Source organism: Castor canadensis, chromosome 9, assembly GCF_047511655.1.
Source record: "Castor canadensis chromosome 9, mCasCan1.hap1v2, whole genome shotgun sequence".
Lineage (NCBI taxonomy): Eukaryota > Metazoa > Chordata > Mammalia > Rodentia > Castoridae > Castor > Castor canadensis.
This window is the reverse complement of record NC_133394.1, coordinates 8,286,002-8,430,180: the sequence shown is the minus strand read 5'-3', so window position 1 is coordinate 8,430,180 and position 144,179 is coordinate 8,286,002. Positions and strand designations below refer to the sequence as shown.

The window sequence follows — 144,179 nt, the reverse complement described above, 5'->3', positions numbered from 1 at the left end:
TCCTTGTTTAGGTCATTCGGCACATGCAAGTGACTCACTCACAATGTATTTCTTTGGTTCCAGACTCTCAACATATTAACAGGGTTTACCCTCACAGTGACCAAACCACCTTCCATCTCCACTTCCCAAATTTTAGGGAAAACTTCCCAAGTCATCAGATGGAATTCAAAGTTGATGATAATTATGAAGAATACATTTGCTCTTTTTAATTTCAACCACAACATCTGGGAATTAGTCTGGGTGCAATAAATAAGCCCAGAAAAGCATTTCCATAATGTGAAGTTTTGGAAATAGTCATAAAATATATAATGAGAGAGCGAGAGAGAGAGATAGGCACACACACTTAGAGAAAGAGAGAGAGACAGACAGACACATACACATATACCATACACATGGGGAGAGAGAGAGAAAGAGAGAGAGAAAGACAGATATACACACACCACACACACGGAGAGAGACAGACACACACACACACACCACAGAGAGAGAGAAAGAGAGACACACACACACACACACACACATACACACACACACCACAGAGAGGGAGAGAGATACAGACATACACACAGAGAGAGACAGACAGACAGACACACACCCCCAAACAGAGAGGGAGAGAGAGGGAGACAGACAGACACACACATACAAGGAGACAGACACACACATACCACACACATGGAGAGGGACAGACACACACACACACACACAAAGAAAGAGAGAGAGAATGCCTGACTAGATTTTTGAGTGAGGATCCATCTTTCCTTACTATATTCCTAAATGCTAGCATAGTTCCTGGCACAAACTTGTCATTTGTCACCTGTTTATAGGATAAATAGATAATTGAATGTATAAAATACATGTCTGCTATTTCAGTCATTGGATAGGAACACTAAGTCAGTTGAGAAGTCTAGGCTACATGGAACACCTGTGTGGGCTTAGAAAGGATACGTGGTGGGGGGTGGCATCCACTGAGCAGGCAATTAATTTTTCAAGGTAATTAGTTATTTAATTGGCCATTCACCTAATGTTAATGCATTTGAATTTGCAATTAATCTCCATTTTATTTGAAGCATTTTTTATTTATACTCCCAATTCTAATTTCACGGTAAGGCCTTAAATTCTTAGGTGTGCAGTAAATATGTGCACACGTGCGCGCATGCACACACACACACACACACACATACTCACTCACACAAGGACTAAGGTGATTACAAGAAGTACAGCTAGCCAGGTTGGTTTTTTAGAAGATATTTTCTAGCAATCAGATCTCATTTCACAAAATTTTATTAAAAACATGGATTATTCAAATTTGTACTGCCTTTTCTAGATCAAGGATTGCCACACTGGTTTGTGAACGGTCAGATAAGAAAATGCGTGTTTTAGGCTCTGGGACCATCCTGCTCCTGTGCTAACTGCTCAGCACATACTCACAAAAGTAGGCAGAGGGATGGGTTTGCTCTATGGACCATAATATGCCAACCTCCGGATCCCTTTATGTGATTCAGATTAATCTCTTGCTAAACCAAGAGGGCTCCTGCTTTCGACTTCACCCTCCTCATAAACCACTTCTTTCTCTTCTGTCTTTAAATATGGGTGGTCTTTCAGTGTCGAACCTTTTTGGGTTTTTTGTTAAGAAAATGCTATTGTAACTTGGGCATCCTCTTGCCTACCTTCCTTCCTTCCTGTGGTCTTCCTCTTCTTCCACAGGTTAGTCCCTAATTCAGAATACTCATTAGCAGAAACCCTGGTTTTATAGTTTCTTACACATAGCACAATAAAAATTCTACAGTTGTTGTGAATGCTTAATTTTTTATTAAATAAGTGGGTTGCATATATTAGAGGAAATCTGGGAAACATAGAAAGGTAGGAGAAAATATTGAATACTAATAAATATTTACCAAGTATTTTTTAATGTGTTGGGCTACACATCTATAAAAAAAAGTCACTGAAAAAGCCTACTACTGGATTGGCAGAGTGGCTCGGTGATAGCTTGCCTGTTGAGCAAGCATGAGTACCTGAGTTTGAATCCTAGTACCACCAAAACAAAGAGCTGACATTTGAATATTCTATTAGTTCTTTATTCTATATGTCAGTGTTCTACTTCACTTATGATTTAATTATTAGCACAATAATAATTATTATGAAAACAAACTTTTTTGGTAAAGTTAAAAAGTCAATTATGTAGAATAGGTTCCAGGTTTATGGAGGAAAATGGTGTAAATAACTTGAAGTCAAATGAAGCATATTGTCCAATTGTTGCTGCAAAAGACTTACCTACTTTGTTTCTCCAAGGATTGCACACCATCGGAAGTGTGCAGGAGCTCACTGAGGCTCGTGAGGGTCTTCCCAATTCAGCATTCAGTGGTGTTGAGACACCACCACCACGGTGAGGGTGTGTACACCATGGAAATAGTTAGAAAACACTGGAAATAGTTGTTTTGTTCTCTTCCAGAGATCAGGTTGTTAAACACTTACCAGCATGTCACTTTGACAGGGCTTTTGTGTATCATTAGATAACAGAATTAACATTATTTTTTTGTTAGGGGCTCAATATCGAGTAAATACATTTTGTAGCATAGTTAAATAGTTTGAAAGATACAACTGATTTTACCTAGGAAGGTCAAAATATTTTATGGGAAGTTATTTTGTGAAAAATCATTTCTAAAAAAAAGAAAAGTTATTTCTTAAAGGATGAAAATTCCATAACACATATTTTATCATTTAGTACTAAGTTTTTTTTTACATTTCAGTTAGTAAAAGCTGGTGATATTTAATGTGTTTACAGCTAGTGATATTTAATGTATTTATGTACACAGTAAAAGAATAAAGACATGCCTAAAGCAAAAATCAACACAAAACAAAAAACCACTTTATGTTCCCATTATCTTTTAAAATTAAGATGAACTGTACATTAAAGTCTATTCAATGTGTGCATGTTAGGAGTGGGACTAATGGGGAACTGGATTGGGAAGAAATTACTAAAAAGACATGATATTAGGCACATTTAGAAGGGAAGCTCCAGTGTTACTTAATGGTGCTTTGGGACTCAATGTACTTTTTAAGTATCAGTTTATGGAACCAATGCCTCACTTGGAGCTGTAACCAGGAAATGTAAGTGGCAGAGCAGGTTACACTAGAGTCTCTTCAGACCTGTGGAATTACTCAGTGCTCAATGCATGTACTTGGAAATTCATCCTGCAAAAAAAAAGATACCCTATCTGAGTCCAACTTATGTGTGAAATAAGAACACTATACTTGAAAGTAAGGTACCAGAAGGAAGATCTGCAAACACTGGGTCAACTAAGGATGGAGGAGGTGTAGAAATAAGCCCTTGAGCTCGCAATGGAACATCATGAAAGGGCATCCGGTTAAGGACTAAGAGAACCTTCTATGCTGCCATAACCATCAACTTTTGGTGTAACTCTGGTGCCTCCCCTAGATCATGCTTGACTAGGACAGTTTTTCTTTGTTTGCCATTCTCTTAGGTTGTGATGACACTTAACTTTAAACTACTAATTATTTGGTGACTTTTTCCTCTCTGGTTTATGTTTCTTTGGACACACTGCTTATTCCTACCTTGAAGGCCTGCTGCCTCCCCACTCCAGTCTTGGTTTCTTTCCTTTCTAGTTAATACAAACACATATGCAACTCTACAGAGAGATCCTCCTTTTCAATTAAAGTATATTTTTATATTTTCTCAAGGCAACTAATTGTTGAACTTTCTGAAGTCCAGCCTGTGCCAAGACCTAGTACAGATTCTTTTCCACACCTTTCTAATCCTTACATCTTTTGGCCTGCTACATTCCTTGAATCTGCATTTGAAGTAAAAACACATACTAGCAGTTAATGCCAGGACATTGGTTTTCTTTTGTTAGTTTGATGTGATGGGATACGAGGCAAGGGTCTTGATTATCAAATAAAGGAGAACAAAGGGGAAAAAAACCATCTTTACTGAGAAAATAGGGTAGAAATAAGGCTGGGGGTTCTGAAGGACCTAATAGTATCCAGTTTATGTCATTCCTAAATTGTTTCCCAAAACTCTCTGAAAAACAGATTGGGTCCCCTAAATCATGTGTCCATGTTCTAGGGATGTTTTGTTAAGAAATATTGAAATAACTCCAGGCATGTAGATTTTGTTAAAATAAATCCCATATATAGCTGTGTATATGGGATGGTGATGGAATATATGTGGTGGGTGGATGCAATGGGATTGATTTGCTGTTACCCTAATATACTCAATATATACTAGGTAGGCAAACATTTGTTCCTTTTATGAAATATTATAGTAGTGATGACTTCATGAAAGCATTTGTTAAGCAATATATTTTAGTTTTGACATAATATGTCTTCTTCTGTACAGTATGCCTTATGTACTTGGAATTGGTACTGGCTAGCACAACAGAACCAAAACAAAATACAATGGCAGTAGCCTAAATAAGGCAGATATTTATTTCTCTCTTGTAAACTCATTCCAGAGGTACTTGTTGCAGGGCTTGTGTATTGGCTTAATTATATCAGCAGAGGTATAAGTTCCTATATTTCTCTCCTGAAGTTCAGCGCATACTTTCTACCTTGAACGACATGGATTTTGTGCACTCTAGGATGAAAGCAAGAGCCAGCAAAGAAGGACCAAAAGTATTTGGCCATTGCCCTTCCCTTTAGAAGGACTCATTGATGGGATAGCCAGGCAAATGTGATCATGTTATTAATGGTAGTCAGGGAAATGTAGCAAGTGCACAGCTAAAAGCTGGAGTCCTGTTAAGAAGGAGGAAGGAGATACTGAATTTGTGAGGCAAATCGAAGTGTCTTCATAGCCTTATTCCACTGCTTTACACTCGGTGCAATGCAAGTGGGAGCTAATGTTACTGTGTTTTGTTTTAATTTACTCTGGGTGTTATAATTTAATTTGGGAGGAATGCAGAAATAAGACTACTTTTTAAGGCTCAGTTTTGTTCAACAAGTGTTATTAAGCATCATATTATACAAGGTCATGGGGATATAAATAAGATATTATTCCTTCCCTGGAGTGCTTACAACACAGTTTCAAATAATGAAATAAACCTAATGATGGAGGCCTACATTTATACCTAAGTATGTTATATCATGGATTATTTATATAAAAAACTTAATGTATATTTAAATTTTGTCATTTTCTTGCAATTTGCTCTTTATAAGATACATGAAAAGAAAAACTTCAAAGAATATAGGAAGATATAGATCAAGGCTCTTAACTCTTCCCTGGGCATTTTCAGCATTCATTTTTTATTGAAATGATAGTCATTGGTTTTCTTACACTTGGTTGAAGAAATGGCTTTTTGGACTCCCCTTGGCAAGTTTCAGAGTAATTCATGCCTTCCATTATTGACAGTCATTTGCAGTTTCAATTATACATGATCAGATTTTCTAACCTCACTAGTTTTGTTAAACACCCCTCAAGTTTAGCATTCACACCTAATAATAAGAAGATAATTTCACACTTTTCCTTTATGTTTGGCATGCTGATGTTTTCTTGTTAAAATCACTATAGTTTCAACTATTTATGAGTTTGTGTATTTTCTTTAAGTCTCATTAAAATATGATTTAAGGTTATAGATATTAGAAAGATTATCGTACAACAGTGATTTGATGTCAAGCAAGCAATCAAGATTTACGATAATTGAATAATTAAACAACATGGCCATGAATTTTGTTGCTTGCTGCCTTAAATCCAAACCAGAATGAAAATTGTGGCTAGCAGTTTTCTCTTGCATTTATTAATATTTAGAAGACAGACACAATTTTGGAAAAGTGAAGACATTAACATGTAGGCTTCATGACTCATATATCCTACCTGATGGTTTTGGAAATCAGAAAAATTGCATAAGGACCATCACAAAGTTTCTGTTTTCTCAAACAAGATGTACTAGGCCATTGTTTAAGTCATAAAGTCATAAATTATAGGTAGTATAAAGAGGACAGAAAACTAGAAAGAACTATAATCTTATAAATTACTGAATCTTTAAATGCAATTCATAATTTAAAGATCATATTCTGATCATTTTTATTTCTAGAATTAATATTTTTCTTTTCCACAAATGCATTATACATTTTTGCTTTAAAAATGCCTATGTAGAGTGCAGCAAACATATACAAAAGTGTACAAAACATATATGAATTATGACAAAGTGAATATTCTTGGGTAACAAGTGCCAAGGTCAAGAACCTTCAGGCAGTTAGGACCTACCTGTGACTTGCCAAGCCAGTGTCCTCATGACTCCATTCAAAAGATAACCACTATTATGACTTCTTAAACTATAATATAATTGGCCTATTTTTGAACTGTATATTAATAGAATCCTGTAGCATGCTTTTTTGTATTTGACTTCATTGCTTCAATATTTTGTGTTTGAGATTGACCCTAGATGCTCTAACAGAGCTGAGGGCATTCATTTTATCCTGCAAAGAATCCCAATGGATGATGCTAGCCACCAGTTAAAATTCTTGGCTATTATAACTTCAAATATTACTTCTGTCCCATCACCTCTCTTCAATTACACATATGATAGACACTTTCACCTTTTTATAATATCCTGTATGCCTTCTGAATCTTTTCTGTATATTCTATCCATTTGCCTCTTCAAGCTTTAGATTGCTTATTTTCTTCTTACTGTCTTCTAGTTCACTAATTCTTTCTCCAATTTTATCTAATTTGTTGTTTAGTCTATCCATTGAAGTCTATATTTAGTTATTTTATTTTTCAGTTATAGTTTCTATTGGTTCCTTTTTATTATTTCTAGTTTTCTGCTAAAATTCTTAATTGTCTTTTGGTTTTTTAACTTAAACAGTAAGTTTATTTAAAATTTTTATTTTGCTTACCTGGATTCTCTGAAGATCAGTTTTTACTGCTTATTGTTTATTTTTTTCAAATCAAGTTAACCTGTCTAGTCATGTCACTATTTGTAATCCAGTATTGTATATTAGGTAGGAAAATTAGTAAAAAAATAATTTGAGGCTAAAGATATAATTACCTAATTCCAAATAGACCATATTCATCTATGACATTTTCACAATGCAACTCCCTTGTGCTATTAATGATAAGATTTTTTAAAAAGATATAATTAAAAGGCATGATTATATTTATTAAATAAGATTCTTCTAGGAGAAAAGAATGTCTAAATTTCAGATATACCTGTCACAGGCCACTCACTGTGTAGGATGAAGTGGAGCAATAATATTTCAGAATGATGATAGTTCAAACTCCCTCAGACTCTCAAACAATATTCAAGTTTATAAGTCACTTTCTTAGCCACCCTGTTTCATCTTTAGCCTCTAATTCATCAATTCATTATTAGCTCCTCAAACAGATTTTTAAAAAATATGTAACTCAAATTATTCTCATTATTCTTGGAAGAGTTGGTGCAAACTACATGATACGCTTTTGTTGGAATTGGAACTTACAAATACATTTTTGTAACCATAATATATTTCAATAAGACGAATCTTTATAATTCAAACTTAGTGCACAGATGTCTTAAAACCAATAACAAACATTAATAGATTGGTAATACAAGCTATTAAATTAAGCACTTACAATATTTAATGGGAAGCTAGCACTCTCATTTGCACCTGTAAGGTCACTGTAATGTCCTACTGTGTCGTGATAGTGGAGAGTACAAGCCATGGATTCAAATTTCCCAATTCAGATCCCACTGCTGCATCTCATTAGTTCTGCAGCTTCATGCATACACTTTCATCTGCTTAAGCTTCCATTTCTGCACCTGTAAAGGTGTATAATACTTGCTCTTATTTCAAGAGATGCTTTGTAGGATAAAGTAATTTGTTCAAAGCACATACAATGGTTCTTGCCTCATAACACATCTGATGAAGTCTTCACTCTTATTATTTTGAAAATTAGGAGTCAAGTTTGCAATCCTTTGTTCTATATTTATTTCTTTCCATAACTATTATTTCACTAAAGTAGTTATTGAGTAGAGAAAAGATTATCACTCAATGACAATATGGTTTTTGGAATTAAAGCATTTTCATATCTGTGACAAATTTAGAAATTACTCCACGGCGTTTGATTTGGTCAGGTCACCTGGCAAGTGGGTGGTTTCCATAACTCCCTCATGCCAGAGTAAATGTGTGACAGTTCTGAGAAACTTTGTATCAAGTTATTGTAAATCTTGCTCTCTGCTAATAATGAGAGTTTTTGTGTGAGATTTATCTTCTACACAGAAATGTTCAGTGTAATTACTATTGCCTCCATATTATCGTAACAGGGAAAAGATGTTGGGAAAAGGTTCAGATAGCACAGAATATAGCAATATTTTACACTGAACTGAGTTTTCTCACATGTTAAGTTGCAGATGGTATTTTCCTGGCCTGTTTGGTTACTTGGCGCCTAGAATAGTAATCTCTCTCTTTGCATTTATTCATCTGTTTACAGATAAAACCACACATGTATTTATTTGCTTAGTAATGTATTTTCTTTTGTTTTCAGGTGAAACATTTTATATTGGAGATAACAGAATATTCTAATATTATAGCGAAAAACAGCAAGGGAAAACACTATACGTCCATAAATATGATCAATAATTAAATATGAATATATTTTCTGGATTCAAATTCTACAGAAGCACGCAATTTCAAAAATAACTTAGGAATACTTTAAAGAGAACTGCTGTGCTTGGAAATAATTTCACTGAACTATAAAGCTAGAAAATTTAGTATTAAACCAAGCAATTTTGGGGATGTTTTTAATGTTGAATTTAGTGAGGTAAGAAATGAATAGAAAGCTAGCATAATCAATGTGGTGTTTAATTCATATTTTCCTTTCAATAAATAATTGTAATCATACCTCAGAAATAGAAAATGATAATTTTGAATATATAAAAATTTAAAATTTCTACATGGCAAAAAATACCATAAAATGCAAAAAAAATCGTTTGTGAGAAGATATTTACAAGATATATGGTAGAATAAATGTAATTACCTCTAAAAGCAAAAGGTTCCTACAAGGTAAGGTAGAAATGATAGGAAAAACTACATTGTACATAACCGAACAAAGCTCAAAAAAAATCACTTTTCTTGTACTCTTTTACAAGCTGAATTTGTTTGTTGATTTCATTTTAGAGAGTGTGGCATGAAATTGTTGAGAAACTAGTTCTCAAATTCAATTATTTTTCTCAACTCCAATTAATTTGATCTTGTTCACCAACATGGATGATTTCCTATTTCCATGCCATGTGTGTTAGTTTTTTATTACAGCTGTAACAAATTGCCACACTTGATAGCATAACACAACACAGTTTTATTATCTTACCATTGTAGACATCAGGAGTCTGAGAGGGGTCTCACTGGCCTGATCCAGCTTCAGAGCCAGTAATTGCTGCTCAAGTCAGTCTTTCTCCCCTGCCACATCCCAACTCTGACTTCTGCTTCCACTTCCAAAAATTTAATTATTCCTGAATTAGTATCCCTTTTAAAGCAATTTATATTGCAAAAATGCAGCCTTGTTAGTTTATTCTAAAAAGATGGATATGTTTATTGCTTAAATAAAAGGGTAATTTAATTAAAAATTATTAATTTCTCAAAGATAACAGTTGTTCACAGGAACTGTAGAGACTTATGTCTTTGGATCCAGAGTATTGCTTGTCTTTTGTTTTTTCTTTGTGCTGTACTGGGTTTTGAATCCAGGACCTTGTATTTACTAACCCAGCACCAAACGGGAGCCAGGCCCCCAGTCCTTTAGTTTGTACTTTGTCTTTGAGATAGGGTCACACTACCTTTGCTTGGGCTGGCCTTGAACATATGATCCTCCTGCTTCTGACTCCCTAGTAGCTGGGATTACAGACGTGCATCTCCATGCGAGACAGTAGTCTCTGTCTCTTCTTCTTGTGTGACCACTTTCTTCTGCAGTGAGTTTAGCGAGCCAGCTATGAAAGGGTTTCTCGGACAAACACCATGGCATGATTTAGAAGTCAATACCACTAAGAGTTAGTACTTAGTCTCAAAGAAGGAGATGTTGCACCCCTCAGATTTCTTTGACAATAAATAAACAGGTGAACACTTCCATTCTACTTATTTATTTCATTCATGCACGGGAAGGTTGTGCTTAGAACCATCTATATACTTCGGAGGTTCCACGAATCCTGTTTAGACTCAACTTAGGAGCTAAAGGAAGAACAAGAGGGAAAGGGCACCAAACTGGTGGTCCCTGAACTTGCTATTCTGCCTTCTGTCACCTACTTTATCTTTGGTTCACTTTTCTAATTTGCAAAAGGGGGAGATTGATGACATTACATGAAATTATCTCCAGAATTGTGTCATTTAAGGATCTGTTTTCTTGAGGACTAAATTCTACTTAATATCAAGAACTTGACACTCACAGTTTAGATACTAAACAATTCTTCTCACTGGTGACTATATCATATTTACTAATTTGTGTTGGAAATGACAACTCTCTTCTGTATATGAATGAGTCACGTACAGCTATTCTTTGCCAGCTAAAAAAACATAAGGCACAGAAAATATCCCTAATACCTGTCTTCAGGCATGACCTTGCAGTTTCAAGGAGGGAAAGAAATCAGGTTTTCTTTGCCCTGGTGTCTTTCAAATGTGAGGTTGTGGGTGAGGATCTCTGCTCCATCAGTTTCTTGGAGCATGAGCAGAAGTGTCTCTCTCATGTGTAGTTTTGTGGGTTTTTGACCAAGGAGTCCCATGTCTGCTTCCCACATCCACGTTGTTTTTCTACAAGATTTTAAATTTTATTCCTCTGTAGCCTCTGGGAATTTTACTTCTTTTCCTCTGTAAAGCTCTACTTCACAAATTTAGCTGATAAGTGGAATGTAGTCATTTTTATCTCATTTATTCATTTTCTTGCTCAATTTATAATTTACTTCTTTAGCTTCTTTTGAGCAACTTGCTTTCACTATGTTCTAGTCAAGCAGCTTCTTTCAGTTTCTGAAACAGGCTGAGCTCCTGGTCACTGGAAGCCTTTCTGTGCACCTTCCCTTCTGTCCACCTTGCTCCTCCTTTCTGCCATTTACCAGCTTAAATGCTACATTCTCAGAGAGTGTGTCTCTGACAACTTAAATGGGACAGTTTCTCTGTATTCCTATAACAAATTAGCCTTCTTCATTAATTCTTACTTTCTGGTAGAATTCTGTCATTTCAGGAGCAGAAGACCTACCAACTTGGTACCAGATACTTAAGTACTCAGCAGCATGGGTCATCTGATTTGCTTGACCCAAGGCTTTGAAGTCATCCATTGAACAGTACTCTAAGGAGTAGTCAATCATTGTTTAAAGTTCTTCCAGGGATCTGCATGACCAGAAATAGTTTGGTCTTTTCTTTCTTTCTTCAATGTCTCATCCTTTTCCTAAATCAACTTCAAGAGAACAGTAGCTATCATAGTCTTCCTGGTCTTCCATAACAATATACCACAGACTGATTGGCTTAAACAACAGACAAATATTTCTCACAGTTATGGAAGATGGAAAGCCCCAGGACAAGGTTCTGGCAGACTTAGTTCTTGGTAAGGGCTCTTACCAAGAAAAGAATACCATAGGCTGAGTCATTTATAATGTATAGAAATTTATTTGCTAGTATTTCTAGAGTCTGGGAAGTCCAAGATCAAGGGACTAGCATCTGGGGAGGGCATTTTGTTGTCACCATCGTAGAAGGAGAAAGAGTGTTAGGGGTCTGGAACTTGCTATTTTATAATGAGCACACTCATACTATGATGCCAATTCATTTGTGGTGGCAGAGCCCTTATATCCTAATCTCTCTCATTAGGTCCCACATCCCAACACTGTTGCATTGGGAATTAATTTTCCAACACATTTTGGTGGACAGTCACATGATAGCACAAGCATGTAGTTCACAACAGTAGGTTTTCTTTATTGTTGTGGCTAGTGCCTTCAAGATCGTTGACTATGGCCACAGCAATGATTTCTGCACATTTAACCTGGTTGCTATTTCTGCAACTTTTGATCACTTTCTGAACATTTTTTTAGAGCAAAGCATCTAAACATAATGTGTACATTCAGAATGTATTTTCTTTGCTTTTTGATATATCTTTAAATGTTTTATTTCTATCTTCTGATCTTTCTTATGGATTTCCATGTAGAGGTGTTTTTAGTACATGATATTCTCCAGGACATAAAGGAGAAGAGACTTTATTTTCTCTATCAGGTATCAATCTTTAATCATCTCAAATTCTTGCTCTGGGAAAGGTCCAGAATTCTTTGCATTTGTGTGCCTTCCTGGTTTCCACAAAATGCTGGACAGAATATGCTCTTCTTGCTCTTCTGTCTCTGCCATTAAATGAACCTGTCTCCGATGTTCAGTCTCTTTAGGACAGATGCTAAGTTGTAAGATTTGGGCAACTCTTATACAGCTTTTTCCTTCTTTTTTTTTTGAAGATGAGGTTCAGTTTTTAAAAAACCAATGTCTGAGATGCTGTTTAAGTATCACATTCTATACATCCCTTTCTTATAAGAGCTCCCTGGAGACTGCAGAAGAATCAGCATCCTCCAAAAACTCCATGAAGGTTGCAGTCATTAAATTCCCACTTGAACATCTACCACGCACTTTACATCTACACCAGAGCTTTGAAAAAGAGGCTGGAGAGTTCTTACTTCCAGCCTCATCTCAGCTCTCTGGTATTTCTCAAACCTGCACTGACCTTTGTAAACCCACATCTAACTTTTACATTTGTCCTCAAAGAATGTCATGGTGATTATTAAAAATAAAAACCTCATTATGTCTATTTCAAGAGATTGTAGTTATTAGTATGTGTGTGCATATTAATATATCCCACAGTAAAATTACCGATAGGGGCCAGGCATGGTGATCGCATCCATAATCCCATCTACTTGGGAAGCTAAGGTAGAAGGGTTGCAGTTGGAAGACCTGGGGCAAAAGTGTGAGATTCTACCTGAAAACAAATTCCTCAAGTAGCAGAGTGTTTGTAAGCATGATGCCCTGAGTTCAATCCCCAGCGCTGTCAAAGGAAAGTAAAACTAACAATGACAATCTATGGTTGGATTTGGTTACCATGCTCTGGACATTTCATTATTTTATTGAGAAAACCTGAAATTGGTGACATAACAACATGAAACTGTTTTATTTTTCTCCCTGTCACCCTTTAATAAGATTTGTGGCAGACTTAGATTTCCTGTCACTTTTTCATGTAGAGAAATCCAATCAAGTCAGGTCTAGATTCTCTTGAATTTCTGTCTCATTTTGGATATAAAATTCTGCTCCTCCCCTCACTGATCAACCTTGAATTATATGTAGGGTAGGCATAGAAAAAACTAATCCTGAGACCCTATTACCTTTCTTTTAGATGCAGCAAAAAGACAAACTAAAAACAAAGCAACCAAAGTTGCCTAGCTAAATTTGAATTTTCAGATAAACAGAAAAAAAATTTTAATATAAAGATATTCTAAATTTTGTACATGACATATTTAGACTAAATTTTTCTTTTGTTTATTTGAAATTCAAGTGCAGGTGAGTAACTTATGTTTTATTTTACATCTTACTCTTACAGTCTCCAGATCCCCCAGGGTATCATAGCTGGGTAAAGGGAACAGGAAAGAGATGGATGAACATGTGGTTATAAGCAATCCCTCTTGGCTGTTTCTGCTTTGTTGTACTGAGTTACAGCAGCTTTCTCGTGGGAAGGCATTTGTGCCCTTAAGGAGGCTCTTCAGGGGGATTTCCAGGACTGGGTTCTTTGTCTCTGGGAATGTGTGACCTCTGGTTGAGTCCCCTCAACTTTTGCCCTGGCAAGAGACTCCACAGCATGGAAGGGAGATCAACAAATCTACTGAATAAGCAGAAGCCCAAGTGATTTTGAAAGCCTGTTTCCCCTTTTGGTTGACAGTAATACCTTCCAGAAGTTTCCTTGATGATTTCCCCAGCCCCTGCATGGTTTTGATGGGTATATTAGTTTGAATTGAAATAATAACAAAAAACCAAATATGTTCAAATGAATCTACATGAAAGAGAGGTTTCAAATTTTTTTCAAAGGCATGAGAAGACTACTGGAAAAGCAAAGAGATAATGCAATGCCCCTAAACTCTTCACAGCAGAGCACAGTGACTGCCCCCAAAACTGGAACACCAGGGAAGAAGTGGTTATTGATGCTGGAGACAGGGACGTATGTGGGAGAGGGCTGCCCACCAGAAGCGGTGTCCTTCACCTGGTCGGTACAGCCAGCTCTTGGTAACGCCACAAAGGAGCTCTCCTTCCTCCCTCCCATCCCTGCCCATTTTCCCCAAGAGTAGCACCCAAAGGGATCCAGAGGTCAAGAGAATCCACTGATGCAGTCCATACAGCCATCCTGTTGGGAGAAGAGTACCTAATATACTGTCCCTAGATAATGACATCTCAGTTAAATTCTCCTTGAATTTTTTGTCTGTTGTCTGTTTTTTTCTAGAAGGCTGGAAAATTTGGGTGGGGTGTGATGTTTTGGGTCTTGTGGAAATGTATTGGTTGACATTCTATGGAGTGTGTCTGGTATTTGACACCTATTACACGTAACTTTGGGAGTTGAGTACCAATCTGAAGACTATTGGAAGAATTCTAATCAGCATCTTGAACCATTTGTCAGTGAGAGAAAATTATTATCAACACACCACTGAGAGGCAGATATGAATTTTGTTTTATAAAAACTCTTGGAGGAAAATGATACAAAAGTTTAATGAAAATTTCAATATGAAAGAGACTGTTGATACAGAATTAGAAAATCACAGCGAAGCTTAAAGTGTTAATTAAGACAAAGAGCATCATGAACTTTCCACAGTACTAAGACACTTGCTCTCCATTTTGGGGGGGACATAATCTTTGAACCCTTCTCCCACAAGAAAGATTTTATAAATATTTTCTATAAATTATAGAGAAAATTCCAATCCTGCCTCTGGGATGGTTGATTGAAATTTGTTTTTATTGATAGTTTCGCCACTTATTAATACTATCTTAGCAATTTTTAGAAGGTATGATGTTTAGGAAATATAGTGTGTATTTTTCAAGTACATTCTTGACAGGCGATAGTTCTTTTACTAGGTATCAATAGCAATCAAGTTCTCTGATTACAATTTAGTTTGCCTAATAATTGCAAATGTTTTCCACAGTCTAGCTCTGGCTCACACATTTCACATTTTGCTTTGTTTCTGGCTCTGGTGCTACAGGTTAGTTCATATTTTGATCTACTGTTACGTCATGGTCCTGGGTATGTAGCATATGCCTGGAGACCTATCCTAGCTAGCAATGATATAATTGCATAGAGAAATGACTGAAAACCATATAAATACATTTACTAAACCAATATAAGTATATCCTCCCTTCAATTTCTACTTTACTGGATCCCTAACCTGCCCAAACCACTTCACCACCCGGGGAGAAATTGGATTGAAATAGTAGGTATTCCTTAGTGGTTAGAGTTAAAATATCTGATATTTGCTAAATTTCCCCCAAAAAAGTTATGGTCATGCAAACCCCTGTTTAGACCCTCCTAGGGCCTGAGTGTCCCTAAAGCTTGTATGTAGGTATGGGTCACCTCTCAGACTCAGGTTTCCATGTGAGCCCCAGGGTCTTTGCTCCATAACTGCTAAGTCCTTTGACTTCCCCTCCTCCAGCTCAAGAGGCTTTAGGAAATATTTAGAAAGGCAAAGTTATAAATTTGATTTTTGTTTCCTACTGAAGACTTCTCATCTTCCAGATAAATCAGTATGTACAAACAGGTGTTTGGTAGAAGAAAAAAGAGAAAGGAGAAAATGAAAAGCATGCCATTTTTGCTTGTTTGAGATTAAGGTAGCTACACAGGGAGTTTCCTTGTGATATTTCCATATATATATATATATATATATATATATATTATTACAGCGCCAATTGGTTCACCTGTAATTTTCTTCATTCTACCTTAGTCCCTTTCTTATGGTAGGTTGAGTCAGTTTAAGATTTCTATGTTCATTCTTGTATAGAGAGTATCAACCATATTCAAGTTCTTAATTTTCCTACCACTCCCCTTAGTGTGACCAGTGTTTCAGATTATTGCTGCATTTGTGTTAGGTCTGTATTCCACATATGGGTGAGAATATGAGGCTTTTGGTCTTCTGAGGCTGACTAACTTCAATTAAGATAATGTTCTCCAGTTCCATCTATGTATCTGTGAATGACAGGAAGGTTGGCACCAGTGGGAGGGGGCAGGTGATGGAGAAAGAGGGTAGGAGGGTGAATATGATGCAAAAATTGTGTACACATGAATGTAAATGCAAAAATTATACCAAACTGTTCCAGGAATTGGGGTGGGGGGAATAAAGGAGAGCAGAGGAGAGGGGTGAATTCAAGAATGATATATTTGGTGCATTGTAAGAATCTTTGTAAATGCCACAATGTACCTCCACCCAGCACAATAATAAAGGGAAAAAAAGACAGTTATTTGGGGGTAAAGTCACCTATATATGACAAATACTTGGGCTTCAGTTTCCTGTTGGCCAAGAAAGCTAAATATAGCACAAGTCACAGGAAACTTCAGGATGACAGGGAGCAGGTCACCTGGGACAGTCTCTCTGCTCACTTGAAAACCTTTAGAAATATCTGTGAGAATTGTATTAGCTGAGTTTGTCCAGAAAACTTTTATTTTTATTAATATTTGTTTCATTTTAAATCATTTAGATGAGGAAATCAATATTGAAATTACTTTTGAACTACTAACAACTTCAGTGTGCAGGCACTCGAATGAGTTGATAATGCTTGTAATTTGCTTATTTACTTGTTTGTTTATTCATTTATTCATTTGTTTATTTATTTAGTGGTGCTGGGGATTGTATGCTCGGGAAGTACTCTACTCCATGAGTCATTCTTTCAGCCCTTTTGTTTGTATTTTGTTTCTGAGAAAGGTTCTCTCTAACTTTGCCCAAGCTGGCCTCCTATGTCTGCTGCGTCTCAAATAGCTGGGATTGTAGGAATGTGCCACCACACCTAGCTAAAGGTTGTGATTTTAAATGGAACCAGCATTGAATGAACTTTGGATTAAAATTCTTGTTTTTTCATTTTGCCAAATCAGGGGTAGAATGCCAAAGTCAAACCAGGCCTCTTTTCAAGTATGTGAATAAAATACTCCTCACATGGAATTCTGCTGCTGCTTATTTTTCATTTTTGAATTTGCAACTGAAATAATGATCACATGCACACACGTATGCATTTGTGCTGTATACGAAATGATGCAAAGCCTTCCTGGTGTTTCAGGGATTTTAACAAAAACAGTATCATGTCTGCCATCAGTGAATGGTCTTCCCCTGTAACTGGACAAACAATATCATGTCTGCCATCAGTGAATGGTCTTCCCCTGTAACTGGACATACAAGTGATAGGATGTTTTTGATAGGGGCCAATGTTAGATTGCTGATACTTCAACTATGATTTGGGACATGGTGCAGATAAAATGAATTTCTCATGACCTGTTTACCTGGTTAAGCTCATGTGCTTTTCTTGTTGTCATGGGAGAAGTTAAAAACTGTAATGCTACGCTGACTGCAGGGAGAGAAATGGGTACAGACAATGCTTAGGGTCTGCAGTGACAACCAAATAAGGTGGAGTACATTAAAAATGCTTTGAAGAGCACAAAAATGCCCTGACCACGCATAATTTTGTTGTTTGACAATTGCATTTCTTCCTATTTAAATATAAATAGTGACCCAATAATCCATGCATGGCAGGACTTCATTAAGATTTGAGGGGAATTTTAAAAAATTTTAGGAGACTTATGATCCTAATTATGCTCATTGAGTAGACTGTAGTTTTTAAAAATAATTTTCTTTGGAGCAATACAGATTTTAGCAAATAATATGTTTGAAGTTTTTTTTATTGAGAAAAAAATACAAAGGCGGCCTTGACTAAATGCAGGGAATAAAAGGCAAGACCAAGGTGGATCTAAGCACACAGGGGGCTCTTGCTTGACTTTCCTCCCTTCCTTTCCTAGCCAAACGGTACAATACTGCAAAGGTCACAGGTGCTGGTAGCTATTGGCTCCCTTTTCTATTCACATTTTCCTTTGATGTTCTCAATGAATTCCACAGAATTAGTAGAAAAAGAGGTAATAAAAGATCTCTATTTTTGTTTGTTGTTTGTAACCCCACGAGTTGTCAAACGTAGTGTTCAGTTTACTGACTTTGAATAAAATTTTAAAATTATGTACACTGTTAGTTTTTGGTTGTGTGACTTAAAATTGATTTACATTCAAAGGTAGTGGATTGATACAAACATATAATAATTAAATATACCCACATATGTATATAGGTTCATTATTTGTAACTTGACCATTAAATATTATATTTCCATTTTTCTACTTTATGATGTGGTTTCCCAGTGGTAATAATAAGATTATAGATTAACTGTTTAGCTTATTGAATTATTTCATTTTGAAGAAATAAATTTTTAAGAAATTGCTTGAAGAAATTGTGATCTCACACCTGTAAATACTTTTTAAACCATAAAAAAGTAACAACCAAAGTTGTTCTGACAGCTGAAAATCCAGGGTGCATATCAAACTAAAAACCAGACCCAACAGCTGATTTTTCACTCTAGCAAGTCATGGCCACATTTCATTTATGTCTTTTCTAATGGATTCAGCAGATCAGACATTGAACAGTACATCATACAACCAGTGTGATGGAGCACAACCTGTCCTAAGGTCACCGGATAAATTTTTTAAAAGTTGCACATTTTTCCTTAACTCTATCAAAGTTCGACAGTATTACTTGCAAATAGATTTGAAAATCAACTATCCAATTGTGATACAATTTAAGATTTCTTTTGTTGAAAAGGTTGATTTTTGGAATAAACAGTAATGTTAGAGACAGAATCAGGGTGATTTCTAACAGGAATTACTATATTGTAGGAATGATTTTTGCATTTCATTAAAGAGCTCAAAATTCTTTTACTTAAAAATGGAGGGGTGAGCTAGAAAATTGTGTCATTCCTTTCCATACTGAAAGTCCATAAGTAAACAAAAGAAAGACCAATATCCTAAAAGAAAAACAATGCAGCCAAATGAAGGTTTTCTTCTTATACTCTATCACTTGGATCTTTGTTTTGGCTTTTCCTTTCAAAAGATGTTTTCCTTCAGTATATTTTAACAAAAATTATCAAGCTTACGTTGAGCAAAAACTGAGTGATGAGATAAATCAGGACAAATCCAGAAGGGTGGCTGATAAGTTTATAGGCATTCCATCCTTGTTCATTTTACTTTGAAAAGTTATTTGTATGTTGTTAACAAATTCCTTAGCAAGACAACGTGGGTATCTGTTTTAAAGCAGTTAGAAAGGAGGAACAAAAAATAATTTGATTTCCACTCTCCCTGATATTTTTCCTTTCCATTACAAAGAGGCATCTGAAGAAAAAAATGTTTAAAAGCCCTTATTTGACAGCCACCACAGAAACAGCTGCCATTTCTTCACTTCACTCAGCCGTCAGGCTTCAGAACCCAGGAGCATCTAGCTGAATAAGTCTCTAGTATTATCCAAAATAACTTATTTGTAATAAGTCATTATTTGCCCCTTGCAATCTTGGTCTTCAGTGTTGGATATCTCTCCTGTTTGAATATATTTTCTACAAGCATTGATAATCAGAGTTAATGTGGATAGAGTTGATCAAGGTAAAGAAACATACCTTTTATAAAAACTGTTCAAATGTCCATGCTTGGAAAATGGGTGTGATTTACAATGATGATATATCTGTATTTGCTCTCTGGTATTTCTGCTAGTCACTTAGCATTTCTAAGTTGAGAGTAGAAAAACAGCAGTCCAGTAGTAGAGGAGAGAGGGAGAACTTAGCAGGAATATTTGCCTCCTACCAATGGAACAAGCCACCCTAAAATAACATCGTACTCAGCCCTGCTTCTGAAAATATATTTACTTTTTGTAATTACTTCAAAGAACTAGTTAATTTTTTAAGAGCACTTAATTGAAAAGTTCTGGGCAACATTTGCCTATTATCAGTTTTCCTTCTAAAGTTTTCCTAATAGAAGTTATTCCTATTTATAGATAAAGGAAATATTTATTATAGAAGAATTCCAAGTAGGATGAATTATAAAACTGCTCAGAGTAGCATGGCTTAAAATATAGTTCTATAAGCAGTTTTGCATGGTAGAACTGATTGTTAATTTTAAAGTATGAATGCCATAGGTATTGACTATAGGATGTAGTGGATAAATTAAATCATTCTTATAGGCAATGTTTTCCCAATATTTAAAAATTCATGGAATATTTGGGAATTTTTGAGAGAATTTTGAATCAAATCAGGATTGAATCCAATCCATCCATTTTTCAGATGATAAAATTAAGACCTAGACAAGATAAAACATTTGTCTGATGTTCCTCTAGCAGGTGGAACACAATGGGCCTAGAAGACATTCTTAATTAAGTAAGTATTCTTAACCTATAAGACTCATGCTTTTGTGTAGGAGTCTTTCAGAATGTAAGATTGTCATATTAATATATATCCAATGAAAATCTAGTATCAGGAAATTGTATATAACTTAAAACTTAAAACCTGTGTGGTACAAAGTGATTCTTGTAGACGTTTGAGCCATGCATGGTATGTGTTTTCTAAGCCCCAAGGTGATTTATTATTTAAACAGTGTGGGCGCCTTGTATAATTGTACACTCAACTTTGTTAGCAACATGGTGTACAATTTATTAATGGATGGAAGGTATGTTTTTGCTTTTGGATTTCAGATCTCTTAAATAGAAGAATAGAAGAACTTTGAGTATTCAGAACACGCTTCACAATTATGCAATAATTAGTATACTTAGGAATGTGAATTTTGTAATCAAATTGATTTATGAGTTTGTTTGATAAGATCACTATTCTTTTTTGCATATTGGTAGTCTTGTTGCAGGTATTCTTAAAAGCTTACAGTTGATGATAAGTGGTTATTGTACAGCATAAGTGAGACTTCGGAGAAAGCTGCAACTTCTCAGGAATCCAATAGAGAGAATGACAAGGTGTTCCTATACAAACTTCTCAATACAGAGAAAAAAGGAAGAATATTAAGAGGTTAGGGATTTTATAGGTAGGTTTGAGATTGAAAAGAGATGGAATAAACCCAAGAAAACTTCAGAAAACAGGTAGACCTTGAAATAATCAATTATATCAGGTGCAATGTGCTTTTGTAGAAATTGGTCCAGAATTAGCAAATAGCTTGCAGTGAAACTAAATGATCACTTTGAAGCAAGGAGGCCTACTGCCCAAGAGGACATGAAGTGGGGGTTAGTGAGGAGTAAGGCCAATGGAATGAATTTTATGGGAAGGAATTGAACCTTAAAGAAGAAGTGCATACTCTCTTGTGCAAATGTTGTCAACTTCACGCAGACTAAATGACAAATAGTTGTGCACAAGAATCTCTGCAATATAGAGACTATAACTCTAAAATATGGATCATTTTATTGGCTAAATGTTTAGTACTTATTAAATTCTTAATATGTGCCAGAAACCAAGCGCTTTACATATATAAACTCATTAAACAGCCAGGGTGACCTATCGACCAAGTTTGATGCTCTTGCTGTGAAGATCGAATGACCCAACAAAAACCATGCACTTGAAGGAACATAGCAAGCTCTCCAAAAAGTTAACAATTGAGATAATCTTAATGAGATGCCCTTCAAATTAAAATGAACATGTTTAATCAAGATTTACTTGCACCATCGTTTGTAGTGATATCAAATTCAAGAGAGTAAATGGAGTTACAGTTTGAGACATTTGTGAATTGAAACCTCATTTTAGTATTTGAAAATCAGAAGAAATCTCACTTGTTAGGCTGTTTTACATTTGTAGGTCAAATATTTGTATTTGTTACTGTCTTTCAGAAGGTGCCTGTGTTTACTACAACAAGATGTGTGTTATAGTTTGGATCTGGAATGTCCCCTAAAGACTGTTGGGACCTAGTGGGAAGTAGCAGGTCATTGGGAGTGTACTATTAAAGGGAATTGTGGATTCCTGCCCCTTATCACTTTTCATCCTGGCTATGGAGTGAATATGCCTCCTCCACAGCCGGTAGCTTCTGCCATGATGTACTGAGTTTTCATAGGCCCAGTGCAACAGAGACAATTAGCCATGGGCTGAAACTTCCAAAAATGTGAGCCAAAGTAAACCTTTTCCTCTATTTTATTTGATTTATTTCAGGTATTTGTTACAGTAGTGGAAAGCTGACTACTAAATATGTTTTGAGAATGGGTTTCTAACGAACACTTTTCTGGTTTTGGTCAGTCAGTTGTACTAAAAATAAATGAAATATAAGAATAATCATTGAGTGTAGTAAACTTTCAGATTCTGGTTGGATTCCATTGACAAGAGTTTCCACGATGACTTTGAATTTTTTTTTTCTCACTATGCTAGGGGTTACCAATCCTCAAACATGTTGGAGCAGGTAATGATTCTGGTGTACTGAATGAAAGTTAATGACTTTAGCTCACACTAAAATTAGCCTCCATGTTTCTCTGGACTGTGAGTAAGATTAGTCTGGTGTACCGACTCTACTATAACCTGTGTAAACTGGTGAGTACATCACTTCCAACTGGAGAAAAGTTCAAAAGATCAAGCCCTCCCTCTTCAATACTCCCCTGGATGATGAGAAATAGAGCTCTATTTTCTATTAGATTGAAGCATATTTGTTACTTCCTTAAAAATCATTAGCTTTTTAAATATTGAATGTGTATATTACAATTTAATCAATTGAAAGTTACAAATCAACAAGAGCAATAAGAAAGATATGATAACGTGATTTATCAAATATGTGTGTTTGTGATTCTCCAGAGTCATATAACTAGGCAAACATGTATTTTAGATGTATTTTTTTAAATAGGAGAATGACATTTAGTCACCAACTACAAAATATTCTTATAAATCATGGAAGTTATTCATGAGATATACTCATCAAGGTTTTTTTTCTTGTTATGATTAGATCCCAACTTTTTGTATATGATTGTTAAAGGTATGTGCAAAACTGAAAACCATATTGTAAAAGTGGAGGAGTTGACCTCTGATGCTTTTCAGATAGCCAAAGAAGAGGAAGAGGAGGAGGAGAAGAAGAAAGAGAAGAAGGGAGAGGAGGAGAGGAAGAAGAAAAAAGAAGGAGGAGGAAGCAGAGGGGGAAGAAAAGGAAAAAGAAGTGAGAATAGACTTTGAAAAACATTTGTGAGGTTAAAATAATGATCTCAACAAAAACGCAGAAATAAAATATAGGCTGTGCTCCTACAAACTGGTAAGACTTGGATGAGTTCCAACTAGTGCTGTTTCTGTGTGAGCATTTGTTGCTGAGGAAGATGCATTATGTCAGGAAAATGAGCCCCTCTAGGATCTGGAGACAGCGATTCATCTTCAACTTGGAGAGCCATCGCTATTACTCATCCAAAGACTTTTTTTTAACACACCGAATATGTTCTCCATTTTTATTTTAATTTCTTTCTTAGCACAGAGAACTTCTTTTTCATCAAATGTCTTTGCTTTCATCCCTTTTCCTTTTGTTTTGAGTGTTATATTCTGGTGAGAGTGACTCTTTGTTCTGTTACTCAATTTCATAAATCAATTTCTTTTTGGATCTGATGTAAATCTTACATGAATATCCTGATGATTCCTGAGCCATCCTTTTATTAACAGAAGTGATCCCTGGCTTTTACAATGACACAGAGGATGCTTTGCTGCAAAACTGTATTTGGAGTTTGCACATAAGAAATATAAAAAGGAAGCATTTGTCTTTATTGGAATTTATACAGAGCAAAAATATTTTCATATAAACTTTACTAATTTTTCTCTAGGGATTCAGGAAAAATAATGTGGTTTTTATATTTCAAGACCCTGAAATCGATGTCAGTTGAAGAGGCAATACAGCAGAGTGATAAGAACTAACCTTTACAGAGAGACATCTCTAAGACATATCTAAGTTCAAAACACTCATCATGGGACCAACTCACCATGTGCCTGTTTCTTTAAGCTCTCTGAGAGTGGTTCCCTCCATCTGTAAGATAGGGATTATAGTATGCATTCATAGGGCTATCATGATCACTGAGTGACATAATGTGTACGAACATCAATAGCAGTAAACAACTATTAAAAGTGAGAAGAAAATTTTATCAGATTTCAGTGAGAAGGTCAGAGTTGTTCCCATTATACTGTATTTTCCAGTCATAGTTGGTCTTCACTGACCAAAACTGAGAGGTAAAGTCTATAAACCTTATTAGAAGGGAGGTCCCATAAACTACTTGTTTCTAACAATGGAGAATAATGGAAGGAAACACGTTGCTTGAAGAATGGTAGAGGAGGTGTGCAGTGAATGATGGGCCTTGGCCTGGGTCTCCCTTGACAGAAATAAAGTGAAATCATCAATTTAAACAAGGGTACTGAAATCCCTTATATCTCTGTGGCACTGTGCTAGGCAAAGGGAATAGGGAAATGAGTAACAGACAAAATGTCCTGATTCCTACAGTTTATATACGGGTATGAAAGGCAGATAATAGACACCATAACTAGATAATTTGTAGCATATGATAGAAAGGGAATGAGTGTACCATTGGAGAAAACCCAAGCAGAAAGTGATGGTGAATGCTCATTGGTGTGCTAGGCTGACTTCTCCAGAGCGGTCAGGTGTGGCTTCATTGGTCATAGCTTGGGAGATGTAGCTGGGCTGTAGGATGTAGCCCTGTGATAGAAGACAAGCGCACCACCCTGGGCTCAACCCCTAGCACTGGAAACAAAGAGGAAAGAAGGAGCAACAGAGCTAGCAGATATCTGGGGCTAACATGGTCTAGACACAGAAAAGATCAAGGATAAGTGTCTGAGGCCAGAAGGAATGCGAAATTCCCCACGTATACCATGAAAGGCCATATGGGGAGTTTACTAAGGGATAGAAGGAGCAAATGCTGTCAGAGAAGGAGGAGAAATCTTCCAGGACATTGTAAAGACTTGTTTCCACCTAGCTGGAGTTAGGAAGCCAGAGGCGAGACCTGATAAAATCTTTTACAGCAAGAATCTCTTTGGCTTCTATGTTGTGAGTGCTCAGCTACCTGTGAGGAAGTTTGGGAAGCTGATTTGTTTAAAATCTTAAAGTCTGAAACTGAAGAGTAAATGGTAAGAATAGTGTCTTGGTTCATTTTGTGATGCTGTAACAGAATACCTGAACTGGATAACTTATAAAGAGAAGAGGTTTATCTCTCACAGTTCAAGGCCCAGGGATTGATATGTGGCAAAATCTTTCTTGAAGAGTCATCCCATGGCAGAGGCAGAAGGGAAGAGAAAAAGCATGCAAGACAGAACAGGAGGTATGTGCAGAGCTTCCAGCCCTTTACAACTGGGATGAAGCCATTCTTCAGTGTAGATCCTGCATGACTGAAATACCTCCATTATATCCTACCTCCCAGCACTGTAGATTGGGGATCAAGTTTCCAACACATGCTTTTTGGGTGACACATCTAAACCATAGCATTCTGTTCCTACTCTCTTCCCCCAATTAAAGTCCTCACATGCAAAATACATTCATTCTTTTTAAAGAGCCTCAATTTCTGTTTTGGAACTGTGGTGTTTGACTGAGGGTCTTATACCTGCTAAGCAAGTGCTCTACCACTTGAGTCATGTCCCCAGCCCTTTTGACTTTAGCTTATTTTTCAGATAGGATCTCACACTTTTGTCTGGGCTGGCTTTGGACCATGGTCTTTCTATCTCTGCCTCCCAAGTAGCTGGGATTCCAAGTGTGCACCACCACACCTGGCCTTAATACTTCCAAAGTCTTAATTCATTCTAACACCAACTCCAAAGCCCAATGTCCAATGTCTCTTCTAAATTAAATCATAAGGTTTCAGAGTAATCTTTCTTGACTCCATGTGCTGCTTTCTGGTCCCTCTGGGTGTGAGGCTAGGTTCTCACAGCCTCAGGCAGACCTTCATCCATGGCCTTGCTGGGGACAGGTCCTCGACAGCTCTCACAGGTTGGACCACTGCTCCTTCTGTTACCTCAGGCTGGAGTTGCATGTGGGTAGTACTGATTCAGAAATCCACCCCAAGGTCATCCATGACACCTATGACATCGAGAGGAGGGCATAGCTCTGCCCTTACAGCTCTTATTCTGCAAGGCTGCTAAACTGGCACACGTGAAGGCTTTTGAAGTTTATGACTTGGACCTCCCAAGCTGGCCAGGGCAGCTCAAGCCACAACTGTGGTGACCAAGAGACAAGGGGCTGCAGTACAGGGGGCAGAGACTCTGGGCAGGGCAGGGAATGATGAGGTCATCAGGTGTCTGTCTGGAAATTTGGCTTTTGAGCTCTTAGCTTGTCTCAATGATCTCTGGAATGCCTTCTGGGTCATTGGCTCATTCTCTCCCTACCTTGAGGGTAGAACTGGGTTCCTTATATTCACGTTAATCTCTTTGGCAAATTGTTGCTAAAGGGCCATACCTTAGTTTTTTTTTTTTTTTGGTCTAGTTTAGTTTTCAGATATGGTCTCACACTTTTGTTCAGGGTTAGCCTTAACCTTCCTATTTCTACTTCCTGAATAGATGGAATTATAAGTATCTACTACCATGCCCAGTTTGTTTCTTTTTTTTTTATTCGTATGTGCATACAAGGCTTGGGAAATTTCTCCCCCCTGCCCCCACCCCCTCCCTTACCACCCACTCCATCCCCTCCCTCTCCCCCACCCTCTCAATACCCAGCAGAAACTATTTTTCCCTTATTTCTAATTTTGTTGAAGAGAGACTATAAGCCATAAGGAAGGAACAAGGGTTTTTGCTGGTTGAGATAAGGATAGCTATACAGGGCATTGACTCACATTGATTTCCTGTGCATGGGTGTTACCTTCTAGGTTAATTCTTTTTGATCTAACCTTTTCTCTAGTTCCTGGTCCCCTTCTCCTATTGGCCTCAGTTGCTTTTAAGGTATCTGCTTTAGTTTCTCTGCGTTAAGGGCAACAAATGCTAGCTAGTTTTTTAGGTGTCTTACCTATCCTCACCCCTCCCTTGTGTGCTCTCGCTTTTATCATGTGCTCAAAGTCCAATCCCCTTGTTGTGTTTGACCTTGATCTAATGTCCACATATGAGGGAGAACATATGATTTTTGGTCTTTTGGGCCAGGCTAACCTCACTCAGAATGATGTTCTCCAATTCCATCCATTTACCACCGAATGATAACATTTTGTTCTTCTTCATGGCTGCATAAAATTCCATTGTGTATAGATACCACATTTTCTTAATCCATTCATCAGTGCTGGGGCATCTTGGCTGTTTCCATAACTTGGCTATTGTGAATAGTGCTGCAATAATCAAGGGTGTGCAAGTGCCTCTGGAGTAACCTGTGTCCCAGTCTTTTGGGTATATCCCCAAGAGTGGTATTGCTGGATCAAATGGTAGATCAATGTCTAGCTTTTTAAGTAGCCTCCAAATTTTTTTCCAGAGTGGTTGTACTAGTTTACATTCCCACCAGCAGTGTAAGAGGGTTGCTTTTTCCCCGCATCCTCGCCAATACCTGTTGTTGTCTGTGTTCTTGATGATGACTATTCTAACAGGAGTGAGGTGGAATCTTAGTGTGGTTTTAATTTGCATTTCCTTTATTGCTAGAGATGGTGAGCATTTTTTCATGTGTTTTCTGGCCATTTGAAATTCTTCTTTTGAGAAAGTGCTGTTTAGTTCACTTGCCCATTTCTTTATTGGTTCATTAGTTTTGGGAGAATTTAGTTTTTTAAGTTCCCTATATATTCTGGTTTTCAGTCCTTTGTCTGATGTATAGCTGGCAAATATTTTCTCCCACTCTGTGGGTGTTCTCTTTAGTTTAGAGACCATTTCTTTTGATGAACAGAAGCTGTTTAGCTTTATGAGGTCCCATTTATCTATGCTATCTCTTAGTTGCTGTGCTGCTGGGGTTTCGTTGAGAAAGTTCTTACCTATACCTACTAACTCCAGAGTAGTTCCTACTCTTTCCTGTATCAACTTTAGAGTTTGGGGTCTGATATTAAGATCCTTGATCCATTTTGAGTTAATATTGGTATAAGGTGATATACATGGATCTAGTTTCAGTTTCTTGCAGACTGTTAACCAGTTTTCCCAGCAGTTTTTGTTGAAGAGGCTGCTATTTCTCCATCGTATATTTTTAGCTCCTTTGTCAAAGACAAGTTGGTTATAGTTGTGTGGCTTCATATCTGGGTCCTCTATTCTGTTCCACTGGTCTTCATGTCTGTTTTTGTGCCAGTACCATGCTGTTTTTATTGTTATTGCTTTGTAATATAGTTTGAAGTCAGGTATTGTGATACCTCCTGCATTGTTCTTTTGACTGAGTATTGCCTTGACGATTCGTGACCTCTTGTGTTTCCATATAAATTCCACTTTCTATAGTCTTCCTCAATCTCTTTCTTCAGAAGTTTATAGTTTTCCTTGTAGAGGTAGTTCACATCTTTTGTTAGGTTTACACCTAGGTATTTGATATTTTTTGAGGCTATTGTAAATGGAATTTTTTCAGTTTGCTCATTGTTAGTGTATAGAAATGCTAATGATTTTTCTATGTTGATTTTATATCCTGCTACCTTGCTATAGCTATTGATGATGTCTAGAAGCTTCTGAGTAGAGTTTTTTGGGTCTTTAAGGTATAGGATCATGTCATCTGCAAATAGGGATATTTTGACAGTTTCTTTACCTATTTGTATTCCTTTTATTCCTTCTTCTTGCCTAATTGCTCTGGCTAGGAATTCCAGTACTATGTTGAATAGGAGTGGAGATAGTGGGCATGCTTGTCTCATTCTTGATTTTAGAGGGAATGGTTTCAGTTTTTCTCTGTGAAGTATAATGCTGGCTGTAGGTTTGTCATATATAGCTTTTATAATGTTGAGGTACTTTCCTTCTATTCCTAGTTTTCTTAGAGCTTTTATCATGAAATGGTGTTGGATCTTATCAAAGGCTTTTTCTGCATCTATTGAGATGATCAAGTGGTTTTTGTCTTTGCTTCTGTTAATGTGGTTTATTACGTTTATTGATTTTCTTATGTTGAACCACCCCTGCATTCCTGGGTGAAGCCTACTTGGTCGTGGTGAATAATCTTTTTGATGTGTTGTTGAATTCGGTTTGCCATTATTTTGTTGAGGATTTTTGCATCAATGTTCATTAAGGAGATTGGCCTATAGTTCTCCTTTTTGGAGGTATCTTTGCCTGGTTTTGGGATAAGTGTAATACTGGCTTCATAAAATGTGTTTGGCAGTTTTCCTTCCCTTTCTATTTCGTGGAACAGTTTAAGGAGGGTTGGTATCAGTTCTTCTTTATAGGTTTGGTAGAATTCACCAGAGAATCCATCAGGTCCTGGACTTTTCTTTTTGGGGAGACTCTTGATTGCTGTTTCAATTTCATTTTGTGTTATAGGTCTATTCAGGTGATTAATTTCCTCTTGGTTCAGTTTTGGATGATCATATGTATCTAGAAATCTGTTCCTTTCTTTAAGATTTTCAAGTTTATTTGAATATAGGTTCTCAAAGTAGTCTCTGGTGATTTCCTGGACTTCCATGGTGTTTGTTGTTATCTCCCCTTTTGCCTTCCTGATTCTATTATTTTGGGTTTTTTCTCTTCTCATTTTAGTCAGGTTTGCAGGGGTCTGTCGATCTGGTTCATTTTTTCAAAGAACCAATTTTTTGTTTCATTAATTCTTTGTATGGTTTTTTTGTTTTCTATTTCGTTGATTTCAGCTCTTATTTTTATTATTTCTCTCCTATTTGTTTTGGGATTTGCTTATTCTTGTTTTTCTAGGAGTTTGAGATTTATCATTAGGTCATTGATTTGGAATCTTTCAGTCTTTTTAATATATGCACTCATGGCTATAAATTTTCCTCTCAGGACTGCCTTAGCTGTGTTTTCAATTTTATTGACTTCCAGGAACTTTTTAATTTCCTCTTTTATTTCATCGATGATCCATTCTTCATTAAGTAATGAGTTATTTAGTTTCCAGCTGTTTGCATGTTTTTTGTCTTTACTTTTGTTGTTGAGTTCTACTTTTACTGCATTGTGATCAGATAGAATGCACAGTATAATTTCTATTTTCTTATTTTTGCTGAGGCTTGCTTTGTGCCCTAGGATATGATCTATTTTGGAGAAGGTTCCATGGGCTGCTGAGAAGAATGTATATTGTGTAGAAGTTGGATGAAATGTTCTGTAGACATAAAGTAGGTCCATTTGATCTATTGTATATTTTAAATATTGGATTTCTTTTTTGGTTTTTTTGTTTGGATGACCTATCTATTGATGAAACGGGGTGTTGAAGTCTCCCACAACCACAGTGTTGGCATTTATATATGCTTTTTGGTCTTTCAGGGTATGTTTGATGAAATTGGGTGCGTTGACATTGGGTGCATACAGGTTGATGATTATTATTTCCTTTTGGTCTATTTCCCCCTTTATTAGCATGGAATGTCCTTCTTTATCTCTTTTGATCAATGTAAGTTTGAAGTCTACTTGGTCAGAGATAAGTATTGCTACTCCTGACTGTTTTCGGAGGCCATTGGTTTGGTAAATCTTCTTCTAACCTTTCATCCTAAGTCTATGCTTATTTCTGTCGGTGAGATGGGTCTCCTGTAAGCAACAAATTGTTGGATCTTCCTTTTTAATCCATTTCATCAAGCGGTGCCTTTTGATGGGGGAATTAAGTCCGTTAACATTAAGTGTTAGTACTGATAGGTATGTGGTGATTCTTGTCATTTAGTCATCTTAGTTGTTTGAAGGTTTGATTGTGTGTACCTAAGTTGAGGTTACTCTCTACTGTCTTGCTTTTTCTTTTCCTGTGGTTTGGTGCTGTCTGTCCTTTCATGGTTAAGTTGGGTTTCACTTTCTGTGTGCAGAATCCCTTGAAGAATCTTTTGTTGTGGTGGCTTTGTGGTCACATATTGTTTTAGTTTCTGCTTATCATGGAAGACTTTTATTGCTCCATCTATTTTGAATGATAGTTTTGCTGGGTAGAGTATCCTGGGGTTGAAGTTATTTTCATTCAGTGCCCGGAAGATCTCACCCCATGCTCTTCTTGCTTTTAATGTTTCTGTTGAGAAGTCTGCTGTGATTTTGATGGGTTTACCTTTGTATGTTACTTGTTTTTTCTCTCTTACAGCCTTCAATATTCTTTCCCTAGTTTCTGAACTTGTAGTTTTAATGATGATATGTCGTGGGGTAGTTCTATTTTGATCTGGTCTGTTTGGTGTCCTGGAGGCCTCTTGCATTTGTATGGGAATATCTTTCTCTAGATTTTGGAAATTTTCTGTTATTATTTCATTGAATATATTACTTATTCCCTTTGCTTGCACCTCTTCTCCTTCTTTGATGCCCATGATTCTCATGTTTGTTCTTTTGATGGAGTCAGTGAGTTCCTGCATTTTCTTTTCACAGGTCTTGAGTTGTTTAATTAATAGTTCTTTGGTTTTTCCTTTAATTACCATTTCATCTTCATGTTCTGAGATTCTGTCTTCCGTTTGTTCTATTCTGCTGGATTGGCCTTCCGTTTTGTTTTGCAGTTCTGTTTTGTTTTGTTTTTTGAGGTTTTCCATATCCTGGGTGGTTTCCTCTTTAATGCTGTCTATTTTTGTCCTAAGTTCACTTATCTGTTTATTAACTGTGTTCTCTGTTTCACTTTGGTGTTTATACAGTGCTTCTATGGTTTCCTTTATTTCTTTTGCTTTTTCAAATTCACTATTTTTGTTGTCTTGGAATTTCTTGAATGTCTCCTGTACATTTTGGTTGACCCTATCCAGTATCATCTCTATAAAATTCTCATTGATTACCTGTAGTATGTCTTCTTTTAAATTATTCTTGTGGGCTTCATTGGGTCCTTTGGCATAGTTTATCTTCATTTTGTTGGAGTCTGGATCTGAGTATCTGTTTTCTTCATTCCCCTCTGGTTCCTGTACTAATTTTTTCTGTGGGGAAACTGGTTTCCTTGTCTTTTCTGTCTTCCCGTCATTGTCTTTGGTGGTGTTACTGCCCCTGTACTGTGTGCAATTAAGTATTTTCTAGCTTGTAATAATAACAATGGTAATATTTAGAATGGAAGGGTGAGCGGAGATGGAAAGCACAAAGTTATAGAAAAGGGAAAAACAAATAAACAGACAAGAAAGAGAAAACAGAACAAGGTTTCAGACAAGAAAGTTTCAAAGGTATAAACAGGGAGCTTTAGTGTACTAATCGACAGTAAGCTGAACAGTCATTAGAGAGACAGAGAGAGGATTGAAAATCAAAAATAAAAAAATAAAGATAAGAATAAAAATAAAAAATAAGTAAATGAAAGAAATATCTATATATAAAAATAAATTAAAATAAAATGAAAAATAGAAAATTTAAAAAAAAAAACAAAAAACCAAAAAACCTCCAAGTTCAAATGCAATGAAGTTTCAGTCTTAATAATTTGGGTGTCCATCTCAGTCTCCAGTTCTGGAGATGGTGCCTCAGATGTTGTTCTGTAGTTGTCTCATCAAAGGGGATGCATAAAGTAGAACAAAACTACACACACATGCACAAAAAAAACCCCACCAAGTGTCCCAAGTTCAAATGCAATACAGTTTCAGTAAGTTTTTCAGCATGCAGGTGTAATTTGATTGTTCTCTCATCAAAGGTAGGGAGAAAAAGAAAAAAAAAAGAGTCTGGAGACAGTTCTGAGAACGGTATCTGCGGCTGTGGCTTGCCTGCCCGCTGCTGTCAGCCTGCTGTTGCTGGAGGCGTTGTTTATGAAGATCTCAGGGGTGAGCTTAGCACTCACCTGGCCCTGCAGGCTTTGTTTACTCAGAGTTCTCCTGTGCTGGAGCCTCTGCTACAAGCTTTCCCCTTTCCAAGCACACTGGGAAAGGTGACACTGCACTTGCTTTCTCAGGCCTGCATGTTTATTTACAGTTCATGTGGGAAGTGGGTCTTAACCCCTTCCTGTGGAGTTTTCCTCCCACCGCCACTCTCACAAGCTTTCCTGCTCCTGATTACTGGGCGGTGCTGGTGCTCCTGCCAGCCGCCATGTTTGTTTACAGCTCACGTGGGAAGTGGGTCTTCCCTCCTCTCCTGTGGAGTTTTCCTCCCTCTGCCACTCTCACCAGCTTTCCTGCTCCTGGTTGCTGGGCAAACGCCCCCGATCCTGCCAGAGCCTCTCCTGCCCACCGGCTTGTTTATTTACAGTTCCGGGAAGGATTCCCTTCCCCCAATCTTCAGCGCTCAGGGCAACCCACCCTCTTTCTCATGTGTCTTTATTGTTCTTGCTGCTTATTAGTCAGTTTCTCTTTTTTTTTTTCCTGGGTGGGGGTCAGTCTGTCCAGGGGGCCATGCTGCTCTGGCCCAGGCTTGTCTGTGTGAGTACCGCGGTACCACGAAGCTCACCTTGTCCGCATCTTCCCAAGCGGAAGACTGGTGGCCCGGGGACCCTCCTTGTTTCTCCATTTAACGTGAAGTGGAGATTCTCTGCGCCGGCTGGAGGTGTGGACTGGTCAAAGTTTTGCCTCTTCTCAGTGATTATGCCTGCAAAGTGTGTCTCCAGCGTCTCTCCAAGATTTCCCTATAGGAGGCTTGCTTTCTGCTTCCTCCCTCTAGCTGCCATCTTGGAATCCTCCTCACCCAGTTTGTTTCTTAAGATAAGGTCTCACTAACTATTTTGCCCATGCTGGCCTCAGACCACAGTCCTCCCGTCCTCAGCTCATGTGTAGTTGGAATTGCAGACATGCACCACCAAGCCCAGCCCTGTAACCTTAATATTCCTGAGCATGCTTTCTTTTATTCTTTACCTACATAGGATAAAAACATTCCAAATCTTTCCATTTGGTTTCTCTTTTAGTTGTAAATTGTGTCCTTAAATCATTCCTTTCTTTTCTCATTTTATTACAAGTGACCAAAGAAGTCTGGCAGTTATCTTGAATGCTTGGCTGCTTAGATATCTCTTCTCTTAGCAGTCTTAGTTCATCGCTCTTAAGTTCTACCTTCCACAAGTCCTAGGACTTGGTCGCAAACCCACCAAGTGCTTTGCAGCTATATAACATGATGTAAGCCTCTTCTCCCGTTTCCAATACCTTGCTCTTCTCTATCTGAGATACTCCTTACTTCTAGCAACACTGGATGAACACTTCATGGGCACTTCAGGAATCACCCAGATTTACATCCTCCCGACAGATCTTGTCTCCCAGAATTGTTCTTAATGCTCCCTTGGTAACAATCTAGGGTTTTGAAGCTGCTTCTCCAAATTCTTCCATGCTCCACTCATTGTTCCATCCCAAAGATGTTTCTACATTTCCAGGCACTTGTGATGGCAACAGCCACATTCCCAGTACTGACTTCCTGCCTCAGTCTGCTTTGTACTTTCATGGAGTACGTGGTGTGCTTCCAGCCATAACAGATGGAGTGGCGTATGATGCACAAAGATTTACTTCTTTCAGTTTTAGCAGTTGAGAAACTCAAGGTCTAGGGGCCTAGCTTTAGCAAAGACCTCCTTGCTGCATCACCCCATGGTGGAGGGTGGAAGAGAGTTTGCATGATACACAGCAAAAGGTAGAAATTGTGTCCTCAAGATCTTTTATGATTGACAATTCATTTATGAGGGTGGAGACTGAACACTCCCCATTAGGCCACACCTCCTAACGTTATTGTATTGGATATTAAATTTCCAAGACCTGCATTTGGGAAACACATTGAAACCATAGGAAATTATAACATACTTATTGAAAGTTGTACTCTGTGCTAGTCCCTGTATAGATTTAGTACTGTGTGATCTCATTTAATCTTCACAACTACTACAAGAAGTAATGCATGTTATCCTTATTTTATAGAGAGAAAAATGACTTTCCAGAGTTTATTAACTATTTAAGATCACCAGGCTAGTGAGTTACATTGAGAAAAATCTCACTTTAGAGGCCAGATTCCAATGTGTCTTCTCTCTTGGGATGTTAGATTTTAAAAATTCATGCCTTTCATAAAGAGGGTCATTTTAGTTTGTTCCCAGTGGTAAGCTGACGAGTATTTCACCAAAGCTGTTCATATCTAATCCCTGAAAATGAGGCTATGTTAATTTAACCAGATGCTCCTCCACTTACCTTGGGGTTATATCCCAACAAGTTCACAGTAACTTTAAATTATCCTTAGTTGAAAATGCATTTAGTAGACTTGACCTACCGAAGATCATAGCTTACCAACACAGTACACTGTGGAGTTCTGTTGTCCACTCTGTGGTCTTATAGCTGAGTTGGAGGTGCTCACCACCCTGTTCAGCATCAGGAGGAGTATCCATGTCATATCACTAGCCTGGGAACAGACCAAATTTGAAGTACTTTTTCTATTGAATATGTGTGACTTTCATGTAATCATCAAATCAAAAATTTGTAAGTTGGGAACCCTTTGTATTGCAGATGGGGATAAGTTAAGGACCTTAAGATGAAGATATTATTCTTGATTATCCAGGTGCACTCAATGTAATCACAAGGGTCCTTATAAGAGGGAGGTGAGAGATCAGAGAGAGAGAGAGAGAGACAGAGGAATAAGAGGTTCATGCTTCTGGTGATGCTTCTTGTGATACAGTCAAAGCAGAAGACAGTATGTGGAGAAACTGAGGCAAAACATATTCATGTGGACTGGGCTAGTATGTTGTGGGTTCAAAACAGTAGTCGTAGGTTGGACAGTTAATCAAACAGGGGTTACCTCAGACCCTGACCATGGGGTAAGTCTTTCTAGTCTTAACGTCTAATTGGATGAGGCTGTAAGTCACTATCTGCCCTCAATGGTTACCAAACTGAGGACTTCAGAGAAATGAACCCTTAGATTCTAGCAAATCCAGAAATGGGGAAAGAGTGCTATAGAGGCAAGAAGTTGTCACTATTCTACAAAAAGGATGATACTGTGCCAGTTTTTAGCAAGGTTTGGTAACTTATTAGAAAGTCTATTAAATTGTGTAATTACTCTAAAAACATGGGATAAAAGGCAAATGTATCAGTAGAGTAAAATATATATAGAGAAAGATGAGTTTACAGAGTGTAAGTACTTATTTAAGATCACAGGACTGGTGAGATACATTGAGAAAATGTGACTTTGAATGCTTCCATGCCAAAACAAACAAACAAGAACCTTCCTGCATGCACCACAAATTGATTTTCTTTAGAAGAATATTCCTTCAAAGTCATGCTCACCATGACTTCCTCTGATCAAATTGCTCTTCTTATTGTTGTAGGTAAATGCAAAGAGGTTCTCACTGAAGAAAGGATTACTCTTGTGTTGTGTGGCACTTAGTGGAGTCAGTTGGGGGAAATGAATACTCTAAAACCTTACAAAAATATTCAGCTGAAAAGGGAGGGAAAGGGTGATGCCAACAATAAATTTTCCCTGATTTGCTAATTTTCTCATTTGCCACTGAAAATCTTCTTTTTGGAAGACTCTCCTTGCTACAGATTGTCCAAACTTCATCTTTTAAAATAGCAATCATGATTTTTTCTTGTCAAACCCATGAAAGTGGTTGACTCCAATTTCTTTCTCTCAGATTTAAAAATGTGTCATACAAACATGAGCTATTGTCATTGGATGCTTTTCTCATAGGACTCTGTTTCAGTCTGTTTGGGTCCTATAACAAAATACCACAGATTCATTTCTTTATCATAGCAGAAATTTATTTCTCATTGTTTTTGTAGCTGAGAAGTTCAAAGATCAAGGAGATGGTACCTTCTCACATTGTCCTCATGTGGAGGAAGGGGCAAAGCAGCACTCTGGGGATTCTTAGGTAGTGGTATTAATCTCATTCTTGGGAACTCGGGATCCCAAAGGATCCAGATTCTAACACAATAATGTAGGTGATTAAGCTTTCAACATGTAAATTTTAGGGGGCTCAAACATTCAGGCTGTCACACACAGTTAAAATGGCCATGAGGTATTCAAATATGTACATATTTTTTGGCAGTTTTGAGGATTGAATTTGTACATATTTTTAAAGAATGGTTTCCTTTCCTTCTTCCTGCTTTCCCTTCCTTCCTTTCTTCTTTTCCTTTTCTTAAAACACAAGCCAATATTCCCTTAGTTTGCTAAAAAAAATTTGTGGTGGTAGTAAGTGCAGTCAGAACCCTTATTTTTTTGGCATGCTGAGCACTAAGATTCAAAGCTAGAAGTGATCCAATGTACTCCCTTCTTATCCAGAAATCTAAGTCACAGCAATGCAGTCAAATAAGGAGCCACAACAAATGCCTTGAACTGGGCAGAAATGGCAGCTTGACAATGCGAGAAGGAAAAGGCTTATGACAAATTAAAAACTTGCCCTTAACACAGGGGTTTCCGAAAGTACTACCTGCTGTACTTCAAAATTTTACCTCTGCTCAGATTTACTTATCATCCCTTCCCTCCTTCTCAGCCAGAATGTGAACAGCCAAGGAGTCTCTTTGCCTTTCATTTCTTTTCTCAAAAAGTGTTGGTTGCATGTTCACCAACACGTTCTCTGCACCTGATAGATGTTGTTGGTTAGCTCCAGCCTGGCTTTCCTTACTCAGTTCTTTCACAAGCTGTTGTGCATTTGATCATTGTGGGGTTGGATAGGAGGTTTTATTTCACTCATTTTCTTGGCAGATTGATCAGTTCAGAGTTTTAGTAGAAGGCAGAACCAATGAGGCATGTTGAGGGTTTGTAGCACCCTCAAGGGTTCCAATTATTGTACCTATGGGTTCACCTCAATCTGCCCCCACTCCCAACACATATCCACAGATATGCACAATCTATGTGGTGTTCAGGAGTCATACATATGGCTGAATTTCAGGGGCTTCTCATCCATGTGCCTTTTTAGCATTCCTTTTTCTTTGTTCTCACATTGTATTATACCATCTATTAGATTTTTATTACTGTTTTAGAAACTGATAGACATGCACACACAGGCACAACTGAATAAAATCTATTTACCGGAGAGAATTTCATTATAATAGCTTCAGTAAAGCATGGTTACAGCAAGGGCCTAGCCAGGACTTTTAAGAATTTATTAAAGCATATTTTACCTTTCAACATTATTCCTTCTAGACTTTGTTCTGCTTGTTTTGCTTTTGCTTTGTTTTTATGTTCCATTTATGCTTTCAAAATTGTAATGAAGAGGAAAAAGGGAGCTGTTAATTTGCGAACTGGACAAGAATTCCTCTTAAGTGAAATGAAGTCGCATCTGGAGGCAAGTGCTTTGGGAGGTGGCTTGTTTGGAGAAAGATGGCGCTCACAGTGGAATGTCCAGGCTAGGTGTGGGGCAAAAGCCCAGAACCCACTGTGACTGGCCAAGAAGAACTCTGTGTTTTGCAAGACAGTCTGAGACTGAGAGAGAAGAGGAAAGGAGGTGAATGAAGCAGACTAGAAATTTAGGCAAGGGTTGGCATTCTGAAAGAAGGAGAAAGACACTAAAGTCTTCAGTGTCAAGAACAGAGAAGGACATGTGGTTTGTACCCCACAGGTTCCTGTGCTGGGAGTTTGGTCTCCAGTGTGGCACTGTTGGGTTGTTGGGGTTCAGTGGCTTGATTAGCTCACCCTCAGGTCTCCCAGGAATGGATTTGTTCCCAAGAGAGAAGTTTTATGAAAGAATGGGCCTGAGCCTTGCCTGTCCTCTTGCCTTCGTGTTTGTACTTTTGCTCCTTCTGTATGCAGCTGGTTCTCTTGATTTTTCCACTGTGCTATCATGCAGTCAGGAGACCTCTTCAGGACACCAATGCCATGCTGTTTGGATTCTCCAGCCACCAGAATTAGGAACTAAATAAACCTCTTTAATTTCTACCCATCTCTGTGTATTTTTTTATAGCCACACAAAATGGACTGAGACAACAGACATAACTAATTTTTAATTTTGAGTTGTTCCAAGTTTTCCTGTGTTAAGAAACTCTAGTACACTAAAATGTTATACTAATCTACTAGACACGTGTAAATACACAACTTTGAGTGGTTGCTATGTGAGTGTTTGTGAAGAGATTAGGGGTGGTAGCCAGTTGGGTGAAGAAGTGGGAAAAATCAAATCATAAGCAAGAATCAAAGGCAGGGAATGACACAAAATTCAGGAAAAGTAAAAACTCAAGTGCAGAAATGTAAGTGCTGCCCTCTTCCTGGACCAATCTATAGCACATATGAGAAGTGAGGTTTGCTGAATGACTGTAATACCATGGGCCATCCAGGCCAGTATTTCCATTACAATATAATCTGTATTTAGAAGGAACTCTGGTGATACCAAGTTTAAAAATTGTATTTATAAGATTGATAGTCAAGGGAGATAAGAAGGAACACAAGGAGAGAGGTAAATGAGAAGAGGAAGAAGAAAAAGGGGAAGAGGAAAAAATTGTGTGCTCCCTCCTTCCTTTCCTTCTTATCCTCTCTCTTTTTCTTTCTCCTTCTTTTATTTCCTCCCTCTTTCCTGCCCTCATGTCCTCATTTTTTTCTAGCACTGATGGGAGGTAAGAGTGTTGCCTAGGATCTCTGGGAAGAGATCATGCAGGGAAGTAATTGTGCACCAGTGGTCATGTGACCCTCTACATATTCCCTGGGATGAAGTTCATTGATTTAAATTTGGAGGCTGAGTGTGAGCTCTTCAGTGAAGAGTTGCCAGGCCATGGAGAGAAGAAAGGAAAAGGCTAAGCAAGGTACTTAGGAATATGGCACTAGGTTTCAGAGAAAAGCAGTATTGGATAAGTGGGGCTAGATAATGAGTAGGGCTTAGTGGAAAATGTATTCTGAGCTTTCTCAGGAACACCAGCCCTCATATTCTCCCTGGTACTTACACTCCTATAGGCTTCCTTAGAATTTACTATAGTTATAATCAGTTCTCAGTTGTTTCTTTCCTACTAGATGAAAAACTTCATGAGGCAGGGAATGTAAGTTCTCATGTAATGTAAGACACATAACACACATCTTACTATGAACAACCATATACTTGCACCTAATATAATGCCTGGTACATAGTGAGTAGTGATTAAATTGTTGTTGAAGGAAGAAGTCAGTGGCTGGATGCACAGGGGAGAAGGAGAGACTGCAGAGGTTCACTGCTCTCTGAAGTGAAGGTCCCAGCTAATGGCTGGTTGTCAGGTAGACAGGATTCTGTGTATCAATCAAGTGATATTGAAGGAGAATTTGCTTAATAAAATTCATTCAAAAACACATTAATGCAAGCAGATTTAAAATAATCCAATTTTAGGAAAATAATTTTGTATTTTTTAATTTCAGAAATCATTTATAGTTCTTTGAAACCCTAGCCACAGTGAGTTCATCTTTTTATCAGACAGTAGCTTAGTAAATTCTGACCCTGAATTGACTAGGTTTGAAGTCATAGTTTGTTGCTTAACTTGTTCAATAGGTAAAGTGTATGAATTTATTTGTTAGAGACTAAAAGTCCCAATCCCTCCCTGTTCCAGTCATGCTTTTATTCCTATCTATTTCCTCTGGTAAATTCCTTTAGTGAGCATTTCCCAGCACAAAGTGTAAAGCACAGGACCTCTAGCAAACTATTGCAGTGAATGTTAGCCTTAGTCATACTGCACACACGCGGTGAGCAGTAACGAAGGGCGTATCCTTTCCAGAGATTATAAGATTTCCTGCTTCTCAAAAGAACACAGATGGCAAATCCAAGTCGAGACTTGTTTGTGATTATATTGTGATGACTCAATGCTTTGAAACCAAGGTCCACAATTCCTTAATGGTTTTAATTTTTGAAATGGGAACACCACAAGAATTATGGTATTTTAGAGGTCTCTACACCTCACATTTCATGTTTCTTACATTGTTCCCATATATTTTCTATGGAGTTTACACAGCTCTTAAAAATCATATTACAAAAAATTCAAGATTTTAATCACTCTAGTTACTCATGGTGTTTTGAAATAGCTCATTTAGGAGTAGTTTAGTTTGTGCTATGAAAGAGTCCATTTCCTGATGATTGATAAAAATTCATATCCGAGAGGCCTAAGTGCTCTTCCCAAACTCTCTTTCCTCTTTTCACATTGGAATTTAGGCTTTGTTGAGTGAAATAATTACAGGCAAGACTGGACACATCTAATGATTCCACAGACTCCAGTGATTACCTTGCTGGTGTGCTACAAACTCTTACTGGAAGGGATGTGCTCACTGGGATTTTAGCACAGTTGGAAACATCAGATTGGTTGGTCATATAATTCCATTCAATTTTATTTTGTTTTACTTTATTTATTTTTCATGGTGCTAAGGATCCAACCCAGGGCTTTGTACAAGCTCGACAGGTGCTCCACTACTGAACTATATCCCCGGCCCCTCAATTTTATTGATGAAATAATTCAACACCACAGGGGAAAATTTAGAAAATAATAGAACACAAGATGACACATCAGGTTTAGCAGATCTCATTTTGCCACATTTTGTTGCACTTACATCTTATTTTTATTTTGAATAAATAAAATGAAGGATCCCAGCAAAACCTGTCACCCTTTCCTCTTATGTCCTCACAGGCAACCACTCTTCACACTGGTAAATTTCCAGGTGTTTGGGCTCTTTTACCATGTATGGACTGGTTCCATAAACAAGACTGCACGCTCTTAAACTCTACTTAAGTGGGATTGTGCTATATGTAGCTTGCTTCTTTCACTTCACCTGATGTCTTCTAGATGTTAATGCATGCAAATTTAGTTCACACTCCTCACCTGTAAGAATAAACCACAGTTTAATTTATTCCTTTGCAGGGTTTTGCTGTTAGAAACATTACAACAATCAAGGATTCTTGTATTTGTCTCCTGAGCACCTCGGTGGGAATTTCTTTAAGGGAGTCATCTGGTGAAATTTCTAACTCATAGCACATGTGTAATTTTAGTTTTTCTAGATATTTCTAGATTATGTCCTAAACTCCTTCTATAAGTTGACATGCCTGGGATCAATATTTAGGTTTTTTTTTTTTTTCCATATCCTTACCAACACATAGGTACTATTCATCTTAAACATTTGTCAACCTGAGAGAGGTGAAATGTTAACTTTTCTTACTTTTCCCTGTGTAAAATAGTTGGTTAACATTTGCCACTAGGAGCAGGAGGGTGGTGTAGCTCAGTTGAGGAGCATTGGCCTAGCATGCATGAGGTCCAGGATTCAGTTCAGCACTACAAAGGTTTGTCGCTATGAAATCATAAGATCGAATTACCTTTTATTTCCTCTAGGATCTCTGTTGTAAGGAAATATATTTGTTATATTGCTGAGTTCATGACAACACCGTGATTAGTTCAGGTATGGCCTCTTTGTCTATAAATAAAGTTGTGGACACCCATGAACTCTCAGGTCCTCTCCCTCTGCATCCTATTGCCTTGCATTTCCAAGTGTTTGTCATTTTCTTGTGGCTTACTTTTGCTTGTTTCATGAAGATAGCATAATATGGAATGGCTTTGGGAACTTTATTCTACTTACCATTATGTTAAAAGCCACCCACGCTTTGGAATGCAGCTGTGGTTTCTTCATTTTCACACTCCATTGTGGGACTAAAACACAATTCACTTAACATTCTCCAGTTGAAGGGGATGTGGGTTGTTTTAATTTTTTGTGTTTTGGTCATTCTTGTCAACATCTTCTAGAGTACATGAGTAAGGATTTAAATTGCTATTAAGTAGAATTTCTGGGTTTAGTCTGTGCAAGTTTTCACTGCACTGATTTTTGAAAATGTTTATAAAACTCACCTACAAAGTCATTTGGATTAAGATTTTAACTCTTCAATTTCTTTTTTAAAAATGTTATTAGCATAAATTAATTGTACAAAGGGGTTTCATTGTGATATTTTCCACTTGCATATAATGTACTCTTTCTTAACCACCTTCCTTTTTAACAGTTTTTAGTGGGTTTCATTGTGCTTTTTTCATATATGTATATATATTATATATATGTAATGGACATCTAGAATATTCACCCCCATTTCCATCTTTTAAATGATGTAGTACTTGGAGAACACAATCTTTTTGATTTCTCTTCATTGACATATTTTGAGCTTTGGTTTAGATCCTGGTATGTGGTCCACTGTGGTAGGTGTTGCAGGTATGTCTGACAGGATTTTTCCTCCATTTTAGTCTTGGATGAGCATGTTAGCCTGGGAAGGCTGAGGAGGACAGAGGAGAAGTTTGGTTCAGGTTGGGTGTGAGGGAGTGTAACCTGTATCAAACTGTTGATTGTGCACTTCTGAGTTGATGAGATAAGCCTGCAGATGAGCTGGTACTGGCACAGACCCAAATTACCTGACATGCAGACTACTTTAGCATCATTTATTTCAGGTTAGATGTGGAAAGAGGATGCCATGCTAACAGAAAGCCAGGCAGACCTCACACGTCTTATTCGTGTCTTATTCACAGCTAGTGAGCTTGACCGCCGTCTGTGCTGAAGGCTGCAGCTGAGGTCTCTGTGGTGTGTTTTGACTGATGTAGGTGGGTGAACCATATTTGATTTTCACAAACAAGACTTCTGTTTATTATTGACAAATGTTAAGAAAGTGGTTATGTACTTAATGAGGTCATTTTTTTTACATGTTTTGTCTTCTGTGAATAATTTGATTAAATCCTTTGTCTTTTCTCTCTTGAATTGTTTGCTTTTCTTATATGTTTGCATAGTGTCTTTATATAGTCTAGACTTTACTACTTTCTCTTCTATGTAAAGCAGTAGGACTTCTTAGTTATGACCTGTTTGTATGTTTAAAGTGATTTTCAACATACAGGAAATTTTTAATTTAATGTCATAATTTTATAAATCCTTTCTTTTATAGTTTCACAAATCTTCAAATACTTTTGAGGGAACACTGTGTGCCAGTGGTAGATGCTGGGGATACAGCAGTTAATACAATAGACAAAGTCCCTACTTCCATCACAGCAGTGATAATTATTGCTAGGAAGAAAAGTAAAATAGGGTAATGACAAAAAGAAACGAGCAGTAACTGTGGGGTTAATATTTTATATCTGGTGACCAAAAGTAAGCCTTTTAGCTAGGTGATATTAGAATAGAGAGCAAACACTGTAGATATCTGTCTTTAGTTTTTCACTATTCTGACAATAAAATGTACTAGAGAGTCTGGAAAAATATCTTAAAAGTTAGCTTTTCATATTTGGGCTTCCATATGGCTATCATTTTATGTATAGTGTGAAGTAAGTATCTAATTTCAATTTTTTTATATGGATAGCCAACAAACTAGTACTGTGTATTAAATACACTCTATCTAAGCTGCTTTGATATTTTGTCTGTTGCATACCATTGAGTCCATATATTATTGAGTGTTTTTTGATGAGTTTTTATTCTGTTCCATTGATTTCTCTCCTTCAGTATTAATATCACATTGATTTAATTACTTTGCTTTTGTAATAAGCCTTGATTTCCAGTTGGCTGTGTTCTCCTTTTACCATTTTTTCTCTTATTTGTGTTGGTTATTTCTGCCTTTTTTAGCTTAACATATTGTGTTAGTCAGACTTTTTGTCACTGTGACAAAATACCTGAGAGAAATAGTGTAAGTGAGGAAAATTTATTTTGGCTTGTGGTTTTGGAGGGTTCAGTCCAGAGCTGCTGGATCGACTGTTTCGGGTTTGAGGTGATGTAGAGTATGATGGTGGTGGATGAGATTGATTACCTCATGGCAGCCAGGAAGCAGAAAGTCAGAGAGGAAGCATGGCTGGGTTAGGGACTTTGCCAGCTTCAGCTGGTTCTACCCGGACTCCTAGCCTATTGGATGGTGCCTTTCCTATTCAGGCTGTCTTTTCCCCCTCAGTTTCTGTCCTGCATAAACAATCATCTCTGGAAATGCCCTCGCAGAAATGCCCAGAGGTGAGCTTTACTACAATCCCAGGTGTCTCTCAATCCAACCAGGTTGACAATCAAGATTAGCCATAGTTTATATAAATTTGAGGATGAACTGATCTAGTTTTATGAATGTCAAACTTTTATTTCAATTGAAGCATCCATTCATTTAATGAGAATTGTCATCTTTAAGATACTGTGCTTTGTCACTTAAGAAAAGGATATATATCTATTCGTTGATCTTCTTACAAGTCCCTCTTATAAGTCCTAATAAGTCTTTCAGTACAGATTGGTGGAGTGGCTCAAGTGGCAGTGCTTGCCTAGCAGGTATGAGACCCTGAGTAAAACCTCAGTACCTCCAAAAACAGTTTATGATATTCTTTTAAGTTTTTATTCATTTTAGGTATTATACAGATTATATTTGATAACTTTTTGTTTTTAGAATTTCTTTGCAGAAGGATCTGGTCTTTCACAGCCTTACCGAACACCCTCATTATTTCTAATATATTATTGGAGACCCTCATGGACCTTGTATTAGACAATTACTCTATCTGTCAATAACTAAACTATTTACTTATTCATTTTGGCAGTTGTGGGGTTTAAACTCAGAGCCTAACACTTGCAAGGCAGGTATGTTCCCAGTCCTTTCTGCTTTTATTTTTCAGGTTGCATCTCATGTTTTTTGCCTGTTGGCCTGGACTGTAATCCTCCTACTTAGGCTTCCTTTGTACCTGGGATGACAGGTGTGTGTCATTATGTCCAGCTTTTTTGTTGAGATGGGGGTCTTACTAACTTTTTTCCTGGGTTAGCTTCAAACTATGATTCTCCCGCTCTCTACCTCCTGGGTAGCTGGGATTACATGTGTGAGTTACTGTGCTGGGTTATTTTTTATATGTAAATATAATTCATAGACTTCTCATTGCTTTTTCTTGTCTTTTTTGGATTGGTTAGGATTACTGATGGAATGTTGAATAACGTGTGCATATATGTTATTATGTATGTTTGTATAAAATATAAAATATGGAATTTATACTACTTAACATTCTTTAATTACATTGTTAAACAATTTTAAAAAATATATAAATTCCATATCTTGCACATTCCAGTGTATAAATTGTAAATTCTATAGTTGTACAAATAAATTGTCTATAAATACTATGCAAAGGATTATGATGTTTTTCTCTTCTTTAATTACCTTTTATTCAGAAATAAGCCTGGATAATTATTATGAATTATTAAATACATTGTTGAATAGTTTGCTAATACTTTAAATATTTTTGTTAGCACTTTAGCCTGTATTTCTATTTGTTTTACATTTAACTGGTTTCTTGTCCTTGTTTTCACTCTCCTTTTTCCATTTTTTTTTGATATTCAAGTAACAATACCTTTTTGAAAAGAGTTGGGAATTTTTCCTCTTTTACTGCTTGCATAAGCCATTTTCCAGGTGGCCAGCTGGGTGAGTAAACTACAGACCCTTTTCTTACAGTCTGCACTCTACACAACTTTCAATACCACCTTAATCCAAAAAGATTAAGAGATGAGGAACCACATGCAAATAAGAGAATAGGGAATGTTAGGGTGCAGGAAGCAGGGCAGACGGGACAAGAAGACAAGGCACAGTTTTATTTCAGGAAAATTCCCAGCCTAATCTTGTAGGAAGAACTCTGGAGGGTAAATCATACCTTAGCATTTGTCTTGACTCCTGGAATGTAAAACTTTCATATTCTCAGACCAGGAAATCATTGTTAATTCCCTCAAGGGATGTCAACTCTAAGGCATTCCTATTCTCTGTCCCCTTGAGAAAACTGACTCCATTAGACCAAGGGCAATCCTCTGAGGATGCCTCTATAAAGCAAGGTCACAAGACAGAAAAGAACAAGAAAACAAGAGCAATCAGTCTTTCCTTGTAACTATATTGTATTTACTTTACATCTTTTTCTATTTTTTAAATGGGTATTGAACTCAGCACCTCATACTTGCTAGACAAGTGCTCTACCACTGGAGCCACTCTGCCAGCCCGGTTTTATGCTGGGTATTTTTGAGATAGGGTCTTGTGAACTATTTGCTGGTTTACAATCGCTATCCTCCTAATCTCTGCCTCCCAAGTAGTTAGGATTACAGGTGTGAGTCACGGCACCTGGCTGCTTCACATCTTTTGACGTTATATTACTCAGATGCACAAAATGTTTTATCCATACAATGATTCTCTTCACTCCTAGTAACTTTTTGCCTTAAAGTTATTGGGTTTTAAGTTTAGGTGCTTTGTAAATAGAACCTAACTACATTTTGATTTTTTTACTAACCCAACCTAATTTGTGTCTTTTAACTGATGACTTTAATCCATTTAAATTTATTTATATGATTAACATATTTGGTTATATTTTCCCATGTTAGGCATTTTTAGTTAACTTTCCCTTGCTTTGCCCTTTTTCCTTTTTTCTTGATTACATTTTGGAATAATTAAGATTTTTCATTTTTTTCTTTCTTTTGACTTAAGAGTTATGCATTTTTTCATTTTCTTTCTATCCTCCTTTCTTTTCCTCTTTCTTCCCCTCCCTCCCTTCTGCCTTCCTTCTTCTCTCCCTCCTTCCTTCTTTCCTTCTTTCCTTCCTTCCCTCCCTCCTTCCTGCCTTCCCTCCCTTCCTTTCTCCCTCCTTCCCTCCCTCCCTCCCTTCCTCCCTTCCTTCCTTCCTTCCTTCCTTCTTTTGTGATTACTCTAAAGTTATATGTGAATGAATGACTTTATATAATGTAAAGAATTAATGTCTCTACCCTCCTATCCCCAAATAAAACAATCTTAGAAATCTTTCTTTGATCACTTCCTATTTTTAAGTTATTTTGTCTTAAATTCAGGTATATCTTGCTTTCTGTTAGGTTTTATTTTTGTTAAAGCATAAGAGTGCATTTGCTCCACAAGGCTCACAATATGAGCTGATGCCCTTGTTTTTTGTGCCCCTCTCCATTCCTCTAGAAACCCATTTCTTGCTGCCCAGAGGTAACTCTACACATTCCCCTCTTACTCTGATTTTTCACCTGTTCTTTGCCTCCAGACCTCTATGCGATATGCCTCTGTTGCTATTTGACAGTTATAATTTTATACATTCTATATCAACTTTCTGTTATGACTTAAGTCTCCTCTCCTCCCTGCCTCCCATTCACTCCTCCTTCTTTCCCATTAGTGACATATAATGCTGTTGTTTATATTTTTGGGAGTTAACAATTATAAAATATTTTCGGTACTTACTACTCTGTAACAGACAATGGGATAGACATTCTAGAATGCAGAAAGATATCAATAGATCAGAATGCTCACCATCTAATGAGGGAGAGATGAAATGAATAAATAACTCTTTAATGTAATTATTAATGTGACAGCAGCTCGTGTCAGGATGAAGGAATAAAACCTGTAGATGTTAAGGGAATGGAACTTGAGGCAGAGGAGCAATGACTTCAAGTGCTTTGTCGGGAGCATGCGTGCCTTGCAGGAGTAGCAACATACAAGGACAGTTGCTAATGAGACAGAAGATCAAAGTGGGAATGAGCTCTCACTTCCTACATCTTCTCTTAAACCAGGGGCAGCGAACTTGGTGGGAAGAGGCAAATAGCAAACATTTTCCACTCTTTGGTCCTTTCAATCTCCTTTGCAACTACTCAGTTCTTCTGTTGTGATGGGAGCTCACCACAGACAACAAATAAATGAACGGACATGGCTGTGTTCTAATTGAACATTATTTGCAAAAATCCTTACCACAAGCCATTGCAATGACTTTGTATTGTATCCTAATTGCAATCAAGATGTCACTAGACAGAGGGTTGTAAACTACACAGGAGCCCAGAATGAGTTTTACCTTTGTAAAAGATTGCAATGCACCTACACACATAGATACACACACATAAACATGAAGAGTACCGAACAGAGACCAGGTGTGTCCATAAAGCCTAAAATATTTACCGCTTGGCATTTTTCAGGAAACGTCTGCTAACTTCTGCACTAGAATCATAAAAAGGAGTGGAAGAGTTTTTATATGTTTTCATTCTCTGAAATAACTTCTCCAACAAAGGGATACCTAGGATACCCTTGAAGCAAACAGGACAAATCAAAACTAGTCCCATCTGGTTTACAGGTAAGATCTACCGAATTTTCATGAATTTAATAATCCCTTTCTCAAGGAAGTCATTTCATAGCATTTCATATTTCAAGGCTGCTAACCACCTGTGGCTAATGACTTTCATGTGGAGCCATGTCCTTCCAGAAGCTTTAATTGTGAGCCACTGGGCTCACCTCCACCATCCATGAATAACTGATTTCTTGTGGGGGGGCAGGGGGGGAGGGGGGGTGAGGTGGTTTATTTAGCAAGAGAATTGATAGTTTATACAATCAAAGGAAGGTTTTCAGGATCCAGAGCCAATTTGATTCTTAGGAACTAAATCAGGGCTTCACAACACTAGCTTTTTAAATAGCTCTCATCTTTGCATATTTTTTATTCTGTGAGCATTTTGACAACATAGTTGAGGACATGGCTAGTAGTTACTCTGGGGTCACATCTTTACAACTTCTAACCAAAGAGAAAAGACATTTCTAGTTGCATTTAGAAATCTACCTGCTATAGGCACATTCCGACACAGTCACCAGAGATGACTGTTTTTGCCAGGCTAGAATAGTGTGCCCATAGCAGCACAAAATGGTAGCTTCCACAGAATAACACGTCTATTTCATCCAGGAGGTTCTTTTAGAGAAGTGGTACAATTCCTTGTACACAGCAAGCACTAAATAAATGTTAATAAATAACCCCTTAATTTGACAGGAATGCTTAAAATAAAGCCAAGATCAGGAGAAATATATATTCGTTTGAGAACATAAATTCGTTTGCTTTGAATTCATTTTTGTGACACACACATAGTTTAAAACCATCAAAATTCTTAGTTTCCAAGTTTGGGACTGGTGACTACATGAAAGTGAATTCAGCATGTTTTCTGCAACCACATTTTTTTTGGCAAGTTTCTGGGAGAGGTCTATTGGTATCTTTGGTAGCTAGGTAAAGTTTGGGACAATTTTGAGTGTGATTTTCTTATATTCAATCAGTCTAATTTTAGCATTTCTTCTTTACAGCTTTTAAGACTACAAAGGAGGAGAATGGTATTTAATATTGGAAGGACATTTTTTCCCTTCTTTAAAATTTATCTAACTTCATGTAGGGTCTCGGTCTTAACTCATTAGTCTAGTCATTTGAACAAAATTTAACACTGAAGCGTGGCACTGTGCTTCTTAGAGACAGAAAGCTGTTTCCCAGGAGTCCACTTTTAACTACTTCCTCAGAGCTAATGTGCTCCCTTTTTGGGAAACAAAAACCTCTTTTCTCCCTCTAATGCACATTAATCAGGAGAACTGTGTGAGTAGAAGAACACCAAGGGGCAGGAGGAGAATGCGGGGGAGCCCATCTTCAGCTTTTTTTTTAAATACTCTCAGCAAGATTGAATGAGGGGGACACCCCACTTTTAATTTCTTAGGATATATACTAGCTAGGAGAAAAAAAATATCAGTTTTGGTTTTAAAATACCCTAACTTTGTATATCCAAAGCAAATCATGCAGAATTCAGGCAGATGATGTAAAACGGAAATTATATAGCATCAATTGTTTGCATGGTAAAGCACTGATGTGGTGTCATGTTCTCATGTGTTTACCTAACAGAAAATACTCGGACACTCTTTCAATGGCTGTTTCCTTCTTCTGCCGTCCTCCACCCACTCCCACTCCCGCCTAGTCTTCCTCTATACACAGCTTTTTTGTTTGTTTTTGCTCAGAGGTCCAGAACTATATTTAATGATGTGTGTAAATGTAGTTTTATGATAATAACATCCAATTCTTCTCATTACATTCAAAACCATAGCCAAAAAGATACCTGGGATTTCTTGTCTTTTAGTATTTGGTTTTTATGGACACTTGGTTGGGAAGTTTAAAAGTGTTTGCTTTTGCTACGCTTTCAATGTAAACATGTTATTCCTAGCTTATACTTTGAGTACATTTTGTTTTATTTTATGATCTTTTAAAAATTTATTTTATTGATACATATGTAAAAATTGTGCATACTAATGAGGTGCTGTAGTAGTTCAATTCATTGCACATTGTAAGATGTTTAAATCAGTTAAACATACTTGTCTCCTTGAACACTGATCATTTCTTTAAGCAGAAAACTTTCCTCTAGCTTTGAAAATGTACAGTACACGTTTGTTATCTGGTGTGGCTGCTGTGCACTGATACATCAGAACTCCTCACTCATACTTACACATAACTTAGCACCCAGTGCTTTGAATGCATTTTGAATTTATTATCCTAAGAACAGCTCGTAGATCCAGAAGAAAAGTCAGATACAATATCTTTACACTCTGTAACTATTATTCTGTGTATTTCTTTTCAGGCTCTTGCTCTATGCATGCTTTATGTGATTATAAATTGTAAGAGGTGCTTAAAGTGCTTTAGCTGCAAATCATGGACTTCTTACTCAGGCCACAAATTAACTAATAGCAGGAAAAAGCGTGGTATCTCTCCTCCATTTTGTGTCTGTCTTTGCTCTAAGCCATTCTCTCTGCAGTCACCTTGCAACCACCTTAGATTCCAGGAAAGACAGATAACATCTTCATGACAAGGGATAAAATCTATCCCTAACAGTAGACCTTCCTCAGAATGGACCACCTGACAGTTGACAATAAATCCAGATAACAACTTTGGAACCTCTCCTGGAACCCTTGGACTGAGATAATGGTCAACCAGAACACACCTGTGACTGCGACTGTTTAACTATGTGTATCTTCATCCTCTGTCCCCAGTCCTTTTGTCTATTTAAACTTATAACTCATGTCTGTTCCTCAAAGTGCTACCTCTGGTTCTTCCCATGGCACTTCCTGAGCTATACCTCTTTATTTGGCGTTTAGGGGTGGGGGGGCAGAGCTGGCATATGGAATCTCAGAAGTTTGGGCTTTGGGTCCAAAACTCTGACTTCATAATTATTGTTTAATTTTGAAAATAGGATTTTTTTGGTGATTCCATGAAACAATATGTAAAAGAATATGCATTTTCTACTTTAAGAGATCACCTAGTGCTGATGAAAATCAGAAAATGACTGTTTTCTAGAGTCATTGTGATTTTTAAATTTGTCACACTCAGATGATTTTAAATACTGGTTTATTACAGGTCATAAGAAATAACTTTATCTTTTAATGTTGAGTAAAACACACATTACAGTTGTTATGAGTGTAACAACAGCGCTACAGTGTAGACTCTAGCTTTGTATTACATTTTGTGTTGCTAGGAAACACAAAAAAATATAAAAGTAAGTATACAAATTATAAAATCTAAATTTGTTGTTATAAACAGTGCCTTTTTGAGTTACTTTCTACTGTCAAAACAGTTATATGGAAAACATTTTTTGTACGTGAGTTAAAGAAAAAGAAACTTCTTAAAATGCAGTGATCATTTCCTGTTTCATTTTTCATTTTCTTTTTGCTTGGAGGGCTTTTGTCCTTCGCTCAGAGTTGCTTGGAGCCTCTGGGAAGTCTGTTGTGGATTTACTTCTTTTGGATTGGTTAAGGTCCCTTTTTAAGTGTATGCTTTGTTCTCGGAAAAGCTGAGGTCAGTAAGCAACATGCGCTACTGTTTAAAAAAAAAAAAAAAGCTGAGTAATGCTGGAGCCTTCTCATGTGGCTGATGCAAACCTGGAGAGTTTCATCATCATGTAGTTGGAGTAAGTTGGTGTGACAGGCGGGAGCTTAAATACAAGCCCACGAGGAAGCTGCGCTGGTCTGTAAGGACAGCGCAGCTGCAGCCGCAGCAGCACCAGAGGCAGTGTGCAAGGAGAGGAGGGGTCGGAGCACCGTGAGCACAGGTGTTTCTGAGGAGGAATCAGATAGCAGCGAAGGCTGCCATACACCTCTGAGTTTTTACCTGTCAACACAGTAGCGTTAGAGACACTGAAAGCAAACAGGAAGACAGACCGATCAGTCACACCAAGAGACACTAAAGTTAAAAGTTTTTTTTTTTCTTTTTTTTTTCCTGTTTTGTTTTCCCCCCTGGTGTGTCACTTACTACCATGGTCAGGAAGCCTGTCGTGGCCACCATCTCCAAGGGAAGTTACCTCCAGGGAAATGTGAGCAGGAGGCTGCCTTCCATGGGCGGCAAGGAGCCACCTGGGCAGGAGAAGGTGGTACTGAAGAAGAAGATCACTCTGCTGAGGGGGGTCTCCATCATCATTGGTACCATCATCGGAGCAGGCATCTTCATCTCTCCTAAAGGTGTGCTGCAGAACACTGGCAGCGTGGGCATGTCCCTGAGTGTCTGGACCGTCTGTGGGGTCCTGTCACTATTTGGTGAGTGCAACTTCTCTGGGGGGCGGGGGAGAGGGTGTGTGGTGTGGGGCTGCAGAGTTTGCTCTCTGAGAGAGCAAAGGATTATTTTTGAGGAGTAAAGGAATGGCAGAGACTACAGGAAATGTTTTGATTTTTGTTTAGCTATGTGATCTACACAAACACAGTGTCCACTGTTGGTATGATCCTCACTTCTCTGAAACTCCTTCCTGCAGGCTATATTCTCTTTTCCTGACTAAGAGAAACTGTCTTCTGACTTTTCCCTGTGGTGATGAGAGCAGAGACTAACTTTGATGACCCACAAAACACATGCCAACTTTCTGACCCAGGGCCTGTGTTCAGTTACTTGAGTTTGGGGCACTTTGGCAGCTGGCACGCTGAATGAAACACCTGTGAGATGAAGCCTGGCGTGGCCTATTTAGACACAGGACTGAATATTCAGCAGAAGTCTTTCTGGCAGTGGTGTTTAATTAGCAAAACGAATGAGTGGCAGTCTTTTTCTTTCTGCATTCTTTAAGTTTTTGTGCTTGTCAGTTCTTAATATTCCTTTTCAGAAGTTCTTGACGCAGACAGATCTGTGATGGGCATAACTCAATCCTTGTTATAATGGACTGTTGTAATGGCTTGAGCTGATTTCATTTTTTTTCACAACACCTATGAAGTTTTGCAATATGAATTTGAAAACGTCACTTGGGTGTTAGTTTTCTGTACTTGCCCAGAACTGTTTTCTTCATTTGTATTTCACTCGGTCTCCAGGGAAACAGATAATTTGTCCACCTGTTCACTGAATTAATCTGAAGAGAGCTGGTAGAAAAAGGGTGATGATGATTAATTTTTCTCTTCAAGAATTATGTTTCTTCTATTGATTTGAGAATTAAAGAGTAAATAAATGCTCCCCATCAGCTGGGAAAATTACTACATAGCTAGTTGAGTTAATTGTAGAGGTAACAAAAACTAGTGAGTCATTCAAAAGCATTTTTTTAAATTTGATTTATGCTATGGGATAAATGCCTGCTCTTCTCTGGAACATACTGTACTTTGAGTCCAAAAGATACCATACTTTAAAGTTACTAACACTTTGTCCTAACTCTAAGACAAAGTACTAACTCTTGTTCCTACCTGTCGCCATCCATTCATTCTTTCAACTCCATTCTGTGATTTTTACTCTATTTGTTGGGGAAGTTACTTAGAGAACTCACATTTCCATTTTTAGGAAGAAGATGTTTTAAATAAAACTTGTTAAATCAAAGTCTTAGTATGCAAGAGCTATAGAAGAATTCTTTTTAGTATTTAGAAAGTGCTTGTGGTCTGGCTTCTGTGAACAACTAGTGCTTGATAAACTATTTCGTGATAATCCTGTGACATTATTTTCTCAGTGTTACTCTCTATCTTGCAGAACACTTTGGAGTAACATGGTCTTGAAAACTTCTGATAGAACTTTAGCTATTATTGATACTATAGTGGTTCTGGTATATGCATGTCTAGGTAGACAAAAGAAACTTCATTGCTGCTCATAGGTGACTTTGTGTGCCCTTAGCTTTTAATCTTCCTAGAGTATTTGATATGTTTAGAATAAATCAATATCTAATCAGAAAAACTGCAAAGTCCAGTTTCCTGGACTTTGCATACTTATGTACATGCAGTTCCCCCAGGTGATTCAATTTTCACACACAATGAAGATATTTCAGATGTAATAAAATAAATGACTTTGGATATTGAACTAGTTGAAGTGGTGCTGATGAAAAATGCTTATTCATAAGCAGATCATCTTACACAGAAGCTCAAAAGAAGATAGAAAGCAAACAGTTAAGGGAGTGTAGCTAAGATTATACTGGAGTTGATATTTTTGATTACTAACTGCAGGGCGTATGTTCTTCAGTTAACCAACTTACCTGTATTTGCGTTATATTTGTCACTTAAATTACTAGTGGCTTTTTGTTTTGTTTTGTTTTTTGGACAGAATTGGCTCCCTAATAGGAAGCAAAGTAAAATATATGAGAAAAAAATTATTTTTCTTGAAACTCTGGGACTGAGTCAAGACTCTGGATATATAATCAATTTACAATGGCTCAACTTGTGTTTTTTGACCTTACAATGTGAATAATAATAATTTGCTAATCAATAGATTACATGAGATATCCAACACTTTATTATAAAATAAGCTTTGTGTTAAATGATTTTGCCCAGCCATATTCAATGTGTGTCTGAGCACGTTTAAGGTAGGATGGGTATATTAAATGCATTTTCTACTTAATAATATTTTCAACAGTATAAACCTTCTGTAACTGGAGAAGCATCTGTGTTTGATTTACCACTTTTTTAAAAGCCAGGGCAAATACTTGGACATGTATATCCTGTTTTGAACTTCTTTCATCTGGGCAAAATGGAGCTTGAGACCTTTAAATGAAAATCTCATTCTCCCAGAACTCAATTTAAACCCAGGGCAATCATTCTGGAGTCTCAGCAATGAATACAGAGATGTAGGTATTGATTCTCTGACAATAATTTCCAAGGTGCTTAAGACTTTCCAGTAACATTTTATATTGGATGTTTTTCTGGACAACCTACCAACATGGCGACTATTTCCCAACAGAACATGAATCACAGTTAGTTGTGATTAGTTCTAAATATGTGAAATAGATCAGAGGTCCCCAAATATCCATCTGCAAACTAGTTACTCCAGAATTAAAAAAGTGTAGAGATACCTGGAGTCTGGACTCCCTTTCTTGCAGAGTGGAACTAAGATACAGGTTTAGAGTTTATCTTTTCATTTGATTGATTTTGAATTAAAAAAAAAAATTCCCAGTTGACTCTGATGTAAGGCTAGGCTCAGGAATCGGGGGGGAGGAAAACTTAGATTCACTAAATAGCCAAATTATATTTATTTTTAGCAGTTCTATATAAAGGATCACTGATTAGTAATGACTTCCATAACTAGAGTCTCTGTAGTAGCTTGGGTAAAAATCCGTGTGTTACATTTGAGCACTTAACAGTGTGGATACAGCGTTTCACATGATGCTAAGATCTATTTTTCATTGTCTTGATAATTAGTTGCTCAAATTATGAGTATAGATATATTTCACATAGTGCTTGCCAGGCGTCAGGCCCAGTCTTGTCTTTGGTACTCACCATTGTCACATTTATACACATAACTCCCTTATGAGGTAAAAATTTGTATTTTCATTTTATAGGGGAGGAAACTGAGGTTTTAGAAGGTTACATAACTTTCCCAATACCATTTGGACTATATTGCTAAATGTTAAAGTTTAGCTCCTGGTTAATTTTTCTTAGTGTATGATAATGTGCATTATAGTGTGTCTTTTTAAAAAGTATGCTCTTTTACCCAACCAGGGTACACACTTCCAAAACATCCAAGATAACTTTTTCTAGAAAAAGGATAACTGGATGAGAATTCATTTTGCTAACAAAAATATATCCTGTGAATTAAATGAACTCTTAAAAGGCATACAGTCCATTCTTCTCTGAAGAACAGATAACTCGTATTTACTTTGATTTACTACAGTTACAACGTTTGTTAAGAGAGATCCTAACATCGGCAGGTCAGTTTGGGATAATTATCTTGGTGTGAGGTGTGTTCTTCAAAAACCAGTCCAAATTATTGGCGTCTGTCCTGTCTTTCTTGCTCCCAGGATTCTGACTCCAGTTTCTGAATCACATGTTTTGGGTTTAGAAGTTTGTGTGTACCATTTCAAAGAAAATGGCATTTTTCAAGTAGAATGAATGAGCTCTCAAATGTGAGGAAGTTAGAAGAGGAACTTGCTGGGTCGCAGTAACTAGATGATGACGGTTGTTTTGAAATAGGATAACGTTCAGACCTGAGGAAGTAGCTGCATCCCAGGTAACAAAACGTTGTTGTATAGATTCTACCACGAAGTGACTTGGCCATGCATTAAATTTGTACCTTTTTCTTATAACTCTTTCACAGGAGCCTTGTCCTATGCTGAACTGGGAACAAGCATAAAGAAATCTGGTGGCCATTACACATACATTCTGGAAGTCTTTGGCCCATTGCTAGCGTTCGTACGAGTCTGGGTGGAATTACTTATAATCCGGTAAGAACATGGAAAATATTAAGGAAAAACTAAGCCAATTCATTCGTCTTTCATCTGAATACTTTGATTATTATTTAAGTAATTAGAAATATGCTTGTTGTGTGACCATGTTGTAAACATATATGTTCAGGACATAAAATCTGTGATATAAACATCTTTCCAGGTTAATATTTTAATGCTGTTTTATCTTGGGCAATGGTTCACCAACAATGCCAAAATTTAAACTACTGCTTTCCTTTTGTCTTTGGTTATTTTCCTTTATGGTTCTAGGGAAGATGCTTACTTGGAAGAATATAAATAAAGCATTAAGATCCATCTTGGTAAATTGTTCCTTTAACTGACCAGATACAATTATGTAGGCTAGAGATTGGAGCTTTCTCCCATTGTGGAATAGGTCAAGTCTTTTAACTTTACTCCATCTTTGTGACTAAGAAATTTCTTTGCCAAACAAGTTAGCGTGTCATCATCTTATATTTTATGAAAAATGAACTTTACATACAATGAATGACTCACTTCCTCACATCAAGTGAATCAACAGACTGCAGTTGTGAAAATCTTTTGATTATATTGCTGTAAGAGTGTGTTTCCCTTCCTGATTTGCTTGGGACCAAATAGTGCTAAGTCATTCTGAATAGCAAACTTTGGGGTAACTTATGATGTCATCAAAGCTGTTTATGAACTTTCCAGTCCCTTAAGGATAGCTGCTTCCATAGGATGTGACTTGCACTTTCTGGTTAGAATTGAATGGAAATAACCAGGAACACTTGTTGTTACTGGAAACTTCTCAAACATGTTTGAAAGTTTAGGTGAGCTTTCATCCTGTCATTTACAGCAAGTGGCAAACACAGAGCTAATAAGTCATTAATGCCAATGACCTCTATGGTGTTAGGAGTTTCCTTTTTAACAAAGAGCTCCTATACACTGCCTTGTTAAGTCTATTCCCACTTACAAAAATCCTGCATTACTTAAAACTTGCTCTAATTAAATAATGATAAAAAGAATTTTTTACTACTTTTCTAAGATCCCCTACCTGTTCCTTTTCAATTGTCTGAATTTTATACACACCTCAAGATTTCACTTATATCTTTCACAGTTAATTTTCTGTTTATTTTATTTTACTGTATTTTTCATCTCTTAATGCTTCTGAAAAAAATGCAGTCTCCTCTCATTTGAGATTAAAATTAGTATCTTGTATTTTTGCTTAATATTTTAGGTGTTGGTGTTGTTTCCCTGTTAAAACTGCAAACATTTCAAGTACATAAAACAAGGTGTCTCACTTTTCATGACCCTTACACTGTAGAGCACTGTGTCTCTTAGGTTTAAGCTCTTTTTTGCATAAATGATAGAAAGTTTAAAGTTATACTATTGCAAATGCAATGTGTTCAGCATTCAAATGAGTGCACCCCTGGTTTAGAGTGTTGGCCTGTCAGGCTGTTGAAATCTGGAGTCTGGTATCGCCAAACTTGAATCCATCTTCATCCATGCGCTTGTACCTTTGGCTAATTGCTTGGTATTATTATGTGCACGATCATTTCATTTGTAGCAGCACAGGTATGATACTCATTAATTTATTCACTCTACAAACTGCTAGTGAATGGTGAATATAAAAGTATATATGAGAAGCACAAACAAATCTAAATTGGAATGAATCACAATTCCTGTTCCCAGATAGCTGATAGTCACATTGCTTTAATTTTGAAAGCACTGCTTTACAGTGTGTGTGTGTGTGTGTGTGTGTGTGTGTTGGCAGATAAACTGGAGATAAATTCTAGAAACTTTTTATTGTGTTTGTATATCCCTTTGTCATGCTGGATTCATATTTCTGGGTTGATCTTTAAATAGAATAACAAATGACTTTAGGAGAGATAGCTAAATTCTTAAATATTTCTCTTCTATTACTAATACCTATGACACCTAAATATTTCCCATTAAAATTATACCTTCAGATTCAGTCACTCTTGCCAGAAATAGTCTGTGAAACCAATTCAAATGAAAGAAAAATCACTCACTAGTGCATAACAGGGATCATTCAGCTGAATGCACTTGTTCACAGTATGTTCAATAATGGTTAGGTTTCTACTGTATGACAGTCACTGGGGATAAAATCACGATGAAGATGGATGCAGTCTTGTTCCCATGGAATTCAGGGTCAAGTGGAGGGAAATAGTTATCAACCAGGGAATCATCACATAAGTGAATATAAAATTGCTACTGTGATAAGCACTGTGGAGGAGAAGCCAGGGTTCAGTAAGTGTACTGTGTGGCAGATCTGACCCAGTCAGAGGGTTGGAGAAGCACCTCTTCTTGGACCAAGCAAGACTGAACCAAGATCCAAAGTATAAAAAATAGACAATGTATTGAAAAGGCTCCAAGCAGAAGGGATTCAGATCTTTCTAGTGGCGAAAGCCAAGTGAAGTGGGACGGAGCTTAGATCAGAATTGAATGCAGTGGGAGGGAGTTTAACATGTCCAGAGTGTGTTTTGAAAATGCTGAAACAATGTAATCAGACTTTTAGGCTACCCACGGGAAAGTTCTATAAATGATAGCAGCAGGAAAGATTTCCTTTGCAGGAAAGAAAAGACAGTCTCTAGGACAAGAACTGAATCAAGAAAATTATGGTGGTGTCAGTATTAGCAGGCATTGTTGGGAACACATAATGGTGTTTGGTTTTCTGATAACCTAGGGATCAGGTATGTGTGTTAGGTAACCACGAGAAGGAAGAGAAGCTGAAGGGAAAGTCGGGCTTGTGAAATTAGGTAATTCCATGGACTTGTTTGCATATGGAAATAATATGAATTCATATATATTTCAAATGAAAAGGTACATGCAATTTTCTTATAGAGTCAAAGAATTAGAGTGACTTGTTACCTGTGTTGCTATATACCTGAACTGATTTCATTTTCTTTCTTGTGCATTTCTTACTTATTATAAATTTACAAGAGAACTTTAATTTTTTCAAGTTATATTTTTCATCTAAATATTTTATGAAATTAAGAATAATACTTGTCTCTGAGCTTCTATACTAGAAAAATAAGAATAAAGCAATGTCACGTATTTAGGCATGTATTAGCAAGGAGCACTTTTTTGGGGTAGTCCTGGGGATTAAATTCAGGACCTTGCCTTGCTGGGTCAGCACTCTTCTTCTAGAACCAAACCTGTGGTTCTTTTGCTTTTAGTTTGTTTATAAGATAGGGTCTTATGCTTTTGCCCAGACTGACCTTGAACTGCAATTACAGGCATTCACTACCACACCTGGCTTGTTTTTGAGCTAGGGTTTCACTACTCTCATGCAGGCTGGCCTCACATCAAGATCCTCCTATCTCTACCTCCCAAGTAGCTGGCATTCCAGGTACACACTACCACACCCTGCCTAAGGAGCACTTGTGAACACTAAATTTTTAAGTTGAGTTTTGTGTTCCTTCTCTTCACTGTGCCCCACTCTATTACCTCTGTGCCATTAACTGTGGAGTTCAGTTGTTGACTTACCTAGAAAGAAGACCGCTTCTCATAAAGCCTAGTTCTATCAGGATTTCTTGTTACAAACTAAACTTTTAAGGGAAAAAAAAAGTCAAATATTGAGAGAACAGGGGCAAATTGATAGTGTTCAGCTTTGTTACCAAAGGTATTTAAAAACTAACCACCAGTGTTACAGGCAATATTTCATTTGGAATGTCTATGGCAACCTAGTTAAATATGGAGTTCTGAAAACTACAGTTTCACATTCAACATGTTTCATGTGCTGAGTAGTAACACTTCCCAACAGAAGAATTTTAGTGAAAATGCTATTCATTTTTTCTATGGCTAACTGAAATTTATGTGTATATATTTTTTAGCCCTGGAGCTACTGCAGTGATATCCCTGGCATTTGGACGCTACATTCTGGAACCATTTTTTATTCAATGTGAAATTCCTGAACTTGCAATCAAGCTCATAACTGCTGTGGGCATAAGTGAGTATTACAGGTAAAACATGAAAGAGAAAACAACACAAAAATGATAGGAGACAAGGTTTCTTCATACTCTGTAGATGTCGGTACTCTTCCCCAAATTGCATTCTTTTTGCTTACAGTTCAAAATTTGTGCTGGAAAATATAAACAAGAACCCAGATTTGGACTGTTTTCTGCCTCTACAATATATGGCAGTTTTTCATTGACTTAAAAGACATGATGGCTAATCTTTTAAAATAGGCAAAAACTGTGTTGCTAGTAAAAAATTAAGATGATTGCACACAAAGAGAGAGAAACTTGAGATGAAAATCCTGCTAGTCTGTGGACCTTTTTGAATTGGAAATTATCCTACCTAAGTGATAGATTGAATTACAACTCAATTGTGGTCATGGAATTATATTTAAGTGTTGGACAGGCATATTGCATTCATACAATTCGTAGTGTTAGTAGCTGTCACTCTCAGTGTTACAGTTTTCATTATCTGTTATTGGCCAGGATTACAATTTTCTCCCCAGACTGGTCTATTAGTAGCATTTTTCTACTAGGAGATTTCTTGATGGTTTACAAATTAGGAAGTTATTTATTTTTTATCAATGGGCCTAGATTTTACAATCAAAAAAAGAGGAAGTAAAAGAGTAAAAAGTACAAAATAACATAATTGATATGATGCCAGATCTTACTGTAATTTCCTATAAAATTCTAGAATATCATGCACAAGGGTAACTATTCTAGATGATAACTGGATCATTGTTTTAAGAACCAATATGGCCATATTTGGTTAAATTTTGATAACTAAGAAATAGGAAATTACCCAGGAATAACTGAATCACAAGCTATGGATTCAACAGACAGTAAGAACAATGCACTTTTGAGGATAGAGAGGCACTGTGGCTAGTTTTCAGAAAAGAGTTAGGAGTTACATATAAAAATACCTCTTGTACGAGGAGCACTTATTTCTGAACTTTGATAGGTTTGTCCTAAATTTCTTCCTCTCCAAACATATGGTCACAATTATTCTGTGAAATCTATGAAAAGACAAAGAAATGACTCGAAGTAGACATTTTGGAGTTCTGGAGAGGTAAAGCTGCAGACACTTAAATCATCGACAGACAGGGGCAAATCACTTACCCACTCTAAATCTCTGTGTTCTCAGTATATCAGGCAAGGGCTATGGGGTTTATGAGGAGGAAATGAGATTGAGATATGTGAAGTGTTTGGAGGTAATGCCTGCAATTTATTAAGAATGTAATACAACTAGTAGCCACTTATACTTTTGTGGGAAAATGTCATTGCATTGGCTATGCCTCAAGGGACTCCATACTACTGTATTTCCTGCCTTTGCACAGCTGCTAGTACGTTGTTTGTGCTCAAAAGTAATTTGTTACTGATTGATTTTATGAGAAGAGGTCTACAGATTTTTTTCTCTAGAAGAAAAGTCTATACTTTGTGTACTTGTTCAACTTGAAGAATTAGTTTACCTTCAATTTTCTCAGGTAGCAGGGAGATTGGTGAAAAATGCAGTAGCGTTTGCTTGATGTGATGTTTAGATCTAACACCATGAGTTTTTGTGGGATGAACATCTTCGCATAGAAGTTATAGCTCAAGAGAGACAGCCAACTTGGAATTAATTTCTTAGTTATGTGATCATGGGCACATTATTCAACCTCTTCAAGCTTCAGTTTTATTTATTGGTATAATGCCTATGAAAAGATAAATTAGCTTAAATTGAAACTAGGATTTTGGACCCAAGGCCCAAACTCCTGAGATTCCATATGCCAGATCCAGCCACCCCCCTTTCCCCCCAAATGCCACACAAAGAGGTATGGTGAGGGTAGAGAAAGGAAGCTTATTACACGGCTTGAGACATGCCATGGGAAGAACCAGAGTAAGCACTTAGCCCATCTTTAGCCATCTTTGGGGTACAGACATGAATTACAGGTTTAAACAGACAAAAGAACTGAGGGGCAGGTAAGGTATGCATTGTCACACAGTCCCAGTCATAGGTGAGGTCTCCTTGGTCATTATCTGAGTCCTTGTTCTGGGAGAGTCCTTATCTGGATCCAGGCAGGTGGTCCAGCAAAAGGACCAACTTTGGTGGGTGTTTTGGTTCCTTGTCATAAAAATGTTATTGATCATTCTTGTCCTTTCTTGATTCCAAGGTCGTTGCAAGGTGACTGCCAAGAGAATGAATGGCTTAGAGCAAAGACAGATACTGAATGGAGGAGAGATGCCATGCTTTTCTTGTTTTTAGTTAATTCATAGCCTGAGTAAGGAGTCCATGCTTTTCAGCTAAAGCAATTTGAGTGCTTCTTACAAAATGACTGTAGAAAGATGAAATTAAGTCAGATTCCTAAGACATTTAACAGAGTGCCTTGCCCATACAAACTTCTGGATAAATCTGCAATCTCACTAAGTAACTGGACTAACAACCATTTTTGTATCTGTCATATTCTTCTCCCTTGAGTGAACGATGCAGTCATATCACAGTTACTGTATTGAAATTGAGAAGAGAAGAAGTAGTATTTTTAAGAACTCTAGTACATCCTATATGGATATTCACAGATCCACAAGTTTTCCTTGTTTTGGACTTGAAATTAGATGGATAATATATATTTCTGTTTTTGTAAGTTTAGATGACTCTCTTCTTATTTAACAACCTTTTTAAAGGGAACATTTATATTTAGGGGATTAAATGGAAATTGTTCAAACCAAAACTTTAATACAATTGTGGAAAAGAAAGGGTTTACACAACGTAGTAGACATTGGTGATGGAGGAGTTAGCAAGGGGCCTGAGCACTTCTTGGATGAAGGTAAACATTTCCTTCTATTTTTAGCATCAGTTACACTATTAGTTTATAAATTTTGATGTTCCCTTTGTAAGCTAGAGATTTTGATAAGGAAATGTGTTCCCAAGACCAGAAGCACTGAAAGAGAAAATAGAATATTCTTATAATTCAGTGGGAAGTAATTTAAATCAATGGCCTAATTGGAAAGTCAAACTGTCTTTAAGAAGAATTTAGCTTAAAGGAACAGCAGGGGGCGGAGCTGGAGAAAGAGAAAAATAACTTTACCTGGGGGCAAATCTCTCACATCCTTTAGTTTCCAAAGTGACTATAGGTGATTTTGGGCCTGTGAGGGGCTGAAGGTTACTGAGATGTAGAAAATGGAGTTTAATTGCATGAATTGCTTCCCTGTGTTCCTTGAGGGAAAAAGCCAGTTAAAAACCTCTAGTTATGTGTAGAAAAAGGTCAAACCTGAAGGGTCTTGTTATATCATAGAAAAAGAGAGTTTCAAATTTGTGAAACATTAAACAACCTTTTGAGAGATGATAGTGGGGTGAGGTGGGGAGTTATCTAAATGCTAATTTATCCTTATTTAAAAAATACTTCACTTCTTTCAAATCATAAAGATGAAATGGTTTTGCTTATTCAAAATCCTGTCCATCTGGATAAAAACGTCAAGTAAATAGATGCTTAACCAGAAAAACTTGAGTGTTGCTCTCCGTGAGCCTCACTACTACGAATTTTCACTGCTCTTGGATTACTGAAGTACATTCAACATTTAAATATTTAATGTGTTGTTCTGATCTCCTAAGTCTGGTTTATTAGCATACAATTTAATGGTAGAATATTATGATAAGGTTACTTCATTAAGATGTGAGATCTAATTCTAGCTTTATCTCTAACACATTCTCTGAGCCTCAGTACCTTTTCTAGTTTATTTTACGTAGATAAGTTAGAGATGCATCCTACTTCTTAAACCTGGGAGAGAAATTGGGAGGGACAAGCACAAGAACATTTGTGTTGCATGGTGAAAAATATCCAGTTCTACAAATGTACATATTTCCTTTTTCAAAACTGTGTTTTCCTGGCATCATTAAATTAAATGAAAGACTAGGACTATTCTGTGTTAGCATTTCAAATATGGTATGTGGGTTGACTCTGTTTAAATCTAAAATGTGGGTATATCTGTTCCTTTTCTACCATAACTAAATTATCAAAACAACCAATTCATGGGTGAATACGTGTATGGTAGCAACATACACAAATACTGCACAATCACCGTGATCGTCTGTAGGAGAATGATAAATAAACGAGATCCCAGCGAAGAGGAGAGAGACACTGCAAGTGTGAAAGAGCTGACTATACAAGCGAGATCATGTATGTGTCTTTTGAGCTGTTTCCTCATTGTTTCGTCTGTGAGCTAATGCTAGAGGTGTGGGCTCCAGAGTTAGTCTACCCAGGTTCTAATCTTCACACTTGTTGCCTGTGTGATCATGGCAAGTTAAATACCATCTGGAGTTTCAGCTGGCTACCCGAGACAGAAGAACAATAATAGCAACCATGTCATAGAGAGCTGAGGATTAAATAACATCCGGGTAATATCTTTGTACAATATCTGCTGTCAAATAATAGTTTACGTTTGTTTAATGCTTACCATTTTCATTAGCACTTGTGAAATTGTAGATACACACTGGCTCTTCGCTTTTTAAAGGTGTTTATTCCTACCCATCCTCTCTGAAATGAATGCATCCAGAAAATGAATGCTAACAAAGAGATACAGAGATAAAGGGAATCCAGCAACTCTTACAAAAAGCAGAAGAACCACCCTTTTCATCTCCTTGCACAGCATCTATATTTTATCAGTTTAGCATGAAGCAGTCAGAAGCCAGAAGCCAAAAGACATCTGAACCTGAGAGAAAGCCCAATATATCCAGACTCTGTAATCTCTCTCTTCAAAACCAAAGACAGCCTCGAATGATGGAGAGTGCAGAAAGAAATACTTGGCAGTCCTTAAATCACAGCGTCAGTCCTTAACATTCCCCTAAACATCCGCTTCAAATACCGCTCCCTTCAAATATGTATTTCTTATCTGCAGGATTTATAGATATAGCTTTCGTTGCTGCATTTCAGTTCTTAGGAAAATGCATCATAAATAAGTAAGTAAAGACTCTGTGTCCCTGTATTTTCATTTTGGTAAAAATTTGAGACAAGCAAAAAAAAAAAAAAAAAGCTGAACTGACGTAATTATTTCCTCATGTGTGAAATTAGCAATTTCTCAAAGGAAGTAAAACTAGGACCAGAGAGCTGGCTCAGATTGCTTTTATTATTACAATGTAGGTGGATAGTATATGTATACAAAAAAAGTAGATATTGTTTATTTCAGAGATTCAGAAAGCTCTTGCATTTAGTGCCTCCCAAATCCCTTTCCAATATTGTTGGATAAGCAGCATGCGCGGTCTGAAATTTCGCTGTGCACACGTGATGAAGCTGCTGTTCCAGCCACTGGAGAGCCTTCCCTGTGCCTTGGTGCTGGCTGCCTTGTTACTTGTTCAGCTGAACCTTGAGGGTCATGGAGGTGCGTCCCAGCTGGAGTGTGGTGTACCAAGTAATGACCGCAGAGCTGGGGTGCTCAGCTAAACAAGGGTACAAGAAACCTTTAAGAAAATCAGTCCTAGCCAGAATGCTTGTTTCAACTGTCTAAGGAAAGCCTGGTGCGAACATCAGTTCATGATATTTGCTTGACTTTGCCTTCCATTTGTTTAAGAAAACTGTACAAAACATAAAATCCTCAAATCTCATTTTTACCCATTTCAATAGGCATTATTAGGTATTTATGCTTTTTGTAAGTAACAAACCCTCTTTCTGTTTTCAAATATATATATGGTTAGATGTTCCTTATAATAAGAATGCCCCCTTCCCCCTTCTTCCTCTCCTTCCCTCCTTCCTTCCCCTTCCCTCCCTCCTTCCTTCTTCCCTCCCTCCCTCCTTGTCCTCCCTCCCTCCCTCCCTCTCTCCTTCCTTCTTTCTTCCTTCCTTCTTCCCTCCCTCCCTCCTTCCTTCATCCCTCTCTTCCTCCCTCCCGCCCTCCTTGCCTTGCCTGTTTCCTTTCTTTTTCTCTTTCTTCTCCTCTCTTCTCTTTCTCCCAGGGCTTCTTTCCTACTGTGGAGAATTGGAGCTGGGTTTCAGGAGCTCTGTTTAGAAGAAAACAGTGCTCTTTTGTTGCTAGTGGGAACACGGGACTATTTTTTTTCACTTTCAAGCCGAACTTGAACCTCCTTAATTAAAAAAAAATCACATTCATATGATACCTTATTTATCACACTGTTACTTGCACAGAAAAAGAAAGGAATCACAGACTGATAAAGAGAGAAGCAGAGCTGCAAGTTGTTATTTTCAATATAAAAGTGCCTTATATTGGGGAGAGATAAAGTTTTACTTTTTGTCATTACTGATAAAATATGACACTTGGCCATCAAGTGGACCTGTCAATTACTCAGTTTCAGCTTCAAACAAGATAAGCAGTCCCTTTGGCTTTTCTGATTATTCTCATCGTTACTTCTTTGAAATACTTCTTCATTAGCAACTCCCCATTTCAGTTTCTGTGAAAGTTTCTGGTCCCTTTTTTTCCCCCATGTTTGAAATTAAAAAAACAAATGCGACTTGATTTCTTGTCTCATTAAAAAAAATTTCTGGCTTTACTGAGGTACGTTTGAAAAATAAAATTATATTATTTTAAGATGTGCAATGTGGTGATTTAATATGCACACACTTTGTGAAATATTTACCAGATCAAGTTAATACATCCATTGCCTCATCAAGGCACCTCTTCTCTTTAGTTTTTGCTTTGTGGTGAGAACGCTGAAGCAAATTTCAAACATACAGCTCAATATTGTTAACTATAGCCACCAAAATGCTACCTTTCATTTTAAAACTTATTGAAATATTGCTGCAAGGCAAAAATCAAAAATTAAAAATGATTTGGTGTTCTATCATCTATAGATACTCACTGTCAATGTTTGATATTCTTTCAGACCTCTTTTTCTTTACTTTTGTCTTTGTTTATCTATCTATATCTGTGTATCTATATCTATCTATCATCTATCTATCTGCCTATCCACCCATCCATCTCTCTTTAATTTGCTTTGTAGGTCAGTAATATCATGTAATAAGTATTCAATTGTGTCTTGATTTTAAATAGCTGCCTAAAACCATTAAAAGGATAACCTTAATTAATTTTCCCTTAAGGGTGAGGTTTTTAAAAAATGTTTGCCATTATTTATGTCAGTAATAATTCACTGGTTTTTAAATGCAGACATGAGCTAGTAATTATAGGAGGCAATGTGAACTATGAAGATAACTTTTCATAGTTAAGGGAAACCTCCAATTGCAATTTGAATGATAAAGAATTCTATAGGGAAATTTTTGATATTAGTTTAGGGAGAATATATCTTCATAAAATTAAAGTCAGGAAGCGGCTTTTGTTAGTTTACTTATTTGGGTTTTTTGACACTATCCATAAGGTTTTGGAAATAGCATAAAGTTGAAATTCACTTCCTAGAAGAACCCTAGTCATGTCAGCATGGAAAGGAGGAAGGTCTAGAATGTCACCACTAATCTTATGAATTAAATTTTCTGCCAACACAGTTCATTCATTCATTCAGCAAAAAAAAGTGTAAGTTATCTACTTAGGCCATGAATGGAGTTAAACACTAACAATACAGAGATGAATAGCCCTTGTTCTGTCCTTGAAGTTTTCATGGTCCACAGGTGGATAGTGGCTGATGCTTGGAAAACCATGGGCAGCAATATTAAGAATAAGAAATTCTGCTGGCTTCAGATCCAGTGTGTATCCTACGCTGGAAACTCTTAGAACATTTTGTTCAAGTCTCAAAACTTATGTTGGAACACTGCACTTGTAGGGTAGGTTAAAAGTCCCCCTGTGATGTGCTAATGGAAAGTGGAGAATAAACCTAAGAAGTAAAGAGCTGGGTAACACTAGTCCTGAGGTGAAGAATAAGATTCAAGCCAACTTTACTTCTTGAGAAAGATGTACGCTGCATCATCAATGCATCAGTGGTGCATGCCAGCGTTGAAGAAGGAAGTGGTTGCCATATCAAGCTAAGAGTCAAATTTAGCAGTCAGAGTCTATGCGGTTATGAGTTCAGGATTTGATTAGAAGATACTTTTATATGATTGCTAGAATATGATCATGTCTGTCCATTCTTACTGACATATGCAAAGCACAGGGGAGAAATGCTAACCATCCACAGGTTTAACCCAAGCTTCTCATACTTTAATGGGTATGGAAATCACCTGGAGATCTTGTCGGAATGGATTTGCATTCACTGGGTCTGAGTCCTGGCCTGAGATTCTGCATTTCTAAAACTGTTATGGGTAATTCCGACACTTCCTGGTTTTTAGATGGCTAGTTGAGTAACAAGGACCTGAGATGTCTTTGTGCCCTTTGTAACTTTGTGTACTTGTTTGCAGCTGTAGTGATGGTCCTAAACAGTGTGAGTGTCAGCTGGAGTGCTAGGATCCAGATTTTCCTGACCTTCTGCAAGCTCACTGCAATTCTGATAATCATAGTCCCTGGAGTTATACAGCTAATTAAAGGTATGGACTGAAAAGTAAATGCTTTTAAAATACATATCTACTTTTGGTCTATTCCAACACTAACTTTTGCTTGTATAGCAAAATTCTTAATTAGTCTCTGTTTGTGGAACTTAAACTCTATACTGTCATCTAATTGATTTGAAAGACTGCTGCATTGGGGGTGGATTGGTATTTACAGTTGAATGGCAGCAAGAGGATTAAAGGGCTGGATAAGCAAGAACCAGTGAATTCTCTAGCTATAAATTGCTCAGAATGAAAACCCAAAGTGAAAAAAAAACTACCATTAAACTTTAACTTCATCTAAAATTTCAAAATGTTACAATAATAATAATGAACATTAAAGAGAAAAAGGTTTCTGAAAAATACTGGAAGATGTTTTTCTGGTTAGCATTTCTTTTATCTTGAGAATGATATCCACAAAAGAGGAGTCAGATATGGGTACTGAATTCCGAAAAATATTTACGTGACAATAAAAATAGTCACATCAATAAACTTAGTTTTTATTGTTGCATCATTTTCTAGGTAAAATTTGCATTTCTAAAAAAATGGAACAGTTTCTGGGATTGTTAAGAAAAGATGTTGGGGGAGGGAATCACTTAGAGTTTGAGTTGTTTGGGGAAAGCAGGCTGATGCAGTTGCTTGGATGCAGGGGAGTTGGGTGGAAGAGAAAGAATGGTACTATTTAACTTGCAGCAGGCACTAACCTAGGAAATAATAGGAAAGACAGAAGAAATTGTAAATAGGTAACATACCACTTGGGAAGGTCAAGTGTTTAATGTTTACGTTAATATTGTCTGTTCCAAGAAAAGGAATTTATAGAGAAATTTAATGACGTTACTGGAGAAGAATTATAACAAGGCAAAAGCAAATGCCAAGTTCAGCAAAATCGTGGCCGTTGGTTGAGGCATTAACAATAACAAACACTGAAAGATGGGCTGCCCTGTTGCAGGGAAAGGAGTTGCCGTTGTCCATTTAATAAGCCTAGTAGGGATCTCAGAGCCCCGCTGGCCAAGTGCTTTCATCAAATCCAGCAACCTCAGCCAACTCAGAATAAACACAATGAAGATTTTGAACACTGGAACTTACACTGCAGAGAAGATGTGAGCTTTCTTTTCTCACTCAACTTGGCCTCCTCAGAGCTGGCCTGCCCATAGTCTAGTTTCTCACAAATATAGGCAAAATGATTTGTTCTGTTTGTGCTTTCTTTTTTTGAGCTCTTTAGTCTTCTGGAAGAAGTTTCTTCAGGTGAGACATCTTGGGTCATTAGCTCTTCTTCAGTCTCAGTTTAGATTTCTGGGTTACTATCCCTTCAAGCTAAGATTCTTTTTTTCTCTTTACTTTTTGGTGTGAGGTCAGACATTGTAGGATAGGTAGCATTATAAACCATAGTGAATTTCAACTACCTAGTTATATATTTGTTTGAGGTGGGGTTTGGTTGACCAAATGTTTCTGTATCACAAGTTCCTTGTGAGCAGAGGTCATGAAATAGCTCTTGGGCCCTTCTTATCAGTTATAATAGAGTGATACTTTAATACTATGATATCATGATTAATATGACCAGCTAGCTTTCTTAGTTCTCACCTAACAGAGAAATTCTCCAAGAATTCTATCACATTTAAAGTAAATTTTAATTTTTCATAAGGAATCCTTAATGGGTATATTTGCTCTATTACTGTAAATTGTATAAGATCATGACTTTCCTTATTTCTAACATGATCATATATTTTTCATATTAATCTGAGACTCCAGGAAGAGATAGGTTTCACTTACACATGCTGTGCATTTATTTCTACTCTAATCACATTCTGAAAATAGTTGAACATGTGTATTCACTTATGAGGACTTGTTGAACTTTCTTTTGAATATTATGACTTTCATCTTCCTGAGACCTCTGTTATACAGCCAAAGTATTCCTCAAGGTTAGAAACAAAGCAACCCTTTTTTGTAATATTCTAAAATTGGCACTTTTGAAGATCTGTGCTTGTGACTCAGCCTTTACAGTTTTTTTTTTTCCTCTTATTGATTATTCATTGCTGTACTCTGAGGAATATTGTCTCTGTAGGCCAAGGAGACTACAGAGTTTGATAAAAGAATAATCAACTAATTTTTAAAATCTGAATCCCAGTATTTATGATTTTTTTCTATAAAGACACAGAGATGTTTTAGTCAAATGGGCATTTCTGAATCACCGAATCATTTTTAAAATGAACTACAATTTTGGAAAGTGGTTACTTTGGAGGAAAACTTTGTAGCGAAAACTCAACATTCTCCATTTTGGGTCCCCATGCTCGCACTGTATCACCATAAATGCTGGATCTGTCAATGAGGCGATAGCCGAGATTTGCCTTGGAAGAGAGGGTCTCACACACCATCTATCCCCCTCCTGCCTCTTCCCCTTTTCGTTATTTATCTAATGTCTGATTTTGAAACAAAGTCATTTCCTGTTTGGGTAATCTCACTGTGATGTTTTCTTTGGAAAATAAGGTCTTTTTCTGCTTGATTTTAAATATTGACTGACTGAAGTAAATCTGAATTCCTAACTTTTTATACTATGCAAAAGATATTCAAGAAAAAAGTCCACTTCCCTTTACAAAATAGAAAAAAATGTGACCAGCAAGCCACTTGTTGCATCAACCCACTTATTGATGCAAAATTTGTTAAAACTTAGTTTGGAAGTCAGTACAATTTCTTTTTCATGTTTCTAGAAGAAAACTATGCCATTCAACAACATAGGATCAATAGATTTTCTGAGCAAAGGACTAACTAGCGAATATTTTCAACCTTGTGGGCAGTATGGTCTCTGCTGCAGTTACCAAACTCTGCTGCTATCTTGGGTGACATCCATAGCACTGAAATAAGCGGGCATGGCTGTGCTCCAGTGAAACTCTACTTACAAAAGAGGTTTGTGACTTGGGAGACAGACTTGCTCTGCAGTTTTCCAGCCCCTGTTCTAGCAGATAGGTGTCTAGTGCCCTATAAGGAATAGACAGAAAGCAGAAATAATTAATAATTAAATAATTCGGTGAATCTGGAGTTTTTTGCCACCTCCTCATCAAAGGTTACACACTTGGATATTTGTTTTCACTTCTTACCAATTCATACATTTTCTTCATTTACAAGAATTCTTTCATACACTTAAAAGTACAGTTTATAGAAAATCCTTTAGTCTTTTTTCACGGTCAAAATAGATGCATATTCAAACAAGGGACTGTTTTATTTAAATGTCATTTTCATTCTGGCTATCACTTTATAAAAAGCAAAATGTGAAGTAGTATAGATGGTGATCAGTGTACTTTGGGACTCCTGCAGAATGGGAACAGTGTTAATAAAGTTGACAATGAGCAGAGAGTAAGAACTCCAGACCTCAGACAACATGGTTCTCCTCCCTACTCCCATGCTTATGGCTATAGTCAATAATAAGCAATTCTGTGCAAAGCTCTAAACTATTCCCATTCCAATCGTAGGACAAACACAGCACTTTAAAGATGCCTTTTCAGGAAGAGATGCGAGTATTATGGGGTTGCCGCTGGCTTTTTACTATGGAATGTATGCATATGCTGGCTGGTAAGTTGATACTTCCAGAAACTTCAAATAGATTGATTACGGCTTTCTCTTGTTAACCTGTCTTCTGTTACAGGAGTGTCAGCTGTGAGCTGTGGGTGAGAAAAGTATCACACCTTTCCAACCCTACAATGTAAGGTTTGCGTTAAATCCTGTGCACAGTAATTATTTAATCAAAGTTTTATGTGACACGGGAGCTTTCAGAAATAAAGACATAAAAGCCCAGGGAACACTGTGTTTTTATGGAAAAGGGTCTGATGCAATGGTGCTAGATCAAGAGGGGAAACCCAGTGTGGCCTGTCTGTTCAGATTCCGCTTGGCTTCTCGGTGTAGTGTTTCTTCCTCCTGGGTATAGGCTCACCCCTCTGGGAAAAGGGTCTTTTCATCTGTTGCTGGACAAGGTCAGTCAGAGAATTTCATCAGCTTCTGTACAGAAAGGCAGGAGAAAGGTTAAGTAATATTTGTAAGGTTTATGGCTTGCTTTGGGGGAAAGAGGTTCTGTGACTCACTGTGGGGAAGAGGAATTCTAGTTTCTGTGGCTTACTTTGAGAAGGGAGAAAAAGGAGCAAGAGAAAGAAGGGTGGGACAAGGTCAGCTAGATCTTAGTTCTGATGCCCTCCCAGTTTCCTTTAGTTCAAAGTACTCAGTGTGACGAGGCACCAGACTTTGGATGATTATTTTCTGAGCCCCACCACAGTCAAGGTCACTACTAGATTGAGCCCAGTGTCAAAAAAAACAAACAAATGCTGGGTTTTAAGAGCCCAGGTAAATCAGTTATACTTATGTATCAGTAAGGACAGAATAGTGCCATGAGGTACTAGAGATTAGCACTTGGCTTGTCAAAAGGTCTTTCAGGTGAAGCTCCAAGATTACTTAAAATAATGATTAATGAATTTTTTCTACTTTCTCATGAGAAAGACATAATTCTGATGTAGAAATAAATAAGATGTTCCCAGGAGATTAAAGTGGTGCTCTAAAGACAGAAAAGGAGAAACCAGGATAATAAAATCAGCTTTTCCAAACAAAAAAATGTGTAACAATTTGAAGGACCTCACAAGTTCCTTAACACTTCCCCCATATCTGAAAACAAAAATTTGCACAAAGATGACTAAAATCATGATGTCGTGGATACATTTCCTTTGATGCATGTCTATCTGTGATACCTTCTGTTCTGGTTAAGGTCTTAGAATATAATACTTATACCTTACCTTGTGCAGGGGCTTGACGTTCTCCTAACTAAATTTTATTGACCTTGTAAGATTTAATTGACATGACTGTTTCAGGAAAGCCCTGTAGGTAAAAAATTATTATTTCAATATCAAAACCACTGTAGTAAGATTAACAATCTTACCAGGCTTTGGTGGGTCACTCCTATAATCCTAGCTGCTCAAGAGGCAGAAATCAGGAGGATCATGGTTCAAAGCCAGCTTGGGCAAATAGTTCCTAAGATCCTATCTAGAAAAAAAGCCTTCACATAAAAGGGATGGTGGAGTGGCTCAAGGTGTAGGCCCTGAGTTCAAACCCTAACACTGCAAATAAAAAAAGATAATAAACATCTCTTGTTTTGGAATAAACAATGGCAATGTTGCTTTTTATTTATTTATAAAACTTACACAGCTTAGCTGTGAAAATGTTCTGTACCTAAAAATAATATCAAGAAACTTCACTAGCTCAAAAATTATGTAAATGCATTTTCTAACACAAATATAATTTCCTTTCATTCCTTTAGTTTTTAGGCTCTTACCTTCCAGCTAGTGCAGAGAATGTAAAGATATATTTCAAAACAAATGGAGCTTGTATCCTATTATTCTCACTGAATTACGACAATATAACATTGGGAGAGAATTAAGAGAGTGTAGCCACTTATAGTTTCACATGGCTTTGATGCAAAAATATGTCCAAAGGCTGCTTGTAGACTGAACCTCTAAGGAGATAAGTGTAAAATATTTGTATATTCCCAGGATATTTTTACAACCATTGTGTGTAAGCATTAGTTTTGAATCATTCCATGTTTTTGAAGTCTTTTTACTTTTGTCCAAAGCACAATGTGGTGCTAGGCAGAGAAAAGCCCCAGTGTGATCACAAGGTTAGAGGTAAAAAAAACTCTCCCTGGCTATTCAGCTTGGATCAGGGCTCGACACCCTGGGGCAGCAGCCAAGCTACTGAGAGGGTCACTGGGAGCCATAGAGCAAAGTGGGGAGGTAGCAAAAGCTTTCTGCCATAGCCCAGTGCTGGGAGCCTGGAGCACTCCATCAGGAAAGTGGAATGTGGGGATCTTTGCAAAGAAGATTTTATTAATTCTGTTGAATGAAGCTTCTCTTGCTTGTGAGTTCCATGCATCTGTTCCCACAGAATCTTCAAATATTTCTGCCTTCCTCCTTCCTCCACTACCCAGCACTGAATATTCAGGTCACCTGCTTTATGTAGAGCCAATTTTTCCCACTTCTGAGGCTTTTGAGGGGTGATGGATTTCTCTGTGTATAAAGACTCTTTTCATTTCGAATTATCTTGTTAATACTGAATTTTATTGATGCTGAACCCAAAATGTTATTTTTTACAGAGTGAAAGGGGTTTACGTGAACCTTCACTTATACTTACCTTACAATCCCTATTGCAAAGAGCAGGAAGTCATTGATTTCCTTATATTCTTGAGGGTTCAATCACTGTATTGGGAACTAAGTCCAGGACTTTAAACGGGATGTTATCTGATATGAGTGGCTTGTGTCGGGGACAGATAAGTAAGTGTGATTCTATAACGGGTTGTTATGCTACCTGAATGCTGCTTTGTGATGAGGTGGAAGTAATCTGCTTGTTAATCTGTGGCTATCAGTTTTAGAAAAAGAAAGCTGGGTTGAGGAAAAAAGAGTCTGTTAGTTTGGCATTCCAGAGGAAAAGGTGTTTTCTGGATGTAAATAGAACAAGAAGAAGGTTCAAAGAATTCCAAAGGGAAGGACATTTATTCACTTTGCAAATGTGACCCAGGCTTATCTGACTGCTCCATCATTCATGATATACTTACGAGGGTTGTAGAACTGGAAATGTGAACTCTGGGTGAGCCACCATTCCCTGTACTGCTGCCGGGACAGTGTTTGATAATAAATACATAAAAGGAAGCATTGCAAACAAGCAGCACGGAAGCACAAGAGGCTACCCAACATTGGGGAACCTGAACAGAGTAAACCTTTGGCTCTGAGGAGCACAGAACCTTTCCAGAATGATGAAAACTCCTTCACAGAATCATGATTAAGGGAAAAGAAATCATTACCCCAGCCAGGTCACAGAGTTGGGTCAGAACAACTTTAAAATTATTGTCAATGCCTGCATTCAGAGAACTACACCTGCCAGTCCCCCTGTGGCCCTGGGGATCTCAGCCAATTTCAATCCTATATCCTGATCCAAAACTAAATATTGCTTGATGGGAGTTTTTTTTTTAAAACTGTATGATAGAAAATAGTTTTTCAGTGTCTTTTTTTTTTTTTCTTCTACCTTTAAAATCTTATCCTCAATGGATTTAGCCTTTCTAAAGCACCTGCTGGGGTTATTTTGTACCATTGTGTCACATCAAATCTAAAGAATGAGTTTCTTTAGAAAATAACGCACATGGCTGGGTGCTGGAATGTGCTGCTAGTGTTTGTGCACAAGCACAGAAGAGCTGGAACAATGGGTCTTGTGAACATTTGCCAGGGCCTTGAGAAGGTGCAAGCCAAAGAGAGAACTGTGCACTCAGTCCCAGAGAGCAGGACTGCGCAGAGGAGTGCTTCCCACAGGATGTGAGGAGAACGTGTATACCAAACGAGCAGCTTTCTCCTTCCTCGTCCCCTCCCGGCCCCAAGCCCTTTCCTTTCCTCTATTCTCTAGAGCCATGAAAGTATTTGAAGTTGTGCTCTTTTTTTTCATATTTCCCCTCTTGCTTTAATACTGTTGGCAAAGACCAATTTCTAAATCAACTGTTAAGAGGGAACTGGTTATCTTTGATATAAGAAGTTTAGAAATGTTCCTTAATGCTTGTGATTTTTCTGGTGCTTATTTATTTATTGTTTGCATTTTTCTCATACTTCCTGTTGCCTCAGGCTTGTAAGAAATACATCAAATTTGTCTCAGAGAGCGTATTTCAGATAGAAGAACTGACTGTTGCTTGTTTTCCTACCTATAATAATAACCTCTACTTTTAGAATCTTAACTCTCCAGGGCTAGAAGTGTGGCTCAAGTGGTAGAGCATGTCCCTAGCAAGTAAAAGGCTCTAAGTGCTAACACCAGTAACACACACACACACACACAAAGAAAAAATAAACCCAGAATTTATCTTTCTAGTCACTAAAAGAAATCTTTGGTTACAAACTTCTTCTATCACCCTTGTTCCTACTGTTTCCTCAAATTTTCAAATATGTCTACCTAAAACATAATCCTTGGAATTGCAGACCATCTTGAACAGCAACTGCCTACGTACGAATTTAAAGAGGGTTCTTATGAAGACAGGTTTCCTCATCTTTCTCTTAGACTGTGAGATACTTTAAGTGTACTGCAGACCAGTGGGCTGATATGCCAGACACTTGGTTTTATTTATTTATTAATTTATTCTTCAGTGGTACTAGGGTTTGAGCTCAAGGTCTCGTGCTCTGTCCATTGGGTTTTAGGTTGTGGAGAATTTGTGCCTTCAGAACCTGTGCTCCTGTACTCATATATAAAAGGTTGTTTTTACCTTTGAAGGAAAAGTAACATGAAAGAATGCTCACAGTAAGACTTATTTTGTGCAAATTTCCGAAGCCTATGAAATGAAGAGGTAGCAGGTTCTTTTCAAGTTCAGCTCTTTTCATAATGATCTCTTAGGCTGCCATTTTCATGATCCAGTTTTCCCTCCATGCTTATTTAAGGATGGAGTTTGCCATAGCCTCACCTTGTGGGGACTTAAGAAGGGGCTTTGAGACATTTAAAGATCTCCAGCAGTCCCTTTTGGTTGGGAAACAAAGTCGAGGATGCAGGGCTCCAGACATTCTTGTGTGAGGTGGGGTGGGTAGAGTCTCAGGGTGAAGTCTCTCTAGGACCTGACCTTACCCTGACATTGGGGCCATATTTGCAATCCTCTGGTACTTGAAAGTGAAATACTGTGTGCCCAGAATACTTCTTGTCACTTAAAAGGCCTGGGACAATGTGGTGGACTTGAGAAATATTCAGATATTCCTGCTTTTTAGTTGACAATTTATGATATAATGGTTAACAGTGTGTCTAAAATTAACTGCCTAAATATACAAAAACAAAAAGTGATAACTTCATAATTATGTAAATTGGGATTATTTGGAAAACAATGACCTGAAAGAAAGAAGTATGAATTGAGGATTTATCTTTTAATTCTTATTTTTAATTAGGAGTAAATTATATCTATATACACTTTGGGGTTCAAAGTGATGTTATGAGTTATGAATGCAATGCAGAATAATTAAATCACACTAACATATCCATCACCAAAAATGCTACTTTTTTGGTAGAACATTTGAAATGTAGTAATTTTTAAATGTATAAGACATACTTATTTATACTCTTTTTGGTTAACTTGTGCACTGTGTTTTTGGTTAGGAAGTCAATAACAGCTCCTTTGTCTGAGGGATACTGTTGCTATACTTACATAGCACTAGAAGTTTAGATCCACTGTCTCTCTCTCTAAAATTTGGATTACAGGAGGGCAAGGTCACCTTGTAGGTTAGTTTTCTTCTCACACCCTCTGCCACCTTTGACCTATAGAATACTAAACTTTTGCACCTGTCTGTGTGCATAACCACTTAGCCACACTTCTGTGTTTATGTACTGTATGTGTTCTGGCATGACCTCACACCACCTCATCAGTGCTCTCAAGTGTCCTGCAAGGCTCAGGTCAGGAGATGCCTTCTCTGGAAAGCTTCCAGGAAGGGCTAGCTCTATCTGTGGTCCTCTTGCTCTGGCTCCAACACTGCCTCCAGTGCTCTATCACCATACTGTGTGGGTCGGTCTGTAACCTGTGAGCTCCTTGTGCAGAGAGAATATGGATTTTTTTTCTCGTAACCCTAGTGTCTGACACATTTTAAGCACTTCACAAGTTATTGTTCCATAGAAAATGATTTGCGGAAATTTCTAGTTGCTGGATGTTTTCTTTTTGCTACAAATATTTTAATGATGTTTTCATAATTCCGAGTTCAAGTTTAAATGTTATAATGCAAAATTTTGGATTGCAGTGGTAAAATATGTTAATCATTGGTAATTTATCTGTATATTCTCAGGTTTTACCTCAATTTTGTTACTGAAGAAGTAGAAAATCCTGAAAAGTAAGTAGCCATATTTACTCTGAAATTTTTGTGGGGAATATAATTTGAGATTATCTAGTTGAAAAAGTAAACTCAAAGAGGGATTTCAGTGTCAACGGTTTACTTTACCATTGTCATTATTATTATTCTCCTAGGCATATAAAATTTATCGACTTTATTATATTATATGTAAAAATGTGTATATTCTGTATTTGATACTAAATTGCCTTATAACTTGAATGCAGAAAAGAATGCAGTTGTATTTTAGGTAACCTATCTCACATAAACATATACATATAACTTAGCATGGACTCTCAGCTTCCTGTAAGTATAGCTTGAAATGAAAAAGGTGGTTATTTCTAATATTACTGTTTTTGCAATTATTCAATTAAATATCACAGTTAATGGGAAAATTAGCTATGAAAGGACTTCACTACCTCAGAATGTTACAGGAATTTGTAAATTTGGAAGCTGAGCGATTATTCTACCTTTCCTAAGTAACAATTTCATAATTAGATAACTTGATGACAGATTATCTATTGTTTCTAAAATGGACTAAGAAAAATGAACTATTTTTATATTAACATTTGACTTTGTACAGAAAAAACAACCTATAGCTCCATGAATGAAAGAAGGAAAATTTAAGAAGTATAGTATAAAATATAAACCATAAAGCTATTTAATTCACCTCACTTTTATTGCACATCAGCTATGTTCCAACCATTGTGTTTGGAGCATCTTACATGATGAATGAGTCTTATCTTCAGGTATTTTATGATGTGCTTTATGAGTCAAATGTGTAAAAAATAAACGTCTCAGCGTGATTGATACTGTAGCAGATTACTTACTCAGTTTGGGAGAGAAAGAATGAGAAGCACTTAACTCTATCTAGGGAGGTGTTGCCTATAAAGAGTCTCAAATGATTAAGAAAATGTTCTCCAGGTAAATTTGAGAAAGGAAGAGAGAAAAAGAGGAGAGAAGAGAAGAGAGAGAGAGGAAGTTTTGGGGGGGGGGGAGATTTGTTTTTTTTTCTAGGAAAAAGAACAAGTACAAAGTGAGACAATGTGAAATAGTCTGAACATGGGGAATTTGCCTAGAGTTGGCAATTCACATGAAGAAGAGCTGTGAAATGCTGGCCCCAGGTATATCTGGGAGATAGTAAGCTCATTACATCTGGCCAAGTACTAGGGATGGCAGAGTTTAGAACGCATGAGCCCACAATAGATGTTAAAATGACGTTTCATAGTCTCTGATTTAACTGCTATGCAAATCAACATGTAATTTCAACATGAAGAAAGCTATTTTATTAAGAAATATGACCAATTTACACCAGTACTGTCATAACTGGAGTTGGAGGCAGAGAACACATGTTTACCAGGAATCATTACATTAATGGTTACCATTACTTGGAGATGATAACCTACCTTACAACTGCAACCCCATTGATTAGAGACAGAAACAGGCTAACCTGGAATTTTAGTTTTTTTAGAATAACTAGTGTACAGTGGCGACATAGAGACAATACAACTTTTACTAGATCTCCTATAAAATGTTCATTGAATTCTATTACGTGAAAGAAGTAATTGTGGTTCATGCCTGTGACTTTGAATCTAAAAACATTTTAAAGAGGCCAGTTAACTAAGTTATAATGTAAGAGAATATTCCTTATGAAAAAATGGCAGATTATAGCTTTGTGGACTTGACCTATGATATAATAATTTTTATATGGTACATCAGTGGTGCAGAAATAATGTACGCTTCCTTCTGACATCATTTTAGTTTGCCATCTACACATTGTATTGTGACATTAAATATATTTCCAAACTATGCCAGTGTTACTCCACCCCGAATTTCTTATGTATTCTACCATAGTGGTGTGCCAAAACTTCTCTTTTTCTCCTTCTCTCTTCCTTAAATTAATTTCATTTCTTAGTTTCACACACTCACAATTCCCATGGTTCAGTGTACAAATACCAAGGAAGAGTGATAGTAACGCCTTGATTCAGTGAGGGTTTCTTTTCTGTTGCAAATAATTTTTTTATTTAAAAAAATGGAAATAGTGACACCTGTACCTCACTGGATTGTGTACAGATAAATGTGTAAAATATCTGGGTTATCTATAAAACATTTAGTATAAAATACTTAGATTATGCATAAAATATTTCGATTACTGGCTGCCACTTCTTAATCTAGGCATAATTGTTTGGTTGCTGTTACTATTACTATTGTTATAGTGGGTATTTTGTTTCTTTAGAGCAAAGTAAACTGCTATTCACATAATAATGGTTTCTAGGTTTCAAGATACCAACAATTTTCCTCCCTCGGTGTTTTTGAGAGAAGTTTGTAAAATTACTGCACATTTTAATGAAACTGACTCTCGAAATTTTCAGTACCAAAGTTGAATATTCATTTTAAGATCTTGTTACAGATTTCATTGAAGGTTTATATTTAGAGAACACAAATCCACATCTTAGATTAGAAAAAGCACATAAGATACATGAATTTCATAATAATTGAAAACTAGCAATTGAAACAGACTTGGATTATTTTTGCACGGTATATTAGATGAAATATGTTCAATTTCTGGAATTCATGATTTTGTGTGCTTTGTTGAATCTATCTAGGAAACTTTTAATTATTTTAAGGTGTTAAACTAAGGAACTTCTCAGGAGAGAAGAAGAATCTCCAGAGGTTTTTGAAGGAAGATTGTGAGTTTGAGGCATCTTGGGCTACATAGTGAGCTCAAGACCAGCCTCAGCTATACAGCTGTGGTCTCCAAAACAGCAAAACAAAACACAGCCATCCAGATGTTGAGGTCAGTGTAAAGAGTAAGACTAAGACAGGTTGAAGAAAGGTTTTGATACATTTTTGTTCAGACATTATATGTATTATATGCTATGCATGTGTGTATATATATACTTGCTAGGGTTTGAACTTGGGGCATTGCACTGGCTGGGCAGGCAACTCTACCACTTCAGCCACATCCCCAGCCTTTTTTACTTTGGTTATTATTTATTTATTTTTTTATTTGAGGTACTGGGGTTTGAACTCAAGGTCTATACCTTGAATCACTCCACTAGCCTTATTTTTGTGGTGGTTTTTTTCGAGGTAGGGTCTTGTGAACTATTTGTCCAGGAGGGCTTTGAACCTTGATCCTCCTGATCTCTGCTTCCTGAGTAGTGAGGATTACAGGTGTGAGCCATCAGCACCTGGCTACTGTGGTTATTTTTGAGAGAGGGTCTTGCTTTTATGCTGGGTCTACCCTGGACTGTGATCCTACTACTTACGCTTTCTGTGTAGCTGGGATGACAGAGAGGTAGCATCACCCCCAGTTTTTAACGATTGAGATGAGGTCTCAGCTAGGTTGTGTTCTAGTTAGCACTGAACCTTGATTCTCCTGCTGTCCATCTCCCAAGAAGCTGGGATGACAGGCATGCACCATTGCACCTGGCATCAGAGGTTCAAGACTGTGTAAAACTTAGCCAGCACAATAATTTCCCCAAAATTAAAATATCAGAAATCCACAGTATTTCCTTAATGTACAGTAAAGGTTAATGTGTTATATATTTATCAAACACAGTAACTCAGGGTTTTGAGCAATTTTATTAGTCTTAACTTTTAAAATGATACCCCCTGGCATGTTAACAACGAGTTTAGGCCTTTTAAGTCTGAATTTTATTTTTAAAGCATTGAATACTTTGGGAAACTCTTAGGGTTGGACATGAAGAACAGATGGTACAATTGCGTGGCTCTAGTCCAGATGTGTAATTTGTATTATTTTGTAGGCAGACACAGTTCCAAAATACCTATACTTACAAGGAGAGTAATTATGATTCCCATCTCCTTTGTGACGTGCCAAGATAGATGTGTTTCCCAACCAGTCACGGAGGCCTTTGTCCAGGTGTGTCCAGCATGCAACTTCCTGGCAGCTGGTGGAATGAATCATCAGCCTGAGATACAAACCTTTTACTGTCCTCCTCCACGTAGGCAATAAAATTTTCCTAAAGTTTGGATTGGTTTTCCATTGATCTAATGGAGAAAGCAATAATTAATTTAGGTTTAGGTCAGTGAAATAGTAATGTGATTTAAAGTAGACTGTAAAGTAAACTTTCACAATCTAAGTGGACTACCCTTTCTGTGCAATTTCATTTTGAGAAATCTTTGAAATTACATAACATTACTCCATGAAATGAATTTCTGAGCTGCCATTCTAGGCATGTCTTATAGAATGTTGTTAGGTGTTATAACAAGTGAGCGAGAAACTTGGACAAACTCTCTGCTTATGTGATTACATTTACGATGTTGAGAAATTTTCCCATGGCCTTTCTTGCAATGTTTTCTTTTCTAAGTGTAGCTTTAGATTTATGGGGGTATTAATCTTTCAAGCATAATCATTGCCAATGAACTTCTATATCACGTAAGAATATTGCCTTTAATAATTTCCTATAGTATGGAAACTGGCTCTGCAAATAGATGTATTGGAATTAGGATAGTATTTTAAGGGAATGAGTGTCTGAAGTTTAGTTCATGAAGGTCATAGAATACCAAGGAATATTAAAATTTTAAAATATTATCTCTCCAAATGGCATGCATGGTAGTAATAAATATTTACATAGTTGTTAAAAAAAGTCAAAGTGTCTTTGCAAATAATGAGTTTTGTCTTATGATGTTCCTTTTGTGGGGGAATATACAATCTGTCATTTTTCAGAAAGTTTCACAGTGCAAAGAACCTATCATTGAGATGTATAATGTTTGTAATCCTATTCTTACATTGATAAATCATGTCTTGTGTTGATGAAAGCTAACAAATGAATTGCTTTGCTTTGACCTTGGGGGTCTGAGATTAGTCAGTTTGTCTATTAGACTCGTTCCTGTGCTCTTCTCACTTCATTTATTCCTTCTGTTCTGAAGAGTTGGGAACCATAGACTTAGAGGAAGTACTAAAGCTTGATATCATCAGTCATTTTTGAAGAACAGACTATCAACATGCTCTGAATAATCAACTGTAATAGAGGGTTTAAATAATCAGAATGTCATGTTTAATTAATGCCTTGCTGGCTTCCAATTTGTATTAATTGATGTCTCAAAGTCATCACACCTTGTACCAATGATAACTCAGAAACCGAGAAACTTGGTTGGGAAAAAATGCCCAGAGATCTTTAAGGCTGTGTAATCCATATGATTTGTCCTCAGAGGTCACCAAACAGTCCTGCTGTGTGCATTCCATTTAGCTGTGGCAGTCCTAGACTTTTAGTACGTATGTATGAACTCCTTCTTGACTGTTTTATTTCTTTTACTGTTTTATATGATCTGCTAAAAAGACACCAAAATAAAATGAAAAAAATCCTACCTAAATATGTTATAGTAAAGTTGCATGACAAGAAACTGAAGATTGATTTGTCTTGCATTTTGGTATTAAGGACACAGCCTTCTATGAAAGACAAATCTTCCTCTTTATATGTCTTATAGATTTCTGACTTACTAGAAAGTAGCACAGAATGTTTTGACTCTGTTTATGTGGATTGAAGCAAAAAACATTTAAATACAAGGTAATATAGTTTACAGTGTCACAATATTTCCAAATTTCTATTACAAATACTCAAGTGATATTTGTTGTTATATAAGCTAACTTTCATAGACTGTCACTGCACTATAAATAAGTGCATATAGAAAAGTCTAGATTATTACACAGATTTAATTTACAGAAGTATTTCCCAAATGAATCTCTTAAAAATAAAGTCTCCAAATAGAGAATTTTAAGAATTCCAACTCCTTTATGAGGGAAATTGCTTCCAAACCATTGTTTGTCATTTTTACATGGACAGTAATAATCCTTATTATAGCTCTCAGAGGGATAAAATAGATGAGATTCAAAAATAGCTAATGAGCTCCACAAGTAATGTAAATTGTAAGATTGAATTTGCATCCAAGTTTACAAAAATCTTTCCTTTGGCATAAAGAGACATCTCCTTATTAATGACAACACCCATCTTTAGAATTATCTTAAAATGTGACACAACTTTTCAGTTGTTGAAATGATTGATACCTAAGTTAAAATCATCCTACTTTGTGCTTTTCTTCTGGAAATGTGAAGTTTGGTAAATCCAGTTTTAAGTGTGTTTCACAATAGGAGTGTAATTGTACTTTGGGGGCCATTGAGGCAGACAGAAGGCCGGTGTTTGGCTAGATGTCACAGAGAAGAGTTGGTTCTCCCAAGGTCACCACGTTGCTCTTCTTAGCTTTTGCTCATTCTGAACATTTCTCACTAATGGAACATGTGGTTGATGTACCTTGGGATCAAAATTTTTGCATTTCTCAGCTTCACATATGCATAAAAAATACATTTGGCTCAGAGACATTTTGTCCATGGAAGGCTGAAGTGTCAAATAAGTGGTGCAGAAATTATAGGATTATATTATAATATTTTATCATGGTTAATTCTTCATGTGCTTTGTGGAAGCCCTTTTTTTTAATTTTAATTATTCTAACCCCATTATGAGGCAAAATTGGAAGGATACTACCTTTGAATGTTTCATTTCCTTTTGTTTTAGTTGTTCTTAAATTCTAATTTTAATCTGATTGAAGTTTATATTAGGCATCTAGAATGATAAATGCATGCTGTAGGAGCAATAAATAACCAATTTAATTTTATCCTGTTTCTTTTCCTTTTATAAGAGATCACAACCGGTGTGATGAGTAATAGAATGACAGAATCACACAATTTCAGAATTAAAGGGAATCTTAGAGACCATCTAATCTATTTTTAACTATGCAATCTATTTTTGCACAAATCTTATGATGTTTAAGTAGCAGTAATTCATATAAGGTAAGATGAGAAACTGGCTCCCCACCCTCCCACACACGTTTTTTACTTGCTTATCTTGATCAGCTGCCTTCTAATTACTAAAGGCCTTTTCACTTTAGATAAATTATTGGTTGGGTGGCTTAAGCAGAGTGATGGAGATGACTTTCATAGGTGTGACCCAAATGAAGGATCAAATACCTTACACCACAGATTCCGAAGTTAGCATTTCCGGAATCTAGCAGATTATGCAGTAGTCACATTCATACAATAACTCGGCTTTTCATTCCACTCTTCTCTACAAAGAAATACCATAAATCCTGTAATCAGAAGTATTACATAAGTCATTAGATTACCTCCTGATTTTGAATTCACACTTTTGTAGCTTCCCTCTTCTTTACGCAAATAAGTACTCTCAATTCTTTTTGATGTCTGTGTTTGGAAGTCCAATTATGCCCCAAATGTGGCTCATAAGTACATTTTACATTCTGGTGAAAAGCTTCACAAGCCACTGAAATGCAGTTTGTGGCCTGCTGCTGCTGAGTATTCATGCAGATTCCACGTTCTCACTGGAATAGAATAATACCACATGTTTTTTTTATGGGTAGAGACAAGATATATCCAGGTCATTGCATTTGCACATGTTGTACCCTGAAATCCATTTGATAATTTTCTTCTGGTCATTCAAACATCAACACAGTTTTTCAGTCCATTGAGGAAAACGAATTTGTATAGGCACAAGTTAAAACCGTATCACCAACATAACCATCTGCAATAAACCAAATGAATTTGAGACTTCCCAGAAAAAAGGAAGAGTTCCTTTACTTTTTATGAACTATAGATATGTTTACTTACTGAGTCATTGAAAATAGTACTGGCTCGGGAAATCAAATTCCAATCCTGTCTCTCCTTGACTAAGTGTTTAACCTTGGACAGACCTCTAAATTGCTTCAGAATCTCTTCCTACCACTTTTCAATGAAAGGTAATAATCCCTATATTCTAGTTCTCATGAGGTTGTGAAGATAAAATCCATGAAATTCAAAAACGTTAATGAGCATGACAAATAATATACAAACACCATTTGCAACCTAAACTTATGTCCTTTGAAGATTTGAGTGTTCATAATCTTTGAAAAAAACCCAGAGGACTAATGTAGTTGTTTTATGGTATGTGTGTGTGTGTGTGTGTGTGTGTGCCTTTTTTACTCTTATGACCTATTAATCAGCTTGAAAAGTTGTTCTGCATTGTCAGCAAAGCACCCAATTACTAGCAGTTAAAAGGCTCAGAAGATGATGAGGTTTGCTTTTGGTTTCATAGCCACTAACCTCCCCCAGGTGACCTGTGCTCACGCATCACAATCAGAATGAATTTCTTGGCAGTTTCTTTTTCCCTCTTGAATCACATATTTGTGTGCCCACACCCCATTGTGGTTGTCACACAGCTGGCTGATTATGCTGATATAATGGCTAGACTGTTTGCATTTCTACTGTAGTTACCTATTTTTAGGTTCACTATTTTACCAAGAAATGCTTTTACAGAATCTGACAAACAAGGTCTTGATCTGACTGGCTTTGTATAATGTATTTTAACATTTTGTTTTTGCTTTTTCTCAAAAAGAAGCTACTAAGTTAGTATAAAACAGGAGAATACAAGCACACATTTACTTCTAGATGGCTTTTAAGAATTTTTACTTCCTTTAAGAACATAAAAACTTTATTAAAAGTACAAGCAACATTTTTACCTAATAGATGGATTATGAGATAAAGGTAGCACTTTAGATGACTTTTAATAACCTAGTGTGTATTATCTCCATTCTACAGTGGAGAAAGCTAAAGTTTAGAGAAGAAAAGTAAGAAATTAGGATTATAATCCATGTTTTTCTGGCTCCAGAGCTCAGACTCTTTCTAACACACAGTTTGTCTCTTCTGTTTTATGTGTACAAAGTGGTTTAATGGCTTACTAGGGAAGTGGCTTTGTTAGAGAAAAGGAAGTGAGAGAGAGTGGGACCTAGAAGAGTGGAACAGAGAAATGGGGATGTCTGAGTCAGGGATGGGTATACACAAAGCCCTAGAAGAATTGTCAGTTTCAGGGTATAACGTGTTATTTGCTCAGGTGAGCAAGGCTTTGTGAAGAAGAGTCATACACAAGATGGAAGCAGAACGTGGATTTGGGCTATGGTGAGCCTTAGCCTCAATCACAGGTTTTGGGATTGTCCAGTAGCCAATGGGACTGGGTGGGGAAGGGGCTGTTGCAAGTCTCTGGTGCATGAGAATCGGTGCCTGAAAAAGATAAATTAGACAGCAGGCTCAGTGGATTTTCTTCTTGGGATACATATCCTATTTAAAGATAGTTGTGGACCATTAAGACACCTTTCAATCTTCTTTTGCATGTTAACTTTTAATAAAAAATGTTTGTGAAAAATTAATTGCTTCCTATACTGTACCATTGCTAAAGTCAGACAAGGTAATGGAGGATAAAGCAGAAATTCTGGCAAAGAGACCATAATTCCATACTGTCTCAGCCCAAAGATGCAGGGTAAACTGCTTACAGAAAAAAAAATAAAAAAGAATCAATATTGTGTCCACATATTCTTTTAAAAAATATAGGGTTGTATTCCATTTTTAAAATGAAAAACATTCTATCATCTGTTTCCCCAGGCCAAAGGAAGAATAAACGGCATTAAGTTAATGAGAAGATAGTTCACTTAAACTAAAATTTGTATTTGAAAAGTGTTGAAGCAAGAAAATTTGGTTATACATTGGAATTTTTGAAATATAATTAAAAAGGATTATTGTTTCATAACTGTTTTAGAGATATTCAAGTTGAAAAACAGTGAGGCCTACTATTTTTATAATATTGTCATTCTATTTTTAGATTACTGAATATAAAGCAACCAGTCCTCAGGCATATGCCACACTTCAGACTTGTGTTCTTGGGGATGGGAGAAGTGGCATATGTAAATAAAATTTAAAAATGACTTAGTTAGTTCTCATGGTAAATTAGAAATTCTAGGTCAGAATTTGAAAAATTTCAAACAATATAAGATTTGATTTTCAAGAATTTGTTGCTCTAGATGAGGGTAGGTGTGATGAGGAGAGGGACATCACAAATGACAGTGCAGGACATGAGCCCGGCTAGGGACAACTAGCACTGCCAAGTGTCGACATTCACACTGGCATTGTAGAAATGACTCTGTATTTTGGGTCAGCTGGCTAGGGTTCGAGTCCTGGTTCTGGAAATATTTACTTTAGTGACCTTAGCCATATTCCTTGCCCTTTATGTAGTGTTAGCTACAGAAAAGGATGGTGCAGAAGCAGATCCTGAGTTTCCTTTCAACTCTAGCGTGCCCTGTGAGTCTTGCAGATCACACACAAATGCCAGTGTGACAAGGAGACCGTTTCACACTGGTGGCAAATCCAAGCAGTGGAAATGCAAACAGGACATCTGTCTCTGAGAGGCTTAAAAAAAGTGTCAAGGACACAGATAAGGAGAAAGAGATTCTGGGGCCAGTGTCCATATATTGCTATGATTGGAGTAGGCAGGATGAAAGTGTCCTGAGTTAATCTCAGTTTGGATTTTGAATGGGTAAATGGAGTAAAAAAGGTCAGATTGATATCTTCAAGGTGGAAACTTAGTTATTAGATCTGAAGACCTACGGTCATATCCAGGAATTAAATCTAATGAGGTTACATTAAATAGAGTGTCCTGGAGTGTACCAGAGGAACGTTAATAACGCTTGCTAAGGACTTGTTAATGTATGACGAATCCCTGACTCTGTTTACTACTTTTATCATGTATGCCCACAGAAGATGTATAGTGATCTGTAAACCTCTACGATCCAAGAAGTTTATATTAATCTTTTACTATATGGTTCATTCTTTTTCTCAAGAGTATAGACATATGCAGAGGGATCTTCTCTGACAGGATGAGACATCACCAACAATCAAGTTAGGATTGCATTTATTTGTTTATAATTTTATGCAGATTATCTAAAGGAAGAGGGAGAGGTCTTTGTAATAACTTTCAAAGTATATATTACTTCTTTTCCCAACTGTCAAATAGGAATGCTAATCTTTACCTCATACAGAATTGGAGATATTGTACTGATGTGTCTGACAATACTGTGTTTATAGTAGACATTTATTTAATAATGAACTAATCAGCTTTTAATTTTGTTATTAAACATCATGTTATTAGCTTGCATGCAACTCTTTGGGGATTATCAGATCAGGATTTGTGAACATGAGTGTGCTATTTCTTTTCTTCAGCACTGCTCAAGTCTTGGGTTTCACATTCATTATCACGAGGTAAAAGACACCTTTGTTTAAAACGCCTTGCCATGGGAAGCAAAACTTATCTCATTCCCAGAGTTCAGCATTTCTAACCTTTGACATTGGATATTGTTTTACAAAATACAAAGACATATTTTTGTAATTGGCTTTTAAGGAAACATACTCGTAGTCTTTGAAATCACATTTTTTTTTTTTTGGCTATTTACTACTGTACCATTTTGTCTTTCTTGGACATTCTCTCTTTCTTGTTTATCATTATAGAAGTGGAACCAATGGTTCTGTGACAAAAACTTAATACTCGATAATGGTGCACACTAGTTAATGCTGTGATCAAATACAGCTTATATATTAAGCTGTGCAGCACTATATGGAAAATTGCTCATGAAATTAAGTTTATAGCATAACACTTAGATGTATCACAACATGTGAAAAAACCCAAAATGACTAGTATGTAGTCATATAACACAAAATGAGAGAGAAAAGATAAGAATACCTGATTCTATGGGCAAAGTTGTTTCTAGAGCCTGCTACACTGCCCATCACACAATGCTTTTTATAGGCATCCTAAGCCCCACGTCCTGTAAAGATCAGTTCTGTTGGCTTCCATGATGCCATCTTTCCTTCCCCACCTCACATTCTGCTGCTGTGGCCATTAGCTCAGGGGTGTGTTAACAGAGGAAGTGATGATGCCTCTAAATTTCAAAGCTGTTTTAATTTCTTATTGCCTGTTTGTGCAAATAGTTCTGTACATATTTATCTTCTGTACTTTGACATGGTTCACTTTATTAAACTAATCCATTGTCATGGTTAAAACCACATAGGCTTCACCGTAAGAGAAGAAATAACAAAGGTCTGGAATGTTAGAATTGGAAGGGGAAATGCCCATCAAATTCCCCAACCTTTTCAAGAAATTGAAGCTATGGAGATGGATTAATTTGTCTATATGTACAAGTTAAAATCTAGATCACTTTCTGGTCCTCTGTACAAACACTTGATATTGTTGAATACAAATCTAAGAGAAATGGCCATGCAAGATTTTAACCTTGAAATTAGCTGGGGGGAAAATGCAATCATTAGGAATGACCTGCAAGTCATTTGAGAGTAGAATAAAACCGCTTTTAAAAATGTGCAAATGCATTAGCATTTGCCTGCATTCAACTTTCTAAAGCTGTTACTCAAACAGATAATGAAAGAGGGTCTTAGGCTAGTGGAAGTAAGTAATCTATTCCAAGTCATTTACTGAAGGTCATTTGGTTACAAGATTAAAACAGAAACTTTACAGTTAAGAGATACTGAAATGTTAGAATATTATAAAGAAGTAGCTGCTTTTTATTGTCTCTAATTTCTTTACAGATACACTGGCTCTTAAAATAGGTTTGATATCTCTGGGGGGGGGTTTGATATTTAGTTTTTCTGTTATTGATATTGTCAAACAATCAAATCTCCATTTCCTATATTCTGGCCCGAGACAAGACAAAGAGAAAGTGATACAGAAAACATGATTAAGTTTTGCTTTTCAGCCAGAAAATGACAAAATGGGTGAGAAAGATAGCAAGTAAAAGTCATGACTCAAAATACAGTTTTGTAGCTGCCCAGGGTCATGGGTAAGAAGGTTAAATATGTTTTAAATGTACGTAAGTGTTTAGCTCTTTGATCCTCCTGATGCAGAGTCCTCTTGCCAAGGAGAGATGAGCAAGTGGCAAGTGTTGGGAGAAAGCAACTGCTAGTCAAGCTCAGTGGTGTCGCTCTTTGAGCCTTGGGACTGTTTGACTTTGTGCCAAGCCACAACCTGAACCTTGAACTGCAGCAAGGGAGCCGGCTTCAGTTAGATAAGTAGGTGCTTTTTTAAACCTTCAAGTTTATGATACAAACTTGGGACTAAGCAGAGTAGGTACTTCCTGTTCTCCAAATATGGTGTCACCACTGCTGTTGATGTTTCTATGGCAACACTGTTGCCATTTCTATAGCAACAGCTGGGTGGAATTTCCACACCTCTTAACCCTACCTCCTCTACCTCTCCCTTCTGAACCAGGATCACCTAGAAGCATAGGACATTCTGATTTTCTTGTTCCTGTTTTAAGTAAATGGACACATAATATTTACTCCATTTTTAATTAGCTGGGACTCAAAATTTCCTCATAGCAGTTTTGGTCCACTGATCCATTTAGCCAAGTGAGAGGAAGAAAAATTTCTCTGTATTCTGTACCTTATTAGAAGTTAAAGTAACATTTTAAAATAGGATTAAAAATCATTTCCACAGGATTTCCAGCATAACATTATGCAGCTTTCCCTTTTTTCTTGTAATAATAGACAACCCAAGCTATAGTCTCTTAATTGTGTGAAATAAAGGTGCTCACTCATAATTTGTTCCCCGGTCATGAGTGTCTGTGTATGTAGTGCTCTGTTCCACTTGAGTTACATTGTAGGTATGCATTTCTCTCCAGGCATTGTGTTATATTCTTTCTGTTGGTTTATTGTCTGTCTCCCCCACAAAAGGTGCCATGCCTCGCCTGAGTCCTTATTGCAGCATCTCTAGCCAGAAGGGCACCTTGAAGAGTGTCCTGTTGTACAGATTTGCAGGATAGTAGGTCAACTCCCTTTCTGCTCGTTTGGCTATAAACCACTTTTTTCATTTCATTCCATTTTCTTACATCAAAAATTTCAGTAAGTACCATTTTTAATGGTGATATAATATTTTTTGGAAGGATGTACCAATATTTAGTCATTTTCTTGCTAGGTATTAAAAACATTTCCAATTTTTCTTAATGCAATAATGCTGGATTACATATTTCATATATAAATCTTGACATCTAGCTATTTTTCATAGGATAGATTGCTAGAAGATACCCATAATATTAAATGCAGTTAATTTTTTGTATTGCCAAATTGCTATCCAATGTGAGGATATCAACTTCTTTCCCAAGAGCAGAGGTAAAAAATACATTGTGTGTCTTCTATATTATTTGAAAAAGTTTGTCCTTTTGGTTTTCTTTGTGGTGCTGGGGATCAAACCCCTAGCCTCCATGTTCCAGTTTCCACGTCACTCAGTTTCTTTATGATTTCAGCTTGCAGAACTATGAATTTGTATTTAAATATAATAAATGTTCACTTTTTGTATATTTCGTTTATAGTCCTAAATTTTTCTGCATCCCCATTTAAATCTCACTTATATTTTGTTTCTTTTTTTCCCTGGTTTCCTTTTTATATTCAACCTTATGTGTGATTTTTGTTTTAGCACTGTATGAGGTGGGCTTTTGATTTTTCCTTTAACTTCCCAATAATTCAGCATTATTGAACAGTCATATTACCCCTTAGTTTATGATATTTAATTCATGATACTATGCGATAGTTATGATACTTGTCACGATATTACATATTACATTTTATGTGATACACTAGCTTATATTTTGTTCTATTGATAATAGCAGCCACTTACTACACAATTTTATTATTAACAGCTTATAATTCTCTTTTTCTAATTGGAAGAGGAAGGCGGCCTCGACTATTGCTCCACAGTGAATACAAATCATGTTCTCAGAGTCTAGTCAGGTTTTCATGAGTGGGTTTGGATGATGGCTCAAGGGATACAGCACCAACTTTGCAAGCACAAAGCCGAGTTCAAAGCCCAGTCCCACCAAAACAAAACAAAAGACAAAACAAGTCTGGACAGTTTTTCATTGATATAAAGATAGCATGTAGAGTGCTTTGAATTTAACACTCATGGTTTTTCAAATTATCTTGGTAGTGTTATCGTAACCTGCACTATACAAAGATAGACTCTGTGTGTGGCTAGTATCTTTATAGTCCAGAAATTTCTTTTTTTGCATACTGTGGTTAATTATTAACTTGGCTTCTTTTTCTTCTTTCAGAACTGAAAAATGTTAACTAAAGTAACCTCAGTAGTACCTGCTAAAGACATTAGTCTTCCACCTTTTTTTCTTCCTTTTGGTCTTCTTTTTAACTCCTGAACCTTAGTCATGGAGCACCTTTTAAAAATATTTCCTGTTTATTAATAAAGTAACAAATGCCAAAGCATTAAAAAAAAGCAATGAAAACATGTAAAAAGTATTTCTTTGTGATCCTTGTAATTGTTGAAATTTCCCTATAAGGGATTAAACATGAATAAATTTAATTACTCTAAATATCCAACTAATTGGATTTATAATGATGAGACTCAGTCTTTTACCACATGTCATAAAATGGTAATAAACATGGCTCCTAATCAACTAGAAACTCAGATTCTACTATACATTAGAAAGAATAAGTTACATTTTCCTCCTTGATATCTTTCTTCTCTTTGAACCAAATGTCTATAGGAAAATCTATAAATCAAACTTTCTATGACTCTCTTAGCTGTGTGCTACTTTTCTTACAAAATGAGAATGACAGTGTTGGCTGATTTCATTGCTGGTGCTTGTTTTCCCAAGATGGCTCCATATCATTTGGTGTATTACAAGTTATGCATAAAAATTCAACTTGAAGAACAATTGTGTTGTTCTTTCAAATTCAGCAGTCACTAAGGGAGGGCAGCATTTTGATGGAGTGATGATCAGGCTGTCAGAGGATATCTTGTGCCCCTTCTCCTTTCTATGGGGACGTTGTTTATTCTGTGGTTCACTTCCATCGGCTGCTTCCTCTAAGTTTGCTAGGCCTGGTTCCTCCCAGGGCTCTGATACCCTGCTTGTTTGTACCCTTGACTCCCCACTGGTGACTCCCAGCTGTTCATGCCATGCTGTTTTGTGTTTTATGGAGGAATGTTCATGTGTGGCTGCTGTGTTTGATATTAAATCTGAGACGAACTTCCAGAGGTTTCTGCTTTTTATTAAAAACAGTTTTGGCTTGGGACAGTGTTATTCTGTTCATGAATCAGGTGTTCTTGGAGATTTAGTAACGTAGAATTCACATGAGGATTTGGTAGAATAAACATTTTCTTTCTCTGTTAAGGCTGCCTCCTAAGACTTATTTATGTCTTCCAAAGGAATTACTATGTCTTCCTGTTTTAATGAGCTATTTCTTTTAGATGCCCCGGAAAGGAAAAATTGATTAAAAAAAAAAAAACCCAAAAAACAAAAAAAGAAGGCCAGGAACCCTTTCCATGTGTGGTTTGAAGCTACATAAAAATCAGAAGTATTCTTAAGGATGATAGGCAGTCTTGGCAACTCCGCTCTGAAATGTCTGCACTAGAGACTTAGAGGGAATTCTTTGGGAGATGTTTCCAGTACCCATGAATGGTCTTAATTTCTTTGTAGAATTAGATGAGGATATATAAAGAATGATATTTGCAAAGACTGGTCAGTCTGAACATGTTTCATTTTCACGATAAAGACAGTAATGCAGGTGATTGGGGTAAGAGGCCTGCTTTGAAAAGGAGGGAAAAAGTCTCTGAAGGGGAGACTTTGATTTAATCTGACAAGGTTGGGGAGCGTCTGGAGTGAGCGATGTTCCAAGGAGAGGACCCTCTATGCCTTGTGCTGCTTGAATTTTTGGTTCCGTGAGAAGATGAATTTTTCATGTGGTTGATAACTTTGTCCCTTTGCTTACAATAATGTCTGCCATATAGAAAGATATTCGACAAACTTTGGCTAAATGAATGAATGCACTGCATGTCAGTAATGTTGATAGGTACAACTGACCCTAAACTTTATGTTATCACTGCAGATGCTCTCCTGAAGTTCAGATGTTAAGTCTCAATAAAGTTTTGGCAAAAGTCAATGGTATAAAACATAGTGACTTATGAAGCCTTTCATAATAGTATGGTCAACATGTATGACCTTCTGAAGGTCTGACTTGATCACAGGCAGTCCTTTTAGAATTCAGAAGAGTGGCCAGATGACTTACCCTTGCAATTATCTTCTGGAATGATTTTTTTTCCAACCTGGTGACACTTGGAAGTGTCAGAAGGTACTTTGATGTACGGTCTTCTGGCTGAGGACAGAATCCCATCTTTGGAGGACAGAAGAAGAGATTGTAACATTGGCTCCTATTCTTTCCTCTGAAAGCCAGAACAAAGCAAAAACAGAAATAAGCTTAGGGTACTCTGCTACATGAGCAAATATTTAACCAAGTGTTCAAAGAATTCTGTTAAAAAATCTTTATGGATTAGCTTTGTTTGCCAAAATTAACAAAAAATGAACTTTCCAGGGAATGAACTTTATATTCTATAAATTCAACCTGGTCTTCAGCTGCTTAGAAAGTATAAGTGCAGAGGGATTCAGTGACCACTTGTGTTTCTGCTAGTGATGGGGACATGACTAGACCAGGCTTCAGATTACAGTTAAAGACTTCTAGTCTATAAAATCAAGTTAGAAGAAATATCAAAGGCAAAACTGTAGAGAAAAGATGTCACTCAAAGAAAATTTACATTTGGTATGGTATATATGGAAATTTGTTTATTATGGGAATTTAGGGAATGAATCTGAGGGAAAATATGCAAGAAAAAGAGCATTAAGGTATGGATGAGCCAAGAATGGTGGTGACACATCCATTGCCCTATTAGTGTGGGATGCTGAGGGAGGAGGATTGCAAGTTTCAGGCCATCTGGGCTACATAATGAGTTTGATGCTAGCTTGGGTTACATAGTGAGACCCTTGCTCAAAAAAGAAAAAGAAAAAGAAAGGGAGGATGAATGTATGCACTCCTTCTTTTTCCCTTAGGCAGAGAATCCCTGAGCTTCTGGAAAGTGTGCTTGACCTGAGAGAGGTTTGCTAGGAATCTTTGTAGCCTAAGAAAAAACATTTGTAAATATTAAAAGAATACACAAAAGCTTATTTTTCAAAAGGTTTTATTTCTTTTTAGCTGCCAGATAAAAGATCACAACATTTCTATTTCTGCTGGGAATATGAGTCTTTATAAATGGACCCCTGAGGAGAGGATAAGAGAGGGAGGGCTCATTGGAGGCTTTTCCATTCTGTGGGTCTTTGTGACCTTTCCAGGGAGCCCTCAACTGTTCCAGCCAGGAGTCTTCATCGTCATTTTCTTGACAATGGCACGTCACCTCTAAAATGGCGAGATGCTTAGCCCATCATCTCTATTTTTTCTCTTTCCCATCTTTCCCTCTGCTCCACTAAGCTGCTCTGTCATGTTCTTGGTTGCCCTGCCATGGGAATTTGCCACTTTGACTAAAGCCAGGCCATAGCTATTGGTTTCTCTATCAATGGTACACTTTTCCTATTAAGAGTAGCTTTATTAGATAAAATTATTTTTTCCTCAGTTACCATAGAATTATGAATATGTGCTCATTTTAGTGAAAATTATTTGCAACTATATAGGATCAAATATGTACCTATGCACATACATAACCACTTACATAAGGTAATTTAGAATACTGAATTATATGTTTTTCAACTGTATTAGGAAGCCAAAATGTGATCTAAGCCATGACTAGTTTTGTAATATCTAGACCAGTGATTTGAAAATTATCTTAAAACTAAGGAGCACATCATTTTTATAAAACTAACAAGGAATTATCTAGTTGAACTAAGTGAGATCAGGGTTATCTGTAATCTTGTCCATTATTTTCCTTCTCTTCTGGTTCCTAGAGTACCCAGTTTGAAAAACAGCTGTCTGTTCCACCACCAGATATGAAAGTAAAGTGGTTGCCATCAATTCCACCTGTCATGGTTGGGCCGAGACACCAGAGGCAGCTTTTGGTGGTAGAAGTACTAGCTCATTTGTCACAGTTGAATGTCTGAGTGTTTATCTATTCCACTTCTTATTGTGCAACTTTCAGAAACATGACTAGCTCTGGTTTATGTGCATATCGCATGTTATTAGTCCTTTTTAGACATGTATGTACAGACTTTAAGAATTTTGACTCTGATTTCCATAAACCATTATGAAAGTGGGCACATTTAATTTACATCCTTAGCCGAAAAAGGTCTGTTTATTTAAAATTTCTTATTTTATTGTGTGTCCTTGGGGGGAAGGGAGCAAATGTATTTTACTCTTTTGTTGAATTGGTGGCAATTTTCAGAAGTGCATGAGATTTTATATTTCAAAATAGTGAATAATGGGCTCTATCTTATGCTCGGTTTCTGGGAAGTTTAAATAACAACTGATTTTTCTCTGTCCTATCTTTTTCTGATGAAAATCCATTTCACTTGATATTGTCATTGGTACTTTAAGAATTTTATATCATTTACTGATCTTTTATAAAAACAACATATTATAGAATAAAATTTAATGAGGACCCATTTTAGTCTTATACAGTCTAACTAAAAGCTATAAAAATTTTGATGTAATGGGAGTACTTCATTCTTTTATTAGTTAGGTTAATGCTAGCTCTCTAACATGCAAACCATAAAATTTCAGTGACTTTAAACCATCAAAATTTTACTGTTTAAATCACGTAAGAGCTCATTGTTGGTGTTCCTGGCTGACTGGTAAGCTTTCTTCTGTGGTTGGGATTTCTTCCCTGGTGTGGCTTCATCAAGCTGTAGGTCCTGTTACAGCTTAGAGGTTAAAGGTCCCCTAAAGGCCCATGAGTTAAAGGATTGGCCCCAGTGTGGTGGAATCATTAAGAGATGGGGCCTAGTGGGAGGTCTTTAGGTTATTGGGAGTATGCCCTTGAAGGGGATTATGGGATCTTGACTCCTTTCTTTTCCTCTTGTTTGCTTCCTGGCCATGAGGTGAGTGGTTTTCCTCTACACAGTCTTTGCATGGTGAGCTGCTTTATCACAGGCCCAAAGCACGAGGGCAACTGATCATGTACAGGAATGTCCAAAACTGTAAGCAAAAATAAATGTCTCTTTATATATTGATTTCTTTTAGGTATCTTGTTATAGTGATAGAAAGCTGACCAACACAGATCTTCTGGAACTAGTTCCCAGTTAGGGAAGTAGTGATAAAACAGTCCATCTTTTAACCAGCTTGGCCCTTGACACATCTCACATTCTGTTGGCAAGAATGGGTCACATTTCCCACCTAGATATGACAGTCTGGAATGTGGCCTTTTTCTGGATAGCTACTTCTCAGAAATAATGTATACTTTGGGAAGAGTATGCCTACATTTTTGGAAGGTAGGTAGTTGACACATTCATAAATTGGAATCTCAGGAAACTTGTAAAAAGTGACTCACTGAGATGCTGTGATGTAGATGAATCCTAAGGAAAATAATGCAATTTTAAGAGAAATATTGTCGGGATATCATAACAAAAATAAGGACTGAAATTATATTGCTATTAAAATATTTCATATTGTGATTTTAATTGTTAGCATTTAATTTGAAATCAACTTTGTACCATAGAACTCTCCTATAAATATGTTTGTGTTTATCCATGATAAATATAGATAACTATAATATATCTGGAAGACACACACTAAATCTTCAGAAAATGAGAAAAAATGAGGTGCAAACAATGCATTTGAGATTGTATGAAATGAAATCAAATGAAAATTTATGCTCTGGCTATACTTTACACAATAATTTTATTTAGTCATGAATTTATTCTGGTAGTAGGATAAAAATATTTAAGGGATAGAAATGCTTATATTTATGTTTCTAATTGCTTACCACCCTATTTTTCTGAGTAGGAATTTTCCATTTTTTTCTATGTGGTTTTAGGTAAAATTGGTTCTTTTTAGCTATTTTTCTATAAGGTTTTGCTGCATTTTTCTCCCTCCTTTATGCATCCTGTACATTTCTTCATAAGCCTCTTTCAACCCTCTTGTCTTTTAATCCGTGCCTGTTTGTCTCTCATGTCCTTGCAAACCTCTGTCTCCTCTCTCTGTTTATGGAGTTCTTCATCTGTGGACAATGGAGAATGGTGAGATTCAGATCAGACATCAGTGGTATTCAAACTTAAAATACCTCAGTAAAAACACCCATAGCCTTGGCATTGTTCAGTAAGAAGCAGAGAGCGGGTGTTTACTGCTGAGACTGGTGGTGTCACTCTGTATGTTAGGTGACACTGCTTTTTCAGCCTTGGCCCAGACTTGACTTTAGGCAGGAAAAGGAACCTTGGCCCTTTAAGAATATTCACAAATAGGTTGATTGGATGTTTTCTTCTTCTTGCTACATTTTTTTTTCTTTCTGTGACAACCTATACTTGCCCCTTTAAGAATATTCACAAATAGGTTGATTGGATGTTTTCTTCTTCTTGCTACATTTTTTTTTCTTTCTGTGACAACCTATACTTGCCCCTCAATTACTTGCTTTGTGTCCTCAAATGTGTTTGTAATTTTTTAATAGCCAAATTCTTACTCAGAATGTCTAGCTAGAGAAATGATGATGAGGCAAAATCACTGAAAACACACAAAGAAATTTGTGTGAATCTACTCATCTGTAGTTTAATATTTTTAAGTTTAAAAAACTCTTACTTGTAATTCAATCCTTGCTAGAAATGTCAGAAGTCACATAGTTAGATGGGACAGTTCTATGTACAGGGGTCTCTGGAGAGTTCATATAAAGAAAAATAAGTAAAAATGTAGGAAGAAAAATAAATCACATGAATGAAAAATATGAATTGATTTTTTAAAAAATACCCATTTATTTTTTGTCTGTAACACATGAGTGAAGTTTGACAGGCTGAATAGATTAGCACTGGTAATAAAATGCCCAGTGATTCTATAGAAAGAAAGTAAATTTGTGGATCAAAAGGAGAGGAACAAAGGACGGGATTATTTCTGGGTCAGAGCTATAGAGAAGTTTTCAAAGGCTCTACAGGGTCACTATCAAGAAGATATGAAACAGCTATGGCTCTAAAATAAGTGCTTGGAATCTAAAGGTACTTAATATAATTATAAATATTTTACTTAAAAATGAATCATAGTTGCATTTCAGTTATATATAAGCAAATAGTCCCTAATTTTCCAAAAGAATTTTAAAAATCCCTGAAAAATCTCTGGTTTTCTTTTTGCTTTTTGCATTTCACATACTAAGATGTTTGCCATTTTCCTGCCTTTCTTAGTCCTTCCTTTTTTTTTTCATCCTTCCCTTTTCATGAATGACAGATACATGTGTTAAAATAGTAATGCTTTTTAAATAGAAAGGCAAAACATTAGCCTGGCTTTTATAACATTCCAGAGAGTACAAGAGTAGGTTTTAAGAGAACCGATGGCCATCAGCCTGGGTCCATGGCACAAGGATACTTGGAAATGTGTGAGGGCCACTGGTTCTATGGTCCCATTGTGTATATCTGACACTGGGGATTTTGGAATTGATTCAAAATTTTCTCAGAAGATTTTGTTCAACTTATTAAATAATCTTGGAATACCCTAAAGTTAAGTGGCTAGAAAGTTACTTATGTGGTCTGTTTATCAGAAATTCGTTAACCTTCATGTTTTGCTGACAATCTAGAGAATCAAGCCAGGTTTACTCATTCTGTTTTCATTGTAGGAGTCACATTAACCAACATGAAGTACTGGAAGACAGTCTTTTCTGAAGCTCTTTCCTAGAGTTGCTTAACATATTTTAAAAATACATCTTATACTATTTTGTGATTGTTAGGTACATAGAAAAATACAGTTGGCTTGAAATGCATCAGAGATATTTGATCATTTATATAAAATGCATCTTCATCAGAATGTAAGGATCCTGCAGATCCTGTCGGATCTGTTACTATCTAGGGATAGTAACAGTAGGCAGCACACAGCCAGGATGGGTATCAGGACAAGTTCTAGCATGTGTATGGAGCCAAGAGCTAGAAGACCTGAGCTCAGTTTCCAGCCCTTTCATTGCTTCTGTGCCCTTGAAAGTGTCCCTCAATGTCTCTGAGCCTTGATTTCCTTGTTTAAAAAATGGGACTATTACCTCATAGTGCAATGGGTTGTTGTGAATTTTGTATTTGTCCGTACTTTCCTTCCTTCTACAAAGATTTGAAATGACTCATATATTTGAAGATAGAATAAAATCTTTCCAATACATTTGTGTTTTGTCACTCATAGGAACATGTTCAAACATTTGAGAAAGGGTAGAACTCCCAGGTGTGAGTCATTTTCATTCAGCATAAAGGTGATACCTTCGTTGCGTTTAGGATTGGTGATAAGTCACAATAACACAGGAGCTTTGGAATATCAATGGCTTCACCAGTCCTTCCTCTAATTCCTTTTATTTTCTGGTGCCATTTACCTTAATCTTGAGTTAGTAAGCATGCTTATCTGCCCTCTGCATCTAAAGCCACCAGAATGACTGCTCCAGCAATGGCCTAATAGCTTTTATCAGGTCACCCAGTGGCTCTCAGCTTTGATGCTTGAAGCCCAGGAGTTAATGTATGGCACCATGCCCTGCACATGTCAACCACTCTCCTCTGTAAATGACACTGTTTATACCAAGGCAGAACTGCTCCACCTCCTTTCCTTTCCTCAGAGCGAAATGGAACCTGAGGACAAATGCTAGTGACGCTTTTGCCACACCCTCTCCAGCCTTCATTTTATCTCATGCAGAGAATCCTGGGTACATTGTGCAATGCAACAAGATTAGACCCACCCCGCTCTGGTCTTGTATTTTAATCTCCTGTGATCATCTCTCCCGATATCTGTATAGTGCATTTGACTAACAGCAAACTGTTAACAATCCAGTTCTGCTTATTTGACAAACATGCATACTTTCTTCCCTTTTCCATAAAAACTTGCTAGGGAAAATTATCAAGTGTTTTCCTTTGAATAATAAATGAAAATTAAAACCTATTTCCTAAACAGCAAAACTATTTGAAAACATTCTCTTGTCACTAACAGTTCATGTTTTTCAGAAACATGATAAAAATCTTAGGATAAGTTTTTGCTCCTTCTATAGCAGATAAAACATTGTCAGCAAATTCATGAGAAATATAGTCTTGATACAAGTGCTCCAATCTACTTTATTTTCAAAAACTATAATTTTCCTGAAGATTAAGAGAGTTTAGAGACCCACACTATGAGAGAGACTAAACTTTAGTGGTTAAAATACAGTGATCTCAAGGTTGGATATACGTGCACCTGAATTCTGAGTTTCCACTTGCCAGCTGTGTAGCCCTTATTTAAACCCTCAGACTCCATTTCCTCATAAATAAAATGGGGCTGATGGGAACGTCCAAGCATAAAATGAAGCAAGTATGTGAAGTGCTTAATAAGATGTTGGGCCCACAGCAGCCAATAGCTGCAAATGCAGCAGCCATTTTTTGTTAGCAGCAAACTGAGAAAGAAGGGAAGCTCACCTATGAGGGTGGATTTTCTAGCATTCTCTCTGCTGAGTTCAGTTTACAAAATTACCCTGAGAGACAGGAAAGTGTAGGGAGGGAACAGGCCAGGAGGCTGACTCAGAGGAACTGGGCTGGGTGGCAGGGAGAGCTCAGTTACGTGATAGGAGGGCCACAGTCCCAAATTTCAGATTTATTTCTCTCTGTTGTGATGACAGTATCACCTGTCCTGGACATGTTAGGTTACCTTACTGCACTTAACGATGGCACCTCACTAATGGAACCTCAACAGAACTTGCTCATCTTCTTACAGGGAATTTCCTTACAGTCTTTTCCTATCCGGCTCCCACCACCCCCATCTCCGTCTCTGTCCTCTAGAAAGTACTCACTCCCCACTGGGGCTGTTACAAAAGCTGAGAGAATGCAAGTTGAAAATAATGCACTGAGTGGTTGAAGAACTGTGTACACATCTTCACATTTTCTTTTTTTCCCTTTTGCATTTCCAGACATAGACTTTCTTTCAGAGAACCAGAATTCACCTTTAATTTGCTGTATGCCATTTATCCTCTTGCATTTCATTGCCCCGGTGATTTTTTTTTTTCTGTGCTAAAATTTAGCATTTATCAATCACAACCGGCAAGGCATGCTAACGTGTTAACAGAAAATTCCACAGGACCCTCTTCACACCAGGGAAGGGAAGCATCTGTTACTTTCCTGTTAGGATGCCAGGATTTAGAGGTCATTGTGTTTCCCCATCAAGGCTGGAGGCTTTGGGATCAGGGAAGTGTCAGGATGCAAGCAGCATAACGAATGGCAGTTGCTTGCTGGCTAGGTTGGCCTATTCTCAACAGGGGATATTGCTGTTGAGCATAATGAGCTAAGACTTAGAGTGGTAAACACACCCAGCCTGGATAGATGGTGAGGTGGCTGTGGCTCTCCCCCTCCTGGTTCTGAACTGTATTTTCATCCTAGAAGAAATTATATTGAGGTCTTCATTAATGGCATCAAACAAAGTGAAGAATCCACGAGGGCTGATAAGCACTGTTGCTGAAAAAATGAGCAGCCTTTGCGCACAAGTCATTGAAGGTTTAAGTTGCCAGAACTGGACAGTCTGAAGAGATGGTTGTGTTAGGCATGAAATGTGGGTTGGGAACATGGACTCAAATAGTTGGGTTCAGTATCTGGTTTTCCCAGTGCAGTCAATGAAGACATAATATTGCATTTGTGCTGGGCACTTCTTGGTGCCACCCGGTGTCAGCTCTGTTCGGTCGCCTGTATTCACAGCAAGTCACCTTCAATTTCATGGGATAATCTGCACTGCAGCTTTATAAGATAGTCATGACTTGGGGTCCCTCTGACCTCACGGGAGGGCAGTACAAAGTCGTTCTTGTGTTTCTTGCATTAGCACGAAATTATTATTGCCATCATTTAGGAGGGTAGGCAGGTCCTGCTACATGCTTCCAAAAGCGCACACTTAACTCATTGGCAGAAGCTGCTAAACAGGAAAACACTGAATGTGCGAAATGGTTCTGAGACTTGTTTTAGAAAGGTGTCAACGCAGTGAATTAATATTACAAAGGTGTGTAGCACAGTGGTTCTCAAAGTGTGGTTCCCAGAAGAGCAGCATCAGAATCACCCAGGAACTTGGGGAGGACGGCTAATCCTATTGAATCAGGAACTCTGGGTGGAGCTCCCCAGTCTGTGTTTTAACAGCCCCTGGAGGTGATTCTGATGCAAGGTCAAGTTTGAGAAACACTGCTATAGCATTTATGGAGTAGGAGATGGAGACAGATTCATATGGTCTGGGGGCACAGCAGTAGACAAGACAGACAAAGCATCTGGCACTGAGAATCTTATTAAATTGCAAAGGAATCTGTGGTACTTTGTCCTGATGAAATGTTTATACATACCCCAACAGAGCCTCTAATGATCACAGATACAATTATGTTCTTCAGTCAAATTAGTGCCGGGGAATGGCTAACACCAGATAACTAATAAGCAATTCTTGTGCCTTTCAGAACCATCCCCCTTGCAATATGTATATCCATGGTCATTGTCACCGTTGGCTACGTGCTAACAAATGTGGCCTACTTTACGACCATTAGCGCTGAGGAGCTGTTGCTGTCCAAAGCAGTGGCAGTGGTAAGTCCAGTTTGAAAAAATGCCAATTTGAATTTAGGTTAATGAGTTGATGCAATTTTATAGCAGTTACCTCCAGGACAGAGTGTTTTGAAATTCAGTAATCTTTTCTTGACCTGAATGGTAATGAATATTTTAGAAATTTAGAGCACACCTTGGCATATTCCATTTAACTGATACAGCTAAAATCCTACTCTTTATGCTTTCTCTTTATTTTTAATTTCTGGCAAAACAGTTCCACATTTACCTGCTTGAAAACCTGCCAGGTCCTTCTGAATAGAAGGCACCATTCTTCCAACATGTCTTTAAGGCCAGGTGGACAGTAATTGAATCTAAATGAACACAGTTTTAGGTATGCAAATTGCAATCCACTCTGAACTATTTCCTGTTTGTAAACTTTTCTAATTCTGACTTAAATCTTTTTCCCAAAATATCACTTAAGAAGTTTCAGGTGGACTACATAGAGTTTTTTTTTTTTTTTCTAGTATATCCTTGGAACACTAGTCTTAGAATATTAATAAATTTGGAAAATACTGGCTGATTAAAAGTTAGGCAGATGTTGTTGGAGTCCTTCTCAGAATCTTAAAGACGTGCATGCATTTAAGTCCCTAAGAAGTGGATGCATATGATTTTAAAACAAGCCCCCAAATTTGTTTGACACCAGGATTACCTTTGTTCCCAAAGACCCTGGTATAGGACTGCTAGTCTTTGATACAAATAAACTACTTTTATTTTACTTAAAATTTTAGCTGGTATGAGAATAATTCACTCACGAACTTATCACAATAGAGGCTGAAAACTTTTAAAAAGTTGGTGACATTCCCATTACTGAATGTCAATTCCTTTTAAAATACTATTGCCTCATATCAGCAATGTCCACAGAGAATAAATTATCTCATTTTGTGTGAACCTATGTGTGAGTTCACGCTACTAAAAAAGACTTTGACCACTGCTGCCTGTCTTATCGCACAATCAAATGGACAAAGCTTATTGATGTCGGGTCAATCGTCTCATCTTTCTAGTCAAAGGGCAGCACTTATATTTTGCGCAAATGTGGCCCTTTAATTACATAGCACTAGCTGCACCAAGGACACCTTTCAAAATTTCCCATATATTTTTTTTAAACACACACATCCTTCATGGAAATTTGCAATGTTGCACATAAGATAGCATATAAAGAAATATCAGAATTTTGTTTATCTTTGATATTATCTTTTGATATTTTGTGTGGACTGGTGTTTGGGTTGTGGCTTTTGTGTAGTAAGCCATGGAAGGAAGTGGCAGATACCTGAGGAGGCGGGCATGACTCCCTACACAGACAGAGGTTCAGCCAGTATGATTTTTCTGGGAAAAAGATTTTTCAGAGCTGCTCGTATACATATGATATCATTGACCCAGGCATCTATTGTTTGATTGATCCTCTAGAAGTGGGGTTGACATAGGAAATGAATAGCAATGTTTCCCAATGTCTTTCTGTTCGTCACTACAAAAATGTGACTTTCAGCCTAAAGAGAAGTTATCATATAGAAGGATTTTCTGTGTCCACAGTAGAACTTCTGAATTAAGCTTTTTCCACTTATCAGAGTTAGAGATGATGCCCATCACAGTTGATAAAGACTCAGTGAACGGATCACTGCTTTTTGACGGTGGAGAGAAGGTGCTGCTCGAGACCTTTGCCCCATAGCTCTGCCACACGCAAAGCCATGCTACTTGCTTCTGATTATTGTCTCTGGACTCAGTCTGACCCTAAGCAAAAAGAAGGATTATAAAACATACGTGTATCACCAGGCTAATAGAAAGTCACAGAACAAGTTTGGCCTACATTGTTTCATTTTTCCCCCCACATTCTGGAAAAAGCATTAATTTGTTTCGTCCTTTCTTTCACAGACCTTTTCTGAGCGGCTGCTGGGAAGTTTCTCATTAGCAGTTCCAATCTTTGTTGCCCTCTCCTGCTTTGGCTCCATGAATGGTGGTGTATTTGCTGTCTCCAGGTGAGTGAGTTCACGTATTTCCAGAAACACATTTCTGTTTTTGAGATTGGATGTGATGGAGGATAAGTTTAAAAAGAAAAGCAGCAGTGCCTCCAGTCCTGTTGTTTTTAAAGGGCCATGTGAGTCGGTAGCTGGTGCAGTTATCAGCAGCATGTCTGATTCTGTCCACTAGAGGGCACTGCTGTCTACTCATTGCTATTGCCAGGACCATCTGCTTGTGGCATTTTTTAAACAGTGTGTCTACAGAGACTTAACAGCATTTTATTTCTGGCAGTAAAAATCTTTTGTTTTTCTAAAGGTCCCATGAAAAAGAGTAAAGTTAGAGATATCAGAAATCACCAACCGATGCTCTTGCATCCCTTTTGTTTGATGCAAAAATCTCTTTTGTTTCGATATGACAAGATGTGAAACGCAATCAGATAACTATTGGTGCTGTGTGTGTGAGTGTGCGTGTGTGTGTGTGTGTGTGTGTGTGTGTGTGTGTGTTTACTGGATTGGATTGACAGCACACAGAATACCAGGACTCTAGAACTGAATTCACCATCAGCTATTTATATGTAGGGAGACCTATTCTAAGTCAGATATGTTTCTCCTCAAAAAGTAATATATGTTGGTAGATTTTGCACAGCTTGAATTGAGACTTCTTAAGTTGTTATCTGCTTTATCTGAAAATTGCAACCTAATTAATCAGCTAAGAATGCCAAACCATTTGGTGTGAGCAAGATGCAAATTTTCTCTGGGATTTCTGGATTTTCCCTTTGCAGTGATCAATTCTGCAGTCAACTCCATCCACATTTTTCTTCCATCAGGTTATTCTATGTTGCGTCTCGAGAGGGTCACCTTCCAGAAATCCTCTCCATGATTCATGTCCGCAAGCATACTCCTCTGCCAGCTGTTATTGTTTTGGTAATGCATAATAACAAGTATATCTAGTTATAACCTCAGGTAGCAGGTTAGCAAGTTGGAATTCAGACCAGATTTTAAGTTGTGCTTTACTTTCTCATTCATTGCTAAGGTGGTTTTGTGGATGCCATGGTGGAGTGTGGGAGGCAGCAGATTTCCCTTCCCTTCCCTTCCCTTTTCTCAGTGTTTCTGATGCCATTTGATGCTTCGGGGGATTAACTACATCACTTCTATTTCATCTTTGTAGAAATCTGTGTTGTCTAAAAAATAGTGTGGCTCCAGTCATTGTCAAAAAGCCTTAAGAAGAAAGATATTGAATAAAAAGTGCCAATACTTACTTAAAGTACAGCTAAAACCTACTCTCCTCAAATACCCACATACATCATCAGAGTTCCCTTATAATGAAATGCACACTAAATTATTCAAAGAATTGATGAAATCCTAAACAGCTAAACAGTGCAATGATTCTCTGATTAAAACTGGGATGGTGGTGGAGAGCAACCCTATAGGAAAGAAAGAAAAAAAAAAACCCCAGATGTAAATTTAAGTGGGAAAATTCTCTATGTAAAGACCCGGGTTTGTGAAATGTGGGATACAGAAGACTGAAAACGTATAAAAGTCCTGAGATACCCATCAGCAATGCTATAGTCATTTTTACTTGTGATTTTATAACAGTTTTCTCAACTGAGTCTGCTGTCAGGAGCACCATAGAATACATTGAGCTTTTTTGTTTCCCCCGTGCATTTAATTTGTTTCAGACTGTTTCCTTGAGATTCCTTTTTTACAGCGCACATATTCTCTGTGTGGAATCTGGACGCTAACGTCACTTGTGGGAACAGAGTGTATTAGTCTGTGAAGAGGGTTGTAATTTTAAGCCTGTGCTAACTGTCACACTGTCCTTGGCATGTGCGCCTGCACAGGAATGCTGTGCTATTTTCTGTGCTTCATTCTTTCCCGTGATCTTGAGGGTCACACGTAGCCAGCACAAGGGGACAGTAATCATGGAGGAAGAAAAGGTTTTGCCAAAATTAGAAATAAGGGCAAAATAGTTTCTGCTGGGTATTGGGGCGGGGGGAGAGAGAGGGGGCGGAGTGGGTGGTAAGGGAGGGGGTGGGGGCAGGGGGGAGAAATGAACCAAGCCTTGTATGCACATATGAATAATAAAAGAAAAATAAAAAAAAAAAAAAAGAAAAGGTTTTGCAGTTGAGAGCAGCAGATTCACCTATACCTGGCTGTGCTTCGTTGCAGGGGTCACTGAGAGCTAATCAGGAAGCATATGCAGAGCTTTCTTTGGGTTTTCCAACTGGATGTGTATTTAATATTTAATACTGGTTATTTACTAATCGTCTCAAGGCTCTGAGTCTTTCAATTTTGAGAGATTGAGAGTCCGGTTTTTTTACTCTTTGAAAGCACATCCTCTTCTCTGGAATGCAAAAGGAGGTAACAACAATGAACACATCCATGTAGAGTACCACTTGGATAAAAGAACTGATAATGCCACTTTCCTACTGTTATTAATAAGAGGATTGTAAGAGCAGACTATGGAAAAGAAGTTAGTTGAGTCTAGGTGTTGATCGTGATGCTAGTTTAGCAGTACAAATAATAGTTTGAAAAAATAATAATGGGTAGTGATATTACCATTTCTCAGCAGTTACATCCTCCTTTAACTCACCAATCTCGAATTTTCTCCCCTTCTCCTCCAGCATCCTCTGACAATGATAATGCTCTTCTCTGGAGACCTCAACAGTCTTTTGAATTTCTTCAGTTTTGCCAGGTGGCTTTTTATTGGGCTGGCAGTCGCTGGGCTGATTTATCTTCGATACAAACGCCCAGATATGCATCGTCCCTTCAAGGTAACCCTGGCAATCTAGATGGGTTTGCATAAATCTTTCTCCTAATACCCAGCCCTCCCTTTGTCATGATTTGATGATGGGGTGACTGGGTAGGAGCAGTGTCCTATGGAGTAGAAGTTTAACTCTTGCAGGTAGTGCCTTTTCCTTGGATTTATTTTAACTTGAGAAGAAGAGTTCATTGATTTTTTTATGAGATATATTGAACTTTGCCTGCAGCATTATTGAAGAGTGGTAGTATTAATGGATAATTCTTATGTTGATTTTTCATGGATGAATCCAGTAATCAAAGTGAGCTGCTTCTATCTCTCTTTGTGCTGAAGAGTTGCAGAGCTGTGCTCTCAAAGAGTGAGGCAGACTCACTCTTAATTAATTAATTAATTAATCTTTATTAATGAAAACTCTAAAAATGGATGCCTCTATCCAAAATAGGCATTTTAAGTACTTCTGTGTTGTGACTTGTTACATTGTTCTTTCTTGACATTATTCACTTTAAAGGGAAAAAAATTATAAAACACATAGGGAAAGAGTTTGTCTCATAATCCAATGACCACTTACCAGAACTAACATTTCCTCTGGGGAGGGCTGAAGAATCTGCTTGTCAACTCTAGCCTTGAAAGTTCACGGATTGATTTGACCTGACTATTTACTTGCTCTTATGAAATAGCACAGATAATGTTGTCAGTTATGTTGTCAGAATTTTTCTCTAATTATATTCATTGCCTAATGCTGGCAGCATCTTTATTAGTGGGTGAATAGGAGTTGGCCTGTTTTATTCCTGTCAGTTCTTCTTGTGAATCACAACAGAAAATCAATATGCACTGAATGGTTTTGCCATGTAACAAGCTGCTGGTGCTTTTGACTCTGCAATAAAGTGGATTCTAATCATAATTATCAAAGAACCAATCTTTGAAAATCAAAACCATAAATGGTAATGGTACTTCACAAGTAAAATAATTTGAATAGATCATCTCTAAGGCGATACCCTTTTCTAGCCATAGATTTTGTTCGATTCAAAGACTTATAAGTGAAATCAAATTAAATTTAAGGAAGTATGTTTAGCACACTGTCTGTGCCCCATGAAAGAAACTTTCCAACTAAGGAGGTTGGTGCCAGTCACCTGGTCATATGACCAAAGCTCAGCAGTGAAGTGGGTCACGTGATGGTCAGAGTCACCCTGAGCCTGCCCTCTGCTGAACTCAGAAGCATTGAATTCTGTTTCTGTGCTGTTGCAGGTGCCTCTGTTCATCCCAGCTCTGTTCTCCTTCACCTGCTTCTTCATGGTTGCACTTTCTCTTTATTCCGACCCATTTAGTACTGGGGTTGGCTTCGTCATCACTCTGACTGGAGTCCCTGCCTACTATCTCTTCATTATATGGGACAAGAAGCCCAAGTGGTTTAGAAGAGCATCAGGTAAGATTCTTTAGCATTGTGAGATACTCTGTTGTAGAAAACCCAGGTAGGTAAACATAGCTGACATGCAAACCTTCAAACTTAAAAGCCCTATGTGGTACACTTGGAGTTCATTGCTGCATTTTCATCAGGATGGAGAGAAAAAGAGTGGGAAAGACAGTTAGGGTACAGCCATTGAATCCTTACAGGGTGTTTAGTTTGGGCTGCTGTAGACTTTTTTTAGACAGAATTTTATCAGCAGTTCTGAAAACAATCTAACCGCTTTTTTTGAATCCCTTCATAGCCTAATTATTTTTCTTCTGGGTGGAGTGAAGCTTGGTGATTCCCTATCATAACATATAACTTGATGTGATGTGAGGTTTGTTGGGGAGTTAAGACGGAAGCCTGTAGATGTCTTAAATGTCATGATCATAACACTACCTAGATAGGAAGGGAGAGTCACACAGGGTCATAATAACAGCAAAAACTATGAGGAGAGGAATAATAGCCCCAGTTTATTGTGTGATTTCTAGATGTATGACCTTATTTAATCTTTAAAGAGCTTCCTGAGGTAGGATTTTGAGTTCTGGCATGGGAGAATTCATGTCTCTCTTTTCAAGTCATACAAATGAATGAGGTCTAAGAGCAGAAACTCAAAATTTAGGCACTTTTGCGTTTTAGAAAAGGCACCCTATGCATTGTGGCTCTGTGAAGATGGATTAGATTAGGAATGAAGAAAGAGGATGGAGTTTGATGATTTCTGCATTAATACTGATGAGAACTGAGGAGAATTTGAACAAAGGTCATGTCAGCAGAGTCTGAAAGAGCAAGGTGTATAAGAGGAAACCAGCAGACCTTGGTGACCAGCTGAGATGGGCTAGGAGAGAATGCAACAGACGAGTAGGTAGGAAGATGAGCCTGTGTTGAAGCCCATCTGTATGTCAGGGGCCTCTCAAGCTCTTCCCCACATCTTCATCACAGTCAGTGCTCAACAAGATCCAGGCGTGAGGTCATGTTACTCCTCTGGCCCCCAGATGAGAAAACCAGGGCTCAGGAAGATAATTTAATGTACAGATTTTTAACCATAGAGTTAGGATTTGAACCCACATCTGCAATACTTCCGAATGAATTACTTTTTTTATTGCTATGACAAAATACTTGATCAAAATAACTTAAAAGGAGAAAGATTTTTGGCTCCTGATTTCGGAGGTTTCACTCCATGGCTTTATTACTCTTGGGTCCAAAATGAGGTTGAACATCATGCATGGAGCACTTGATAGAGTGAGCTGCTGAGCTCATGGCAGTTGGGAAGCAGAGAGAGTGACAGAGCAAAAAATGATAGAGACGAGACATGACACACCTTTCAAAATCACTCCCTCAGGGACTCGCTTCCTATAAGCAGGCTCCACCTTCTATTAGCCTATTTAGCTATGGATTCATCAAGGGAGTGATCCATCAATGAGGTTAGCACCTTTTTATCCAGTCACCGCTCAACGTGCCACCAGCTGGGGAATAAGACATATGAGCCTTTGGGGATATTTTTTATCTAAACCACAATATCCATGTTGTAAATTGGGTCTCTGGTAGCAGAAGGGAGGGCTATGGACTGTAAAATATAGACAGAAGAGCAGACATATTTTTGTTTGTGAGATTGGTGAATTTAGAATCCCAAGTTCCCTTTGCTTTCTACTTTGTTTTCATTTATTTAGGTTACCAGAGTTAATTTTCAAAAGCCCAGCTAAAAGTCTGGGGAGAAGGCTGAGGTGTGGCTCAAGGGATAGAATGCTGAATTCAAGACCTAATACTGTTAAAAAAAAAAAAGAGAGAGAGAAAGAGAGAGAAGACTGTTGGTAAAATCATTAAGAAATAGAGAAGTAATGATTGCTAGTTTAAAAAAAAATTTTGATGTGTGTGTGTGTGTGTGTGTGTGTGTGCATGTGTGTTGAACTTGTAATGTGTTATACAACTCATTTAGTAGTCAGTCATTTAAAGCAGTTTTGTTACTACTCTTCTTTAGTTTTAATTGCCTTTTGGTATCTTTAGACCTGAGAACACTATTTCTGCTGGATGTTATGTTCTAGCTGATAACACTATTCCCAAAGAGATGTTTCTATGCAAGTTAGGTTTGTAAAGAATAACACAGATGCAGTGTTTACTCTGAGTATGTGATCTCTATTTCCTGTTAAATCATACTTGCTTTGTGTAGAATATTTTTAGTTAGGTTTTCTCTGTTGTAGATACTGACTATAGAGGCTGTTCTGAATGGGAAAGTCTTGTTAGACAACATTCACAATTAGATTGAAGGTTTATGACAGAGTACCACTCATCACCGTGAGATCCATGTCCAGAGAGACTGGCACCACAGAAAAACAAGTGCATCTGGGAGGAAACAGCTAGGAGTCCTTGAGTTTGGGAGCAGGATGAAGAAGGACAAGGGAGAGAATTTGCTTCCTGTTTGTAGTCAGCCAAGTTTAAAAGTTCTTCCCCCTTGCTGACATGTGTGTTCGGTCCCACTTGTTCATCAGTTCATACAACAAACAATTTTCATGCTTCTTTCGTCCTTGTCTTTCCAAGTTCATGTAATTTTGGAGGTTTTTCCTATTTTTCTGTCTCTAATGATGTTTTGAACATGTCTGAGGCCTCTGAATCTAGTGTTAGCCATTCGTGAAAGTAGCAGCCATGGAGTGGTCCCAGAATGGTTATTTGGTTCTCAAAAATGCCATTGAGTCTTCCAGGGAGCAAGGCCATTTTGCTTTAAACCGTGATCATTGTAACTCTTTATCTTTATAGCCGCCTTGAAAGAGAGTGACGAAAAGCAACAATCCTCTGTAATTTTGTTTGATTTTCCTCTTAGGTAGCATTCTTGTGGTAAAATAAAGAAAATTCATAATATTTATTGCTGCAATAGAAAGTATTTTCTTAGCCTTTGGCCAAAACAAAATAGCACAGACAGAAAAAACAATAGAGTCTAACTACCACCAGGGCCCTTCTCGAGAAGATGTACACTTTTTGTTAGAGAAACTCCACGTGAACTTGGAGGCCAAGAGTCTGCTAGGAGCAGTTGGCCAGTGATTTTAACATCACATTGTTTTGCTTGGTAAAATCCTCTTGCTTTTATGTTACCAGGTTTTCTTTCTTTTTTTAACCTTAGCATACTCGAGTAAATTAGCCCTGGAAAAATAAAAGTTCATCAAAATACATCTTTCCTGGGCTGTTACAGTGAAACACGAGAGGTGACCAAGCTGCATTCAGAAAATGGGTGAAAGGCTGCTTGGTACAAACAGCCTGAGAATATTAGAGCATGTGAGATTTTTTCAGAGACTTGATGACTTTTTCTGGCCACAAGGTGCCAGTATTGAATCACTTTTTGTGTGCTAGCATTTCCAAGTGTGAGAAGAAAATGTACCCTTAAGGGGATCGCTACTTAGAGAGCTTTTTCCTGTCATCTGTAACACAGCGGTTAATTCTTCTGGATGGTTGTTCTTATTATTTACTTGTTTATAGATACATGTGCTTCTCAGGCAAAGAAAAGGAGCAGATACCTCACCGACATATGCAAACTCAGAGGTAGCAGGACCCAGGAAACCAGGCCTGGGCTTCCAGAAGCCTCTTGACTTGGTAGCCTGTGTTTATCAGCCTAGCCCTGTCACAGCTGAGAGTGAGCTGGGTGGCTGGAGTGGGTCCATCTTGATCAGGGAGAGACATGGAGGACAGACTTACTGAAATCACCAAATCTGTGATTATAAAAGATCATTCTTCATTGAAGGGATAAAATGAAACCATGCAATGGAAAAGTGTGGAAACCTTCTGGGCGGGGGTGGGGAGGTGAGGGGGAGAACATGGCATTTTTTAAAAAAAGTTCTACAAAGTAATCAATATTTTATGACATTTTCATGCATGTATGCAGCTTACTTTGATTATATTCACTCCCCCATCACTCTCTTGTCCCCTTTGCTCTTCCTACTGGCTCCCCACTCTGATCAAATAGTTCCCATTCTACTTTCATGTCTTTTTAAGTCTCGATTACACAAATGAGAGAGAACATGCAATATGTGCTTTCCTGAATCTGGCTTTTTTCACATAACATGATGATCTCCAGTGCCTTCCATTTTCTTGTAAATGGCACAATTTCATTCTTCTTTATGGCTGAGTAATGCTATATTGTGCACATACACCGTTTCCTTTGCTGATTTTGATTTTTTTGGTTATAGAGCCAGAAGTGCTTCAGCAGAGTCATATGGCAAACTTCTGTTTGTAGGTTTTTTCATAGAATCTGCATAGCAGTTTCCATACTGGCTAGACTAATTACATTCTCACCAATAGTGTTTTAAATTCTTCCCCCACTATGACCCTCATCTCTACAATCTGTCCTAATCCCACTCCCAACCCTGCATTCTTACCGGCCTTCGTTGCTGCTTGGTTTCTTCATGATTGCCATTCTGATGGGGTGGGGGTGTGAGATGGAATCTCAGTTTAGTTTTGATTTGCATTTGCTTGGTAGCTAAAGATGCCAAATGTATTTTGATATATTTATTTGCCATTTATACTTTTATTGAAAACTTCATTTGCTCATTTATTGTTTGGTATTATTTAGGTTTTGGGGGTGTTTAATTTTTTAATTCTTTATGTGCTGTGGGTATTAATTCATAAATAAATCATCAAATAAGTAGCTGGCAAAGATTTGCATCCATACGTCAGGTTGTGTCTTCACTCTGGTATTTGTTTCATTTTAAATTTCATGTGACCCCATTTGTCAATTCTTGCTGCTCTTTCCTGAACAGTTGGAATCCTGCTCAGAAAGTTGCTGTTTATGCCTACATCTTGAAGTGTTTTTCCTGAAGTAATTTCAAAATTTCAGTTCTTTTTTTTTTGTTGTTGTTGAAAAGAGAATTGGCCTTTATTTATTTTTTTAAATGTTATTTAGATTTTATTATTTACTTTGTCCTTTTCTTTTTTATTGTTTTATTATTCCTATGTGCATATGTATGAATAATATGTACATTATTATGTGCATTACATTAGGATCTTTATTCAGTCTGGATTAATTCTTGTACAGGGTGAGAGATAGAGATCTAGTTTCAGTCTTCTACATGTAAGTATCCAGTTTTCTCATCACCATTTTTTAAAGAGGGTGCCTTCTCCAACATGTTTTTGGCACATTTGTCAAAAATTGGATGGCTGTAGGTACATGGGTTTATTTTTGGGTCTTCTATTCCATTTGCTGCTATGGCTCTGTGGTCTCCTTTGAAACCAGGAATTGTGATACATGTAGGATTGCTTTTTTGCTCGGAATGGTTTTGTCTATTTGGAGTCTTTTGTGCTTCCATTTAAATTCTAGGATTTTTTTTATTTCTGTGAAGTATGTCATTGGAATTTTGATGGGGATTACGTTGAATCTGTAAATCACTTTTGTAATACAGCCATGACTACGTTACTCATTCTGCTGATGTGAACCTATAGTCTTTCAATTTTCTTTTTTTCTCACTGTTATTTTATCATTTTTACATTTACTTACATATGCATAATTATTTGGGCCACCTCTCCCCACCCCCACAATCATCTTCAGTTTCTTTTGTTGCTATTTTATAGTTTCATAGTAGAGGTCTTTCATCTCCTTGGTTGGGTTCTTTCTAGGTAATTATTTTTGAGGCTATTGTATGTGGATCATTTTGTGATTTCTTTTCAGCATATTTGTTATTGGTATGTAGAAATTATATGCCCATTTTCTAGCCTACTACTTTATTGAAAGTGTTTGTCAGATATAAGAGGTTTCTGTGTAGTCTCTAGGGTCTTTTAAGAACAGGATTGTATCATCTGCAAATAGAGATAATCTGACTTCTTCCTTTCCTGTTTATATCCCTTTTATTTCTTTCTCTTGACTTATTGGTCTGGCTAAGAATTTAAGAATAAAAATTGAGAGAGTAGATACCCTTATCTCAGTCCTGATTTTAGAGGAGATCCTCCTGATCTCTGTCTCCTTAGTAGCTGGGATTATAGGGGTATAGCCACTTACTAGTGGCTTACTAGTTTCTTTAGGGTTTTTATTATGAAGGGATATTGAATTTTGTCAAAATCTTTTCCTGCATTTATTGAATTGATCTTGCAATTTTTGTCCCTGATCCTATTTATGTGATCCATTACATTTATTGATTTGTGTATGTTGAACCATCCTTGCCATCCCTGGAATGAAAACAACTTGATCATGGTATATGAGCTTTTTAATGTGTTGCTGAATTTGTTTTGCAAATGTTTTATTGAGAATTTTTGTGAATATGTTCACCAGAAAAAATTAGTTTATAGTTTTTGTCTTTTAAAAATATTTCTATGTCTTTATCCAGTTTTTATATCAGAGTAATAGTGGCTTTGTAGAATGAGTTAGTAGCATTCCTTCTGTTTCTGTTTTAGGTTGAGGAGCATTGGTTTTAGTTTTTCTATAAGGATCTATAGAATTCAGCAGAGGTCCTGGCTTTCTTTGTTGGGGGACTCTTCATTACTGTTTCAATCTCTTGCTTACTACAGATCTACTTAAGTTACTTCGATCTTCTTGGCTCGATTTTGGTAGATTGTATATGTCTTGAATGTTCTCCATTTCTTCTAGAACTTCTAATTTATTGGAGTATATATTTCTAAATATTCCCTGATGACTCTCTATATTACATTGGTATCTGTTGTAAAATCCATTATTTCGTCTCTAACTTTATTTAGGTATTCTTTATCTCTCAGTTTGGCTAAAGATTTCTCAATTTTGTTTATCTTTTCCAAGAAACAATTCTTTGTATCACTGATTGTATATATTATTCTTATAGTCTTCTTTTCATTAATTTCTACCATTATTTTTATTATTTTATTGTATTTGATTCTTTTATTTTAATTATTTTATTATGTTTGTTTCTTTCCTAATTCTCATTAACTAGTTTAGTACTCTCATGAAATTTGGTATGGGAAATTCTGGAGCAGTAGCTGCTTTCCACCAACCTCTCCAGACTTCTGAGAGTTTATGAAGCAGTCAAATGAAAGCAATCTGTGCTGGCTGGGCAAAATATGGGGTTCTGATGACCCTGTGTGCCTAGCCTTGGTGATCTGCCCTAGTGTCCTTGTCATAGTCACATACTCTCTCTTTTACCAGATTTCAGGCTGCAGCTCTGACTCACACTTCCCACCCAAGTCAATCTAGGTCTATGAATCTGAGTCACAACCAGTTTTCTGGGTCCACACTAATTCTTGGGGTAGTTACTTGCTTAGCCAGTGAATGTGGGAAGGGGGAGAATCTTTGGAGATTGGAGATGTAAAACTAGGGACTTCTGCTCTCTCCAGAGGAGAGGTTTGGCTGTACTCTCCTAAGACTATTCCCTTCCCAAGCACCAGCAAGCTAGTAGGAGGTACAGAGCCCTTCTCCTGTGTCCCTAGGCTACATGGCATATAGCTCTCCATCTTTATCTTCTTTTTGCAGACAGCCTGGTTGTGTGCCTGTGGAACTTCCTAAGGCTTTATTTTTCTCTTTTGCTTGCAGCTGCACTTGGCACAGGGTGGACGTTCCATCCTTTCCTTCCCATTTTACTTATCACTTTACATTACAGGCTGTTGTTTCTTTTGTAAACTTAAAGTTCAATATTTCTGGATTTCACCTGGTTTCTGACTGTCCACTGCCTACTGTTTCGTTCTGTACCTTGCTACACCACCCCTCTCTCCCTGCAGCCAAGCTGCTGATATTTGGTTTCAAATTTGTGGAGTTGCAGTAAAGTGCTGGGTGTCTCCATTCCACCATGTTGAAATTTCCTTATGATTCTTGCTATAACTTCTAGGGCAGGTTAGCTTCGCATTACTTCACAAACTTACTCAATTTTGGCTGTGGCGCTTATGCTGGGACCAGGTGTGATTAGGTAAACCCAATTTTGGAAGGTCAGTTGTTCCAATTTATTTTAAGAATAACAACTGAACATGAAAGGTAAAACTAAAAATACTACAATTGCTATTAGGCCCTGTAGACTGCAGTTACCGAAGACTTCAAACGTAGTTTCATTGGCTTCCCTTTTTCTAAAGAAGTGGTAACATGAGATTGCTTATCCCAAAGCGACAGTCCTTAATATGAACATGGATGTACACATGGCTCTCGAAAGTCACATGCTCTACAGGTTCCCTGGGTAAGCACAAAGCTTCCCTTGGTTCCCAGAGCTTACTTGGCTCTGTTAAGCACCCCTTTTTGTCCCCACTGCTGTAAGATAACCTAGAAGGAGAAGTTGGTGGAACTCCAACAAGCATTCAAGGCTAAAGTCAATCACTGCAGAGTGCTCCATTATGATGAAAATTATTCCACTCTTGGGATCCCAAGAGTGGGGATGGAAAGTGAAACAGGCTGGTTAAACATAGAAGAAGAGAAAGGACTGGGTGTTCAAAATCAGAAGAGAGGTTCTTTGGCTCTCTGTGTGCTGCTGTGTCAAATGGGGAATCTAAATTGAGCGTTCAGGAAGGAGAATGGTACACTAGCTAAGCAGCCAGGTCCAAGTTACTCCCTGTTTGTCTGGAACAGATGCAGTGTTATGATATTGGGAAGAAAGATGTCTCAGAAGGCAGGGGACTGGGAGGGGGTCTCAGAATATAGGAAAACATGAAAACGGCTTCTATGTTGTGTGTGGAAGAACAGAGGCTGAGCAAAAAAGGTGGTCATGTAAAGATAGTTCAAGAGGCTGTGGCAGGACTTTGCCAGGTAGGAAGGGCTGGAGGTGCTTTCTCTGCTTTTCTTTGACTTTGTAGGTGTATAAGACCTCTTAGTTTTTTTTAAACCTACTCTCAGAGAGCCCTATCCTCTTGTGTGCCTACAAAAGGCACATCTCCATTATTATTTGTGGATTTTTACTTTTCTCACAAAAGTCTAATTTTATAGGATAAGTTTACTGTTTCTTTTTTATGTTAATGAAGCTTAATTGCTTGCAAATGTTTCTTTATGTAATCAAGGGAAAGAATGTGTGACATGATACAATTTAAGACACACTTACATCGAATTTGCTCTTTGTTGGCCTGGTGCCAGTTGTTGGGCCCTTTACAATTAATGCAGATTAAAAATGTAATATGCTGAGGAAAATAACTCGGGGGAACATAGCTATACAACAAATGATTAAAAAATAGCTTAGTATCATTAACTATTGTTTGCAAGGTGCTGTTATAAAAACAATCGCAAATGAGAAGAAAGGCCATCCATCTGGATGAGAAACAATTGGACTTGAAACCACCAAAAGGATAGACTTTTGGCTGCTCCAGGATTAGTAGAAATTTGAAGAGGTCATATAGAGGTTGATGACAAAGAGGCAAACAAGAATGTTTTGGAAACCAGTGCCACAGAGTTCTAGGGCTGTTGAGATAAAATGACTTAGAAACCATTCATCCAGAGGTTCTTGCAGTATAGTGTCTGCCAGAATCAGGGATTGCTATCCCCCACCTTCAGTTTCCAATTCAATAGGTTTAGGACTGAGCTTGAAAAATTAATTTCTAATATTTCTGGTGATGCTAATGTTGCTGGTCTGGGGACCACACCTTGACAACCACTAACCTATAACTTATGAGAAAGATGAGGCACTGGAAGGTAAGGTGATATGTTCAATAATATTACAAGTTAGAGACTGAAAATGATATCTTCTGATCTTTCTGAAGAACTGGTGGTGGTCTCATAGGTATAAAAAGAACAAACCAGTTTTAAATGGAACATGAAATACATTTTTAAGCATTTATTTATATCTTGGTTCTATTGTCTCTAATAGATTCAGTCTCTTGGTTCATGAATAAAAGTCCTTATTTGAATGCAAAATATTAATGTATTCTTGCTGAGAAGCCATCGTGGGAAGTTGCAGAAGTGACAAGTAAATTAATTGAGCATGATGGAATTCTAATGAAGGAAATAATTCTTGGAAGTGCTTTGTGAAATAGGTGGTTGTGTATTTTCAGTGTTCAACCCAAAAGAATTCATATTTTTTTAGATTTCTGCATTTCTTACTTCCATGAATTTTAATTTCTCTTCTTTATGTCTTTGTAGATAGAGTAACGAGAACGTTACAGATAATACTGGAAGTTGTACCCGGAGAAGATGGCCACAAATTATGAACTAATATTACAACCTTGGCAATCTGTCAAAGGGCAGAGCTGCAATATGGATCTTTTCTTCATTTTTTTGGAAATCCAGAGAATTGCATCTTTGGCAATGGGCAGAAGGAGTCAGTTATTTCTATTTGTATCTTCTAAGTGTGTTCAAACTAATTTCTGAGAAATTCAGTTATAACTCCACGTAATTGTAGAAATCTAATACGCAAATTGTACCATGAGTTCTCCCAATTCTTGAGTTGCTGATGCCCACCTGTGGGGGTTAGGAAAAAAGACTAAGGGAATGGACTATGACTTTAGTGGTCATTCTTTGCCATGTATGTTATTGTAACTAAGAGCCTTCAAATTGAAGACTGAGATGTTCTCTGTATATATGGGTTTTTTGTAAACATGGATTTACCTACCCTAGATGTCTATACTGTGAATAGTGTTTTCTATTCTTCTGAAGAAAGAACGTATGTCATTATTATTGCAAGGAGGAAAGAAAGAAATTTATTTTATGTCGGCATTGCATTGCTTTCCCTTAGACACCAACTTGGATATCACTTATCTTTAAATGGCTTCTACCCAGAGCGTTAGAACAAAAGACGGGGGATATGCCTCATTTTCTTGAAATACCTTAAAGACGAGTTTTTAGGGGCTATTGTTTATGTTGAGAAATAATGTTTGGGTAAAAATCCTTGAGAATTTATTAGTTTAGATAGTTTTTTAGCCATGCTCAAGAAGTTCCATGAATAATATATCATTTTTTTTGCCTTGGTTCACTTGATCAGGAAATTTGCCCACCTCTTTCACTAATAATTTAATCCTTGGTGAATATATCTAAATACATGAATTTTAAACCTTCAACTTATAGTATGAACATGACAGAAATTACCAATAAAGAGATTAGGCAAACTATTAAGCCCGTCTCTATAATTATATCTACATGCAATGTTAGTAATTCTGAACAATTTTGTTTCAATTTCATGGCTGTTTTTACATAGTGATAAATTTTGATGGTTTGTGCGTTTCCTTTATCCATTTTATATTCTGTTAAAATATCTTTCCAGATAAAACTGTCCTGATTAATTAGGAAGAGGCACAGCTTTACAAAAAATTGACGAAGAAATGTCACTGCTAAATAAGATTTACTATTGATGTTTCAAAAAAATTTTACTTCTCAAACTAGCTTCATTAGGAATTTCTTTACCTCAAGTATCATTCATCTCACAAAACTGACAATGAGTTTATTGAAAAGAGGAGAAACTGCAGGTGTTTAAACAGGTGTTGTTACGTCAGAATTAGAAAATACTATGGAATTTTCAAATAAGAGTAATATATGGGTGAGCAATTTTAACATTTATTTATATACGTCTAACTTTAATGTTCAGTCATGACCAGAATAGTTTCATCCCTAACTTTTTCCTCTTTGAAAATAAGAAAACTTCAAAGAATTGTACAAATTGAAATCATTAACACCAGACATTGGAGTTCATAGACAATTGTCAGAAGGAGAAGTACTGATTTATAATTGAAGCAATTTGAATTCACTCATTGACTTTTGCTCTTTACTATATACCCAAGAAGTAGTTAGGTCTCTAAGTGAATTCATAGGTTTCCAAACTTGATATGTAACCCCTATTTTCAATATATAGGTTCATTTGTTCACATTTCTCCCAAAGATATATTGCTAAAGGTAAAATAAAAACCTCCTGTATTGCTATTTGATATTGTCTAGATCCACAAGATCTAAGTAAGCAGATGTTTCTTAAGCTTTTCCTTGCTCAGTGAAAAGTCCGGTACAATCTCACGAAGAAATGTGTGTTGTTCCAGGTTATTCCTGAGGTTCATGTGCTTGTATCCACGGTAGCAGATTCGTCTCATCACCCTATTTATTTTGGGCTTGCATGTTTCTCCAAATGTATCATTCTACAGCCTAGTCAAAAAGCACATTCACTGTTCTTTCTTTTCCTCAAAAGGATTTTTGCATTGTTAAATTTGTAGTGCCATTTTAACCAGACAGAAAGTTAGCCAGTCATTTTTTAAAAGTGTGATGGAGGATAAGTTGTACTTCATGTTATTTTTAGGATATAGACTGAGAAGACATAGTGTTTCTTTAATCAAAATGATAGCAGGTAAATTCTATTTCAAAAATTCTCTGCCCACTTGCATATGCATATTCATATGAAAGTAAAATTTTCCCATTTTTAGACATATATGCATGTTTGCACACATGTATTACATGCATTACACTTGCACCAGTGTGCATAGTAATATGTTTGCACACACATTGTAAGTTGTAACACAAAAAATAAAAATGTCCATTACAGTTTAACATGACATGTACTATTTTCATATATTCTTCTTTTAGTAAAAAGTGACTCAAATATTTGAATGAATTTAAAAGATCTAGGTCTTCCAAAACTAAAACATAGATTGATTTAAAAGATTATTTTCCTCACACAGCTATGAATATTTGCAGAACATATTTTTTCTTTTAATATTATTTTGACTATATTTTGAAAGCATTAGATTATTTTCCTTTGATCAAATGAAGAAAATTAGGCTATTATAAATGGAGATTTGGTGAGCCAGAAGTAAACCCTGTTCTTGCTTTTCTTTAGGAGATTAAAGGTGCATGGCTGGCTCCAGATCCAGGAATTCTAGTGTTCATGTAGTCATGCTTGTGAATTTAGGTGGTGCTGCCCAGTCTTGCTGGCATAGAATTAGGACAGTTTATTAGGTTACATTAGCAATGCATGGCAGTTTCTCTAACACTAAAATATGCACATAGAAACAGATTTCCAGATCATCTTACAGTGTCTGGTAAAATTGTTTCCCCAATTGCTATTTGATATATCAACAGATGGTTAACATGAGTATAATAGTATAACTGAATTCTTTATGAACTGTGATCAGTCTTCAGGAAACTCATTATTTTATCTCAATTTGCAGTTAAATGTTATACTAAGAAAGGGAGTGACTTTGACCTTTGCAAATGTTGATCTCTTATAATTGAGGTACAAGTTATGAAAATACAGGAAATTAAAGGTCAAAGTATCAGAGAGTGAGAGGAAGTATGTGATTATAGGTAACCATACTTTGGTATTATGCAATATAGTTAGAGAAATATTAAACTTCCTGAGAAGTTAAGGAAATAAATGTAAGCTTCAGCCCCTTCCAAGATTCCACACCTAACTTCCCAATTAGGAATTTTGTATTAATTTTCTTGAAGACCAGTAAAATTGGATATACCTCTGGCACCACACAAAATCTTCATCTGTTTTTGTGAGTTAGGTAAAATAACTTCCATTATTGTCTCCATTAGAAATAATGGGGTGATATGATAATAGGATATATTTTTAAATATTAAAGTTATGTATTGATTGAATATATATATATATATATATATATATATATATGTAACTATTACTGGCTTTCTCATAAGATCTATTATGTGATATATAAGGAAATAGTTATGTATTGATTGAATATATATATATATATGTAACTATTACTGGCTTTCTCATAAGATCTATTATGTGATATATAAGGAAATAGTTTTACCTTTGTCATATATTATGGGTCTGTTTTTGAAAGACAAAAAAACAGAGTGGAATTTAATGTAGCTCTTTTTCTTAATTTGGAGAGAAATAGAAAGATTTGGAATTTGAGTAAAGATGACTTAGGAATTTGATTTTACTTGAATATATCTTGCTTTATTTTGCTCCAGTGTGCAGTATGTTGGTGCTGATAATGTTTACAGAGTTACATTTTATTTTCCTAACTGTTCAGTAAGGAGTTAAGTCATGGCATTGTGTAACTGGCAAAAAGCTCATTGTAGAAATAAATTAGATTACATATTGAGTCATTTTCATAGCTTCTGTTTACATTATTTATGCATAGGTAAAAGAATTATTACATATATATATATATATATATGTTTGAGCTTAACTTTCCCATAAACAGTATTTTAAAAAGCTATCTCAAGACATGTAATACCTAAAAGTATGACCTCTAAGTAAGCCGTAGTTTATCAGTACTGTACTTTAAAAAAAGATCATTTAACAGTCAATTTTTGAAAATAATCCCTCTTCCTTTTGCTACTTTTTCAAATTAGTTGGAGCCTAAAAATAAATGCTTTGTTTATTTTTAGATGACACACAGATTCACAAAAACATAAATAATGGTCTCATAGAAAGTTTACCAATTTTCATTGTGTTTTAAGATACTGACCTTTCTCACAACCTTATAGTGATATTTCTTTCCGAATCACCTCTCTGTTTTATTTGAATAAATTAATGATTCCCTTTGCTTCATTTTTTTTGACATTATGCTTTCAAGACAGAAAGTGAGTCTTAATTTGCATTTATACAGTCATCTAGATTATTTTAGTGTGAATCTGTCACTTAAGTTTATTCTCTTGAGAGATTGTGTTCCTTCCTCTTCTTCATTATTATTAGCTGAAAATGACAGAGGATGGTAACAGTCTGTTACATGTGTGTATTTCAGCCTATTTGGATCAAGGTTGCATTCAGAGTATCAGAACTTCCCAGATGGTTTTGTAGATGATGACTCTGGAATCGTGGAGCCTTAGACATCTGAGGGCCATACGGACAGCCACAGCTGCTCAAAAGTGAGCAGAACTTTCCCTCTTAGCATATACACTACTGATTCTTTTAAAGTACGACTTTCAAGTGAATTAATTTATTGGTTAAAAGACCAGCTTGCTAAGTCCTTGTTACTGCTTATTGAAGCCTCTAAAGGCCTGCTGAAAGCTGCAGGGAAAAGAAAAAAGACTAACGCACAAATGTTTCTTTTGCAGTGGTGATCACATTTTGAGCACCTTTTGCAATGGGGTATTTTGCATAGCAACTGTGGGAAAATGTGTCAGGTCTTTGGATGTTATGCCTGTATAATTGGGTATTGTGTGTTCTGCCTTAAATGTGTATTGTGAAGTCAGATCTCACAATATTCCTACTAATGAACCCCATTAGGTGCCTGGTTAGACGTTAGTCCTATCGCACAGTGAAAGGAAGGAACGTGGTTCCCAGGTTCTAGGTTGGAATGGTCTTACATCAAAGGTTTTCTGAGTCAATCTTTCCCTAGAATTTCTCCTTCATTCTACTTACTAATATAATATATTAAAGTGGAAAATACTTTGGGGAAATATTTCAAATGAATGTGTGCTTGTAACAGACAAGACATGATCTGTGTTAAATGACTATGTATTTTATTTATTTCAAACACTATTCCATAGCACTTTTTTATGGTTTGAGAACAAAAAACTGTGGTTATCAGACAAATCACCAGAATCCCCAACAGTTTTAAGTAATTTCATCTTTTCCTTGGAGAAATTTGTTACCCAATAGTTTTCCCTTGTGAATTGTTTTTACTACTACTATAAATCTAGAAGTAAACTTTAAGTACTTTGCATCTTGAAAGCTGGATTCCGATGTTCAGAGAGTAAAACAACACTTCAGTCTTTTAGGATGGTTGCTAATATCCATAGCAATATTAGGATATACTTTGCTTTAAAAAGTATATCCCAATAAGCCTTTATATTATTATATATTATTTTGAATCTAAATTTTTATTTCTTCGTAGCTGGATAGCAGCTGAATAGTAATGGGTTTTCAGTCACACTTAGCAACATTTGGGAACTTTGCAAGCATAAGGATCAAACTGGTTTTATCCTTGTGCCAAACAGGTGAAGAAACATGTAGTTGTGTTTTACTGATGGTAAACGTTGGCTACCTGTGGTTTTATAATAAGCATGTGCCAGAAAAGGCAAGACAAATAACCTCTTGTGCTGAATGCTTGGTGAACTTAATTTGTCTTACCTTCCTGACAAGGATTTACCTACATTTCATAAAGCTTGGTTCTTACTTATCAGAGAATGGTTCATGGTAGCAATGCACTGGTAAAAGATGGTTTTAGTTATTAATTCAGAATTCATCTCATGATGGATCTTGCATGTCTTTTAATTTTAAGTATGTTGAGATTTACTTTATAAAATTTTTTTTGCAGATCTTTGTGTAAAAATTTGACCTAGTAACAGTAATTTTTTTTTCATTTGTTGACGGGTAGAAAACTACATATGTGTGTTGTTATATTCAAATTAACATGTTATTAGATTATATATGTATAAGTGTATTTATTCACTTTCACTCTATGGAAAGCATCAATAATTTGTACCAATGGAATCAATTTAGCCCAGCAGGAAAGTGGTAGTCAGGTTATTCTTAAGGATCATGCTGGAAACCATCACTTTCATCTGTGCTTAAGTTATAACAACTAAATTCCTATGCTGGATTTGGAATGTGTTTGTAATGGCCTGTACCATTCCCCAAATGATGGGAGCATGCCCAGTTTGGTCTAGTGATCTACAAGATTAAGAAGGACCCAGTAGAGAAAGAGTGGTCCTCTGCCACCTTGCTGGTCCTCATCTCCTGCATTGTGATAGCAAATGGTGTGTATTTGTACAAATTTCACATGTCGTATTTGAGTGACAAATTCTCAGAGGTTAAAATTGCTTTCCTACATCCACATCTTAACAATATTAGGAGTAGTACGATCTTAAACTTTGAAAATCTAAATGGCACAAAGGGACTTTCCATTATGGACTATGTTGTGATTTTTAGGGTTCCTTGGCCCTGGTGCCTGTATCAAAATGTGATATGTGAAATAAAATGGTTCTTCTACAGCTAAGTGATGTCCCTGTGGGGAGAGTTCTGGTACAGCAATAACACTGCCAGGTGCTGTTTATGGGCTACTTGTGTGAGTGGTAAGATGCTATGAAGTAAGCATGCTTTCATCTAATGGAAACTTTATGTGTGACTTTCCATATGGAACAGATTTGGTGTAATAGGATGTCACTCCCTTTGCATTGCATTTAATCTCAGTTGTTTCATGTTTATGTATACTTACATGCTTCTTGTTGCTTTACCTTTGTATAACTGTTTTGTACATATTTTTACTTAAAATATTTTAAATGGACATTTAAATAAACATTTGATAATTTACATGTTGTGTCATTTTTTAAAGCAGTGTATATTCCTTTAAATTGAAGGTCTTTGTTTCAGTGATTGGATTTGTCTATCATTGATTCTGTGAATTTGTTGAAGCATGGCCCTTAAGATTAACTTTCTATAATGAAAATTGAAAGTGATGTCAGACTCAGTCTCCTATAACATCTTTTCAGTGTCCCCCTCTGTCCTCCAGTCTGAGGGCTGCTTTTCTGTTATCATCTGTGATAGTTCAGAATCTTTTCATTTCTTGTCTTGTCCCTTGTTTTACTCTAGTTCAGCCTTCATATGTTTCCCTAGAATAGTCTTTCTGAAACACAAGTAAGGTCAAATTTTCCAGTGGTTTTGCATTTATTTATTTGTTTCTGGATGAAATCCAAACTCCTGTGTAGAAAATATGGAGTTTCCATATCTGTCCTGCTTTTTTCTCTAGTTTCCCATTTCCTGTGCAGCCATATGAAATGTCTTTTCATTAGTTCAATGAAGAGAAAATACTATTATTATTTGCATACTTCCTATTCTCGCAAAAATTATATGTCTCTTGACTAGTTACTCTTTTTCCATACTCAGCAAACTTCTACCCAACATTCACGACTGAGTTTGAAAGTCATGTCTTCCAGAAACCTTCCAAGTTGATTCAGGAACCTGATCCCTGACCTTCAGCATTTGGGTGCATAACTTTTTGTAAAACTCATTGTACTCTGTTAAAATTGGTTTGCTGGAAAATAACCAATACAAAAAGGATGGCAGAGTGGCTTGAGTGCAAGGCCCTGAGTTCAGCCCCCCAGAACCACCCCCCAAAATAAAAATAAAATAGTATTCATCACAGAGGGTGCTCATGAACACCAATGCCCCTTATATATGGTTGAGTTGACACTCTGCTATGGAGGAAGAATATATGGTACCCTCTGCCCCTTGTTCTTGGAAGATGCCAAGGCTCCTAGTGGATACTTGAAGCCTCAGATAGCACTAAATCCTATATAGACTATGCTTTTTTCCTATGCATACATACCTATTACATGTAAGGATATGTTTAAATTTACAGAATAAGCACAGATTAACAATAACTAAAAAATAAACTATTTATAACAAAATGCCCTGATAAGCATTATATGACTGTCACCTATCTAATGGACCAAAGAGAAGATTCATGTCCTGGACCAGATAGAGTGGGGACTGCTTGCAGTTTCATCACACTACTTAGAACAGTGCATGATGTAAAACTTATGAGTTGTTTATTTCTAGAGTTTTTCAGTAAGTATTTTCAGACTGAAGTTCACTATAAGTCACTGAAACTGAAAATGAAGCCACAAATAAGGGGGACGCCTATATTCTCAACGCCTTGCCATGTGACAAATTCTCTCCAATAAAATGTGAGCAGATAAAAAAAAATTGGTTTGCTGGACTCGTTTCTCTGTCTGAAGTTGCCTACTTTGTCTTTCATGGACTAAAGCATAGAAGGTATTCAATTGTGATTATTAAATTCATAAATGAATGAATTTGTGAAGTTTCTGGAGACACTTTTCTTAGAAGCAGTTCTTGTGACCTCTGAATTTAGGAAACCCTTTAGAATCTTAGAATTTCTATGAAACCTCTTACCTTTAGAATAAAAGCAAACAGATTGGGAAGTTTCTCTCTCTCCCTCTGCATGTAGGTAGGAGGAAATTTTCAGTCAAATAACTGCTATGAATTCTTCCTGTGAAAAGACGTTTAGGTTCCATTTAAGTATCCTGTTCCTATAGCATGACAGGATATATTTTTTAAAATGTTATTTAAAAAATTTTATGATCTGAAATGTAGAACAGAATAAAATCAAAACTTTTGACCAAGGTTCACTTTGAAATAGAAATGAGAAATTAAGTAACATTTTTTCCGTGTATGTTGTGGAAGAACAATGGAAAGTAAAGTCCTAACTGTGGCTCTTATAAAATTTATTCAATTTTGAAAAGAAATAGAAACATGTGCTATGTGGCTCTGCTTGTTTTGAAATTAACGAATGTGACTGAACATGAGTTTAGTAAAAACATATGTCTACATTTTGTTTTAGAACCATCATTAGGCTTTTAAACATGCTTGTTTAGGTTCACAAAGACTTCGTCAAGTGGAATGTATCTAATGACTATCTACTTGAATTTTTAGGCTATGTCTAATTTATAGAGATCAGAGATGACTGTGGTTGGTGGGATGGGGCTGGCAGGCCATGGGTGGATGAGAGTGGTTTTGCTTTGCCTCCACATGCCTTAAAAATTACATTCACAGACTCCCTGGAGATCTGACTTAGAAGGTCAAGCCTTCATAGCCCTCTTATGGTTTTTATGGTCTTAAACTTAAGAGCACCTGGTCACCAGCAGGCACTGCTAAAATTATGTTGTAAGAAATGTTTGATGTTTGAAAGAATTCAGAAATAAAACATAATTATGGTTCGATATCCTTTAAATTTTTAGCCTCCAGGATTTGTTAATTTTATTAGTCTCTGAAAGGCATGAAAAAGGATTTGCTAATGCAGGCTAAACACTACAAAAATTGAAATTACCCTTCAGCTACAATAAAATAAGTATAAATGACTCTACCCTAAAAATATGCAACATGTCATTTCCCTCTTGTTTAATTTTTGTTAAAAATAAAAGATGCTAATCTTACTTTTATTGTAGTAATCAATACTGTAATTACATAATATGTCATTATTATCATGTTTTCCACTTGCTAAACTCTATGGGCAATATAAAAATTTCTTGCATGTCCTGAATTCCACACTAAACTCACTTATGTTCACTTCTTATTCCTACCTTGCCATCTTCCTTTCATAATTTGTTACTCAATGAGTTAAAGTCAACATTTACTTACTTGTTTATTGATTAAGCAAAAGTTATGAAACCAGTCAATACTGTGAATGCCAGAGACACAAGGTTAACAGATTAGGTATTGCTTCTGCCTCATGAATTTGCCAATTAGTGGGGGAGATAAATATTTTTTTCCTTTATCACTTAAATGTATTGCTTCGAATCAGGACAAGTCATAGGTGCTACAAGACAGTAAAACCAGGTGGACATGGCTTGGTTTGGGAGTGCAGGGAAGGCTTTCCTGAGAACCTAGTCTAACTTGACATTGAAGGATGGATTTCTGTTACCCAGATACAGAGGAATGTTACTGGCAATGTGAACTCTGTGACAAAGACCCTGAGAAAGAAAAAAGCAAGACTAGTGCAAAGAAGCAAGTGTAAGGTCAGTAACAGCAGCCCGGGCACAAAGGACAGATGATGCCTCCAGAAAGCAACATTTGCATACCATTTATTAGGAAATATTGTAGACTCTGTCCAGTGCTTAGTATAGCAGAGATAGTACAGGTGAACGAAATCGACATGTAATATAAACATTGAACTTTATTAAAATTTCAATTTTTTCCCTCTCCTAACACCATTAGGTAGAATTCTTTCAAATGGCAAAACCAACAAAAAGGCTTGAATTTTTCTTCTTCTTTAAAAATCATTCCTATAGTTTACCTAATGAGTTCATACCGTCGAAGCATTTGTAAATTGCAATAGGCTTTAGGATGTGTATTTTGAAAAAGGAAGGAATTGGGAGAATTACATAATTAACAGATGTGGGAAACCTTGTTTGCAGGAATTTTACAGTTGTCTCTCCTTACCTTGCTGCCCTTCGTTCTTCCAAGTTAGATTACATTTTATCTATATTGCTGAACACTCACCAACTATTGTCTCTATGATGGGTTTTTATTTTTATTTTTAGAAATATTCTTATGTAATTGTTAAACCATCTTAACTTCCAAAATTTACTTTTTGACCCTTATGAAACCACTAAACAAAATCTACATTGCACAACATATTATCACAAGTAAAGCCATCACTTATTTGACTCTAATGGTTTACTATGAAAATTTTCAACACAATAAATTATTTGAACTATTTTTCTGAACTTTTAGTTTTGCTACTCCATAATTCACAGTGAAAGAGAACTCTTGTAAGATAGTAAGAATTTTGTTTAAGGAATTAGAGAAATAAAAAAAAAGAAAATATTGTTTGAGATTACTTAAAGGGCTATTAAATAGAAAATAGGGATTCTCTGATACAGTCTTTTCATACTCAAAATTTCTTTAACCTAAAGTCCCATTATCAGATGTTTTTCTATGCCCTTATAATGATATATTGATTTACTTAAAAGAATAATTTTATATCATCCAGATGTACCTAATGATAAGAAAAGGTTAATGTAGCAGCCTATGAGTATTAGTAAAACACTTGATCAAATTAAAGTTCTCAATTTTCAGTGAAAGGATATTGAATCAAAGGACTGAAAGGGCAGAAGAAATTGAACGATGGTTCAATTTTGTAATGGATGTTATTTATCATTTTTATTAAACTTTGTATTAGCCATGTGTTTGGCATTGACTAGGACACTCCTCACCACTCTATATGAATAAGACAGATGACAAGCTTTGCTTCCACTTTTGAATTAAGAAGATGAGTCCAAAATCACTAAAATGGCTTGCCTAGAGCAACAGAGAAAGTCCAAGAGGTCAGAGTAGAAATTCTGATTTTTTAAATCACTCACATTTCAGACTATTGAATGAAATCATCTCTTTGGTAAGGATAATTATTTATTAATTGATTTCTTTGCATCTGCTATATGATTAACAATGAATTATGTGATGTGGGAAGTGGACGTAGTTCTTCAGCCATAGGAACTCCCACTTCTTCAGCTTGGGTAAAAATGAAACTGTAAGGCATCACAGGAATGAACAGTTTAACACGGCATGTGATTAACTGAGAGACTGTGTGTTATAGGTATAAAAATAGCTTTAAAACTTTAGTGGATAACAGAAGTTGGTCTGTGCGTTAGTCCTTAAACCTTTGGAGAAGGTAGGTGGGAGGATAGAAGCTGATTTTGGAAGATGATGTGTATGTGGTTTACAACTTGAGTGAAGTCATATAGTAAAAGAACTCTTGTTTCATAAGAGTTCAGTCTGAGTAGAACACAGGTGAATAAATGCAGAGAGCTTGCTTTGTTTGTGTCCACTTATGGCAGTTATGTTATAACAAAAGAAGGAATTTGATATGAAGAAGGATTCTACTGAAGGTGTTTCTGAAGGACAAAATGTGGTCAAAGTGATGTCTGAGTAAGGTTATGTTTTCAGCTCTGCTAGAGTGCTGGTAAGGAAAATTTGGGATCAGCAAAATCTAGCTGATGAATTTTTGCAAAAAAAATTAGGGATGAAGAAATCTAATTGAATTGAAGCTAAAAAGGGCAGATAGATGAAAAATTCTGGAGAAAAAGCAATAAACTGTTTTGCTCGACTTTCCATGGAGGATGAAGAGGAAGCTGTCATTGGTGACTCTGAAGTTTCAATCCTGAATGAATTGATGAACAAGCGAGTATGTGGTAAACCTCTGATTTCCTTTTATGCAGTGACTGGACGATGACACAGTTCTCCATTTGTGAAATGCTGAATTTGAGGAGGTGAAAATTCCGTGTGGATATATCCCTTGGTCATTACATGACAGGGTGAGAGCTCAGGTGAGAGGACAGCATTGGAGATAAACATTGTTGATGTTCTTAAGCAGCCTTTAAATAATCCCTCCTCTCCATCTGAGTTAAGACATTCATCAAAATTGTAAGGCAGATAGGAGAACAGAAAGCCCTCTTAACTCTTGGTACGTCATAACTATGACTTAAAGCTTTGGGCAAATGGCCTTTCTAACATCAAATTCTAGGGTTACAAAGATGTGGCCATTCCACCACAGGCAGCTCTGAACAATTAAAGCCTTTTTCCAGGGATGCCTGACCCTGTAAAATTTAGGGCATGGAACAGCAGAACAGAATTACCTCCCTTTGTAGTCAGGACAGCTCCCAAAGACAAAAGACATGCAGCCAGGTTTGTTTTGTTTTTTTGCTTCTAAATTCATCAGTAAGATTAAGATCCTACTCTCTTAGAAAGAGCAAGAGTGATTTCCTCACATAGTGCCCTCTATAGGAAGTCAGTAGGGATGGAAAAGGACCATCTCCTCATCACACTTTGCATAGAGATGGCCTTTGGTTTCAGACATGTTTTTTGTACTTTCTATCACCAACCCAACTGATGCATGCTGCCTAGAAAATATTAGTCACTCAACAGATACTTTTTGATTAAATGAGTCAATGTGACTTGATGGCTTTCTGTTGAAGAGAATATAAAAAGAAAACAGCACAGTTCCCATGGAGTGTGCTCACATGAGCTGGGTAAGAAATAGAAGAAGGCAGGAGAACAAAAAGGGAAAAGAACAGTGGGGACCTACTAAGAATTTTTGGACCTAAGAAAAATGACTTTTTGATGCTGACAAAATTTACCTTGGTTTAAGAATACTTCCATTGAAGTTGTCTTCTGTTTCTCATATAGTCATTCAAGTTGGATGGATGGCAGACATCCTGGGCTTTGTGGTCCAGGTATATGTGTTAAGTGAAAAGATGTCATGCAATGATTGCCTTTGATCTTCTGATCCCAGGAGCAGTCAAAGACATGATTTTCAGCTTTTACAAGGTTGTGATATATCAAATGGTATTGTTTAGTACTAACAAACAAGAGAAACCAATTTGAATAACTGAAGCAAAAGAGGGGATATGATGAGGCTATGTCTTGAAAAACAATGTCAGAAATGCAATCTGGTGTCAGAAAAGGCCCCAAATCTGGAAATAAAAAACTATAGAAACCAAGCAATACTCTGCATTTCTTATTTCTATGTCTCTGTGTGATGCTATTATACTTCTGTTCTTCCGTGTTCTGGTTTCTCTGTACAGTACCTGTGGCTGTACATCTCCTCAAATCAAGGGAGAGACTCAAAGACTCAAATCAGCTAATCATAATTACGAGTTCTAAATTCTAAGCCCAAACAGAATCTAATAGTGACTCTAAGGTCACTGCACAGGTAGATGACTGAGTGGTTTTGAGGAGGTGGAAACCTGTAAGAATTTCTCTACACATACACACACACACACACACACCCCACATATAATTACACATGTAAAGAATGAATAAAAGAAGAAATTACAAAGAATATAAAAAGTGAAATGTAACCAGTAACTACACCTAAACATCAAACATGTATTATGTGCTTTTACCCTTTTCTAAGCAATAACCATATACTCATTTAATGTATACACTAAGTATGAGGAAGTCATTTAATCCTTATGTCAATTTATGAGGTCCACCCTACTATGACAAAACTGAGGCAAGTAAGAGTTAAATAGTTTGTCCAAAGACACATAGTAATTGTCTAGAACATCTTAGATGCCTTTAAATAGAAGCAACTTAAAATTGTCCCTGTTCCCTGAACATTAAATGTTTTGCTTTTAGTCTATTGCCAAATATTATATATAATATAATATATAATAATAAATTAATATAAGAATATATATAGCTTGCTTACTGGACAAGAGCAGAAGAAACTTCTATCAGTGCAGTGTTCCTGGCTACTTAGGATATCCATTGATCACAGGGCACACCAGCATGCATCTGTACAATGTCTCACCTAGCTGTAGGAGGATGTTTAAGATGGAATCATAACTTGAGAGGTTTGCTTGCCACTGGAAAATCCAGTAAATACTAAGGCAATTCAAGTCAAATTACAGGGTCTTTTCTATAGTCCTGCTGCGAGGCCATAGCTAGTAAAAATGGCTTTACTTCTGATTAACAATTTCTCCTTCTTCTTGGCTTCTTACTTTCAGAAGATTTTTCATTGGTAGGAAAGTGGGGTAAGTAAAGACCAGAGTGATAGGGAGGTTTGGATGAATTACAATTTTAGCTAGAGATTTTGACATTTTCTCAAAAATTTTTTAGATCAAACTGACAAAACATAAAGATCTAGAATGTTTTTTGTGTGTACATACATACAAAATTAAGTTTATAAATATATAGTATATATAATAAATGCACAATAAACTAATATAATACACAATAAATATTGACTTGGAAATGGAGTGCCTATTTTCTATGAACCATCCACAAACACTGAGTTTTTCTTGGGACTCAATATAAACCAATTAAATTCACAATATTCAATATTATGGAGACCAAGACAATGATACAGTAAAACTGGAAATTAAATACAAAGGGACAGCTGAAAATTCTGAACATCTGCAAGCTTATAAACAAATGTTAAGGAACTAATGGGAAAAAACAATTACAAAATACTTAGAAATGGATGATAATGAAAATGGCAAGCCAACATTTTTAGGTTACAGGTAGATCAATTCATAGAGGGAATTTAGAAGGCATAGGGAATGGAGCTGTGAATATAAGGGAAAAATAACACAGCAGCAACTTTACCAAGTTGATCAAGACAAAGGATTATGAATGGAAGAACTGCTTAACAATATTTTCAAAGAAAACAGATTTGAGTGAATTAACTGCAATAATAATGTATTCCACTAAACTTAGTTTTTAGAAAAGAAGGGGAGCCATATAACAGCAAATGAGAATGCTCTTGAGGAGTTAGTTGAGAAGGTTGTCAATAGATGTTGGAAAATACCATAAACTTTTCAGTTATTCATGTATCTGAAGTCTAAAAAGGACAGAGCTAAAATAACGAAGTAGGGTCATTAGTTTGCTATAGTAGTAAGAAAAGTCCATCTCATCTTGTGATTCCCTGCTTCTCTTTTCAGGGAATTTACTACTGTTTTGTGCATTCCAGAGAAAAGCCAAGTGGAGTGCAGCATTTCTTGCTTTCCAGCTTCTCTGGTAGAATATATTACCTGATAATCTACAATGCTCAGGTAGCATAATATTCTCCACAATTTACCTTTAACGCTACAGTAAATGAAGCAACCAAAAGAAGCTTCAAGATGGGTCTATTAACCTTTTTAGTGAGGTAATAAGATGAATGTGACGATGGAAGGTCATTACAGAGATGTTCATTGAATTCCAGTATGAGTGTGGATTCCAAACTATTGCGTTATACTATAAAATCTTTTCCCTTCATTTACCACACATATACATTAGCTGCATCATGCAGATACAATGATAATTTGTACTTTTAAACTGGAAATATACCATTGAAACGCTGATAGGTTTTCTACGCTATTTCCTATCATGGACTGATTTATTTTTCTAAATATTTATTAAATAAGTAAATGAACATATAAAAAACTATAGTTATTTATTTATTGGAATAAATGCATGATTTGCAATGTTTTATCACATGCATTAGAATTTTTTTCTCTGGTGAAATATGTTTCCATCAGTTTCTCAATATTACTTCAATTTGCTATACGTCGTTCCTTTCCCTTTGCTGGAAACTGACCTTTTTATAAACTTACAATATTACATAGTGTAATTTAATCTCTTAGCCCATTGGACAAATGCTAAGTAGCTACTACACGTTAAGATGTGTGCTGTGCATTTAAGGATAAAGTAGAATTTTTCTTAAGTAATGAGTAGTCTGAGGAGAGAGACCCATTAACAAGTGAAAGACAGTATTTGAAGGACCTGGTAGACGCCTGCATGGAGCAGAACAGACGGATTTAATGGATTTAATTGAAGGAGTAAGAAATGAGGTTCTAAAGGGATCAATAGGCACCAAAGGCTCCCTGGGCAAAGGGCCAGGGAAGGGTTGGGATTGTGAAAAGCATTCCAGCCAGTGTGCAACTTGTGCAAAGTCAAGGAGGAAGAAGTCATTCACAGGAACACCAAGAAGTGTCTGTGGCAGGAAGAGAAGGCATAGTCTATTTAGGCAGGCAAAGATCAGGTCATCAGGGACCATATAGACCTTAGCCTGGAGTCCCTATTGTGTTTGGGGTGGGAAACAAGGAAAAGTGCTCAGAAAAAGCCCTGTACTGAGTCGAGAATAGAGAATCAACATTCTGTACAATCAAGAGACTGAGGCAGTTTGTCTGGGCTATACCTAATAACCCAACCAGGACTGTGGACATTAGAAACTGATAAAGGGATGTACTGGTTTCCTATTGCCGCTATAGGAAGTTCCCACATACTGCGGGTCTTCAAACAACTCACACTATCCTCCTGCTGTTCTGGAGGTTGTAAGTCTGAAATGATCTATGCGACAAAAATCAGTGTAAGCACAGTTGTGTTTCTTCTCGGTGCTTAGGGGAGAATCTGTTTCCTGCCTTTTCCAGGTTTCCTGCATTTTTTGGCTCAGGGTCTCTTCCTTCTATCACTCTGGCCTCTGTTTATGTTGTCACAACTCCTTCTCTGACTGTGACTCTTCTTCCTTCCTCTTACAAAGACCCTTACATTGGGTTCAGTTCACCCAGATGATCCAAGATGATCCTCTTATTTGGAGAACTTTATCTTAATCACATGTGAAAAATCCCTTTTGTGAAAAAAGGTAATATATTCACAGGTATGAGGATGCCAATGTGGACATCTCTGATGCATCAGTGTGTGTCTATCACAGAAGATAAATTAAAAAACATCAGGCATGGTGGTTCATGTTTATAAACCCAGCTTCTCTGGAGATGGAGACAGGTGGATCGTGAGTTTAAGGCAGCCCAGAAAGTGATAGAGCACTTGTCTCACAAGTGTGAAGCTCTGGTTTCAATCCTCAGTACTGAAGGAAGATAAAAAGGAAAAAAAAACTTGGTAATTTGTGTCCATGATATGGGATGAAAGCAAGGAACAAGTAACAAAACTTCCCTATTATTTAATTTAGTTGATTTTAAGAACAGAGGTGTAATCAATGCAGATGAATTATACTGGACGAAGAGTCATTTAGGGCCGAGGGTTATAATGTAGGTGCAGGTAGAGGTTGAGGTGCCTGTAGAACGTCCAACCAACAGGAGATTCCTAGCATGTGTGTTTCTACATGAACTGGAAGCTTGCATGAGGACTGTGCTGGAGGTTTAAATTGGAGCAGAGGTGAAACACAGAGAAGATTGAGAGTGAGAAGGGCAGCAGGAAGTTAGCATTTAGGAGCATTTGGAAGATGAAAAGCCCTTAACATTAACTGAGGCAGACTTATCAGAAGTGGAAAACTACTTCATAAAACTACTGTGTCCTCAGAGACAAGAGAAACAGAGCAGATGTTTTTGTTTTGTGTTAAGGGTTAGCACATTTTGTAACAGCATGAGTACTGAGACTTTGCATCTACCATCAGTATTGGAGTAATCATGCCTTTATATAAGTTATCAGTACACATCTTCTAATATTTTATTTTAACATCGGGTTTATGATAAAATTATATGTAAAATTTGACAACATTTCAAGTAGAGAATTCGATATGGATTGGATGATGAATGTCCCTGATCAGTTGGCTAGGCACAGTGTGAATATGGCACAGTTAATAATGAGCACAATTCTTCCCAGTGCTACCAAAGCACCTATACATTGCTCTATCAGGGCATTTTTCATGCACTGGTTCCATTTTTGTTTTAACTTCTCTATATTCCCGTCTTCATGGGAACACACAAAAACTCTGTACAGTGACTTTCCTCATTGTATTGCAAGAGTAAAAGGTTAAGGAAAATTTTATTCACTAGACTTCCTGTTAAGGAGAAAATTGCCTGTCTTCAGAAGACAGAGACAGATTTCAACAGCAGTCTCAAACAAAAGATGCTTATTAAAGAGAGAATTTGTTTTGTTCCTGGGGAGAAAGGAGAGAAAAGGAAGAATGAATAAAGAGTAAAGGCAGCAAAAGGGAAGGCAGGTCTTACAATGTGATTCGGTGCCCTATAAGTTGTCATTAATGTTTCCACACTTGCAATCATTTTCTTTGACATAATGACTAATAGAGGTTCTGAATTTTAGTTGAGCTAACATAGAGCAAAACAGAGACAGTGTGTATACAGCAGGAATTTGAAGAAAGTGCCATGCAAATGTAATATCTGGGCATTTGAAGAGGTCATAAAGAGGTTTTCAACTTCCAAGTACAGAATATTTAAAATAGAATTTTTAGACCAGTGTTTCCCAGTAAAGTTTGAACCACAAAACAAACCACATGTAGTCTTAAATGTTTTAGTAGTTGTATTTAAAAAAGAAAAAAAGAGATGAACTTAATTTTAATAGCTTTTTAACATAATATATCCAACACATTAGCATATAATCAGTACAGAAATTGCTAAGGAAATAGTTTGCATTTTTTTTGTACTAAGTTTTTAGAATCTGGTGTGCATTTTACAATTACAGTGGATCTTAATTGGACTGGCCACAATTCATATGTGTAATAGCCACATGTGGAATATGGCTGCCATATTGGATAGCTGTGAAACAGTACCAGTACCAGTTCACAGCACACATACTGCCAATACCATGCACTGGTATCATTCTGCTTATATGAGTCTAATGAAACAGACCACTCATACAAGTTAAGCAAAGCAGCTTTAGTACTCACAAAGAGTCAGCAAGAGACATTAGAAATCTAGGATCCATGGTGAGTCAGTTTCCCAGTTCTCAGGAAAGCTGTCCAGGGTGGATGGAGTCTCATTTTTGGGTACCTCATTTCACAGTGCAGCAGAGACACTCTAAAGACATCCCTAGGTTTTATACCTGAGATGCTTTTGTTTGGTAATTTTAGGGAATGGGAACAGAATTGGGCTATTCTAGTAAGTTCTTCCTTATGATTACATACACAGCACATTCTAAAGTTATGGTGAAAATACAAGCAAGACAGTCGGGGAGGAATTGGGTTGCCAAGCCCATCCAGGGACCTGTTCTGCAATATGAAACATTTAGATCCCCATAGTATAGATAACTTTATTTCAAAATTAAGATTTCAGTTTTAGGTGCTTCTCTCTGGAATTGATGAACTTGGATCAAATAGGGAGTTGTCTTTTCAAAGGACACTTAACCAGTAACAGGTTCCCACCATAACTGTCTAATTATTGGATCCATCAATGAATGTGCAGTGGTATCTTGAATGGGAAGAAAATAAATATCAGATCTTCAATCTCTGCTTTCCCTTCACCTAGAAAATGCCCTTGAGAAAAAGCAAAGGTGATCCAAGAAAGTATTTTATACATATAAACAAGTATAGATCTATTGAGAAATAAATGAATTATACTTTAAAGTAGGAGACTTTTCATGTATGAAATATTTTAGACAGATGCACCTAGCTAAGCGTGACTGGTTATGGCAAACTGATGATTGACAGGAATGGAACCTATGGATGTGTGGGCATGGCTTTATGGGAAATTTCCTGAAAGCTATTTTGGTATAAAATGGAGATATTTCATGATTGAGAGATCCTTATGTGTGAATAGCATCATTAGATTGTTTATTAGGTAGAGGAAATTCTGATATAGCAAGAAGACATGGAGAGAGCTAGATTAGCCATCCTGGACTAGTTGCTTTCCCTGTACATGGGTTAGTTTCAGATCAATATTATTAGTAAACATTGATGCTGGGTAAAATCTCTGATTGATATGACTCTGGTATGATAATTCACTGGATTTTCATTAAGAGACTAGTTTCTTTAATTTGAAGAAAATGAAATCTATGAATATATGTTTGGTGAGTTGATTGCAATAACCCCTGAGTGTTAAGCAAGTGGTTGGTGACTAGTAAAGGTTACTTCATCTAGAGTGGAGCTTTTCTAAATGGTAGTCAATAGCCACAGGAACTATTTAAAATTAAATTCCTTAAAAATTTAAAAGGTTAAAATTTCAATTCCTCAGTTACCTACACTAGCCAATATTTCAAATGCTCAATAACTACTTGTGGCTAGTGGCTGTTCTATGGACAAGATGAGTATAAAATGTTTCCATCTTTTAGAAAGCGCTAGTGAACAACCTTCTTCTAGAGATTGTATATATTATTGCATGCCATGAACTAGAAAGAGGACTTTGCTTTGAGTTAGAACATTCCAATGAAATATTGCAGAGATGTCAGACATAAGAGTAAGAAAACAATGTTTTTTTTAGTCTTGAGAGATGAGGGACAGGGGAAGGAGAGAAGTAAAATGGTGAGAGTGCTAAATTTTTAATAGCATTTTTGAACTTGAGGTGTGTGTGCATTTACTGTTAAAGGAACTATCTCTTTTATGAATGGTTCTGGAAGTATTGATGGCACCAAGATAAAATAAGTCCCTGGAATCATAGAAGTTATGGGGATGACTGGCTTTTCTGATTATTTTAGAACTTGTGATTCTAAGTCTCTAAGAAAGACAGTAAACATGCTCTTGATATCTGGATTATTAGTGCATGACATGGTATCTGAAAACACATTCTCAATAAAATTAATTCAACTGAGTTTCTTGAGACAACTTTCATTCACAGACAACCTGTGTAAAAGGTTAATGTAATACAACCTTTGACTTGTTTTGATTTTGCAATGACAATGCAAATTTATATCAATCACAGTTCAGACAGAAGTACCCGTAGAAGCTAAAAAGTAGATTAGCTTTTGCTGGAGGCCTCTTAACCTTTGGGATTTCATAGTATTTCTTTACTTTATTTTTATTGCTATACTCAAAACTCCAAAGTGACTAAGTAGGCATTAATATACAGCACATCTGCTGCAACTACAGAATAAGCCATATAAATTTAAAAGGATTTGCAGACACTATCAGGTTGATTAAAAAAAAAAGAAAAATAGATGACACAAAGACATTGACCCTCTAATTCACCTCACAAACATGATTCTAGAAGTGTATCTGCCTAAGTTTTAATATCCAAACAGATCCTGAGATCTGACTTAAATGTCTTATCTGGAAATTGGTTTAGATTTAGTGTTGCTGAGTTGTATGAAAAAGATTTCATTAAATTGGCTTTCATTTTCTTTATGCCTTTGTCATTTCCTTCAATGTTTAAGTGAAAATAACACATAAGAAATCATTGCTGACAGGCCTAGAATTTGTCTTCTATTATTTATTGTGATATCCTTCTCTCCACCCACCATTACACTCTAACAAGTCAAACATCAGCTACAGGGATGTTTAAGACCTTGTAATTCACAGCATGGTATCTGTTTTGACTATATTTAATGGCCAGCACTTACTCCAAATGAGTTAAAGCTTATTATTGTGTAAGCATTTATTTTCACTACTTTACTGCCTGAGTAAAACATTTTCCCATTTCTCCACTGCTTTTCTGTTGTCTTGTAAATTTAAATCACAGGATGTGACAAGCTAATAAACAAGATTAGATACTGTACCAACTAAGTTGTTAAGTGTAGGATGTCACCCCTCCCATGAACAAATGTATAAACACATATATACATATCAAATTCCCTATTCTGTCTTTTTTTCACATGTCTATGTCATGTGAGACTTTTTCCACTTAATTCAGTCTCTCCACTTGACTTTCACTCTCTTAGAGAATTGTATAAACATTTATCTTGTTGCTCAAGTT

At 36.8% G+C, this 144,179-nt stretch overlaps 1 protein-coding gene across 6 annotated transcripts; it reads left to right on the top strand.

The window, feature by feature from the left end:
• The first annotated feature begins 43,182 nt into the window (after positions 1-43,182).
• On the top strand, positions 43,183-128,886 carry Slc7a11 (solute carrier family 7 member 11). Of its 6 annotated transcripts, XM_074041175.1 has the most exons (16): positions 43,183-43,343; positions 45,363-45,440; positions 46,074-46,153; positions 48,667-48,821; positions 52,791-53,059; positions 57,003-57,129; positions 60,963-61,078; positions 69,350-69,475; positions 72,940-73,039; positions 79,285-79,329; positions 105,534-105,657; positions 107,542-107,645; positions 108,455-108,551; positions 110,252-110,401; positions 111,634-111,811; positions 121,815-128,886. In XM_074041175.1, the coding sequence occupies exons 5-16, from the start codon at positions 52,861-52,863 to the stop codon at positions 121,880-121,882; spliced, it is 1,434 nt and encodes a 477-aa protein (XP_073897276.1). In that variant the 5' UTR covers positions 43,183-43,343; positions 45,363-45,440; positions 46,074-46,153; positions 48,667-48,821; positions 52,791-52,860; the 3' UTR covers positions 121,883-128,886. The 6 variants fall into 6 exon arrangements, with proteins under 6 accessions (XP_073897276.1, XP_073897275.1, XP_073897277.1 ...); XM_074041174.1 differs by lacking the exon at positions 46,074-46,153; XM_074041176.1 differs by lacking the exons at positions 45,363-45,440; positions 46,074-46,153.
• The last annotated feature ends 15,293 nt before the right edge of the window (positions 128,887-144,179 follow it).

What these genes read in the sequence shown, in the direction of transcription:
- Slc7a11 (XM_074041173.1), top strand. Translation starts at nt 52,783, where the DNA reads ATGGTCAGGAAGCCTGTCGTGGCCACCATCTCCAAGGGAAGTTACCTC. An exon ending in GTGGAATTACTTATAATCCG is followed by an intron (nt 57,130 to 60,962) that starts GTAAGAACATGG and finishes TATATTTTTTAG; the next exon opens with CCCTGGAGCTACTGCAGTGA. An exon ending in TGCCAGCTGTTATTGTTTTG is followed by an intron (nt 108,552 to 110,251) that starts GTAATGCATAAT and finishes CTTCTCCTCCAG; the next exon opens with CATCCTCTGACAATGATAAT.